Source organism: Rhineura floridana, chromosome 11 (genome assembly GCF_030035675.1).
Source record: "Rhineura floridana isolate rRhiFlo1 chromosome 11, rRhiFlo1.hap2, whole genome shotgun sequence".
NCBI lineage: Eukaryota > Metazoa > Chordata > Lepidosauria > Squamata > Rhineuridae > Rhineura > Rhineura floridana.
Window position 1 is genome coordinate 51,168,044 of NC_084490.1, and position 134,941 is coordinate 51,302,984.

Below are 134,941 nucleotides of genomic sequence, written 5' to 3' on the forward strand. Positions count from 1 at the left end.
GGTCCTGCCTAAGCATGTGCCTGCTTTTCACCCTTCCTTATGCTAGCTGCTGTCTCTGACACCTGTTGGCATGTCTCAGACTATGCTGGGCCCAAGGCAGGGGAAGAGCTGTAGCTCAGTGGTAGAGTGGTTTGCGTGGAGGTCCCAGGTTCAGTCCTTGGCATCTCTAGGTAGGGCTGGGAAAGACCTCTGCCCGAAACCCTGGAGAGCTGCTGCCAGTCAGTGTAAGTAATACTCAGCTAGATGGACCAACTGTCTGTCTTGATATAAAGTAGCTTCCTGTGTTCCTATACTGCTTATTTCTGACCCACCTACCCGCTAGCTGCTGCTTTGGGAACACAACCTTTGTCTGCCTTAGACCATGCCATTTGCCTCTGACCCTCACCTGACTGATGCATTGCTTTCTTCTGTCCTGACTTTGGAGTCCTGATTCTGTGAGCACTTAGGATGCAGCTGTTGTTGTGGTTATGTGCCTTCAAGTCGATTATGACATATGGCGACCCTATGAATCGGTGACCTCCAGTAGCATCTGTCATGAACCACCCTGTTCAGATCTTGTAAGTTTAGATCTGTGGCTTCCTTTATGGAATCAATCCATCTCTTGTTTGACCTTCCTCTTTTTCTACTCCCTTCTCTTTTTCCCATCATTATTGTCTTTTCTAGTGAATCATGTCTTCTCATGATATGTCCAAAGTATAATAACCTCAGTTTCAACAACAGGATGCAGCTAACTCTCAGCAAATCCTGACAAGAGTTGGGGGAGAGGAGATGTATTATCTTCCCATGTCCCGGCATGACCCTCCCCCTCCCCCTGCAGCACAATGAACTGATAGCTGCAATGTTCCTGGTTCAATGCCAGCTCCTTACATGGGTAACAGCCAGACTCTGGTCTGTCTTGTGTAGCTCACTAATCTTGTTCTATCATCCTGTCTGCAATTCTTGTTCTTGCCCCCTTTTTACATGGATGTCTCAGCTCATCCCCTGGCCTGCAATGGATTCTGCCTCCAGACTGACACTCCTGAATGTGCAGCATATAGTCATTATGGAGCTGTAAGAGGTAGTTCATTAATCATACCTTATACTGAAAAAGGCCTGCATGAATTTTCCATGCAGGAAACGTTGGCCAGAAATATGGAAAGAAACAACAAACTACTTCACCAATCTTGCACTAAAAGCATGGCTATACCAGTCGTCAAAACCAGCAGTGCATTTAACTCCTTGCTTCTGAATTTTTCTACCCCATGCTGTCAGCAGCCAATGATGTAGAATAGGAACAGGGAATGCAGATCATGATTCAGGTACAGGTAACTTCTACTAAATGTTAGGGGGTTGAGCTAAATGCATGGGCAAGTTTTTTTCTCAAAGAGAGAAATCAAAAATCTTCTAAAGGAGAATTTCTGATCAGCTGGCTGGAGAAGGTAGGACTGTCAAACTGACTTGCTAGGCATCTTCTCCTTTAATGTCTGACAATATGTCTTGAGGATTTCATCCAGGAACATTCTCCTGTGCTTGCCATTCAGCCTGCAGTTGGCAGTAGCAGCTCTTCTAACTTCATCCACAGCAAGGCAGAGGTGCAGTTCCTCCCTCCTCACCATCCTTAGTCACAAGACCATGGGAGGAAGGTCAGCAAGCACTTCTTCCTTGCTTCTACTGCTCTATTGATCTGGAAAATGGAAATGGACGGCCTTCAAGTCAATCCCGACTTATGGCTACCCTATGAATAGCGTTTTCATGGTAAGCGGTATTCAGAGGGGGTTTACCATTGCCTGCCTCTGAGGCTAGCCCTCCCCAGCTGGCTAGGGCCTGCTCAGCTTGCCACAACTGCACAAGCCAGCCCCTTCCTTGTCCACAACTGCCAGCTGGGGGGCAACTGGGCTCCTTGGGGCTATGCAGCTTGCCCACAGCTGCACAGGTGGCAGGGCACGTAACCGCTGAGCCACTCACCTTGGGGGTGATCTTTAACTGGCCCTTGACACCCAGGAGACATGAGCGGGGATTTAAACTCACAGACTCTGGGCTCCCAGCCAGGCTCTCCTCCCCATGGTGCCATACCAGCTCGACCTACCTCTACAATTAAAATGCATCCACCGAGTTCTGGCCTGTCCAATTGGCTCTTTTGTCATGCTATGGCATCTTAAGATGCATTTTATTTATTCTACCACAAGTGCCAGATTGCCTTTCTGTGACTATCAAGAGAGAATGCCTTGGCCAATAGGGTAGGGGCAGCTTTCCCCCCATTCTCTTTCAGACTGGGGTGGGGGGAGAGATGACAGAAGGTAGACATTGGAGAAGGAAACTGTGAGGGTGGGAAACGTATGAACTGGGTCAAAGTGAAGTGAAGTATCAGGAACTTCTGGTCTGAAACAGGGACTGAGGTGATAACTCCTTACTCACTGCATCATCAGGAGTGCTGGTCAGAAGGTGCAACTGCAGGCAACACTCAGAAGGTTCTTGGCAGAACCTTCCTAGTCAAATAGACAGGTGGTCAGGAGGGACAAACCACCTCCTGCTTCCTCTTATATAAAAATTGCAGTCTGCTGTTGCACTGTAGTCTGAGTAGCAAGCTTATCTAGGGAAGCTACCCAGCTGCTCATTAGTGCCTTTGGCTCCCTTCTGATCTCCCCAGCCTGCCTTCTGTCACTGTGTACACTCTGTTGCCTTCCCAGCGCTGCTGTGCTAGATCTTGCAAAACTCATGCCCGTGCATATTTGACAGTAGCAAAAGAGATGTAGAAAGATTGATCTTCTCAACAGCACATAAAAGATCTAGAAATGGAGGTTCGAGACATTACACTAAAACCGAGGTTGTGATTCCTTCCGAGTACTCTGATTCAGAGCAGGAGTGGGAGGAACTTGAGGAAGAGGACTCTGAAGGGTAGGAAGTGAGGGGTGAGATATCAGAGCAGAGGCCTTTTGACAAAATGTGATATTCTAATTAGCAAGCTATCTTAATGTGGGCTGGATGGAACAACTACCAGGTGCATGGCTGTGATGGGGAATGGTGTGACTATCATGAAGAGACCTTGAACTTCTGAATTTGCCACTACACTACTGCTTTGCCATGTAAGTGCACCTGGGCTATATTTGTCTCTTTCCACAATGGTCAGTTTGTACCATTAGTCTGCTATAATGAACATCCACTTCCTCACTTATAAGAAAGTGCACTTGTTCTTGTTTTTCGGTGGGAGCCAAGCACATGCAACCCTCTAGATTTTGGACTCCATCAGCCCCAGTCAACATGGCCAATGATCAGGGATAATGGGAGTTGTACACCAAGAACATCGGGAGAGCCGCAAGTTCACCAATCTTGCACTAAAAGCGTGGCTATACCAGTCGTCAAAACCAGCAGTGCATTTAACTCCTTGCTTCTGAATTTTTCTACCCCATGCTGTCAGCAGCCAATGATGTAGAATAGGAACAGGGAATGCAGATCATGATTCAGGTACAGGTAACTTCTACTAAATGTTAGGGGGTTGAGCTAAATGCATGGCTACTGCTTTCACTGGCGTCTTGCCTTGTATTTAGCATAACACCTAGTTTGGACCCAGGATTGGAGTTGAAAATAATGAAATAACAAGGCTTTTAGGGGCTACTCTCCACTTTTCTTACTTGATTTTATTTAGCAGGATTTTGCTCCATAGTATTTAATCCGAATGCTTTTACATGGCTGGCAGACCACTGCGTTGTTTGGGCTGTAGCTCCCAGGGTCACAGGCCACTGCAAACCAAATGGGCAAACAGACACTATCATATTGGAGAAATTAAGCCACTTAAAGGGTTATTTGTCATAACATCCTTGCATCAGTGTAGACTACATACACATATCTATACACACATTTGTGCATGTGTGCACATGCACACACAAATATACTGTAGGACCATATGCAAAAGTGTTGTAAGTATTTGTCTAAGTTTTGCATATAAGGAAAACATTTATTTGTCATTGTAAACTATTTGTCTAATGGCTATTCCCACATCTTGTAGCACTGCATTTATTCCATAAATTCATCACTATATTTATTTTACTGCCAAACATTCAGTGCTTATTATATTATATCATAGACCCAGTCCATAGATTTGCAACATCAAATCATAACAATAGTGACAATGGGAAACACAACAGATTTTACAAGATGGAATAGCAAATATAGTTAAGAACTCTGACTGTGTGTGCATACAACAGCTAGGGCTGTGTGAACAGTGGGCTCTTCAAAAGTACTTATTGCCCCAATCAGCTATCTGTGGAGGGGATAACTCCCCCTGTACTATCTCAAAAGCATATAGGTGCAATTACACCTTTTAAAAGTAGGAATGGATGAATCTGTCTATTCAGGTCAGTACCACTGTTGCATGTTTCCCTTTAATTGCTTTCTGTTGCTACATCTAACTGCTAAAACACCCCCTCTCAACTCAGAATAATAATTAAATATTTTCTCTTAAAACACAAATATAAACACACATTTTGATATATTTTAACTGCTACATTTGGAAAAGTGTAAAAGGCAGTGGATAGCTAAGTTCCAAGCCCTAAAGGGATGTGGGACACAGGCTCAGGTCACAAACTTGCATACAATTTACATATGCTTGCACAGTTAGGTTGACTTTTGGGGGGAATTTCTCCTGTAAACAACATTTTTAAAAATTAAGTTAAAAAGTGGAGAGGGGGCAGAAAGGGTCTGAATCCCTCAAGCATGCCTGGTTTGTAGTGGGCATCCCTGGCAGCCAGATTTGGATGAGGTGTCCTCTAGTGTCCACAGTACCATCTGCATATACCTATCTGGTATAATAATTTCTTCAGGGCATTTCCATTTTGCAACTCTGGCCACTGTAGTTACAGTTAACATACTGGAGATAAATTCTAAATCACACATTTTGACACTGATTTTTTCCTCTAAAATTCTCCTGTCTAAGATGGTAGGCAGAGTTAAATGCCTGCCTTTACATTACTTGATTTAATCGGACAAGTCAAGTGAGCATTAACAGCTGGGTGATTTGTGGCCAATCACCCTCAGCCTCTGCTACCTCACAGAAGTGAGGATAAATGGGGAGCAACCCACCTGAAGCCATGTATGCTACCCTGATCACTTTGGAGGAGGGGGTGAGGGTGGGCTAAATAAATAAATAATTACCACAGCAATTTGCACAGTCATTGTGGATGATGTCATTCTTCCCAAACCCAGGGTGACAGCTGTCCAGGCGAGTGACTTGGAAACTATGGTCTACATAATGGATTGCAGGGCTGTTCTGAAACTCATGTCTCAGGATATACTGCTGCCTGCGGAAAAACTCTTCAATGAGCCATTGGGCCTAAAACATACAATGAAGTGAGAAAAATAACCATTTTCATCTTGCCTGCATATTTCAAGGTTTTATAGTTAAATAAATGTTTAAGATGGGCTTATTCATATACATTTCTTTGACACTGTCAGTACACTCTATAGCAACTATCCCCCCCATTTCATTATAAAAAGGAGCAAGTTTCTGCTTGCTATAAATGATATGCTTACAAATGAAAGTGCCTGCAAAAAAAACTCCTTTGTCATTTAAGGCATTGAGCTTCTATGCTCTGTTTAAGCTGCTTGCTCCATGTGCTTTTAAGTGCCAGCAATGTGCTGTGTGCGGGGTTTCCCACTCCTGCAGTGTGCACAATGAGAAACTACATCTGCTGAAATCCCCCTTCCCAGTTCAACACAACAATGAAAGGTACAGGAGCCCTACCTCCTGTTCCATCTAGTCACTTTAGGGCTATTCAAGTTCACTTAATCTCTTTGCCCTGTGATTATCCCCTTCTTTTCCTGTTAACACTGCCAGCCTCCTTGTTCAGGAGATTGGCATGGCAGCCTTATAATAAAGTGCATGTGGCAATGGTGGTTGGTGCCCTAGGGAACTGGTAGGGAAGAAATCGGGGAGATCAAGCACAGGTGGAAGCAGAGCCAATGACAGACAGAACCAACTAATTTTAGTTTTATCCCCATCCTCCTTCCTGCTGAGTTCTGCAAGGGCAAAACTGAAATTAATACCCACTACCACCCCCTGGGCTGGCTGTACGTAAGGAGGCAGACAGGTGGGGGCTGGCTAAGGGCATAATGAGGTTGATGGGGTCAGTATCCTATTTGCCCTAATAGAGCAGCTACCACTGACACGTGGGTGCGCATTTACAGCAGTGTAAGAAAAAAAGATCAACGCAGAATGTGCATGGAGCAGGTATTGATCCAACGTATGTCTGTTGGGGAGTGGGGTCACTTATCTATCCCCACCACAAAAAACAACTATAGTAATACTACAGGAGAGGGTGATTTTGACTCTTCAGAGTGCATAGGACAATATATGTTAAGGAGCAGGGAATATATTTACATATTATAAGCTGCACTGAGCTTGTTTCCATCCACCCTCGTTATTTATATGGTATTTTGGAATGTATAAATATTTATTTTGAAGTTTGAAAAAGTTTTAAAACATCTCTGACCTTTTGAGCACGACTGTTGGTCACATCTTCACAGTCATGGGTAACCTTGTGGCAAATAACTTCCCAACCAGGAGCAAATGGGCTGACTAAGAGGCAAAGAAAGACAAGTACTGATGAAAAATCATTTTTCTGTGAATTCTGACTAAAGAATCACCAAGGAGTTGGAGTTAGGGATGGAATTTTTGCATGCAATCCTTGATTAGAGTTGCTTCCAGGTAACGATGTTTAGGACTGCAGCCATAAAGGCCATCTTCCTCTAAACTACACTATCTCTGCTTGTTCAGGAGTGTTAATAGCAAAAAGCAATTGATCTACGAGACACATAACCTGTCTTACAGCTCCATCTTTGGGCCAGTAAGGGGGGGAAAAAATCTAAACTCTTAATGTGATGGGAGAAGCAAGCAACAGAGAAAGGAATGTTTGGCTTTGGGTATATACCACAATTGGATACCATGGACAGCAACAGAAGGCATGGCCTAGGATCAGATATCTTGAGTGAAGCCTTTCACCATTCATTTCTCTGCCATAGAAGCCCAGTGCATTGCAGTGAATTCTGAGGCATGGACTATGATGTACACAGAGCTCATGATGGTTTTTTTGGGCGTTCTCATTACCCCATGTGAACTGAGAACCAACAGTTTCTGGAGGCTGCTTATTGCAAGGGAGAGCCAATGGAGATGTGCAAGCCATCTTTCAGGAAGCTTGTGTGCCATTATTACACTTGTTATTGTGGAACCCCTTTACCCTAAGAACATCAAGTTTCCCCAGTACAGTTTGAAAACCATTTGGCCTGTGACTCACCACAATTCTCTGTACATATTGGATTATACAATTGCTGTAATACCCAGAGCTTGGAAAATTTACTTTTTTGAACTACAACTCCCATCAGCCCAATCCAGTGGCCATGCTGGCTGGGGCTGATGGGAGTTGTAGTTTTAAAACAGTAACTTTTCCAAGCTCTGATAATACCTGGCCTACACTGTGGCCATCAAGACCTGGTCTTGATGCAGAGATCACCATGTAAACCCATGGCTACTGCAGGAGAGATCATAGCCCCATTGCAAAAGAGGCAAACTCTCTGAAAGGATGGTGATGAGGTAATGTGTTTTTACAAATAATGTTTGTTCACATATTACACCCACTACCACCCCATAAGTAACCTAGGATGGAGATCCATAGCCTTATTTGGATATTTTGCTCACAGGCAAAACCTATACGTAAGCAAGGAGAATGGGGGTGAGTGTGTTTTCTGCCACCCTATTGTCATTCCCATTGTCCTTCCTTGTGGAGAGCAAAGGTATGAAGAGGGGATCCTCCTCTGCTCACAGAAGTGAAATGTACAGGGAGCCTCCATAGGCAGAAGAGACTCCCTGCTCCAGAGCTGGAGGGTCACTGTGATGGTGACAGGGATGGGCAGACCGTAGCACACTCATTTCTTCTCTTCCAGCTTGTGTGTAGGTTTTATATGTGAGAAAAATGCTAGAATAGGCTAAGGATTAGTGTGAAATACACTCCCTCTATGTACAGAGTTCACCACTGAGTAAGCACATCAAACCTCATACACCTGGGGTTAGAGAGAAGATTTATGGGGCAGAGTGTGTGATTTCCTGGTAGTTTTCAACCTTGGCATTTCTAATTTCAGAAACTGAGTGCCACAAAATGACAGCGTCTAGCTGTGCATCAGATAGTTGTGATTTTCATGGTTGCTATGTCATGATATCCACGTGGACCTCAAGTGTCTGAAAGGGATTGTGGCTATGGTGATTACATCATTTGTAAGTGGGTCATTGAAAGCAAAGAGATAACACTCATTGGACCTTTTCAAACAATCTCGCTCAGGGGTGACTAATCCATGGCCTGCAGGCTGGATCCAGATCACCAAGCCACAGGAACTGAGCCACCAGCCACTGCAGATTTATCTTTTGATCAGATCAGTAGATAAAGCACTCTGCCTGATCTTTAGAGAGTGATCATTAAAGAGCAGGCTATGCCCTTTCTCTTCTGATCTCAGGAGATAAAATCCCTGTTTGCTTGTCGCTAGGGATTCTTTCTAAAGAACAGTCAGAGGGATCTTTTCCTCTGATCTTACTGCTAAACCCTACAGCACTGAGATAGGAAATAAGCCCTTTGTCTGCTGTTTAAGAGTAAAATGCAGCATTTCCTTTTACTCTTGAAGAGCAGAGGACTTATTTCTAGTCTCAATGCTGTGCTGCTGAACACTAAGATCAGAGATTAAAGATCCCTCTGACTGATCCTTACAGGTCCTCCCTAAATAACTAGCTCTGTGTGGATCATCCCACCACTGTTTCCTGATTATCAAAGGCCATGGTGACAAAGCAGAGCCATTCCTCTTCTGTTACCTTGAAAGACAATGAACAGCTCATCTTCTAGCCCATGTTTTGGTCGCTTGACAGAATAACACCTGTATGACGGCTCTATGATGTGACACATCAGGTGAGAAATCAGGTTGTTCAAGATTTTATTTAACTCTTCAAAGAATTGTTCATTTGCTGCTAGATGACAGTCTTTGGTTGTAAAGTGAACAGACATTCGATATGTGTAATCTGGTTCTCGATATGCTTTAAAAGATGGAGGGTGGGAGGAGAAATGTGTGTGAATTTAAACAGCATGTAACATCATTTCCTGATCTTGGTAATCATATTTATTAATTTATAATAAGCTACTCCTACAGTAGCCAGGAGTTGTACATAAAATAAAAGACCCAGGCCCTGCTCTCTCAGGCTTACAGTGTAAGAGAATTCATTGTTTTCAGGCCTCAATCAATATATTTGGGTTGTGAATTCCTTAGAATTTGACCTCAGGTTCAACACCCCAGTTGTGTTGCTGCTATTTCCTTTTCTCCCTTAAAGTTTCTTTCCTTGACTCTAATTGTCAGGGACGAAGCAGGACACATAAGACAAAATCCATGCACAATAGTTATGTTAGCACATATGTTAGCGATGATGTCCATGAGCTGGAATGAGACTGAGCATTCATGTGCTAACCCTTCCCCCTTCTCCTCTTGCACAGCCGGGAAGAAGAGTTGAAAAGTTTCCGTTTTAAGTTAACCATGTTTTTTGGACCACAAAACTGTGGTTAGCATTACTTGCTGTTAGTTTCAAACAAACCAGCTTCAAACTATGGCTTCTGTGGCTGGTTTATTCATACTAACTATAGTTAATGACTGTTAACCATAGTTCCAGGGCTGGAAAACATGGAAAGCTAAAAATGGAAGCTTCTGAACTCTTTCTCCCAGCTATGCAGGAGGAGGAGAGGGAACAGGGGAGCATGAAAGCCCAAGGCTTGGTCAGGCTTGTTCTAACTCATGTACATTGTGTTTAAATTATGGTTTAGCATGACATGTGAACCAGTTTGGTGTGTACATCTGTAGAAAGTGGCTCCCATTGGGCACTTACACATAAGCAATCAATGCAGAAGTCCTGGCTTACTTGTAGAGGGAGGGAAGCAGCGGAAAAGAGAGGGGGTGAGCTTGGCCTACTCTTATGCCTTTTACTGCAAGTTGATTTGGCCTAGCTGGTCCAAAATATGGGCAGGTAATGCTTTCCAGACAATGGAGATACACCCCATACCGAGTGGTGTCTGCAGATCTAGTCGCTGTTAAAGGCACAGGAACAGGGGCCAACGGAAAAGTTGGCAATGGTTAATGGTGCTTGCTTTTCTGGGAATGTTGAAGACCTAGAAGTGTTCTTAGGTTTTAAGACCACGCAGGGTAGTGCGCATTGATCACATAAAATTTGAATTTGACTAACTGTGCTAGAGGAAACACATTAAATGTCTCTTAACCTTGATTTTTTTTTTTCTTTAGCACAGATTGGGGGGGGCACTGAATTTTAATGGAACTGTTGGAGTTCTTAATCTTGACCCTGTGAATAATTTGTCTAGGTAACCACCATTACCAGTTGCTTTACTCCCCACAAGGGGAAAGATACATGGTTCCAATAACTTTTCCCATGTAGGTGGAAAAGTAGTTGTGATGAGCTGCTTGGATCAGAAAAATAGCCCACTGGAAAATTTAGAAACTCCCTCGCCTATGCTGCTGATCCAATCAAATTCAGAGTCCATCACAGGTGTATAAATGTAAGAAGAAAAAACCTGGAAGGCACTTCTGTAACTCCCACGTCATGTCTAGCTGGGGCTAAATCTTTGAGGGTTTGTTGGAGGGAGCCCTTCCTGTTTTCTGCCTCCAAACCAAAGCTTCCTAGCACCCTCCTTCATCCACTCCCAAACTATTTTTCCACCAGCAGGGAAAAAGATACTGCTTGGGTCCATCTACTTTTTTCAATGAAGGAAGAAAGGCAATAGGATGGAATTTTTAGCAGACCTCTTAAATAAACATCTATGCTTTGACTGCAAACCTTTCTCATCTTCTGTACATAATATCTGCTCATGCTTTATACATTTTAAATGGCCACTGTACAACAATTAACTGTGCAGATGTCTTCCTAATAGGGCTGTGGAAGGAAAGGGGACAACTTCATTAGAAGACTGTGTATTTCTCAATAACCAAACTTACTTTGTATGTTGGGCCTTTTGTTTGGGTTGGAGGCTCAAATTAGCCCAATTCAATCCTATTTGTGAGCCTAGCAATTAGGCATGGCCTAGAGTTAGGAGGGCACAGGGAAGACAGGACTTGTTCCTCTTACCATAAACCATAAATCTATATGTCTTGAATCTTTCTTGTTCTGCTTTCATGTCAGATCGGAAAACTCTGTAAGAAAGTGTGCAAGTGTAAGATCCAGACATGTGCTCCCTAAAACCGAGTACCATCATCTTTCCAGTTGCCGTGAGATTCACATAGCTGTTTCCTAAAAAAGAAAGGTAAAGCTAGGTCAACAGACATACAACATGAGCCTAGAGACTCTGGGTTCTAAGGCAGCTGCAGTGGTGCAAAGGATCTGGTAGGAAGGGTCCTACCATACATGCAAAGGGCACCTCAGCTTTGCTTCCTGGGATCAGATGGGACAGCAGCTGCCATTAGAAGTGCAGAGATGAGAACATGACTAGTGACGAGCAGAAATCAAAAGAACTTGGCCTGTTTAATTTTGCAAAAAGGTTAAGAGGATATATGAATCTGCCCTGTAAAACTGGAAGGTGGGGGAAGTAATACAGAAGAGGAAGACCAGCTATTTAGTTAAAAGAAGACAAGGAATGCAAATATTCAACCATTATAAAATTGTGTTTTTAGTAAATTTAACTTGGAAATCAGAAAAAAAGTAAAGCAGCTTGGGAATATCTACACTATATATTTAGCAAAAATTCACTCCACCCCAATCTGGAAACCCTGTAAGAGCCATGAAAGGGGTGTGCATTGCAGTGACTTTTCAGGGTGGGGACAAATTTTGGAGGTAAGAGCAAAATAAACCACTGCTTCTCCTGGCTTGTGGCTGCCATTACTCTCCCTTGTGTGCTCCAAGGCCTCAGAATAATGCTACGTTGTGACACAGCTTCATCCTCTGGTGCATTCTGGGGAAAACATGGTGGCCCTCACTGATGGCCAACATTTCCTCCCAGAATGCCCCCTTAGAACAATGTTACATTATGATGTAGTTTTGCTGCAGGACACTATAGGCAGAGGATGCGGAGATAATGGCAGATACCAATTTAGAGCCATCATGAGGAGCACTGCTGCCACCATGACAAAACAAGCAGCAGTGGCAAAGCAGGGGGCAGCAGGCTAATTTACGGTCCCTTTCACTTACAAATGCCCCTCAAATTTGCCCAAAATTTATCTTTGGGGAACCTTCAGCCCAGTCCTAATCTGTGCTATAAAGTTATATTGGTCACAATAATCATAACTTTCCACAAAGATTCTTAGAAATTACAGTTTGGTGAAGGTGCTGAGAATGGTGTCGTAGATATCCCTAGCACCCTTCTCTCACAGAACTACAGCTCCTAGGTTCCCTAAGAGGAAGGAAACACCTTTACTTCTGTAATGAAGCTTATGCAGCTTATGTGTGCGTAATGATCAAACTAAATATGTTCAATGTAGATTCTTGGCCCACTTGGATTGCCATACCAGAAACTGCTTCTTGGGCACTGTGCTTTTAGTTTCTCTTCTGCATTATAAGCAGCAGCTTGCTGTATGGTTTTTCTCTTCATAAACCACTTTGTATTAAAGTTGTTTCTATTATGCAACCTCTGCATGGCCTCCTCTTCCATGTTACTTTTCCCTAGAGACAGCCTTGTTTGTTCATGTTTCTGTCCTGTCCGTTTCTCTAATAGGGAATATTAGGGGGGCTAATTTTCAGAACATAAGGGACACATAGACGAGAACTGAGTACTCCCTCACTCACCCCTGCCCCTGTGATCTATCACTTCAGGCCCTTTTCTTCCAATTCTGCCCCACTACTGGTATTGGAGTCTGGGAGCAATGGCAGCTGGTGGCTCCTGTGTACCTTGGACAGCTCCATGAAAGTTTGGACTAAAACTCAGAGCAGATTCCACTGCCCGGTTGACAGGGAGCCATCAGCCACGACTGTCTGTGAGAAGGAAACCTCAGGTGACGAACTACAGGAAGGGCTCAGCTCCTTTCGCACTTGTGTTTCTTTTTGTTTTTGTAAAAATTAGATTTCCACACCCAGTTTTAGATATGAATAGTGCAGTTATGAGAATAAACACATGAACCACCACAGGTTTGGTCCTAACTCTGCCAGGATGTTAGAAATATACAACTCTGGAACAGTTTACAAGGAACTCTTTTGGGACCAAAGACTTGCCTAAGGCACACGACAGTGTCTAGCAGAATCATTTTTAACTGCTACAGTGATGGTCCAGTAGGGTTATTTTACACTTCTGATTATTGTGCTCTCCTTTCCCTCCCCAAAGGGCTGAGTGACTTCAGTTTCATCCAACAAAATATTGGCTGGTGTGGAGAGCTACAAAGGCTAGAGATGGGGGCTTTTCAATCTGTGCTCTGCTGGTCCACTATTTTAATTGTGTGGCAAGGGTCATGTCATGTTGTTGTTGTTGTTAATAATAATAATAATAATAATAATATAAAAAATAAAAACTGTGCTCCCCCACCTCCTCTGATTTTAATCAGGATTGCAATATGTTGGAAGGGAAGGATTAATCCTTCCCTCCCCAGCTGCTATCATGAGTAAAATGCTCCCCTCATGCCACAATTAACATTAGAAAAAGCACCCACTGAGACCAATAGGGAGGGAAGAGTTGCTTACCTGAACCACCTGAAGTTATTATCTCTGTCTGGGATCCCAAGAGCTATTACGGGAATGCCCAGTTCCCGCTTTAAAAACAGTTGGTTTCAAACACGATTTGCCATGTGCCAGAGCAACTGACAGTCAGATAACAAAAATTGAACACCCTCTTAGCTTATGTGGAACTACATAAGTTCTTATAAGTTCTACATCAGTTCTTTGGATCCCAGTATACTGCGCTACTTTGGCTCTCTATTCTAATTGTGGCACATTTTGGTTTGGATTCTGTGAGTTGATCTCTATGAGGAGGGGGTGAGTTTGTGGCCCTGCATTCAAGAGAGAACTGAACTAGATAGCCATTGATCCTTTCCTTTTCTGGTTCTGTTGAAGAGTAACTCACGTTTTAGGTTCTGTCCATCTGGCCCAATCCATAGGTAATTGGGGTCTATAACTTCACTTTGTGAAAGAGACAAGTCCATGCAGACTAGAAAGGGGCTGTCTCTGTATACTCTGACATAGACATTCACTGCAAAAAATATGAAATTATCATTTCAGTGAGAACTAGGCCTAAAGAGTAAGCAAAGCCCATGTGTTGGTGCTTGGGCGGGGGGATTTTATCCACCTTGCAGTGACTTCATGAGGAATCCCTGTTGGCTTCAGGTCCCAGAGAACTGCCCCACTATGCCACCCTCTGGACTGGATCCTAGGCAGCTGGGTTTCTGCTGATAGCCCACTGCACAGGCTTCACAATATTCTCAAAATGCCCCTGGATCTGCTGTAAAGGCATAAGATTGGCCTTTTCCTGAATACAAGGAAGATGTTTTGTACTGGCAGGTACAATGAAGCTTTGGGGCTCTGTCCCAATTATATAGCATATAGAATGTCTCTTTATTCTGCCCAAATGACAGAAACAGGCCAGGATGCTCCTGCTATACTTCTATTAATTATCTATGCCCCTTTTCTTGCTAATTATGTATACATACACACACACACACATTGTATTCCCTGCACCCTCTTAATTTTGAAAATGAAAAAAATAACATGTTACCTTTATGGTGGCTGTTGCCGTAAATGTAATTCTTTTTAATTGACCTAACAGAATACTGTGCCTCATCCACTTCATTTTCTACTGCAGGGAAAATAAAATTATGTTATGATTAAGGTACTGGGATTGGACCAGAAAGACTTGGGATCAAATCTCAGCTATCATGAAGCTCGCTGGGTGATCTTGGACCAGTCACTATCAGCCTAATCTTCCTTACAGGGTTGTTGTGAGGATAACAAGGATTACTCCCATGCATGCTGCCCTGAACTCCTTGGAGAAATAGGGGGCACAAATATAAAGTGAGGCTTAATTCCAAAAAATGGCTGTTGGTCTCAGAAGGTTGTCTAGAAGGATATGTGGTCCTCAGGCTGAAAATGTTTCTCCATCCCTGGCAGGAAGGCTCACCTGCACCAAGTCTGATAACTTTTTTATTTGCTCAGTATGTTCAGATTGTAGTGTGTGTGTGTGTCATATAGCTTTTAATATTGTTGGTGCTGAATGTTTTTTGCATTGCCATTCTAGTCTCATAGATTATCTTTTTAAATTATGAAACCTGCTTTGGGAAGCTTAGCCTGAAAAGTGAAATACAAGTAACTTAAATATTAGACATGCACCACCTCTGTTATCTTTTTGGTGCCTACTGAAGACCTTCCTCTTTCAACAAGCTTTTTAAGCAGAGAACTTATCCCAGTCTGAGTCTGTATTGGAATTATTTTTTTGGAAATTTTAAAAGTTTTTTTTTTTAAAATATGTTTTTTAAAATGTTTTCTTTTAATATGTTTCAAAGATGCTTTGTTTTCATATGTTTTGAAAGATGTTTTATTTTAATAGTTGTCATAGAAAAAACTATTTCAAGCTTTGTTTTGTTTTTAAGTCTTTTGTTTTTAAGATGTTTTAGAGTGTTTTAGTGTTTTTGTTTGCTGCCCTGGGCCTCCTTCTAGGAGGAAGGGTGGGATATAAATAAACAAATAAATAAATAAAGTAAAGGAAGGAAAATAAACAGGGGAAAGTAGTCCAAATTCAGATTAATGCAAGTATGGCATAAAGTCAAGATAATTAATGCTATAAGTTGCTGCCAGGGAGTCAAATCAAATCTGAACCAGAACTAATGACTAGTTTTCTTTTTTCCTGAACTGGAAAAGAATCTGAACCATCCTGTGAAAGTCTCTGTAGAACTGGTCCTGAACTGGAATAGTCCGAGGGGGGGGGAACAGGTGGTGCATCGAGAAGGGAAACAGATTTGTCCTCCTTCCCCCCAGCCCCCCCCAGCCACCACTTAACACTAGCAGAGTACCCCACTACTTTACCACTACAGCAGAGCTGCCAGCAGTGCTCCTAAAGGGCTCTCCAGTTAGCTCTGAAAGGACTCTTCCCCAGACTGAGGTACTGTGAGTGAGATGGAGAGAGTGCCTGATGCCGTCATATGATGGTGAAGACAGCCTATTGTGTTTCAAACTGGAAGTTATGCTCTATTTCTATTTGGGTGCATTAACAGTTGAATCTGAAACTGCAGTTTGATGTAAAATCAGACTGATTACAATATGTTGCTACTTAAGCAATAACTCTAGCTGTTGGAAAAAACAAACTTGGCTTGCCCAAGATGCCTGTTTTCAGCCTGCTATGCTTAAACTACTCCACTTAAGGAAAGGTGGGCATGGTCAATTTAAAACAAAGAGTACACCTAGAATGTTGCTAGAATATATTTCACCTCCCACTGTTTTATCTTGTGCAAACTGAGATACTCCTCATGTCCATTGAAAACCATTCTGCAGAACAGTCAGTGCCATTATTCTGCAATTGTCTTTGGAGCTTTATTTTAGTGTTGCAAAGTGTTGCTGTACTTCACATATTCACAGAAGCAAAAGAAAATGATTTGACTATAGGAAACTTCACTAAAATTGCAAAGTAAATCAAACATATTTAAAGTGTCTATCTGAACCATATCAGCTGTTTTAATATTGTTGCTTCCTCCCTGCTAAAACAAGATCAGCAGAGCACATGTCTTGTTTCTGTTATTTGGGCTGATTGCAGGTGTTGCCACCACTCACCATATGCTCAGAGGCACATGTTACCAAATTCTTCCAAGCTACACTGTGAAAGATCAACCCAAATTGTGTTTGCATTTTGACAAATTTGTAGAGCAGTACAATATCTCAGAGAGGTCAGGTCTCCTGCTCCCCTGGTGCATTCACTATAGCTGCCCAATTTCCCTGCTTTTTAAAGTTTGATAGAAATAACTGTTGGCTATAGGTACATTCTTAAACCGCAAGGTTTTTTTTGCCTATTAGTGAATTTCTCTGCTTTTTAGTCCGGGAGGTAAGAAATGGGATCCTGTGCAAGTTTGGTGAGAATGGATTGATCATTTGCATGCTTATTGAGTTCAGTGGGATTTACTCCCCTGCAATCATGCTTAGGATAGGATAGGTGAAACTGAACACAGGAGATGGGGAGGGGAGGAGGGGGAGGGGAGCAGGCAGAAGGGGGAGGAGGGCAGGTTTGATCATTTGCATGTTATCGAGTTCAGTAGGATTTACTCCCGTGCAATCATGCTTAGGATAGATAAAACTGACCATGGGGAGGGAGGCCTGGAGTAGGCAGGTGAGGAGGAAGAAGGAAGAGGGGAGGGGAAAGGCAGGTTTGATCATTTGCATATTTATTGAGTTCAGTGGGATTTACTCCTGTGCAATCATGGCTAAGATAGGTAAAACTGACCATGGGGGAGGGGTAGGAGGAGGGGGAGGGGAGAGTAGAGGGAAGGGGGAAGAGGGGAGCAGAAGGAGGGGGAGGGAATGGGCAAAAGTAAGGTGATGCGAGGGAGGAGGAGGGGAGTACAATATCTCAGAGTTCAATGGGATCTACTCCTGTGCAATCATGCTTAGGATAGGTAAAACTGATGATGGGGAGGGTGAGGATGGAGGGGGAAGGAGGAGATTGGAAGGGAATGTGGAGGGGAAGGGAGGGGTGAAGGAAGGGGGAGGGAAGGGGCAAGAGGGAGGGGACAGGAGGGAGGAGGAGGAGGGGAGGGCAAGTTTGATCATTTGCATGCTTTCTGAGTTCAGTGGAATTTACCCTTGTGCAATCATGCTTAGGATAGGTGAAACTGACCTGGAGGAGGGGCAGGAAGGGGAGGAGATTAGGTGGGTGGGCACTGGGCAGTGGTGAATCCCCTTTCCTTTCCAAATGGAAAACATTGTGAACATATTCTTTTTCAGGGTTTCCCCGGCCTTTTAAACCTGTCCCTGGCCACATCCACACCAGACCTTTATTACACTTTAGACAATCATGGCTTCTCCCAAAGAATCCTGGGAAGTGTAGGTAGTGAAGAGTGCTGAGAGTTGCTAGGAGATGTCCTGTTCCCCTCACAGAGCTTGAGTCAGAGTGGCTGACTGTTAAACCACTCTGGCCACTGGAGCTTTGTCAGGGGAATAGGAGTCTCCTCTTAGCACCTGTCACAAACTACACTCTCAGGATTCTTTGGAGGAAGCCATGACTGTCTCAAGTGAAATCAAGGTCTGGTGTGGGTGTGTCCCCCTGATTAGCCAAGCAGCTGTGAGTCTGGCTTTTAAAACACTGACAGTTGGTTTTTACTGAGCATGCCAGGCCTTATCATTGAATTCAATGGCAAATTTCTTAAATTAATTAAAAATCAGCCAGGCATTTTTTAAACTTTTAAACTGCAGAAAATGAAGGTCAGAGTATGGGGCAAGGTCAGTAATAGGACTACAGTTACTCTGTGAACATGGCTGATTTTTTATTAATTTCAACAAATTACAAGAACTCTGACAGAAAGAAGTCCAAAAGGGGTCTCTCTCTCTCTCTCTCTTTTTACAATTTGAACTTCGATACTCTCTGACTGTTTTGTGTAGCACCATGAAAATGTAAAGGGTTGTTAAGCAAGCATTTCTCAGTTCAGGACTATAAGTTTTGTAAAGTTTTGTCTTGAAATGGGCTTATGGGAAGTACTCTTGTGGCTGTATAATCAGGTTTGAGGGCATAAAATAAACCAAACGTCTTGGAGGATTTATATATGTATTGTCCGCAAAACATGCCATAATAAATTGGTTCTGTCTTTAAGGATACCACCAAATGCTTTTGTTGCTTTTGCAACAGACTTTAATTATATATTGTGTTTTCCTGGTTTCTGTCCTCTACCTCCTTCAAGCCTGGGCCTGGGAACTGCCAGGCAGGGATTGGATTTGAGGCTTGCTTCCTCTTCAGTGTAGAAGCAACTGTACCAGTCGGTAAAGATAAACAGCATGTTGGAGGAAGGAAAGGAAGGAAAGTACACCACTGCCCTGAGATGTAACTGAGTGTTTCTCCATACTGCAGTGCTCAGCCAGCCCTTCTGTAGGTGGGCATTAAAGACTAAGCCATTGCTGACTTGAATTGAAACCTTTTATTTCTAACCTTTGACCTAAAGGGTTGTATACAAAAGTATTTGATGTTGATGCTGATTAAACAGTTCATACATAGGTGCTCAGAGCCAGTGTGGCGTAGTGGCTAGAGTGTTGGACTATGACCTGGGAGACCAGGGTTCAAATCCCCACACAGCCATGAAGCTCACTGGGTGACCTTGGGCCAGTCACTGCCTCTCAGCCTCAGAGGAAGGCAATGGTAAACCACCTCTGAATACCACTTACCATGAAAACTGTATTCATAGGGTCGCCATAAGTCGGAACCGACTTGAAGGCAGTCCATTTCCATTTACATAGCTGCTAGTCCTATAGACCCTCCAGAATGGTAGAATGCAGCAGTCAGCCTCTGAGTTAAGGCCCTGAGAATCAGAGAGGTGAGTGAGTGGGCTTTTCCAGGCCCAGAAAGCCTGAGGACTCACCCCAGGCAATGTGGAACATAATGTGTAGGAGGAAGGCTCACTGAAGAGGGCTGTTCCACTTCTGCCTCTGTGAGTTCTTGCTTCCCAGTGGCTTAACAATATTTTGAACACCTTTTATGTCTGGTAGATAATCTATATAATAGCAGAGAGGTGCTACAGTAGGTAATGGGGAATGGTACTAGTGACTGTGGGATTGGGACTGAGAGGAAGCAGGTTCCAAGAAATTCAGGAGGAATGTCAAGCAATGTGAGGATAAGGCAGTGTGTGATGGTCTCATACTGTTCTTAACAATAACTATACCCCACCCTTCCTCCAAAGAGGAGCCCACGGCAGCAAACAACAAGTGATAAAACAATAAATACATCTTTAAAATATTGCATGTTAGTCTCTAGTAAGGCTGGACAGGATATCACACACATACAATTTTACAGGACCATTCACCCCCTTCAAAAGTGTGTGTGTGTGTGTGTGTGTGTGTGAATATTGGCAACTTTAGAGGGCCAGGCGAATATGAAGGACTTCTGAGTAAGGGATGGCTTTATCTTAAAGAATGCAGTGACATGAAAAAACCCTAATCATTTCCCATAGAACCACTGCACTGAGCAGATGACTCTAGGCATTCTCAAATATGCGCATTTAGTTCACATGGCGTGCCGTCCAACCCTTTGAAACTTCATAATTGCTCTACATGACCTAGGCATGCAGCATCTAGCACACATACAGAGATCAAGCAGCTGCACATTGTGGAAGAAAGTAGACAGTGGTGAATAAGCTGTGTTTTATAGAATTTGTCTGACCATATTGGTCTTACTGAGGAACTCCCAAGAGGACATTCAAGGAGAACATTGGGATTCAGAACAAAATTTAGAACAAAAGTTATGCTAATGCTGTTGAAGGGAATTGGCTAGTTGCATCATCAGTAAATAAAATCCCAGTCCAAGGTATATTCTGTTTCCTTTTATCCAGTTTGTGTTGTAACTAAGTAGAGAAAACCGATCAAAATAAGTGGTTGCTGGAACAGAAAAAATGAATACTAAACAGCCATAAATGTGATTGCAGTACATTAAAAACTTCTCTTAGAGTAGCCATATCAGGGCAGATTCCCCGCACACCTTGAAATCAGCCATCAGGGGTTGCTTTGAGCCAGGAACTTGTTTCCCATATCAGGCTCAGCCCCAGAACATGTGAATGAATAGAAAAAGTATCTCTGAGCATATATAGAGTGCATGGGATAAGTAACCACAGCAGATCCTTACATACATCTGTGATCAAGAGAAAGGGCTTTTGGTTTAGGAGGATGCAACTTCCTGATCAACCTGAGACCCAGCACCTCTTGTTTTTAAAAATAAAATACTGTGCTGGGGTAGGTGCATGTGTTAATGGTATTAAGGACCCATCGTACTGCATTTATAAAATGGTTGTCAGTTACCTTGGGTCAGGGCCATGAGAGTGTCCAGCATGACCCCCATAGTGAGGAGAAGGTGGGGGGCAATGCACAGGGGAAAGGACAACCAACCGTTGCCACCTTGCATGGTGCAATGGAGAGTCCATCCTTCCCTGCTACTCTGGCCCTCTCAGCCTTCTGTCCATAAGGGGAGAAGAGGAAAATAGAGACCCCTCCCACATCTAGGTGGTGTTCCAACTGTCATACCAACGGACTTCCCAACATGCTTTAAAGTAACCATGGCTACCATTCTTCCTCAATTGTTATAGAGAATGTTGGGATTCTTTGGAGGCTCATGAGAATCAGTAATGGTGGACATGGATCTCTGGAAGACAGTCTTCCCCAGCAAGATGCAGGTGCAGGAGAACTTTGGGTGGGTTCTGTCCCATCCTTAGTCTTCACAGGGTAATTCTGAAGTCCAACAGCCCCAGCCAGGTTGCCCCATGAATAGGGTGGCCATGTGTTCTATTTTACAATATTCTCTTTGAAGAGCTGAGGACAGGCCTCCATTGGAAATGCTGTCCCGTCCACATCTGTTTTAAAGCTAAATAACCCTAAGAAGGGAGAGTGGCAGGGGCCTTAACATAGCCCATCAACAGTTAGCACCTGGACAGCAGACCAAGCAGGCACAAAAGTCACCTGATCACAGTCTTCTCCACTATGATGAGATGTTACATTTCTGTTTACATTATAGTAATTATTTTTATTAATTTGCATCTATAATGTAACTGAGCATTTGCAAATTTTATGCAAATCTGTGCCCATTGTTTAGCGATGCATCTCCTTGTGTGTGTGTGTGTGAGGGCTTAAGTGTTCACCACATACATGAACTGACTTGTGTGTATGTGTGCTCCAGAACATGGCCCAGAGCCTTCTGCAGAGTCTAGGGGCTCCTCTCAGCAAATAAACTGATGTGGAGGAAAAGGTTCCCTGGATGTAGGGATGGATGAATCAGTCAGTTATTAGTTCTCCCAGTTTCTCATTTTTCCAGTCAGTTCTCCTCATTTCCAGACCAGTTTGTGACTTACCAGTCACAAACTGGTCTGGAAATGAGTATGACCAGATCAACATACTGTTTGTATGAAAATTCGTCAGCATTTTAGTGCAAATTTCTCCTAATAAATACATTTTTGTATGAAATTTTGACAAAATATACACATTTTTGCAAGCAATTTCTCCAGATATAATGCATTTTGTATGTTATTTTTATTAATATATGCATGTATATGCACACTTTACCCTAATATGTGCATTTTTGTACACATTGCATTGTACATGTTGGAGAACTTTATTGGAGAACTATACTGGAAAATTTGGAAAAGTGTGATTTTCAAAGGATGGCTGTGTTTCAGTTCACATATTGTTTAGAAATTTGGAAGCTCACCTTTAAATGTGAACTGAATAAAATTTGTTCCCCATCCCTATCTAGAGATGTGAAGGCCCAATAAAAAAAAATAAATAGAAAAATTGGGGGAGGGAAAAGTTTTTCCAATTTTTCCATTCCCCCCCCTGAAAAATTGAGGGGGGGGGAATGGTTTTTTTTCCTGAATTTTTCCAGTTTTTTTCTGGGCCTTCACATCTCTATCCCTACAACGATGTAAAAATTTGAAAACCAATCATACATATTTAGAGGTTGTTGTTCCACTTGTCTCATAATAAAGGTCCTGCTGGATCAGACCAAAGGTCTACTTAGTCCAGTCCCACAGTGGTGAACCCTTTTGGGAAGCCCACAAGCAGGGCATGAGCGCAATGGCCTCACTAGCATAAACTGTGTTTGTAACTTTTAGGCTGCAATCCTGCACAAACTTACCTGGGACTAAGTCACACTGAACATAGTGTGACTGTTAATATTTAAAATGTTTTTAAATAATCTGAAAGCAACAGGGAGCAGCACACTATACAGTGCAACAGGGAGTATGTGCACATGCATGCGCACGAACACACACACACAAACACAAACCAACCACCCAGGGCCTCTCAGATCAACATATTGTTGTTTGAGTGCTTGGGAAATGATGTTTCCTTAACAGAAGCTTAGAGAAAGATGGCTGGATTCCTGGCCCCACAAGTGAGTAATAACAACTAAAATTATTTTGCCTCAGGAAAGTGTTTTTGCACCAGATCTGCCACCTTCCCCCACCACCTGGGGGTGCTCTATTCCTATGCAAAATACAACCATTTCCTGTCCTTGTCAAGCCCTGGATGTCATTGTTTCAATGCAAGACAACTCCTTTTTGAAGCAGAAGCCTGCCTGATTGGGAATCTTCTTTTCTTTCTGAAGTTCAGAGGAATCCCAGAACCCAGACGAGAAGCATCTTGGAGCAGCTGCTGTAGAACAAAATGGAAGGTGAGTGATTTGCTACAATTCTGCTGAGTTTTATTTTAGCAAAATTCTGGTTTCCTTTAGTTTCATCTACAAGAAGTGCACACGTACACGTGTACACATAGCCATACACACAAACTCCTAGGAACCACAAAGCTACGTTTGCCAAGACACAATTTCAAAAGGGATGCTGAGGATGTGGGAGGCACATATCTCTTGTTCCCTGTGGGGTCCTGGTGTGCTGCTTCTGTGCATACCAAGTTGGGACAATGAAACAGGCCAAGTGAGCACGAGGGCTGGGAGGGATTCTGTCCATAGAAATGATTGCTATCATTTTTCAAATGTAACTTTGTAACTATGAGAACTAGGAGAGCAAGCAATGCAGTCTCTCCAGTTTCACAGCTGTGTTAAATTCTTTACTAAAACCTGCTCTTCCAACAATTAAAAAAGTTTATACACACACCACACAACACAGGCACAAATGCTGGGAGAGCAGAAGTATCTAGAGGTCGTGTTCTGTGTAAATGATGGGAAAATCTATTGTTTTATCTGACTTTTCTAAATTTTACTTAAATTTTCTCTCTGCGTCTGTTAGGATTTTGCAACAAGAACAATATATTAAAGAAAGTATTGAGCCCCCATAAAATACTCCTTCCAGAATGCCATCATTTACAAGATGCTATTCTTACCTAGACCCCAGTTGATTATTGGCTACTAATATATTGTAAATCTCTGGAATAACATTTTAAAATGCATAATTTAAAATGCTTAACAAGACAAAGCTGAACTCTTCTGGTAGGCTCATTGCAGTGTAGGTTGATGGTTCACTCTGTTTTAGGAAATACTTTCTCCTCTTCCCATTTTCTTTTTTCAGACATGTTTTGTTTCTCTTAGTCCATCCATACACGTCCTACACACACACACACATATATATATATATATATATATATATATATATATATATATATATATATATATATATATATATATATATATATATATATATATACACACATAATGAGATGTATACACATACCAGCAAAATACTTGTCATAAGTTACAAATTTCAGCTAAATTGCTTTACAAAGTAAACTAAGATTGCAGTCCTATGCAGACTTGCTTGAGAGTTAAGCCCTTTTGAACATAGCAACATAGCAAGATTTATGTATAACTGAACAAGAATCAGGCTGATTGTAAAGTAACAATTCCCATTTTCCTTTTTTCCTTTTTTAAAATTCATTTCATATTCAAGTTTAGACCGACTGTCACTCATCTGTGGATTGTAAGAGATGGTGTCTCTTGCTTTAGATGTGACATTGCAAGTGTGTCACTTTTAAAAAAAGTTAATTGGGCAGTTATTAACAATTTAAATGTTAACCCTTTCAAATGTTAATTTTGTTTGGCATTCAGAGCAGTTTGCCAGCATAGTCCCAAGAGATATAAAGTTGGTATGATGGGATTTTTCATTTAACCATCTTCTATTAACATTAAGAGTTTTGGATTCCAAAGAACTCTTCATTCAGCAAAAGAGATGGGTAGATCTGATTTACCAAGATCCTTTTATGCCATCCAAGGGGTTGGAATTTTGATTATAACCCCATAAGGGATGACCTTTGTATCTTATATTTATTGGATATCTCCACTTTCTAAATATATTTCATTTTTCATTTATTTATTTTTTAAATTTGACAAATGAAATTTTATTCATTGCTGCTAAGTATGGTCTTCAAAAATTAGTTACTTCTCCTTATGGAGGCTTTATTCCTAAGTATGTTTACTTAGAAGAAAGCCCCTTTGAAATCAGTGGGGTATTCCTCTGAGTCAACATGATTAGGATCGACCTGCAGATATTTGCTTAATGTTAAAACATAGAGCTAGATGCTTTACCCAGAAGTAACAAGGTCCTTGCCCCAGAGGGCTTACAAACGACAACAACAGATAGCATGTTTTATTAGGATTGCATTTTGGAGAAGTATTTGCAATGCCAATGAGATACATAGAAGGGTTTGATATTTTCTGTGTACACCCAAGGAATATAGAATGGATAGCACCACTATGGCTTCTTCTTTCAGATTGTACCTCCAGATTGTATTACTAGCATGCTGATTCTTTCTTTGTTTTTAAATGCCAAAAGCAAGGAGATTTCTTTAAGTTGCATTCCATTTCTTATATTTAGTTCTGTGGACAACAATTGGTCTAGTATGCAATTTCTGTCTTTCTTTCTCTGAAAGCCTCAACATGAGGTCTGAATTCATCAGGAATGTGCTGCTAGCATTTTTAACTTTGCCACATATAAATGTTTGCCATCACTGCCTCTCAGCCTAGCCTACCTCACAGGGTTGTTGTGAGGATAAAATGGAGAGGGGAAGAACTATGTACACCACCTTGAGCTCCTTGGAGGAAAGGCGGGATATAAACACAATAATAAATAAGATAAATAATTTACCCTTAGCTGATACTGTGTTTCAGACTACTTGGCGTTATTCCTTAGGAGCACCTGCATTGCCTCAATACTTCTAGACACCTAGTGACTACTATTATAAACAGTTACACAGGCCTAGTGGGTATAGATGTCAAAGTGTCAAATTCCTTTGGTTAAAAAAAAGGGGGAGGTTGGGTCCACGCAACTGTTTGACTTGCATTTCTAGCTTTGTTAATTTTTGTGGCACTTTTCTGCAAATCTCTTCCCCATCCTTTAGTGGCCTCCTCCCAAAGCTGAAAGCAGAAATGGCTGCCCTGTCCTTTGCTTCATAGTTATGGTTTTGTGAGCTCAGCTCTAGCAAACTAGGAAGAGCAAGAGAAGCAAAACATCTCCTTGCATCACACAAACGTATGTAACTAGTGGAGCCCCAACTGTTTCTTTTTCTTTTTTATTGGAAAGCAACCTTGGGAAGCTTAAGAGGAATGGTGGCATGGAGGAAGAGTGCTTAACCATTTCCCCACTGGATATTTTCCCTCTCAGAGTTGTATTCTCCTCAGGGGCTTTTCAACCCAATGGTGTTTGAGATTTGCTGACCCAGTTTGCCTCATGGTGTTCCCAAGGCTGCTATTTGCCTCTGCAGAATGGAAAAGCTCTCTTTCTCCCCAGCCAGTCCTTCATTCAAAATTATGTTCTCTCCTCTGCTTTTTAGATGTTCAGAAGAGACCTGGGTCTCTGGACCTGGGTCTCCTGCCAGATATATGGTTTGACCCTTATAATATAGTGGTCTGTTCAAACAGGGTCTAGTGTACAGATTGGTATTGTTCCTTTTTGACATTTTGTCACATATTGGTCCTCTTCATTCTGTTCCTTCTTACCTAGGTGAATAATGTAGTATGTTGTGAATTTTCCATATGAAGTTTCCATGCTGTGTAGCTTGACCTTCTCTGTACAATTGGTAAGGACATTTAGTTCCAATGCAGTTTCCATATTTTGGGGGGGAGGTCTCTTATGTCTTAAACAGCTGTGTGATAGCCACAATATTAACATAGAGAGATTGGAATATTACCCCATTTCCCACCCTAGGAAAAGCTGTACTTTCTGAATTTCTGCCCATCAAGTAGTGGGCAGTAGTTAAGGGCACAGGAGTTCTGTCAATATTAAAAAGTGATAACTTGCGTTTTGAAAAACCTGACAGCTGGTTGCAGGTAGCAGATTATGTTTTTCACTGAAGTCTGCGTAACAATATTTTAATTAGTGAATGCTGAGTCGTGCATTTTTAAACTGTGACCTCTTTCTTGCACTGCCTATGAGTGTGGCAGTTTATGAAAGTATGAAATCGTCTCTTTTAAAAATAATAATCTCAGTATCAAATATTAGCAGACAGTGGAATAAATGTATGTTTTAACTATAACTTGCCATCTTATACCCCTGAAACAAGCTTGCTTGATTTCTGTGCAGAATTACAGTAATCTTCAGCTGTTTCTCTTTACTAGGGGCAGTCCCTCTTGTCTCATCTGCCCCTGTAAATCATCCCATTTCATTTTTTTGAGAGATTTGGGGAGTGCTGATGCCTTTTAAAAAATCTTAGTATGAGTTGCTAGAGGTGTAATTCTTTGGTATTCAGTCTCTCGCCCCTTAGATCTTAACACTTAAATTTTGGGGTTGGGAATGCATATTTACATGCATGCAAATACATTTGCATCAAGGATGGGGAACCTGTGGCCTTCCATATGTTGTTGGATCACAACTCCCATCATCCCTGACTATTCACCATACTGGCTAGGGCTGGTGGGGGTTGTAGTTCAGCAACATATGGAGGACCACAAGTTCCCCACTTCTGATTTCTGTGGGTACAGTATATGGGTCTCTTTTTCCCCATTTCCTCTCTTACCCCAAACTCTCTATCCAAATAATATATTTTGAGTTGCTGAATGCATATTGAGTTTCAACTATTCTATAATAAGTACCATCCGATCTATTATGTGATCAAATATTATTTTTAAAAATTACGGTAGGTTTTTTTAAGGAAGCTGTTCTCATCAATTTACTAACACTTGCTTCTTCAGAAGGCACTGTAGGGCAGGCTGCTGCAGATACAACAACAGAAAATATTTAAGCAGTATTTAAGTATGTAGTTTTGTGAGGGGGTCCCTTGATCAATAAACTTTGGTGTGAAAATTGGGATTTTAGAAGAATGTTTTGGTTTTAATCTATTATCTGTTGGAAGGTATGTAATCTTCTACCTGGAGGAGTAGATAGCAACTGAAGTCCTTTTTCTAAATCTTTTCTAAAATCACAGTGCTTATTGTTATTGAGTTTATGTTCATTCTTCCAAGGTTGATTTGCTTAATTTCTAAAAAAGCCTTCTCCAACCAAATGTCCACCTGATTATTTGCACTACACCTCTTATCATCCCCAGCCAGCATAGGTACTGGCTCAGGTCAATGGGAGTTTTAGTCCAAAACATCTGGAGGACTCCCGGGTGCAAAAGACTGTTCTAAAGTGTGAGGTGCCAGGGCTCAAGGCTTCATTGAAATCACACCCTCTGACCTGGAAGCCCTTCAATCACAGATGTATGATCAGACTTAGAGAGGCCTTGGTGTAGTCCTGCAGTGATAAGGGAAAGGAACTCTGTGCATGTTCAGAAGCTTTTTCTATCTTTAGTATTACATCTCATGTTTCAGAATTGAGCATTCAGTTCCACTTCTGGGGCTAAGCTCTGGTGAGCCCTGATTCAAATTAGGCTCCATATGCTTGCAGTCTGTCAATGAGATGCAGGTGACAGAACCACAACTGATTATTTAAGGCAGAGATGAGCAACTCACAATTTATGGGCTACATCTAGTGCTCTTCCTACACATACACACACACACACACTAGCCCAGAGGTGTTGCCTTACATACTAGATTTAAAACTTTGGCAAAAGAAATCCTCTCTGTTGCAGACTTGTGGATCTCCCACCATTTCACTAATAGTTTGTGCTGTGCTCTGTGTGTGTGTGTGTGTGTTTAATAGCTCAACCCTGGACATATTTATCCTGTTCAGTGGAAGTGCGGAGAGGAGAGGAAGAAAGCAGTAATCAGTTGATTTCCCTCCCCTTAAAGCATTCTGGTACCAGGGTACAACTTAGTGCATCTGAGGTCAGGACCAGCTGTTTTTAAAACAGAAGCAAGGGACCTGGTGCCCTCCAGATGTTGATGGACTACACTCCCATCTTCCCTGATTATTGGCCATGTTGGCTGGGACTGATGGGAGTTGGAGCCCAACATCATCCGGAGGAGCACAAGGTCCCCACTCTTGTTCTAAAAAGGGGCAGTTTTATTCCATACTTTTGTAGCAACTTGCCAGAAAGCAAAAAACAAAATAAAACTGGGTTACAGAACTACTCTCCTACCAACAAGCCTACTCTCTTCTCTTCCTCCTCTCCTCATCAGATAATGTAGTGTTGGGTGCTGAATCCAGAGAAACAATACTTTAATATTCAGGAAGGGGGGGAAAGTTAAAGGGGTGGTGCATGGCAGTGGTTTGGAAAGGTCTTCAGCTATCAAAGTTCTTACACTCAGATGTTGCAGAGGCCCCATATATGTTCCATAAACCTTGGTGGTGAAGCGAGGGAAGCGGTTAACACTTTCCTGCCACTGACTTGATGTGAGCTAAGTTTTGCAGTTATGTAACAGCCAGGACTAAGGGTTTTTGCCTTTTTCAAAACAGGCATCAGATTTGTAGATAAGGAGATCAAAGGAGGGGGGAAAGAGAGAAGCAGAGAGGCTATTAAGAGATGAATGCTTGATTAGTCTCCCTCAAAGAACAGTTTTCAGTCAATATTCCTTTTTAGCTTATCAGGGGTTCTGTGGTGTGTAATGGCAGACAAACGGCTTGTAAGGTGGCTGGTCCACCATTACTGATCTTTCCCTACAGTTCGCAGCTAGTGATGCCAACCTACCAGAAAAAGATTGGTCTAGCTGGGGGTTTTGTTGCTTTTGGGCCAGTTGTCAGAAAAGGAAAGAGGCAAACCCATTTTTTCGCTCAGTATTTCCCTTTGCCTCACCTGCAGCTGTACATATTAGATATATGCACTGGGTACTCCCCCCAGATCCATGGCAAACCACACACCTCAAACTACTGGATTTAATATTTGAACATGCTCTGGGCTGTGCCCCGTAGGCTCTGTTCAGATATCCAATTAAAAAATATAATAAAATAAAGAGTTGCCAGCTCTAGGTGGTCCTGGAGGAATGAGTTTAGTGTATTGCAGCTTGACACACGCTCTCCATTTACAACGGACAACAGCGAGGCCCAACAGGCCTCTTAGCAGTGTTCAGGGACTCCACGCACAGCAGGTGTACAGGAGTTCCTTAGCAGATTGTACAGGGTGATGGTGAAGCCCAAAAGGTCAGGTGTAGCACTCTATGACAAGACTATGCATCCTAAAACATGTTCCCAGAATCATTTGTAATGCACAGTGGTTCCTTGGCAGGCAAGTCATGTGGAAGGGTTTCTGTAAAGACAGAAAGCTTCAAAAGCGACTGGGCTAAAGCAACCTAGGGCCACAGTACTTTACCTGTGGTAAATAGATTCAAAGGAGAGGTTATTAGCTTCCCATGATGAATCTTAAGGGGTTGTTTATTGTGCTGGGCAGTCTAGGGATGGGGGAGAAATTCAATTTGGTTTGCATTTCTATGTGAACCTACCTAATTCACATTTTTCGAAGCAATACGTGAACCAAAACACAGCTGTACCTCTACAAAATTTACCTTCCTGTTCTGCAACCAAAAAAAGGTGTACAAAGAGGCATATGTTGGGGAAAACTGTTCATAAAAATGCATATATGCCCTGGGCTCCTCCTGGGAGAAAGGGCGGGATATAAATCGAATAACTAAGTAAATAAATAAATAAATAAATAAGGAAAGATTGCTTGCAAAAATGAGTATATTAGGCAACATTGTACGTTAGGAGAAATGTGCGCTGAGATGCTGATTAATTTTTGCGTGGATTTCTTTTTTTAAACAATCACAAACCAATGCAGAAATATGGCGAAATGAATTTAAGACTGGAAAAATGAGCAGCTGAGAGAAACTGCAATTTGACAGATTTGCTATCCCTACTAGGCACTGTACAAAACAGAAATTATGCAAGCCGTGCCCTGGTTGATTAAAAGAATCAAGTCAATGTAGAAAATAAAGAGAGGTTGGAGAGACTGAGCACCCAGTTACATGTTTATGCTAAATGTGGTGTCATACCCAAAGTATTTGTGGTGGTGGGGTGATTAGGGCCTGGGATATGGGGTGTGGGGAGCAGAGTTTAGTCCCTTTACTCCCTTGCAATGGCATAGTGCTGATGAAACCACCCCCGCAGGCACTTTTTTCCCAGAGGGAAGCAGCTAATATCTCTCCCCTCAGGGCAAACAGCTATTTTGGAGATAGGAGATGCCATTTTTGTTGGGATTGTGCCATTGGGGTAAAGATTTTTTTAAACCTCACTGTGCTCCATGGCCTCGATCACCTCCTTCTTGTGATTGCTATTTTAAAAAGCAGGCATGTTAAATGTGATCATGGTGTGGCCTTAACAGATGGGTAGTGGGGAGGGGCGAAATAAATGAGGCTAAAATGGAACTCAGGAAGGCTTTGCAGAAGATAGTTTTGACTTTGAACTGGGGAGTGGGGGCTCTTCTAGGCACTAGTGGAAATCATGTGGCAGGTGGTGTTGAGGAGACAAGAGTGTGAACAAAGGGGCTGACAGGAAATGGGTTTCTGTGGGACAGAACAGGAAGGCAGGTGAGGGGATAAAGGCCTTCCAAGTGAGCAAGTTTATATTTAGCGTAAACAAAGAGGAATCTTGTGTCACCTTAAAGACTTATCATATTTATTATGGCATAAACTTTTTTATTTATTAAATAGAAGGAGCCCAGGATGGCAATTTTTGAGACTATAGTCTTCTACATCAGATCAGGTATATACACATGGGTGTATAGAGAGAAATGTAAACACGTCAGAGGGTAAGGAAATCATATAGTCTGTGGCTACGGATGGGGGAGAAATTTGATTCAGTTCACATTTAAAGTTGAATCTATCAAATTTGCACTTTCTGAAAAAATATGAAAACCAAAACACAGCCATTCTTCAAAATTTGCACTTATCTGAATTTTGTGATGCAGTTCTCTAACCAATGTTTACAAAAATCCATATACTGTATTAGGGGAAAGTGTTTATGGATATATCAGTGAAAATAACATACAAAAATGCATTGTATTAGGAGAAATTGCTTACAAAAATGTTGTTATTGGGATAAATTCTCACTAAAATGTGGAAGAATTTACATGAGGATTTTTTAAAGAACAGATTTGCAAATTTGCTACAGAATTGTGGAGAACTGAATTTAAGTTTGGAAAATTAAGAACCAAAATTGACAGATCCTTCCATCCCTGTCTGTGACTATTTTATTAAAGCTTGAGGCTGCAGTCCTAAACACTCAGAGGCATGTGAGTAGTCTCAGTGGGGCTTACGGTTGATTAGACATGTATAGGATTGCACTGTAAATGTATGCTAAGTAAGTACAGTAGGTATAAGCCAGGGCTAGCCAACATGTTGCCCCTCCCAAATGTTTTGGACTACAGTTCGCATCAGCCCCAGTCAGAATAGCTAATTATCAGGGGTGATGGAAGTTGTAGTCCACAACATCTAGAGGAATGCTGGTCATTGACCGAATAAACTACTATTATTATTAACATCTAGAGGGCATCATGTTAGTTACTCCTGGCATAAGCTTTCATGCAGTTGTCCCAAACTATATTTTTTGCATTTCATTTCCATCAGATCTCACTGTTTACCTCTGTCTATATACCCACAAACTGAGGGTATATGACAAAGTGGACATAGTCCATGAACATTTTTTGTATAATAAATTTGCTAAGGTGCTGTAAGACTTGTTGTTTGATTTGGGTTTTTTTTTTAGAGCAAATTGTTTTATTTTATTATAGCATCCTGGTTTTGTTTTTTTATTACTTTGTAAAGCACCACCACTGCGCTTTACACAGTACCAGAAAACATATATCTGCCCTGAAGAGCACACAATTACATTATACTGGAGGGGGAGGGGGGGGCAATGGAAGAGAGAGAGATGAGTAACAGAAAATCAATATATGGAAATGCAGTTTCACATATTTAAACTAAATTTAATTCAGGATTAAGATTTAATGAGTTTCTTAATATTTTAAAAATTGGATTCGTGAGAATATGACACATACAAGCTACTGAAAATGGACTGGATAAAATGAAGCTTATAAATATATTCAACACATTTATAATTCCAAAAATAATCTATATAGAGACTAATTTTAAATTCTTTTGGCACAGAATAAATAGATTAACAACAAAGAAAAAAGACAAATTGTTTTACCTTATCTGTAAAATTATTATTCCAAAAATGTATCTAGAAAGACAGTCATTCAATAAGCCTATGAGCTTGATTTCAAGAGTAGCTCCTTTAAGGTGAATTTTTATTGTTTATGCCAGAGGCTATGACAATTATATATACTACAGCAACAAATCAATACAATAATAGAAAGTTCATATTCCAAACCCTGAATCATAACATGAATAGATTACATAGGTACACAAAAACCAATCTTTAATACAAATTAAGAGTGCAGTTCTCTACATGTCTACTCAGAAATGTCCCATTGAGTTCAATGGGGCTTACGCCTCCCAGGTAAGTTGGTATAGGCTTGCAGCCTTAATCTTTGTACATCTACAGCACTGTGCAGCCATTTTATCTACCTTTCTCTTTCTGAGAGCAACGTTGTGTGTTAAATAGATATTAATATCACTCAAGAGAAAATGAGGATAGCTGCTTGAATAAATTAATTAGCAATGCAAAAATCCCATTTTTAACCATTTTGAAATCAAAGGAATTTGTGCGGGTCCCCAGTGATCTACAATGCAGATTCATGCAGCAGCAAATGAATGTAATCATAACTTTTAATCTGCTGATTTCAGCACTCCTTTTAAATACCCCAAGAAAATATTTCTGGGATCAGGAGTAATATCGTACACTGACATTTCTTGGATTTTATTTAGGACAGGGATGAAGAACCTGGGGTCTTCCAGATGTTGTTGGTATCCCAACTCCCATCAGCCCCATGGTGAATGTTCAGAGATTATGGCAGAGCTTGGAAAAGTTACTTTTTTGAACTACAACTCCCATCAGCCCAATCCAGTGGCCATGCTGGCTGGGGCTGATGGGGGTTGTAGTCCAAAAAAGTAACTTTTCCAAGCTCTGGTTATGGAAAGTGGAGTCCAGCAACATCTGGAGGGTCACAGATTCCTCGTCATCCCTGAGCTTGGACTTCCCTCCAAAATGTTCGTACATGTAAACATGACCAAAAGCTTGCATAGCATCTCCAACATTAATTGCTATTATTTGAATATATTTTATATGGCATAAGATACCACTGATAGGTTGTTTTGGGGGGGAAAAAGGTTTCTTTCAGGTTGTAAAGCTTATTAATCAAATAGGCATGTTATTAAATAGCCATGTCTGTCCTTCTTCAGAGGTTTGAAAGGAGAGAGGGAGGGAGGGAGGTCACACCTTGAAGGTGAGGTGGCCTGGGAAGGAATTCTAGGCACGGAGGGCAACAAGGAAGCCTGGATTGAGTTGTTTTAAGAGAGCTTGGGCTGGTACTGCTGGAGCCATAAAGTTAACAGACAGGGACCTATCGGGCAATAAGGGCAGAAAGAGAGGGTGCAGCAAGCCTGAGAGGATTTTTTGAAGTGATATAATGCATTACAACACTTTCTATTTTTGGTATTCCTTTCTGCTGAAGTCTGTCTGCCAACTCAATTAAATTTCTTACAGTTTAATTTCATGGCTTAAATGTGGTTTAATAATAAGGCAAAGGAGTACGTATGGCTGGACTGTATGATTTTGGATCCATTTCATCCTTTCCAATCTCATTGCAGAATTGCTGCTTATTGTTAAACAATGTTTAGATGCTGAAATGTTTTCTTTGTGGCCTTTTTCAGATTCACCAGCTGGCATGGACCTCAGCCATTGTCGGGGACAGCCAGAGCCTACAGGTACCATGCCATGAAGCCCCCTCCCCCATTTCCCTACTCTTGAAAAAGTTCCCTGCCTGGTACCCTGGAGGTGATTCTTGCCACAGGTGACCAGATGAGTATCTAACTCAAAACTTAAAATGAAGTTGGATACTTATAAGTCTGCAGTATTTCCAAATGCCACAGGACAAATGCCTAAAAATCTGAAGGTTTCTATTGATTTCATGATGGTTTCAAGGCATATGAATTATATTTCTAAAGACTGTGTGTTGGGTTTGAAACCGGAGTTTAAATCTCAACTTGGCTTTATGGAGTCTTGTTTGAGTGGCCTTGTTCTCACTCAGCCTATTTCCCTGATCTGTAAAATGAGAATTTTGACTATCCATTGTTGTTAGAATTAATGGCCTAAAATATATTAAAGCACATTAGAAGTTTTGTCTAAATGCTATCACCATCATCATTCAATCATGTAATTTTTTAAAAACCCTTCCTAGATGTTCAAGATGTTTTGACAGATGGTAATTCTAATGCTTCCCATGAAATTGAAAACATGGACAACAATGAAGATGCAAAGGAATATCATTTAACTAACGGAGAAGGGGAAGAAGGTAAAATGGAAATTTGTGCAATTAAAGCTGATAAAACAACACATGCCATCTAGAACTGCCATGTTAAATTTAGTTAATTCAATGGTAGCCAGTGTGGTGCCTTCAAGGTGTTGTTGTGGACTCCAACTTCCAACAGTTCCACCTTGTATGGCCAATGTTCAGGGACAGTGAAAATTGTAATCCAACAACATCTGGAAAGCACGCATTGGCTATCCATGAGTTAAATGAACCATTTAAAAAACTGAACCCATTAACCTTTGTGATTTTTTAAAAAATGTCCTTGGTTTAACTGGGAGCCATTTTAGAAGAGGTATTCTCCTTCTGTTTTTTCCTTTCCTTTCCAAATTGGCATGTGCTGCTTCCCTTCTTCTCTCTGCCTGTTGGTTGGTAGGGTGGGAGAGAAGGCAGAGGCTCAGCATTCCTTTTCATTTATTTATCTAGAATTTGTGATGGGTTAGAATTCAGCTGAATTCAGATTTAACACCGGATTTTTCAGTGGTCCACATATTCTCCATCTTTGTGGAGTTATCCTGTTTGCTCTGAACTTCAGCAGCCTTCCCCCGACACTTGCCCTCAAATATTTCCTTTAATATATTGTTCTTTTATTACTTTTACTCACAGAACAGCTCAGCAGTGCAGCTCTCTTTCTCTCTGTGCCACCCCTTCCACTCAAATAATCCAAGCTCCAAGCAGAGGGGAAGTTTGTGTCAAAATATTGTTAATTCCTTTCAAAATATCAATCAAAATATTGATATTAATATTGATTTTTTTTGGAGAAAAAACTGTACTGGTAAAAGCAATGGATCTCAAATCAAAACTGCCTGTTAGGTCGATGGGATGCTTTTGAAGCAGTGCTGGCCGATTCGTCTCATTCCTATTTAGAATACTTATATTCTGCTTTATATTCCACAGGCTGTTAAAGTGGCTTACAAATAATTTCTTACATAACTAATGATATTCAAGCCTGGATATTGGGCATGGGAATATTCCTTTGGTGACAGGATTATTTAGGTAGCGTTTCCTGCCCTCAACCTTGGTTTTTCTTGGTGTTGTCTTCTGAGGCAAGAGGGGGGGGCTGAGCAACTGGATCTCACTCAACCCATGAAGGGGGCAAGCCCTCCCTTGCATGCAGTGGCATTTCCCTGCTCAACTCAGCAGGGGAAATGATAAATATATTTTAATCAGAGTGCCCTAATGCCACTGCTCTATTTGTTTGCTGTGGGGCAATTCCATATGATTAGGGGCTTCATCCTCCAGTCCTTACCATGAAACCTTTTCTACAGCACCTCTGGTGGCTGGAAGACTCAGCAATACGTATGCATTAAACTGCAGCACTGGGGGTGGGTGGGACTCTTTTCAAGTCTGAACTAAGGGTGATGGAAGGAGGGCAGGGCTAGATGAGAACAGGAAGCTGTAATATTTGCATTCAGCCTGAGACAAGACACAGGCTTTTAAGAACAGTCACCACAGATTCTTCATTTGTGGTGTCAGCCTGGCTTACCAACTTGACATGCATGCCATTACAGTATACTGATGGCTGGGTGTTGATGGATTCTCTCCCCCACACCCTTTCTTGCCCTAAATGGGTCTCTGTCTGGCTTTCGAGACAGCAGCAACTGTGGGAGGGAGTTAAGGAGCAGAGGATAGAATTGAGAAGGCATTGTGGGTAAAATGACATACAGGCAGGAAGACAGGGCAGAGGGAGCACTATCATTAGGCAAGATGAAGATACAGACAGATCTGACTTACGGGGTTGATCCAGCGTGCTCTTGCAGAGTTCCCACTTACTTCAATATGGCTTGAGGAAGAGAATATAATAGGAAGTTGCCTTATACTGAGTCAGACCATTAGTCCATCTAGCTCAGTATGGTCTACACCAACTGGCAGTGGCTGTCCAGTGTTTCAGGCAGGAATCTTTCCCATCCCTTCTTGGAGATGCCAGGGATTGAATCTGGGGCCTTCTGCATGTAAATTGTGTGCTCTGCAAATGAGCTACAGCCCCCTCCTCACCATCTCCTGGTGGATTGTGGTCCTCATTAACCATGTGGGAGGAAGTGCCACCCAACTGTCTTGGGCCACCTTTGGGATATGAGCCTAATTCTCACTGGGGCGGTAAGCCTGTTCCTGGGCAGGACCACTTCAGGCTGGGGATGGTAGAGGAGGACTAATGTCTGAATGCTCTTCCATACAAAAAAGCAATAGATTGAGGAGCAGAGTTCTCACCTAGCCTTTTTTCTGTGAAGGATTTTTTTTGGTATCGGGAACATTCTGTCATGTGAGCCCCCACCTAGCATCTGAAGCCCAGACACAAGTTCAGTGAGAACCAGCCCACTGTTTCTATACTATTTAAATAGTTGAATAAAAAAGAAATGGTGACGGATGTATCTTCTTTCACCTCCATATGATTAACTGAAATCCCTCTTCTTCATGCCTCTGAAAGGTACAGGAAGCCTATCCCCCTTCCCACATGGTCTTCTTAAGAGAGGGGTTGGGGGTACATATATGACCTGCCATTGTTCACCTCCTTCTCAGTGCAGCCAGTTAGTAATTCCCAGTGTACCAGACAATGCTTTTTCTTTTCTTTTGCATCAACATAAGTTAGTCCGGAAATGTTGCCTTTATCTCCCTTTATCTCTGGAGTTAGCAGGACTGCAACTGTCTGCACCAAGTGAAGAGATAAGCAGCTAAGGAGATAATGAGGAAGATCGTGAACTTCCCTTTTAAGTCCTCCATAGCAGTAGCTCTGACATTGCCTGTCTTACACAAACAGGGCTTGAGCTAAAAAGGAAAACGTTCTGTTTTGTTTAATAGAAGATGCCATCAAAATGAGGGCCAATCCATGTGTCATATAAATGTGCTCTAACTTGTGCACTTAGCACTGCACAGAAGTGGGGTGCTGCCACATGACAACTTACTGTGTACTTGGTGCTGCTCATGCATGCAAGTTTTTTACAGTGTCTATGTGATGCCATCCTCATCAAAATGCCCTCCTGTATTCCTTGCCCCCCATTTTAATCCAGATTTACCATTTCCCTGAGGATTTTTTACTTACCGGATTTTCTGCAGAAACAATAAATCTGGTTTAAATGGGTGAGGGAGATAAGTGAGAACATTTCGATGAGGGCAACGTTGTGTGGACTCAGTGCAAAATGTGCATGCATAAGTAGCACAGAGTCTGCAATAAACTGCTATATGGAAGCGCAACATCAACACGAGGAGGACACGCTCGCAAGGTCCCAGATGCTATTTCTGTGCACAAGGATTGCCAGTTCTGAACTCGGTCATGGGGTGGTCCCTGATCTTCTGAACAATTCTGAATTTTTACTGTGGGATAGCTCCTGGTCTTGTGCTTTCTTTCTGCTGCTAAAGACAAGTGCCTGGCTGCCACTAGGGTGATCTGTTGAAAATGGGGTCAAGACTGCTGCACCGTTAATAATTGTGTAGAAGATAAAATTTCAGCTGGTATAGCACCTGCTTAAATCCCGTCTTTTACACAACTGTTAAAATTACCAGGTCACCACAGCTGCCAATGGAAATTTCCCACTTGGAGACTTTTAAGCCACATGATGAAAGAACTCCATACCCTCTCTATTTAACATTTATTTATTTATTGCATGTATACTATTTCCCATTTTCGAACTTGGATTCCCAGATGCCACTGCAAATCCCTCTATGTCAGTCCAAGACTTTTTTGGAACTACCCACAGCCCAACATTCAATCACTTCTCTGCTTTGGCTTGATGGCCACCATTACAACCAGACTGCACGACTTAAGCCTACGGCAGAGATGATAAAATATTAACTCTTTAGCTCACTTCCACTTCATTCCTAGGCTACCAAGCTCACAAATTCTCATTGCCTTCCTTTTAGCACAGGGATGGGAACCCAAGGCCCTTCACATGTTGTTAAACTACAACTCCCATCAGCCCCTACTAGCATGGGGCAATGGTCAGGGATAATGGGGGTTGTAGTCCAACAACAAATGGAGGGCCAAAAGTTCCCCACTCTGTACTAGCATATCCGTGGGATATTCTGCCCCTTCATCCCAGGGCCGGATTATCCATTAGGCTTAGTAGGCTAAAGCCTAGGGACTCGGAGCTCTTGGGGGCCCGTGCATAAGCTAAAAAAAATTATAATACCGCCCGCCATCCCCCTGCTTCACTTACCTTTTTCTCTGCTGTTTTTTGCAGTTTGCCATCAATCAAGATGGCGGCCAAGGTTTCCCTAAGGGGCTGAAGCCTCTGCTGCCATCTTGGTTGATGGCACGCATGTGTGGTACATGCGCGCATTGCTGCCATCAACCAAGATGGCGGCAGAGGCTTCAGCCCCTTAAGGAAACCTCGGCTGCCATCTTGATTGATGGTAAACCTGTGTGCGCAGTGCGCGCAGCCGCAAAAAAAGCAGAAAGGTAAGTGAAGAGGGGGGGATGGGATGGGATGGGATGGGATGGGATGGGACGGCGGGCAGCTCAGAAGCTCCTGTCCTGTGATCCCTCCTGATATTGCCTAAGAGGAGAAGGGGGGCCCAAACACCAATCAGCCTAGGGGCCCTCCTCAGCTTTATCTGGCCCTGCTTCATCCCTGTGTCCCTCTACCTGCACCAAGGAGGAACCTGGGAACTACAGACCAGTCAGTCTGACATCAATCCCTGGGAAAATTCTGGATCAGATTGTAATGTTGTCAGTATGCAAGTACCTTGAAAACAATGCAGTGATTACTAGAAGCCAATATGGATTTGTCAAGAACAAATCCTGTCAGAGCAACCTTATCTCATTTTTGATCAGGTAACCTCCCTGGTAGACTGTGAAAATGCTGTGGACATAATATATCTTGACTTCAGCAAAGCTTTTGACAAAGTGCCCCATGATATTCTGATTAGCAAGCTAGCTAAATGTGGGCTGAATGGAACAGCTATCAGGTGGAACCACAGCTGGCTACAGAAATGTACTCAAAGAGTGCTTATCAATGGTTCCGTCTCAAACTGGGGGGAGGTAATGAGTGGGGTACCGCAGGGCTCAGTCCTGGGCCCAGTGCTCTTCAACATTTTTATTAATAACTTGGAGGAGGAGGTGGAGGGAATGTTTATTAAATTTGCAGATGATACAACAACGGGAGGGATAGATAATACCCTGGAAGACAGAAATAAAATTCAAAGTGATATTGAGAGGCTGGAGCACTGGGCTGAAAACCAGAATTAAATGTAATAGGCATAAGTGCAAAGTTCTACACCTAGGAAAAAGAAACCCATTGCACAGTTATAAGATGGGAGATACTTGGCTTAGCAATACTACATGCAAGAAGGATCTTGGGGTTGTTGTTGATCACAAGCTGAACATGAGCCAACAGTGCCATGTGGGTGAAAGAAAGGCAAATGCTTTAACAGAAGTATGGTTTCCAAATCGTATGAAGTACTAGTTCCCCTCTATTTGCCACTGGTTAGGCCTCATCTTGAGTACTGCATCCAGTTCTGAACACTGCACTTTAAGGAGGATGTAGATAAACTGGAACAGGTTCAGAGGAGGGCAACAAGGATAATAAGAGGGCTGGAAACAAAGCCCCATGAGGAGAGACTGAAAGAACTGGGCATGTTTAGCCTTGAGAAGAGGAAACTAAGGGGAAATATGATAGCACTCTTCAAGTATTTGAAAGGTTGTCACACAGAGGAAGGCCAGGATCTCTCTTCAATCATCCCAGAGTGCAGGACACCAGAATAATGGTTGCAATTTACAGGAAGCCAGACTGCAGCTGAACATCAGGAAAAGTGTCTGAATGGTTAGAGCGGTATGACAGTGGAACCAGTTACCTAGGGAGGTGGTGGGCTCTCCAGCACTGGAAGTATTCAAGAGGCAGCTGGACAGCCACCTGTTGAATATGCTTTAATTTGGATTCCTGCATTGAGCAGGGGGTGGACTCAATGGCCTTATAGGCCCCTTCCAACTCTATGATTCTATGAAAAACTACCAAGCCTCTGGATGCCTGTGATCTACTAGGTGTCCCAGAGGCTGTATCTCCCCTGCTGTGGAGGAAAGGGGGCCAGTGGAGGACAAGGAGGGCTTAGGGGCATGGCTTTCTGTGACAGATCAGGAGGGGTCAGAGGGGGAAGCTCTTCTGGTGATGGCTCCCAGGGAGAGGCGGCACATCAAGAGAAAAGAGGAGACTTGTTTCCCTAGGAAAAGCGCTTACCTTCAGGCCAGGAATTCCGACAGGGATTCTGGTAGCTGGGCATTCTCCCCCCTGCTTAACAGCCACGTGTCGAGTATGCTTGAAATTGGATTCCTGCATTGAGCAGGTGGTTAGACTCGATGGCCTGACAGGCCCCTTCCAACTCTACTATTCTATGATACCAGTTTTCCACTTCACTTGCATCTCTTTCATCAATTTTCAACATGATCACGGTGAGTTTAGAAATGGCAGTCCTTCTGCTTGGAGTCACAGCATGTGGGTAGTCCATTTCTGTCAATTGGTAGTAAATGAGCAGCTTACGTAAAAAGGATTACACTGTTGTATGTTGCCTGTCCATGAGGGGAATGGGTGCAGCTCCAGTTTTTTGTGGATGACCTGTGCTCTTGCAAGCAGGAGCCATGCAGCGGCACCTTGGCCTTGGGCAACCCCCCCATTCCTTTCTCCAACGACACTACACCGCTTGTTTCCCAAGCACTGAATGTGTGTAAGAATCATGCCAAGTCATGACCGAGAGGGCCCCTCAACTATCGACAGTTCCCCCCGTGGGACTTTACACAGGACTTTGGGAGAAGAGGGACCATGTGGTACAGGAGGGCTGGCGGCTGGGCATCTGAAGGCTCCTGAGTCAGTGGGGATCAGGTGGTGATGGGTGGGGGAAGGTGGAGGAAATCGACTAGGCCTAGGTCTAGGAGTTGTGCACCATGGTAGAGAGAGATGGGAGGGGGCAAATTTCATGTATTGTTTCAAATAAAGCAAAACTCTGGATGTAGATCTGTACTGCAGTTATAAACTCCTCAGTTAGAGGCTTGTCAGTACTATAAGTTAGCTAAACGCGTGTTGTTGTTTTATGGATATGTGTAAGAGGAACAGGCAAAAAGGCAGGAGCAAACTGGGAGTATGTGCCAAAAGCTCTGGCAGGCGATGGTTGAGGTTCCAGCTGTCGTCGCCTTAGATGTGTGACTGTGCTAGTAAAGGAAGTGCTGCGTTTTTTATCAGAATATCACATCTCTTGCCTCGTCCTGCTCATGGGTCAAAATTGGAGAGATGGGGGAGGGAGGCTTGTCTAGCAACCTCAGCAAGTACTTTTCTGCCGAGGTTCATTTAAAAGAGGATTTCATGAAGGATTAAAAAAAAAAAAAGACTGTGAAACGAATAACTGTATTGGCACTGTCTTCCTTTGATTGTGGTTTCTGATTTGAAACTCACAAGTCAGACAAGGCTCTATATATTCTTTGTTTTCTTCCTTTGTTTTCTTCACAAAAATGATGTGCCAAAAGTTGTGACATGCATAAAATCTGCAGCTTATTAACTGTTGGTTTGTACAATGCTATCAAAGTACACACAGTTTGCAGAATAATATGAGCCCCCCAAAGGCAGGTCCCTGTCCCCAAGGAATTTATAATCTCACATTTCACAGTGGGGCAGGAGGGGGGAGGGGCAGGAGAGGGAACAAGCCAACATATTTCTTTAATTTTGACTGATTTTCATTTGTTTATGAAGACAGCTGGAGACTGGGAACTTTATGCAACAAAGCATGCATTTCACTGCATAACTATTGTTGTTATTTGCCTTCAAGTTGATTACGACTTATGGCGACCCTATGAATCAGCGACCCCCAATAGCATCTGTTATAAACCACCCTATTCAGATCTTGTAAGTTCAGGTCTGTGACTTACTTTATGGAATCAATCCATCTCTTGTTTGGCCTTCCTCTTTTTCTACTGCCTTCTGTTTTTCCCAGCATTATTGTCTTTTCTAGTGAATCATGTCTTCTCATGATGTGTCCAAAGTATGATAACCTCAGTTTCATCATTTTAGCTTCCAGTGATAGTTCTGGTTTAATTTGTTCTAACACCCAATTATTTGTCTTTTTCGCAGTCCATGGTATGCGCAAAGTTCTCCTCCAGCACCACATTTCAAATGAGTTGATTTTTCTCTTACCCGCTTTTTTCACTGTCCAACTTTCACATCCATACATAGAGATCAGGCATACCGTGGTCTGAATGATCCTGACTTTAGTGTTCAGTGATACATGTTTGCATTTGATTGCATAATTATAGGCCCTCTCTATGTATTCTACTGCATTCTTTAATAGAGTTCCCCAACCCTTTCACCTAGAATTCCTAGGATTCTTTGGTTTGGAGTAGTGATGGTATGAAGAGCCTTGTGCAGTGGTTTTCAAAGTGCATTTCAGAGAATCCTAGGCTTCCTCAGTAGGATTGCTCAGTGACAAATCTGTGTCAACAGGCCTATGCAGCTGTCAAAATGTTTTTTTTTTAAAGTTGATAGTGGTTTTAAAGATTGTTTTGTTGGCTTGTTTTCATTATGGTGATGTACACCATCCTGATGTTTTGTGAGAAGGTGATATTTCAATATCTTTATTAATAAATAAATTAATCCAGTAATGGCAGATCAGTTTATCTGGAAGACAGTTTGCCCACCACCACCACCATTTCTCTGGCATAGTGTCAGGGTACACTCTGGAGTATATTTGGGATTTCCATGCAGCAGCAATGAGCCCCAATGGCCCTGGGTTGCCTGCAACCCAGCTTAACTGAATATGTGACCTAGAACACTACCCAAAATCCTCTGCATCATTCATCAGCAGGCAAACTCATCTGGGATGGATTCCCTGAAGCTACAAAGTCTGAAAATCACCACCAGTGTAGTCACATTTTCTGCGATAGCATTGCTTCAGGTAGCTTCAGTCTAGAGATTGAGGAATGTTGATTTTGTTTTCTCATTTTTCCAGTCTTAAGTTCAGTTCTTGCATTTCCACATCAGTTTGCAAGTTCTTTTTTTTTTAAGTGCTTGGAAATTTGTCAGCATTTTAATATGAATTTTTACTAATGCACACATTAATGTATGGAATTTTGCCTAATTTAATGTTATGTATTGTTTTCACTAACATTTGTGTTTTTATGCCTACCTTTCCTAGCATATGCTTTTTTATACATATTAATTGAATGGAGAACTGCACTACACAATTTGGAGAAGTGCAAATTTCAAAGGATGACTTCGTTTTTAGTTCATGTATTGTTTCAGGAAGTGTGAATTAGGTAGATTTGCCTTTAAATGTGAACTAAACTGAATCTCTCCCCCATCTCTACTTCAGACCTTCCACAATGAACACCTAAGCCCTTTATATTTGAACGCCTTTTCTTCATCTTTTCCCCTTGATCTGATTTGCTTGTTTATTATTTTGTTGCCTAAGGGGGTTCCTCCCTCCCCCTTTTCAGGGAGGCAATAGAATTGGCAATAAGCATTTGTGCTTGCTAAGGAATTTGGAAAGTGTTATTGCTATTTTTAGGACAGTATGTGAAATTTCCACCAGGTGTTCACTGTCTGTTTGGTTTCATTGAGGCATCACCCTAAAAATGTGTTATTTAAATGAAAAACGAGACAAGGTCAAAAGTAGTTTTTCTCAGCACCCATGTATCAGTGGAATGGGAGAGTATGTGCACTTCCAGACTGAGGAATTTAACACTGCCCACTCATTGTCCTCCCACTGTAAGCTACATTGCTTCCACGCTTCATCAGGTGCATCCCCCGTCTTCCGTCACAACAACTTTTTACAGGGCAAAGAGTGGAAATTTCACATTAAAGCACCCACGTCTGGTGTGGAAGTACATTTTGCCTTTGGGAAAGCTCAAGGAAACATGAACAAGAGTGAGGCCTGAGTCACACCCTATCACAACAACAGCATGGCAAACATTTTCCTCTGGTTTCTTCCCACACCGCTGCAGTATCTGTCAGAGCTACATGGGTGGGAGGAATGACGTGGTTCTTGAAATATAGGCAGTAGTATGGAGTGGTGCAGGAAGAAATCCTGGAGAAGTGGCTTGAACCCCTGCTCAACCAGTGTATGAATCAGCCCTGAGAGTGTGGCTACATACTGCCCTTCTCATGTGATGTGTAAGCTAGCCACTTGTAAGGTAACTGTGATGGTTAAGAACAGGGATGGAAGGATCTGTCAATTAGGTTCTCTCAGTTCCTCATTTGTCCAATCTTAAATTAAGTTCTCTACATTTCTGTGAATTTTTGCATTTTTTTAAAATCCTCATGAAAATTCTTCAGTGTTTTAGAGCTAATTTCTCCTAATAAATGCATTTTGTATGCAGTTTTGACTAATGTACACATTTTTGCAAGCAATGTCTTCTAATATAATATGTTTGTATGTTATTTTCACTTAATATATGCATTTTTGTGCTCATTTCCCCGTAATATTTACATTTTTGTAAACATTATTTGGATGAAGAACTGTACAGTATAGCAAAATCTGGATAAGTGTGAATTTTGAAGGATGATTGTGTTTTGGTTCTCATATTGTTTTGGAAAATATAGCTATCGGCCTTGTTCATGGTCTTCTTGTTAACATGTCAGGACCTGAGCTACTCAGGTCTAGGTTACCTGAAAGGCCACATGCTCCTGTATGGACCTGGAAGATCACATAGATCATCTGGGGAAATTCCAGTCATGCCATCATGCCCTATAGAATATCTCAAAATGGGCATTTTTTGCTGTTGCCCCCGTACTGTGGAATACTCTTCCCTCTGCTGTACGTGAAACAGCAACTTATCAGTTGCTTCAGACGTTTTGTAAAGACTTATATTTTTGCCCAGGCTTTCTCTGATTCATAAGATTGTTTTATGTGTATGAATCCCCTGAAACTCTGTTTTGTTTGGTTTTACATGCTTGTAATCCTTTTATATGTTTTTAGACTATTATTTTCTTGGTTTTAGGTTATATTTTTGTTTTAATAGAAATTGTTTATATATTGTACATTTGTGTATACCACTTAGAGATTTTTTTAAATATTAAGCAGTTTTAAATGCTTTTAAATAAATAAATATATAGCATTCACATATGAACGGGAATAGCACAAAAAACTGCAGAATGCATTTAGTGTCATGTGTGAATGTGCTCTAAAAACCCAAACTTAGCATTCTGTAGCAGGGATGGGCACATGACATATTGGGATCTATTGGTAGATCTCTGGGTGATTTCCAGTAGATCGGCAAGGGTTTCTGATTCTTAATTGTTTAACAACAGCAACGACAACAAAAGTGTTATTCCCCTAAATTAGATGGCTGAAAAGGAATGCTTAGAGGAAAGCCAGGAGTGGATTTTTGTGTGAAAGAACGTGTGAGCTTGGTTCTGGTGCTCATCACAAATTCCTGGGCTGAGCATGTGTCCCTCTGAGGCTCTCTGTTCCTTAATTCTTAAACCATTGCCTCTAGCTGCTTGACCATAGGATTGTAATGAAAAACAAAGTAGATCCTGTAAGCCTGAAGTCTTGCCATCCCTGTTCTGTCAACCCTATTAGGCCTGAACCAGTTCTTACTCTACTTCCCCCTCCCTGCAATGTACTTCTTAATTTGTTACATCTATATATAGATTGTTTTCTTTGAGACTTTTATAGCTCCAGACACCTGAATCAAATTTGCTGTTGTCAAAACATTGTTAAACCATTTAGGGATGCTCACAATTTAAAAAACTTGGATAGTTAGGAAATGATAGCATACCAATTAAGTGTTTGTGTGTGTGTGTGTGTGTGTGTGAGAGAGAGAGAGAGAGAGAGAGAGAGCACTCACACAATATACATAGGGGAGAGACATCTGGCTGGATGAACATCTGCGTGAATGAGGTATCTAACTTTGAATTGGTCTAGTAAATCAGATATGATATTAACTGATCATATTATGATTACATTCTTTCATTATTTAGATGCCTTTATGCATCCTTACTTTTATTATTTTTTGAATGTCACACATCCTGGGTGTTCTGCAACAATTGTAAACTTAGCCTGCAATCCAAACAGCCAAGTGGGCAAGATAAATCTTCTTTACACATGACTGGAAAAGCTGTAGAACAAGCAAATATAGAGGGGGAAACAATTATTTTCTAAGGAAAAGATACTAGTTTGGGTGCAATATGATTTCCTTGTGCAAGATTTTCTCATGAGGAAAAATGGCTATTCTACATGCAGAACAGGTTCTCTAGTCTAGGTGATGGCCCTAACATGTAAATGGTGTGAAAGCTACTTACCTTTGAAGCCTTCCCCAACCTTGAACCCTCAGATATTGCTGAACTACAACTCCGAGCATCCCTGACGATTGGCCATGCTGGCTGGGAATGCCGGGGTTGTTGTCTAACAACCTCTGGCAACCAAAGATTGGAGAAGGCTGCTATAGAGACTACCTTCTCCCCTATGGTCCATCATGAGCTGATTTGTACACTCTAAATGTTAAGTGTAGGGATCATCCAATGAAAATTATTGGCAAGAGGCTCAGGGAGATAAAAGGAAACATTTTTGTTTAATGTAGGTCATGTAAGCTTCTTTATTTTTAAGGCACATTTATTAAGGAAAGAAAAAACACACAATGAAGAGGAAAAATGGGGAAGGAGACATGAGGAGAAAGAAAAACTACGAAAAACTCCACCAGCTCACATTAACACTACAATAAACATCAATACATCCGTCTTAGTTTATACATACAGATCAATATATGCCATCCAAATGTCTGAAGTGAAGTGTCCAAGTGAAGCTGGTGTTCATAAAAAGCACATTCATGTAACCTATGAAACTGAAAGATGTTGTCACGACCCCTGGGATAGGTAACTATGTAAAAGAGCAGGATGAGCACATGGAAGATTGTATTCTTTTAAGTACCCCTCAGGTTTAAATTTCAAAGGCAATATTAGATTCTTGTTTTGATTTCAAGATGTTGATTTCAGATGCTAGCATTTTGACCATTTTACAATTTGTGTGAAAATTCATTTTGGCTCTAGTGTTGTTTAATTTCCTCCCTCCTCTGTATCATATTGACCATTTTCTGCCATATTTTTTGTAAAAATATTTTAATCTGATTCTACACCCTGCTTTGGTGTATGTATGCACTCTTCCCTTTGTTACTTCAGGTCAGAGATGGTCATCAACTTAGTCAAGAATTTCCCCTCCCAGTTTTTAAAGGAAGCAGGACACTCTTCTTCTTCTGTACTGGAAAAAAAATCTAGATAGATATAAATGGAGCTGGGTCAGGAAGAGCCATCTTAGTGGCTATGTTTTAATGGAAGTTGGGAAAGTAAGAAACAGATACAACAGATACAAGAAGAGAGGAAAGGAGAGATAGAGAAAGGCAGCCAGCAGTTCCTCCTTCAATGTCAGTCCAATCTTAAACATATTTATTTGGAATCAAGGCTTCTTAATTTCAAAAGGACTCACCATCATGTAAGTGTGCTTAGAATTGCAGCTGAACAGAGGAAGGGCCGTATCTATCTGCTTTGCATGCAGAAAGGCCCCAGATTCAGCCTTGGCATCTCCAGAGAGAGCTGGGAGAGTCCTTTGTCTGAAACCCTCAACCTGTTGCTTGAAGAAATCATCCACCACTGGAGAATGGCAGGGGCTTCAGTCAGGAGGGCTTGGGTGCATCCTGAGCCACTGCCAGTCGGTACAGACCGAGGTAATCAATTTGATACTTTCCAGATGTTGTTAGACTACAACTTCCATAATCCATGACTATTGGCCACATTTACTGAGACTAATGGGAGGTGGAGTCCAACAACTTGAGGAGGGCACCATGTTGGTTACCCCTGGTGTAGAACAATACTGCGCTAGATAGACTAATGGTTTGTTTCTGTATAAGGCAGCTTCCTATGTCGCTGTGTCCAGCCAGAAGAACATCCTATTGAATTCAGTGCAACTTACTGCCAGGTAGGTGAGTATTTAGGATCGCAGTTAGTTAGGTGTGTTATTTCTGTCCACTCCACCTTCCTTTGCCTGTTGGGAAGGGAGTATTCAGAATTCTTAATAGGCTGGGCTTGCCTGGTGAGTATAACCTGTAGCCACACTTAAGGGAAAAGTTTCTAAACCACATGTTGCTGTTCCCAGACAAACATGAGCCTCATTATTAACCACTGAGCAAAGCTGGGCTTTTCTGTCTTCTCCCTGCCTCCTGCCATTTGGTTAAGTGAGTATGGGGCTATCATGCTACTGCTGGTGACCCAACTGCTCTTTTCTCGCAGCTTCTGCTTTCTGCCTCTCTTATGCATTGGTCAGCATGTGTTTTCCGCTGAGCTTTTTTTAAAGCACCTACACATGCAAACTGAAAAATCGCTCAGCCTTTTGCATGAGGGAATCTTCCACCACTGGAGCATGGCCGGGGCTTCAGTCAGGAGGGCTCAGGTGCATCCTTTCAGTTCCTTATAAAAAGTGAGTCAAAGGCAGAGATGCATTATGCAAAGGCAGGTGGCCTGGAGGAAAAGCATAAGGTGGGTATTTTTCCATGGAAGAACCTTAGAACTCTCAGAAAGGGTTGCACATCTTGCAAAGAGGTTCCCAGACAAAACCTCGACGTAGGAGAATGCTATAGACTCATGCTTCTACTTCTCTTACCAGTCAGAAGTTCTAGGGTCAGCCTTTGACACAGTCAGTTTTCTTGTGAGGGAAGAGTACTGGAGACTTGTGATGTGATTAGTACTAGAGACAGAGGAGAAATTTGATTCAGTTTGCATTTTAAAGGTGAACCTACCGAATTTGCACTTTCGGAAACAATATCAAAACCAAACCACAGCCATCCTTCAAAATTTGCACTTCTCTGAATTTTGCAATGCAGTTCTCCAGTCAAGTAAAGTGAAAAAAAATGTATATACTGGGGTGAAGTGTCCATATAAATGTATATATTAATGAAAATAGCATACAAAAATGTATTACTTTAGGCAAAACCATTTTGCAAAAATGTGTAAATTAGGCAAAGTTGCACACAAGCATACAAATAAGGAGAAATTAATATTAAAATGCTGATGAATTTTCATGACTTTTTTTAAAAATTCAAGCTGATGTGGAGACCTGAACTTAAGCTTGGTAACATGAGAAACCGAGAGAAATCAAAACTGACAGATCTGCACAGCCCTATTTATAATATCTATTTATTTACAATATACAAGCTGGGAAGCAGGCAAGCACCCAGACAGGCAATACCAGTCTATATAGTTTCCGAAAAGCAACAGCTCATCTTTGGAGCCCCCTTTTCCTTACAAGGTTTCTTCTTTTCAGACAGCTGCAAAAACTCAAAAGACTTCTTTCTCCTTCACTGGTTACTTCCAACTGCCAACATATGTCTCCTTCAGCCTCACCCACGCAGGTGTGGTATGTTCAATGCTCCTCAAGCAAGCATCTTCAGTTAGCAAACTCTACCCATACAAAAACCTCAAGGGATGATCACTGTGCGTATGCAGTCAGGATGCTTGAAAACGTATTCTGCAGTGAAGATATATTTTGAGAAATGTACTAACTCCCCCCCCACACTTTTCTCAAGACACAGATCAGGGGTGGACAGGAAATAGATCAGGATCTACTGGTAGATCTCTGGGTGGTTTGCAATAGCTAACAGCAAGTATTCCTGACTTACAGTTGTTTAACAATAGCAAAAAGAAAATTACTGTACCGTTTAAATTGCTGAAATGAAGAAAGCTCGGGTAAGCAGGAGTGGACTTTTGTATGAAAGGACTGTGGACTCAGTTCAGTTCTGGAACTGAAAACGAATCCCTAAACACAGAACGTGCTCAGACGAACCTCTATTCTTTAATTCTAACTGTATGTCTTTTGTACATGGTCTGAGATCTTGGGGTCCTAGTAAAAAAAGTTGGTCTGACAAGCCTGAAGTCTGTCTAACCCTATTGTAGAGACTCCAAGAATATTATAATAAATTCTGTGGCATAATGCAAATTAGGCATTTCTGGCAAAACTCAACATGCCTACTGCCTTACATGTGCATTTTTTTCTTTCCATGCTTTTACTTTTGAATCTCTCTTGAGATTAAAAGCTGAGTGCTGAAATTTCATCTGAATGTCTCATGGTCCATTAGTTTTACAGAAAGATAATGCTAAACGCTATTGTTGTTATTAAGGCTGTGATCTGTGCCTGCTCACCTGGGCATATGCCCCATTACCAGTTGAACTTGCATAGAATTGTGCTGCTTTGCCTATATTTGTTTCAAGTCAATTGCAGTGATAAATGCAGTGCATTATACTCCAAATGCCCCTAAAATGGTCAGTGCCTGGTGGCAGCCATCATAGGATGGCTTTACGGGAAGTTAACATATGAGCCAATAGATTTTAAGGGCTTCTCCGGATGACCTGTTTACGGAACTTTCAGCATGGTTTGTGTTTTCAATGTTAACAGGGTTCTCAAAAACCCCAAACAGCCCAGTGAGGAGGACTGAGCATGCTGAAAGGGCACGGAATGATCAGGAGGGGAATGGAAAACTGGGAGAGAATGAAATGCAATGACTGGAAACCTGAACAGGCAAACTTCACACTGCAACATTTTGCTATAGGTTCCATTGTATAGATTATAGCTTTTCAGAGGCTTGCATGCTTTGAAAGAGCTATGTGTAACTCTTTCCTGGGGTGGGGGAATCGGTTCCTAGAGAACTCAGATTTGGTTCATATGTAAAGTGAATTTGCATAGTTTATTTTGTGTAATTCTGCAGTGTTTACAATTTTGCTTAATTTATTCGGCGCATCTGCTAGCCATAGATAGGGGCAAGAAGGTATGCAGGGCACTTCCTAACTACTGGAAATCTAAGTCAGCACCTCTTTAGGCTTCAGAGAAGTGGGCATTGCCTACCTACACAAATATCTTTTCAACCACAAGCGCTAGAAACTTGGTGGGTGGATTTTGAGTTTTTTCCCCCTGAAATGTAAGATTTTTAGGGCAAGTCATACATTATAAAAATGTGTTTATAAAGCCTCAGTGTTGGGGATTTTTTAATGACAAGATGGGTGGGAGTGCCTTCCCTGCTAACAATTTTCCCTCTCAAATCCCACCCCCGGGTACTTTTCCTTCCTCAGGATAGAGAGGGGAAGCAGGCAGATTGGGGAGATTTTGAACAGAAAAATAGCTGACAGAGGAAGAGTTAAGTACCACACACACACACTACCACCACCACTGTTATCAGTCAGCATTGGCACCCATGACAAATAACAAATTCCATTCGCGATGAGCATTTTCCTACTATATTTTTCAAGTTGACTTTTAATTATTTTTTAGTACATGCTCCAATTAAAATAACCAAGATTCAAATAGTCTTAATTCTGAAGCACTCTATAGAGCCTGTCCTCAGTACTTTAGGATCATGTGGCTAAAACTCAGCGTACATAAGTAGCCTCTGTCCCTCCAACCCAGTTGGAATTGCATGATTATGGATGATGAGTGGCTTCTTAAAGACTTTTGCCCAGAGGTTGCTATAATGTCACAGACAGCTGGCGTCGGTGCTTCTAGCAGTTAATTGAGCTAAGTGTTATCTTGCTCCTGTAGCTGCTCAGAAATCCAGAACCTGACCTCAGGTGAACATAAATATGGCTCAAGAATGACAGGTTATAAAAAGAAATATGGATTGATCAATGGATGGAAGAAATGTTAAGCATCAAGGAAACAGTGGTGTAAAAATATTCTGATACCCCTGGTCTTATTTTGGAATGATTTCTTGAACTGCTGCAGCAGTAAGATTCCCAAATGTTAAGACCAAATAGATCCATCTTTCCTTCATGTTGCTGTTTCTCTTCTCTGTCCTCTCTTCAGCTTTCCTCTTTTTAAGAACATAAGAAGAACCTGCTGGATCAGGCCAGTGGCCCATCTAGTCCAACATCCTGTTCTCATAGTAGCCATCCAGATGCCCATGGAGAAGCCCACAAGCAGGACCTGAATGCAAGAGCACTCTCCCCTCCTGCAGCTTCTCCTTCAACTGGTATTCGGAAGCACACTGTCCCTGACTATGGTGGCAGAGCACAGCCATCATGGCGAGTAGCCATTGATAGCCTTATCCTCCATGAATTTGTCTAATCTTCCTTTAAAGCCACCCAGGCTGATGGCCATCACTGCCTCTTATGGGAGAGAATTCCATAGTTTCACTATGTGCTGCATGGAGAAGTTTCTTTTTCCTTCTCTTTCTCTCTTGTCTTAATACTATGAGCAGGTGTGAAGGGGGGTGTCCTGCCTGAATCTGAAGTTGACACGGATGCGAGGGTGTGCTTTACTTTAATAGGTTTAATGGAAAATTGCAGTTCAGAGCTCTTCATGAATCAGCTTATGGGTTACACAAGATTCAGAATCTCTGCTAGGCATACCTAGGCATGACTACACTGTGCTAAGATGTCACAGCAATTAGATATGCCCCTTTCAACCCTTAAGTAAGTGTGGGTGGGCTTCTTCTACTTGTGTGAGAAAAGTGTCACTGCTGGGAGTGCATGCTTGCGCATGAGGGCTCTGCCTCAGGGAAACTGTGGTAACCCGTTGAGCCTGATGACCCAGTAGCCTACATGTTTGAGGCGAGGGCAGCAAACATACTTCAGCAAAGTCCTCCTCCTTAGGAGGAGGGGAGTGCAGTGACAGCAGTGTGAGCGAGGTAAGGGAGTGTTGGGAAAGTGAAGAGGACGCCTCCTGATTGGGCAGTGCCTCATCAGTTATAATGGGAGCTATGGGGCAGAGCTGTCACTGTCAGCAGCACTGAAGCCATCGGTCTCCACCCCCTCCAAATGCCAGTCACTGGGCCCTCCCCCACATCCCACTCTGTCTCCTCCTCTTCATCCTCATTGCTCCAAGACTGGACCATGGGGCTCATGATAGGGGGATTGAAAGAGGGTGGGCATTAAAAATGGGTTTCATTGACCTAAATCAGGGATGGGGAAACTGCTTTTCCAGATTATTAGATTCCACTTCCCATTGTCTCAGAAAGTTGGCCACACTGGCTGGGGCTGATGAGAGCTGGAGATCAACAATATCTGGAGGGTCACAAGTTCCTCATGCCTGGTCTAAATGGACCCTCATATTTAATTTCTGATGTAATTCCTTATAACCTGAAATTGTTTAAATCCAATCTGTATACCAACAGAAAAAAATTGGTATGGAAGCAAACAAGAAAACATAAAATTACCATTTTGCATTATTTTTTTCTGTAATAATACAAAACAAAGTGTGGCTATCTTCTTTCTATGGATTCTCAGCTTTTATCAATCTCATGTTTGGGACATGTCTTCCCTCTCCCTGCTGCCCCTCCCCCCAGAAGATGGCTTGCTTAAAGTCAAAGGTGAATACACTGAAAAGGAAGATGGCGCTTTGAATTCTGAACCAATGGAAACCCGAGAAGAGCCTGGGACCCTTTATAACTGTCAGCAGGAGTATGGAGAGTACGACAGCATCGAGCTAGAGAGGCATTCCAGGCCTTATGACCTCATCAGGCCAGCTAATGGGAAGTTGATTTGTCACATTTGTGGATTGCGCTGCATCAGCCTCAACGTTTTGATGGTTCACAAACGCAGCCACACTGGTAATTACTTTTAGGCCTTTACAAGGCTAGGTCCATGTTAAATGCATTTGACCTGAGGATGTGCCATTAACCGCTAACAGTTCTAGTAAGTTTGCCATCCCTGTCAAGTTGGGTGGGGCAAAGGAAAGACGAGACTGAGGCAGGGCAGGGCATGGCATGGCCAGTTGGGAGGTACACTCAGAAGAACACAAAAGGAAAGGGAGTGGGATGCTTTGAGGGTCAGTACTTACTGCCCTTATACATTAATCCACAAAAGCTTATGCTATATACATGAAAGTATTTAATGAACTATTGTTAGTAAAGACACAGGTTAGTCTTTATAGTGCCCTAACACTCTTTGTTGCTCTTTCTGGTGAAGAATGCCACAAATTTTAATTCAGGAAATAAGTGTGCTGCACCTATCAGAAACTTGGGAAATACATTCTGATTTGGTTGATTGTTCCCCACCCCCTTTTACATCTGAGAGGTCTCCCTCTGGTTTCTTTCCCTGATCAGTGCTGTGGTATCTGAATCCCTGTCTAATAGCCCTCAGTCCCTTAAAGCAGAATTTGTTGTTTGTATGGTTTGTTTTTAGCAGAGGCCATACTGCCATAATGCTAGCACTTAAATGCTAAATGCTTAAATGATGCCTTTTTCTCCTATTTAACTCATGTTATTTTTAAGGTGAGCGCCCTTTCCAGTGTAACCAGTGTGGAGCCTCCTTTACTCAAAAGGGCAACCTTCTCCGCCATGTTAAGCTTCACACCGGGGAAAAGCCATTCAAATGCCACCTTTGCAGCTATGCTTGCCAAAGGAGAGATGCGCTCACTGGTCACTTAAGAACACATTCTGGTAAGTAACTTCAAAAACTACTTATTTCCCCTTTTATTAAATGCACCCACTTTCTCCATGTCTTCTCTTACTGTCTGTGTTTCAAACCGTCTACTGTCCCCATCACTATGAGTAATTATTTTTCATTCAGAGATTGCGTGAGAGTCAAATAACCACACAAGGTTGATCTAAGTCTTTGATGCTGGTGAATTGCACTTATCTAATAGACTGTGATGAAGCCAGTCCCATTTTTTTTGTTATAAGCAGTGAACAGTATAAAGAGGATTGATGGCTAGTCATTGTATTAACGCTTTTGGAAGTAAAGCATCAAATGCCGATTGGCTGTCACAAAATGTTCACAAATTCTTTGTTTGTTTAGTGTCATCAATTAATGCTTTAGTCTCACAGGAAAGGTTGTCAACCTGGTTCGGATTAACCTCATCTAACGTAGGCTGTAGAGACAGGAGTAGTTTTCTGATGCACACTGAAGATTGAGAAGAGGCCCCAGGAGACAGGAAAATAGCCAAGGAGCAAGGAACCCAGAAGCAAGATAGCTGAAGGAATTGTGCAGAGCGGACACTGGACTGAGGGTCAGAAATCTGAGAGAAGGCTAAAGGAAGAAAGGAATTTGAAGAAACTGGTAGAGAATAGACAAAAGAAGGCTAATGAGAGAAAGGGCTCTGAGGGAATTTCAGAGTGCTTAAGGACAGCAGGACCTGTATACTATGGAGAGTGGGAAAGGCTAGGCCAGGAAACGGAGGCTAAAGAAAGTGGCGGTGAAAACATGGAGTAGTCAAGGAGAAAGTAAGACTGGGATGAAATCCCCCATAGGCCCCAGGGACAGGAGGGGCTATGCACCATTAGCAAGAAGAAAGTGGACAGGTAAGGAAGGTCTGGAAGGCTGGCAGCTATGGGGCATACAGAGGGATGTTCTTGATGACCATGGATTCACAACTTGCTCTTCCTCAGTTTCCTTCATCTGTAAAATAGGTATATTTAAGCGGGCATTTTGGTACCGGGGATTATTCCAGTCCTTAATGCAATCTGATCAGTTGTGCAAGAGGATTCTGGGGATGAACAAGGTGATGATTTGAAGCACTTGGTTACATGTAGAAATTGGTGTGTCAATAACGTAGTACCCCCCCCCAAATGTAACTATTTTGTTCACTCATTTATTCTTTCTAGTGGAGAAACCATTCAAGTGTGAATTCTGTGGACGGAGTTATAAGCAAAGAAGTTCATTGGAAGAACACAAAGAGAGATGCCGGACTTACCTCCAGAATGCTAGCCTCAATGAAGCTGGTGAGCTCCTCAAAATTAACTAGATGCAGAAAATTCTGAATTAAGTTGGAGTACTAAGGGGAATATTCTGGAACAGAATCTCCTGAGGAATGGTCTCCCTTTCTTTATAAGGGGGGGGGACTGTGTGGCTCTTTGAAAATACTGCAGGAATCAAAGAATTATGAACATATCGATCTTCCCTTACCATGGTAAATTTTATGTACAGTTGGCATAAACAAATTATACTGCCAGGAATTAGTTCAGTCTGAAAGGATATTTTCAGGCATGTTTTTATACAAAGATGTCTTTTTAAATGTTTAATGGCAGTGGGAGAGGGATATAGTCACTATACACCGGCAGCCTTGCCCTGTTCTAATCTACCCTGCCTGCTGTCCCAATCCTGCCTCTAGTTTTATCCCACAGACAAATATATGCAGGTGGCCAAGAGTACTGATTAAGGGGTGGGGTGGAAAGCAAAGCGGTTGGCTGTCTTGAGGCATTCAAAGGGACTTCCTAGGATCTTTGTGTGTATATTTGGCAACCCAGTGCAGGTGGCTTTGATTGCAGGTCCCATTTTGATTTGTCATTTCTGCAGTTCAGGTGGATGGGAAGTTTCTGACTAGTGCTGCATTCATGTCAGTCTGCAGGGTCACATCACACCATACATTAAAATCATATTCCCCCAAAAAAGAATACTGGGAACTGTTGTTTCTTCAGGGTGCCAGGAATTGTAGCTCTGTGAGGGGTAAACTACAGTTCTCAGGATTCTTGGAGGGAGGGAGTACTTTAAGCCGTGACTGTGAAATTGGTATAAATGTGCTTTAAATGTTTGGTGTCAGTGTGACCCAGGAGTTTAGAGAAGTGGAAATGGGAGATACAATAGACTGTAGTCTGAAGGTAGACTGGCAGTTAGGCTTAGGGCCTTTTCTGTGGCAGCACCCTGAAGTGGAATGCCCACCACTCAAAGGTGCAGCTGGCACCTTCTGTGGTTTTTTAAGTGCTAGCTTATTTATTTACCCAATCTTTTATGTGATTACGTTTTTTTAATGGAATTGCCTGCTGTGGTTGTTGGCTTTACTGTGGAACTTAATTGGTTAATGACTAGCTTTCTCCATTTCTTAATTATTTTGATGTGCTGTATTTTTGTGTTTGAATGGTTGTAATTTGCCCTGGGGTCAAGGACGATGATGGATGGGGTAGAAACTTTCCAAAGAAATAGCACAGGAAATTGTGGGGGAAGTAAAAGGGACAGCCTTTGCCTCTCCTCAGATCCCTCCCCAAGCTGCATTAGCCCAACCCCTCTTTACCCCTGTATGACAGCTAGGAATGGGATTGGGACCAGCTAGGAATGGGATTGGGAGCAGAGAAAGCTTCCCCTTTCTGAGCCCCATCTCTTTACTGCCCGAGATCACTTCACTGGTAAAGGGGAGACTGGGCTCACTCAATCGCTATCTGCCCCTAAAAAGATGATAGGTTGGAAGACAGTTATGCTCAAGGAAAGTATTGTCCATGACCCTCTGGAGGTGTTCAGAGAGGGAGAGAGGGAGGGGTTTATTGTTTTATAGATCTTTATGTTGTTACCTCATATAAGGCAGAAAGGCAGGATAAAAATGTTTGTAATAAATAACATTTTAAGACGTCTCTATACCAGCTATGGGGAACCTTTGGCCCTCCAGAGATTGCTGAACTACAACTCCCAGCAAGCATGGCCAAAGACCAGGGATGATGGGAGTTGTAGTTCAGCAACCTCTGCAGGACCAAAGATTCCCCATACCTGCTCTGTACCTTTGGTGTATGGCAAACCCCCTCAGTTTTGTGCCTTCAGTGTCCACAAGTGAACATGGTTACTTACTAATGGATAGATTATTATTTAGTTATAATGTGCTTAAAAGAAATGCTGCACAAAATAACCCCTTTCTGAATGTTTACTGTCTGAAGGATCAACAAGATGTAAGAAGGAAGGATAATTTATCATTTATAATGTACAATGCACTACACCTTCATACATGGCTATAAAGATATACGTACATGCTAGAATTTGAAAATAATTCTCTCCTTTGTAACCTCCTTCAGGTTAGGCTGAGGTGAGCCAGAAATAGCTTCATCTGTTTATGTGAGCATGGTCGACTGCTTTGCTAGTAATAGATCTTTGGCCCACTGGGTATGCTATACAGCAGGCTCTCCTGGCCTACTGTGACAAATAAGAAATACTTTTGGGTGACCAGGCAAGGAAACCTTTGTAAACTGAAAGAGAATCACATTTTTAATCTCTTTTAACTCACTGGTATGGTGTAGCTCCAATATTTGCTGCCTCTTTGATAGTGCTCGTTGACATCTGGTTTGATATTTGGTTTCAGTATTTGACTGAACATGATAGCTGACGTGAAGTGATATTTAGTATTTGATAGTATTTTTGTTTATTTATTTGATTTCTTATCCGTCCTTTACCATAAGATCCCAGAGTGGTTACAGGAATGGGGAAGAAATTCGATTCAGTTAACGTTTAAAGCCAAATCGATCAAATTCACATTTTCCAAGACAATATGAGTACCAGAACACAGCCATCCTTGGAGATTCACACTTATCCAAATTTTGCAATGCACTTCTCCAGCCAGTGTTTACAAAAATGCACATGTTAAAGGAAAATATGCTTTAAAAGGAATATATTAGTGAAAAGAACATACAAAAATGCATTATATTAGGAGAAATTCCTTGCACAAATGCATATAGTCAAAACTGCATACAAAAATGTGTTTATTAAGAGAAACTTGCACTAAAATGCAGAAGAATTTTCATGATTTAAAAAAATCTGCAAATTGCTGCAGAAATGTGGATAACTGAATATAAGATTGGAAAAATTAGAAACTGAGAGAACCAAAAGTGACAGTTCCTTCCATTTGTAGAGGGTTACAACAATAAAATACACAATTATAAAACCAAATAAAACAGATACAACCATAAAACAAAAGAAATGTACAAAGAATTAAAACCAATCCCATATATAAAGACAGTTAAAAACAGTTCCAGTGCCAGATGCAGACTGGTATAAAGATATCCATTTAAAAGACTTATTGAAAGAGGAAGGTCTTCAGTAGGCGCTGAAAAGACGTCAGAGATGGCATCTGTTTGGTAGTTTGCAGCTAATAATAATCCCCCCCCCCCAAAAAAACAACCCGGGAGATACCAACAAATTTACTCTCATTCAACATTTCAAATTTCGCTTTCGAATTTTGGCTAAACTGGAAATTTGAGGTTAATCATTTCAACTCCATTAGAAGCACCTGATGATTACCAGCAGAAAAAATGGCCTTTAATGGAAAGATCAGTTGATGTCAGTGCAGGAATTGTTACCAAATGGTGGAAGGGAAACAATTGCGGCTGCTGCAAGTAGGACAGCTCTGTGGGTGTACCAAATTTAGCTTGACTATTTGAGGAGAGAGTGTGGGGACTTTGCATAGTGCTTGTCTTCTCTGAGGTACCTCATCTGTATTTGACTGCTCCTCTGGAATTTGCCATTGATGAAAAGGTTAACATTTGTGACCACATGGCTGAGAAGGAAAAAACAACAACCAAAAACCCTGCATGCAGCATAGCATTCAAACGTGACTCCTGTGCTTGATCAGAGATTCTTATCAGGTCATTAATCAGTTGTCTTGTTCTGTGCTCCATTCCCTTAATGACCACATCATTTGGTGTGAAAGGAAGCAAGTCCTGTTATTCAGGTCTCATTTAGCACTTTTGAGGTTTTTTTAACCATACCCTTTCGCTCTGAGAAATGTGAAACTGTGGGCTTGGGGTGACAGAAATCTCATGTTGGGAACAGCTTAAATTGCCTCCCCAAAAGGTACACCATCGAGACCATGCTAGAATGGAGGGCCAAAGGTTAGAGAGAGAAAAGAGGGGTTGGGTGGGAAGAGCACTTAAAAAGTGGGAAGTGATTATTTATTTATTTAATACATATTCCACCCATCCTCCCAGTAGGAGCCCAGGGCAGCAAACAAAAGCACTAAAAACACTTTAAAACATCATAAAAACAGACTTTAAAATACAATTAAAACAAAACATATTTTAAAAAATGTTTTTAAGCTTTCAAAACATCTTTTTTTTAAAAAAAAGGTTAAACGCATATTGTAAAAAAAAAGGTTTAAAAACATATTTAAAAAGCAATTCCAACACAGACGCAGACTGGGATAAGGTCTCAACTTAAAAGGCTTGTTGAAGGAGGAAGGTTTTCAATAGGCGCCAAAAAGATAACAGAGATGGCACTGTCTAATATTTAAGGGTAGGGAATTCCACAGGGTAGGTGCTGCCTATCATGATGATCATGATTAAATGTATTACCTGCCCTTCACCAGCAGATCCAAGGGTGGGTTATTACTGAATTTAAAATTCAGTAATAAAAACAGTTAAAACAAATCACAGGCACAGGAATAGGGTGGGTCTTGAAAACACACATCTCAGATGTCAAAGGCCAGAGTAAAGAGGTACGTCTTCAGCGTTCAACTGTTTGTGAAAACTGTATGATGAAGGCGCCAAATGCACCTCTGTGGGGTTCGCTACCCCCATCTCACGTCTTTGCTCAAATGCAGCACAGAGATCCTTCTACATATGTGAGTTTCCTTACCACCACTACCATCCAAACCAATCTTTCATTTCCCTCACAGTATCTGTCCTAAATGTTAGCATTTTAGGACTGTCTCTTCCCCACTCCACAGTTAGCTCATTCTTATAGACTGATGCCATACATTAACACCCCCCCCCGCCAAGAATCCTAGGAACTGTAGTTTAAGGGTTCTGGGAATTTCAGCTCTGTGAGGGGTAAAGTACAGTTCCCAGGATTCTTGGGGGGGGGCTTTAAAAGTATGGTATTTATGCAGCCAAACATCCTTTGCAGAGCTTGGAAAAGTTACTTTTTTGAACTACAACTTCCATCAGCCCAATCCAGTGGCCATGCTGGCTGGGGCTGATGGGAGTTATAGTTCAAAAAAGTAACTTTTCCAAGCTCTGATTAATTCCTTTGACATAACAGTGGCAGTTCTGTAAATGGCTGCGGAGCCGTGTGTGGACATTTTAAAGCTATGGTCATATGTAATAGATCACGGGTGCAGAACCTCATGCCTGGGGACCACATCTGCCCCTTCAGGCCTCTCTGTCTGGCCCTTGGGATTTTCCCCAGAACACCCCCCCTCACCTGTCCTTCTCCAAGCTCTCCTTCAGTGCCCTTGCCTGGCTGGAGTATGTCCTTGAACTCTAATAATGCCTCTTGCTTTCCTGGATGTAGAGGTGGGAGAGGGGTATGTAGAAAAAACTCTGTTTTTTGTGAGACTCGGAAAGGTAGCCTACAGTATGAAGGTACAAGTTACACCTGTTGCTCCACCCACTTTTACCTTTAGCCCTGCCCCCCACTGGCATGTGGTCCCTGGAGGTTTTCCCTTGCTGGAATTCAGCTAGAAAAGGGTGCACCACACCTGTAAGATATGTTTGGGTTACAAACTCTAATTGCCTTGATTGGTAGTTTGAATTTTCATTGATTAGTCAGTAAGGGCCTTTTAATTGGTGGATATGAGAAGATGTATTTTTGTAATATGCAAACATACTTAAATGTAAACAATTAATCAGTTTATTAATTGCCTGCCATTTAGCAGTGTAATCAACTAAAATTATTTCATAGAGAGTCCCAAAAATTATGCATGTAAGTGCTGGGCCTAGTTCTTCGCTGACAAGAATATCTTGCATTTCTGCTGTGATGCTCTGCAGAACAAATGCTGATGTCTTTTTCAGCTGTTGTTTTACTGCACTGCAGATTGTACATGTAAGCTTGGATGCACAGAAGTGACAACCTTGGTCTGCATGGAAGACTGTAGATGGGCCTTTTGTGACTGGATTTGATGGCCATACCAACTCTCCCCCCTCCCCATCTCTAGACATATAAAGCTTCACATGTCAGAGAGAAAGATTCTGGTCTTGCCTTTAGTTGCCTGTTAGCTCATTACACAGAGGGATTTTTTTTATTAATCATGCCCCGCCTTGTAGTTCAAAGTGATACAGGCTTATCCAAAGTTGACCATTTCAGTAACAACTAGGCCAGAGCTGTCTAGGGTGTCAGCAAGTGAGTTGATCTCTTTAATGCAAGCTGTTCTAGGGCAGAAGAGGAACAATAGTGCCCTTTACAAGGTCAGTTTTCTTGTATACAGTGAATACTGGAGACTGATGGTGCCTTTTGTAATAAGCAGGGTTTTTAACAATAGAATACAAGTTGAGCAGGCGGGACCAGGCATGCACCCAAACTGGCAGTGCTAGTCTTCAAAGCATGCAGCATGTCCTGGGAGCCCTCCACCCATGGGTGTCTGGGAAGGGAGGGGAGAAGGTAGCAGTGCCCCCTAAATGAGCATAACTCCAGCTTCCCAGGATTTCTTTAAAAGCAAGTTTCTATCCCCTGTAGAACCTGCGATACAAAGCACAATGTGCAGGCGCTGTTCTGCAGTTTGTTTTGTGAGAAACTAGCTTGCTCTTCTCTGTCACCACCCTGTCATTTTTTTTGGCTTGATTGACATTTAGGAAAGTACAGTGAGATAATTAGACACAGGGAAGATTAACCTGACAGACTCATTTTCTGGAGAAAGAACTTCTTGGTTCATTTTTTTAGCTGCCCAACAGAAAATAATTCAGAAATCCATGGTTTTAGCGTTGCCGTGATTCAGCTGTAGCATCTGTATCCAAAACAAAACATGGCAGTAAATATATGAGTTCATTATCTTTTAACTCAGGTATTATTTTATAACAAAAATGTGAATTCGTAAACATTAAAAAAAATTACCCTGCCAGTGCAGGTTATAGTCATCATTACTGTACTAGTTATTTACTTAGTTCACCCAGAACCCCTGAATAATTGGTCCCAGGCTGTGGTCTGAAGACGCATGAGGCCAGGACCCTACTAAAGGTCTGATCAGTGCCTGGATGGGAGACCACCTAGGAACCATATGTAAGCCGCTTTGGGTTTCTATCATAAAATGAAAGGCAGGGTATAAATGTAATAAATAAATAAATAAAAATTAGAATAAGATCCTGGTAAGCTAATTGGGGTAAACTCATTTGTTTGTTCAGGTTTCTAGCCCCTAAGCGTGTGGAATGTAGGGTCGTGAGAGTAGCCTTAATCCTTTTGTTTGGAGAGGCTTTGCTTTGGTCCTTGCATATTGTGATTTTGCTTTTTTAATTATTTTGCTTATTGATTCATTTGTGGCATCGTATTGTCATTTATTTTACATTTTGTTTAAATGTATTGTTCACTATTTTGAGGGCCTTTGGGCCAAAAAGTGGTATATAAATAAATTGTACTAATGCTAATGTATCCACGTTACAGGGTGCAAAGGCTGTGGCTGAGAATGTGGATTATGCCAGCCCTGCAAAGTAGCTCAGCGTTGTTAAATTGTACCCATTTTGCTGATAGAAGGGGAGAGTTAGACCAGCGAATGGTACATGCATTGTAATCCAGTGTTGTTATCCTCTTGTCTCTTGGTATGTTTGTTGGGGTTGTATTTTTTTAGGAAATGCAAGGGGTGGGGCTTTGAAATTGATTGTAGCAGCAGCAAAATTCATTAAAGGCTGGAGGGGGTGAAGGGAGCCAGGGAAATATTTGAGGGTTTCAAGGGCAGGTAGAAATAACTTTGTTTGTATATTTATTTATTTATTGAATTTGTATCCTACTCTTCCTCCCAAAGGAGCCAAGGGCAGTAAAGACATCAACACAACATTTTAACAACAGCAAAAAGCAATCTATAAACAATTACAGATAAAAACACTCTTAAAACAGTTACAGATAAAAACATTCTTCCATCCAGTGACTTCCTGGTTGCTAAGAATAGTCTCCTTCAGCCATCAAATGCCTGGGTAAACAGGAGTGGTTTTAAATTCTTCCTGAAAGTCAGTAATGAGGGAAACAGACACACCTCACTGTGGAGGGCATTGCAGAAACGGGGAGCAACCACTGAAAAGTCCCTGTCACAGGTCACCACCAACCAGGCAGCTACTAGTGGCGGCACTACCAACAAGGCCTTTTCTGGATGCCAGGTCCACCTACAGAATCATAGAATAGTAGAGTTGGAAGGGGCCTATAAGGCCATCAAGTCCAACTCCCTGCTCAGTGCAGGGACCTATAGATGGACAGCAGGTGCTCACTTAGAAACAACAGAGAAGTAGACCTGGAATACAAGTTTCTCAAAGCCAGACCCCTACCCTGGCCTTGCTGCTGCTCACTCAGTACAGTAGATCTTCCACATCTCTGATGCTAATCATGCATGTATATATGTACGTGTCTATTATTTATTCCCCCCACAACCCCAGAAGAATTCCCATGCATGCCCACTCTCTGTCTAAAGAGTCATCTTGATGCCTAGTAGCTACACATACTCATAACCTTTTGGATGTTTCATTTAAGTGTGTCCAGTCAATGCCGTTTATATTGATTAAAGCTGCAATCCTAACCCCAGCTACTTGGGAATATGCCCCATTAAATTCAATAGCACTTATGTCTGAATAAACATGATTAGGATTGCACGGCTAGCAAGCATCTCCAACTGGCAAACTCCTATGCAAAGCCTAGAATAGTTTCTTCACTTGACACAGCCCAATGTTCTCTTGCGCTTGTTAGTTTCTCTGCATCCCTCAAGCACACCCATACTTTGATGTTAGCCCACATGTTCTCTCCTCCCTTTCCCCCACATGTTAAAAGTTATGTTTTTACCTTCTTTCCTCCCACATCCTTAACCTGAAAACAAAAAGCTGTTTGATGCACTTTACAGCCCTCTTTTATGGAGGGAAAGAGAGGCACACCCTAAAGCCTTGCGAATCCTAGAGCTCAGGCTCCTCAGGTGTTTTCACACTGAGGCTTAAAGTAGTTGCTGCTGCTATCTGTTCTGTAATGTGAATGTAAAATCAACAATGGCCAGAATGCTCATTTGCACTACAAATGCTCTCCCTCTTTCTCCTCTGCATTAGCAAAGGCTGAAAATGCCCTTAGAATGTAGAAGTAGATACTGACAGAGTTCCCTTTTTAAGTGATATTCCTGTTTTCTACAGGAAATTCTTTATATCCCCCCTCTGCCTTTTCCACTTCCACATGTGCAGCTCCTGCAGCCAAGACATTTTGCTGCCTGGATAGCAGCAGAACAGCACATTCTTCTGCCCCCCTCCCCATGAAAAAAAGTCAAGGTACATAGTATGCAAGGCCAGCCGTGTCATTGAGGCAGAAAATCCAACAAGCACCTCTCCCTGGAAGGAAACATTCAATAAGAAGAAATAAAACAAGTAACAATTTGGTCACCTTTCATGACACCCAAAATCAGTTGCCTGGGGCAGCTGCCTCACTCTGTATAATGATTGGGCCAGGCCATACTCCATGCTTAAAAAAACAAGAATAAACAAACAAACAAAAACCTGCACCAGGCAATCCAAATTTTGCACCAAGAAAAGCTGCGTCCTTTAAAATGAACAAATCAGATTTCCCCCCTCTTATTTCCTATCATTCTGGCTTTGCTGACCATGTGAGGGGCACTGCCCTCAACCGTTGAAACCTTATTCACCCATCTCTCTAGGTTATGAGATTTCAAGTATACCTTCACAACCATAAGGCCTAAAAAACCTGCTTTTTTTTTTTAAAGACAGAAAGCTGAGATTCTTAGGAATTCTGCACCCACTATCACATTCTGTGCAATTTCTCCGCTTCCACAGAATTGTGCCATGTGCAACCCCATGTGTATCAAAGCCCGCCTTTTTTTTCAATCAGGACAATGTCCTACACATGAAACAGCCCCAGCAGTGATTAATCAGGCACCCTCCTTGCCAAACATGTTGACTAATTTTGGTAGCACGGTTTTGGGAGATGAGTGCTTTGATGGCCCTTTGCCTTCAGTTTCAAAATGTTGTGTAAAGTGCAAGCAAGCAAATTAAGTAATCTGCCTCAGGTCCTTTGTGTGCGTGACTAATTTTGTGCTGATTCAAATATGTCTGAGGTGAGTTTAAAACTAAGCTGTCAAAACTAGCAAAGGGTTAATTTACAGTGTTGCAAGTTTCATATGTGGTACTATATTGTGCCTTTGTGGTTGTTGCTGTATTGTTTTATTTAAGCACACATTCCCTTCATTATGGGGAGCTTCAATTGGGACAAATTCCAAAGAGGTCATCACGTTAGGCAAAACCCCAGAGGGGTCTTGTGGTAATCTGCCTCGTGCTGTTGAAAGAAGGGTGCTTGATTAGATGGAGTCTGATCTAGCAGGGTTCTTCTTATTTTTTTTAATATATATTACATTTATAATCCACCTTTCTTCCATCATGGAACTCAAGGAAGTGTAGCTGTGGTTCCCAGGCAGGCAGCCATCCAGGCACCGACCAGACATAGACCTGTGTAGTTTCAGCAAGGTAGTGGCCTCCTATGCCTTAAGGGTCCCATACCCTGGGACTCTTAATGTTTTTAGTCTTAATGTTCTAAATGGGTTGCATAGAGAGATAGTGCTGGAAGAATGGATATGAATCATATTTCAAGTCAACTTAAAATGTTGTTATGGGTTACCTAAATGTTTGTGTGTGTGTTATGTTTATTATCATTTTAAATTGTTTTGTAATAATTTAAATGGAAATTAAATGGAAATTAATTTTTAAAAGACAGTTATGAAGAGAGGCTAACAAATTCATTGTGCCATAAGCTTTCAAGGGCCAAAGCATCAGATGAAGTGGGTTCTGGGCTAGCCCACAAAAGTGTGTGCCACAATATATTTGTGAGTCCTTAGGATGCCTCAAAACTCTCCTTGTTCTATTTTGTGTTTGTTTTATTCTGAAACATTTTCTAGGTTTGTGTGAGGCTGTCGCCAGGACTGTCAGAGCCCACTGTTGCCCCATGCAGCCTTTGTGACCCAGAACACACTCATCACTTTCTTGAGCCTATATATTGTGGGGAGAAATGCGTTAAGGACAAGCCACCTCTCAGAAAGTTGCCTGTTATTTCCACCCTTCTCATTAAACAGCTTGTGATAAGCTCTCAAGAACTAGTGATAAGCTTCCAAACTGAAGAACAGTTTGAAAATCTCTGTTCCAGATAGCTTGAATATGACTTGTAAACCACATTGGACATAAGACCAGATCTATTGACAGAATGTTAAGAATATCAGCTGTCACTTAAATCGGGGGTTCCCAAACTGTGGTCTGTGGAGCACCAGAGGTCCATGAGCTTCATTCAGGTGGTCCACGGCATGTCTGTATTAAGTATTCATATTGATTTTTGTGTTTTTTGTTTTTTATTTAATTTCTTATATTGTGTTTGTGTTAGAATCTGAATTCTGTGGAATGCAAATTGTAATACAATAAAATATGATGTAAGAAATCAAAGAAGCAATAAAAACACAGTGAAAAATCATACAGCATCTAGCACAGAGTACAGTATTAGAATTTCTACAACAGGCAGAAAACTCATTAAGTGGCATGCCAAGACCTTCAGCAATTTTCAAGTGGTCCATGGGGGGAAAAGTTCAGGAACCCCTGACTTAAATAATTAAACAGAGCAATCCTCCAACTGGATCCTTCCCACCACCACCACCACGCACATTGGAATTGAGAAATTTAATTCATTGTTGTTGTCGTTCTTATTAATAAGGTCCCTTATTAATGTACTATGGTAACATAAGAAATTTCCCTGCATTGAAACTTTCCTCACTTTGGGTTGTTTTCTGTGTATATGATTCTTTGAAGTTTGTAAACCAAAAAGCATTGTTTGTTTTTAAAGAAAGAAATCATTGATTCATTGGAATTACTGCTCCCTTGCTTTCAGTTTGCCTTCAAAGCCCTCTTTGGCTTTGCTGCTCTTATATCTTGATATATTATACAGCCACGAGAGTTGCTGTATACTATAGCCAGTATGGATTTTTCACATTCTGCAATGTTAAATTGAAAATACCCCGATGCCATTCTGATGCTTCCCATAAGCTCATTTCAAAACAAAAACTTATAGTCCTGAACTTAGAAACGCTTGCTTAACAACCCTCTAAATTTTCATGGCAATACACAAAACAGTCAGAGGGAATAGAAAGTTCAAAGTCTAAAAAGAGAGGAAAAAACCCAGCCCCCTTTTGGAGTTGTTTTCTCAGAGTTCTCACAATCTGTTGAAATTCATTAAAACTCAGCCATGTTCACAGAGTACCTGTAATCCTATTACTCATCTTGCCCCATACTCTGACCTTTATCGTCTGCAGTTTAAAAGTTTTAAAAATGCCCGGCTGATTTTTAATTAATTTAAGAAATTTTGCATTGAACTGAATGATAGTGTCAGGCATGCTCAGTAAGAACCAACCGTCAGTGTCCTAAAAGCCAGACTCACAGCTGCTTGGCTTGGCTAATCAGGGGGCCACAACCACACCAGACTTTGATGTAACGTGAGACAGTCATGGCTTCCTCCAAAGAATCCTGGGAAGTGTAGTTTGTGAAGGGTGCTGAGAGGAGACTCTTATTCCCCTGACAGAGCTCCAGTGGCCAGAGTGGTTTAACAGTCAGCCACTCTGATTGAAGCTCTGTGAGGGGAACAGGGCATCTCCTAGCAACTCTCAGCACCCTTCGCTAACTACACTTCCCAGGATTCTTTGAGAGAAGCCATGACTGTCCAAAGTGAAATAAAGGCCTGGTGTGGATGTGGCCAGGGACAGCTTTGGTTTAAATTTGAGTAGGAGGCTACATGTGCCTGCTGTAGAATAAAAAGGTGAGGGAAACGCTGAAAAGCAATAATACTGTTCACAATGTTTTCCTTTTGGAAAGGAAAGGGTTTTCCCCTCTGCCCAGTGCCCACCCACCCAATCTCCTCCCCTCCCCACCCCTCCCTCAGGTCAGTGTTGGACTAGGACCTGGGAGACCAGGGTTCAAATCCCCACACAGCCATGAAGTTGACTGGGTGACCTTGGGCCAGTCACTGCCTCTCAGCCTCAGAGGAAGGCAATGGTAAAGCCACCTCTGAATACCGCTTACCGTGAAAACCCTGTTCGTAGGGTCGCCATAAGTTCGGTTGATTTGAAGGCAGTCCATTTCCATTTTCAAACATGATTGCACAGAATAAATCCCATTGAATTAAAAAAGTATGCAGATGATCAAATTAGGGTTGCCAGGCCCAGCCTCCAAGAGGTCTTCTGTATCTTTAAAAGTTGTGCAGGGGGAAGGGAGAATTTCACTTTGTGGTTTTCCCCATTACGGTGTTGCAAGAAAACCTGTACTTGGCTGAATTTTCTCTTCTCTTAAAGATACAGAATCATTCTCAGGCCCTGATCCTGGCAACCCTAGATCAAACCCACCCTCCCTTCTCCCTTCTATCCCCTCCCTCTTGCCCCTTCCCTCCCCTTCCTTTGCCCCTCCCTCCCCATCCCCTTCCAATCCCCTCCTTCCCCTTCTTCCTCCCCATGGTCAGTTTTACCTATCTTAAGCATGATTGCAGGGAAGTAAATACCATTGAACTCTATAAGCCTGAAAATGATCAAACCTGCCCTCCCCTCCCCCTTCCTTTGGTCCCCTCCCCCTTCCTTTGGTCCCCTCCCCCTTCCTTTGGTCCCCTCCAATACACTCCTTCCCCTTCCCCCTCCTCCTCCCCCATGGTCAGTTTTTCCTATCCTAACCATGATTGCATAGGAGTAAATCCCATTGAACTCAATAAGCATGCAAATGATCAGACCTGCTTTTCCCCCTCCTCTCCCTTCCTCCTCCCCCCTCTTTTTTCTTCCTCCTCCTCTGCCCACTCCAGCCCTTCCTCTCTCCCTCCCCTCTGGTCATTTTTACCTATCCTAAGCATGATTGCATGGGAGTAAATTGCACTGAACTCAATAAACATGAAAATGATCAAACCTGTTCTTTTCCTCTCCTCCCGCCTGCTCCCCTCCCAGTCCTCCTCTCTGCCTTTCCTCCCCTCCCTCCTCCTCCTTCCCCCCTCCCCATCCCCTGTGGTCAGTTTCACCTATCCCAAGCATGATTGCAGGGGAGTAAATCCCACTGAACTCAATAAGCATGCAAATGATCAATCCATTCTCAGCAAGCTTGTATAGGATCCCATTTCTTATCTCCTGGATTAAAAAGCAGGGAAATTCACTAATAGGCAAAAAACCTTGCATTTTAAGAATGTATCTATAGCCCACAGATATTTCTATCGAACTTTAAAAAGCAGGGAAATTGGGCAGCTATAGTGAATGCACCAGGGGAGCAGGAGACCTGACCTCCTCTCTGAGATATTGTACTGCCCTACAAATTTGTCAAAATGCAAACACCATATGCTCAGAGGCACACATTACCAAATTCTTCCAAGCTACACAGGAAGTGGATTGGACTGTGAAAGACCAACCCAAATTGTGTTCAGAGCTTGGAAGTAACTAGTAGCAAGTAATGAATTACTTGTAATTTATTACTTTTATGAGTAATGAGTGGGTAACTTCATTACATTTTGCTGGTAACAGAACGAGTAGTAACTTCATTACTTTTGAAGAGTAATTGTAATGTTTCCAGCATTACTTTTGCGCATTACTTAGAGGGGGAGCAGGGGAAGTCTTCTGCTCCTCTGATTTGTGAATAAAAATCATGTGCTTCAAATTGGGCTTCTGTGCAGCATTGTTCTTCCTTCATGCTCTATGGGTGCTTAGGAGGCGACAAGGGAGGAGGTGGAGAGCGAGACGGGATGGAGAAAACAATGGTTTAAAAATTGACAGGAGTGGAAGGAGAAAAGAGCTGGAAGCAATATATATATACAAAAAATGTGTGTTGGGGTATAATCATTGCTGGGGTGGGGTGAGGGGATGTGAGATTCTGTTATGCCATTCTGTTAATCTTACGGATAAAAAAAATTATTCTACTACCCTCTGTTTGTGTGTGCTTATTTTTAATGTTGTTTTAGGCTACTTAGATGTGCAGCAGCCAAAGCCAGCACCTTGTAGGTGTTTTTTAAAAGAAGTAACTGAAACGTAATTGTAGCAATTACTTTTGAGTAAAAGTAAAGTAATCAGTTACCTTCAGAGCAATTGTAATTGTAATGGTAATTACTACTTTTTGGGGGCCATGTAACTGTAACTGTAATTTATTACTTTTTAAAAGTAATCTTCCAAGCTCTGATTGTGTTTGCATTTTGACAAATTTGTAGGGCAGTACAATATCTCAGAGAGGAGTTCAGGTCTCCTGCTCCCCTGGTGCATTCACTATAGCTGCCCAATTTCCCTGCTTTTAAAAGTTTGATAGAAATATCTGTTGGCTAGGGGTACATTCTTAAACCGCAAGGTTTTTTGCCTCTTAGTGAATATGTATATATAGCAATATCTGTGATTTTTACTCCTCCAGCTTTACCTCAGCCACCAGAGCTGATTTTTCCACACACTCCGTCCATTCTCTCGTGCTGCCCCTGACAAGGCGCTACCTCTCTCACCCTTCCTCTTCAAAGCATAGCTCTTTCATGAAGCTTTTCACTCAACTACTTACACCTCATTTCCTACTGAAACAAACCCTGGGGCCCTCTTCAAATGCAGCTGCATAGGAGCCTCTTCTCCTTGGTGGTGAGAGGGATTGCTGTGTGTGAATGATGGAGCTACTTTGAGAAGGGGGCTGAATGCATGGGCCACTTTGCATACATATTCTTTCCTTGTCAACCCTGCCTTCATCCTTCCTGCCTTCTCTGTTATTATCACCTCCTCCAGAGTATAGGCTCTTTAAGGCAGAAAATTTCCTTAGGTGATTCTGTAAAGTGCTATGTGAATCATTGCTCTGTATAATTGTATTAATAAATCTAACAATCACTGCCTCTAATAGCAAACTCAGTTGGAGAGTGCCAACAGGATCAGAGGAGCTTGCTGGGTGGGGCAGGGAAGCAATGTTAGCTTCCCAGCAGGTGGGTTGCTGTTTCTTACTGGGAGAGAGCAAGGAGGAAGGGAGGCCAGCACAGTGCAAACATACTGGCAGAGCCAGTCTGGCACTCCTGCCAGCACACTTGCACCACAGCATACACCCCTCTTCTTCCCAGAAAGCAACAGCAACCCACCCACCAAGAAGCTAGAGTAGTGGCTCCCCTCCACCTGGCGAACTGCTTCTGAACAGGATTGCAACCAAAATGGGCCCATCAAGATACAAAAGAGGTCTCAGCATGTTTGGAAAAACCTCACGGTTTGCAGAAGTGCATAAATACTTAGTGGGGGGATGCTAAAGGATAAAAAAAGAAAACAAGATGCCATCAAGAACCCCAAAATAGCCCAACTAGGAATGAACATGGTAAGGGATCACAGAATGCTGAGTGTCTGTTGGGCTGGAATGGGGAATTGAATAAAGTATCTTGGAAGAGGGGATGGCTGGTTGGAACACTGAATAGGAGAACTCTACACTGCAATATTTTGTTGCAGGTCCCGTATGTAGCAGTAATGATGATAATAATACTGATGCCAATGCTAATACTGCTACTAATTATAAATCAAGAATGTTTCTCATGGTGAGGATGTCAAGGTTTCATCAAAGTGTTTTTTCTTAGCATATTAGTGCTACTATAATCAAAAGGCTGAATGTTCTTCTTATACATTTTTGCCTTTTAAGTGTTCGGGGCTGTTCTGCAGGTGTCTTGCAGTCTTACTCAAAATCAAATGGAAAGTTGGGCGGGCCAAGATCTCCCTCTGTGTTTCATAAACTACCAGGTCCAGACTGTTCATTAACAAGAGGAAGTGTACAATCAAGATGTTAATTCTGTGAGGTTGCTTTGTGAGTCTGAGAAATTGCATGATTTGGATGTTTTGCCCCTAGCTCTGCTGACCACAGGGGTGAAATAGAGGTATGAGAACAAACAACGAGAAGAAAACAACGGCTATACCACAGGTTCTCCTGGCTGAACTGTTGCAGGCAACTGCCTCTTCTAGCCTTCCCCGCTTCTTTTTCTACATCTCTCTTTTAAGCCTGATTTTTTTCTTTGCTTTTCCTCATCTAGAAAGCGTGGAAGGAAGGCACAGCAAAATCGAGATGGGGACCGAACGAGCCCTTGTGCTGGACCGCTTAGCGAGCAATGTAGCCAAACGGAAAAGTTCCATGCCGCAGAAGTTTATTGGTAAGAATGTGTTTTAAAATAAAATCACATTGGAAGGGTTGGTGAGAGTCGTACGTTTCTTCTGCACAGGCTGATTCAGAAGCTTACGTTTGTCAGATACAGGAATTAGTACCATGCCTTATACAGGAAGTTGCGTTCACATCCAGATCCCTGTGGGGCCCTGATGCACTTATGGTACCTCTTTGTTCCTGTTCTTCCCACGCATTTCAGTGAAGTGGGCAATTTTATGTGTGTTTCTTGGCCCATGCAGGTCTCTCCCTGAAATGATTACGAAAGCTCTTAAGGTGAAGGAGTAAGTTCTGGGTGCTGATTGGAACCCCAGAGCCTGCAAGAGAGCATTGGATTGATTTCCAGTAAAGTCATAGGCCCTTCTCCAGGTATATAGCCCAACTCCAGAGAAATGTGGCTCAGAAGGCACATAAACAGTGGGACTGTGCCATTGATATGCATGTGGATACTTAGTAGGCAATAGACAGGATTATGGCATCAGTTACCCCACTGCAGGATGCAGCCTAACAGAGTAGATATGATTTGCGGAAATGTATTTTAGTTGCCTGATGACCTATTAACTGATTAATTGATTAACAATCAATTACCTTTAACTGGTTAAAGTAGTTACCTATGCATATTTCCAAAATCTCAGTAAGTAGGTGATAATTTACAGTTGCTTAGAAGGGAAGACCTATAATTTTTCATTCTGTATTACAATTGTACATAAAGATCAAATAGTATTAAAAATAAGAAGCAATTGTGCCCTTCATTCACAGTCTCACTATTAAAATTTACACTTGCCAATGAAAAATAGCTCCTGCTGATTAGATTACTCTGCTAATTAAACCAATTAAACAATTGACCCCTAGTGTGTGTATGTTTGCACATAGATTGCTAATTGGGCCATTTTGTATACGTTGAGGACCCTATATGTTTGTGCTTGTGTGTCCATGCAGGTGCACACAAGCACATACATACACATATATGGTGGCTTTATAGGAGCACTTTCTTTTCGCTTTTAGTTTTACTGCTTTTAACATATTTTGAATATGAAATACCCACTGAGAACAGTTCTGATCATTTTTTTCCAGTAATTACTTTGCCAGGTTATTCCATAAATGATTAGTATTAATTAGTGCTAGTGTTTATAAGAAAATATGAATTTTGTTAATATTAGTATTACTGTTATAGCATAGTTTTTATATTGGCTTTTTAAAAAGTTTTTTTGTATGTTTCATATTTGGATTATTTTAAGGTTTTTATTTGCAAAACGATTTTATGCAGTTTAGTTAGATTACAGTTTTTAAGAGCAAAAAAAAAAATATTTGAAAGGCAAATTAAAAAAAAATGGACTCCTGTTCAAATAGTTGATTTGTTTTACCTATTATTATTTATATGCATATTATCTAAATCTCAGCTTAGAAGCCTTTACAGCAATTTAATGTGCAAACGCTACTACATTATTAGAGGGAAAGGGCATCATTAATTTTTGAGGGTGTTTGGGACATGGTGGATTTCTGTAACAGGATGAATAAGAAAATATTAACCCCTGTCCTTGCTGATTAAAATCTGTTCAATCATGGATAAACCTTTAGTTGATTAATTTACTAATTAAAGGCAGGTTTCCCAGCTTTTCAGCCATTCTTTGTAGCTCTGCCTTTAATAGCTGTCCCACACTAGCAACTGATTTGTATATCTCTGTGATTTACAAAAGCTTCACCAGCTGATTTTTGCAGGTCAGAACTGATGTTAAAGAGGAACAGGCCAGGTGTGGGTTTTTTTCTGGCCAGGTGCCAACCCTAATTAAAGCTTGAAGTCCTAGTGAAACCCTGGCCTCAGCGAGTCAGAGGCCACCCCTCCCCAGCAACCTTGTACCTACCATTACACAACAGAAACCAGTACCTTTTGGGTCCCAAGGACCCAATCTTCCTGTCTCTAACCTCTGTCTTTGTGTATCATTTAAAAACATTAAAATTAGTTTCAGTTCAGAGCAGGCAGACCTTTTGACTTTTTGCTTTGGACAAAAATGTCTGAAGCTAGGGCAAGGCTTGAACACTCTTACTCTGAGTCCAAGTTAAACAGGTACCTGCCATAATCTTATAAGCAGAACTCTGGTGCTGCATTTTATCTGATCTTGCTGCAGCGTCTTATGACTAATTGCCATTCTTTCTCTTTGTAATGCTTTTGAATAAAAATAAAGTTGACCTTAATCCCCCCCCCAACTCTGGGGGAACAATTGTTCACCATAACCACAGTGAGCTCTTTCAGACATTTACAAACAGGGCTAGTAGTCATATGTGGAAAAATGACTAGTGGTTGTTGTTAGTAACTTTTGCGCCTGCAGCAAGATCCTTTTCATACATTATGAACTAGCAACACTAGCCAAGTACAGTAATGATTATGAAAGTAGCCAGGCAATGCTTGTTTGTCACAGGGATTGATGGGTTTCACAGGGTTGAGGCCCCTTTACTCACCCACCAATGATCACATGGTTGAAAAGATCAGCTGGGAGATTGCTTATATGTCATAAGGGTTCAATAGAGCCAATGTGTATTGTGAATTAAGTTTTGGACTTAGACTAGAGAAACCCAGGTTCCAGTCACTGCTCTGCTGTGAAGCTCATTTGGTAACCTTGGGTCATTTACTGACTTTGAGCCTAACCTACTTTGGAGTGTTGTGTTGAGGATAAAATGGGAGAAGCCCTGTACACCACCCTGAGCTCCTTGGAGGCAGGTCAGAATAAAAATATAGTATGTTAAAATGTCAGAAGGCACCTTACAAGCACAAAGCATATCTGATATACATTGCTACCACCCTGCCTGGCCTGCTGCCCCCACTAAACCCCTCAGCAAATGCATCTGACCATTCCAAACTGGGGGAGTGGAGGAGATTGTATCCAAGCTGTCAATGTATTGCATAACCTTCTGCAACCTATTTCTGCACCCTTGCCCAGGAGGCACATAGGGCAAAAGCTCATCACTTGCCTGCTCTGGCCACAGATGGTTGTGTAGTTTCTTTTTTTAAAAAACTCTATAACCAAAGCAAGATCAATTCACACCTGTTCTCTGTTTCCCTCACCTCAGCTAACCTGCTCCGAGCACCAGAATGTACCACTGATTAGATGACAATCAGGGAGAAATAGAAAGGATGAAGAAGACCCTCAAAGGGGAAGTCCCCTTTGACTTTTTAAAATCTTAGTAGCCAGTTAAGCTTCACCACAGCAACCATTTTTTACCACAACACTATGTCAATCCTCAGGATGGTGTTCAACTAACTTTTTGCACTAGAGTTAGCACTTGTGTAATGGCTCCCTCTCTCCTCCCCCCCACACCTGCCCCACACCATCTCCAAATCTGCTCTGGGGGGTTGGGGGTGCCCCCAGAACAGATTTCTTGGGGGGAGATTCTTCCATTGCATAATGAAAAATCCTTTTGCTGAGGGAACTATCTACTTCACATAATGGTGAATACAACTCTTAGACTCTGCACTGCTGATGCTGCAGTTCAGCCCCCCCCCACCTTTATCTGTCCAAAATTAAGAAGTGAGGGTGCAGACTGTGGGGGAGTGAAGGGAGGGGGGATAAAAATCTGATTCCAGACCAAGCAAATACTCAGATGCCTAGACATAGCACTGTTCAGCTTATCTTTATCTTTATTAGTTGAACTTCTTTTTTTCTTGACACTTGACACCAGGGCTTTTCTTTGGGCTGATTCACACATGCATATCTATATCATTTCTTGCAATGGCTGGCTGAACGTGTGAGTTGATTTGCATTTTGAGATGATATAGAATGTTGTCTATTGTGATCCATTCATCTATGCAAGATAGGGATGGAATGATCTGACCATTTTGGTCCTCTCAGTGTCTCATATTTCTAATCTTAAATTCAGTTTTCACATTTCTGCAGCGATTTGCATTTTTTTAAAAAAAATCCTCATGAAAATTGTTCAGCATTTTATTGCAGATTTCTCCCAATAAATACATTTTATATGCAGTTTTGACTAATGTAAACACTTCGTGCAAGCAATGTATCCTAATATAATGCATTTTTGTATGTTATTTTCACCAACGTATTCATTTTGTGCACACTTTCCCCTAATATATGCATTTTTGTAAACATTGCTTGGATGGAGAATTGCATCTCAAAATTCGGAGAAGTGAGAATTTTATAAGATAGCTAAGTTTCAGTTCTCATATTGTTTTGGAAAGTGCGAATTTGATAAATTTGGTTTTAAATGCAAACTAAATTGAATTTCTCCCCCATCCCTAAATCAAGATCACTTCAAGCTGCCTTCTATCAAGTAGGTATGGGCGAGTATTTTGATCAAATGTCTGTACAATAAGAGCACCTGACCTTCACCTACAGCAGTAATTTCTGATAACATAATCTTCCTGGCAAGGCTAAGCAAATTTAAAATTTGAAGAGGTAGAGATGTCCCCAGACCTGATTTAAGTCCTTAATGAATGAAATAATTTTTTCTTATACCGTAAATTCTAGTACCTACACTAGATGCCCTCTTAGTGTTGAAGAATAGTGAATTTCAGTCCAGCAGCACAGCATCCTGGGAGGCTGACATGTTATCACATTGATTTTTGAATGTTGCCACTTATACCATCTGATTTATGTGCAGCTTATTCTTTTGCATAGAGATTGACCTACTTAAATCTGATAGTCTTTAAGTTGTCTCAAGAATTTTTGTTGCTTTTTCTGCAACAAATTAAAACATCTGCTCCTCTCGAATTTGTCAAGACAGGCACATGTTTGCAAAACATTTATTATACGAGTATATCACTTGGGAGCTAGAATTAGACAAAGCTTCCCCAATAAGTATATCTCAAGTAGCAAATTTGGGTTTGCCATTGCGTAATGTATGCAGCAGTCTTAAAAGGGGGCACAAATGTTGCTATACTGAATGTTCAACTAAGAAAACAAGGGCCATTTCACACATAAAGACCAGCAAACCCGAGCCTATGGATGGATGACACTCAGTAGGGACCTGCAGTCAATGACCAAGGCAAAGTATCTGTATGAGATATGTGTTTACAAACATATGCTTGTCACATTCACTCGTTACATGTTTTAGGTCAAGCAATGTGGCATCTAAGGAGTAGTTCACACAGCTGAATTACTTTAAGCAGTAGTGCACATTTTTCCAACAGCCATGATCATGAACAAAGGTGTGCAAAATCCATGTCATATTATTAGTATTATATTTTTATTCCACCTTTCAGTTCAAAGGTTCCCAGGTCGATGCCTAAAATGTCTCCCAGGTCATAGTCCAACACCTTAACCACTACACCACACTGGCTCTCATTAAAATATACAGATCCCTTTAAAAACAACCTCCATAAAGCTAACAATATAAAACAAATACTGAATTCCACATCTACAGTGGCATAACAAAGAAGGCCTTGCTCCACACCGCTGCCCCACAAACTGGATATCAGCAGAACTACAAGTAGGGACTCTCCCATAGATCTTAAGGCACAGGCTGGCAGATAATAGGGGAGACATGGTCATTCAGATGCTGGCTCCTTGTCTGTCTTCATCTGCTTGTGTACCCATGTACAAGATTGTGTGGGAAAATGCAACAATGTGAACTGAGTTGAGATGACACTTGCCTTATTGGGGCAAGATTTAGCTTCTCTGAGGTACAGGTTGGCAAGCAGTTTCTTGAAGAGTGGGTGAGAAAGAGGAAATACAGGGGTGTCTCACTGTGGCTGTTTTCTGACACTACGTTGTTGTCATTTTTTAAAATCACTGTGTGGTGATGTTTTGTAAAGTGTGACTGTTAAAAAGTGACTCATTCCATTTTATCCTCCAAGGCACACTCCCACCAGGCCCTTGTCTGACCTTAACTTGACTTCTCTTTAAGTGCTGGAGTGAAAAGTGGTTGAAGGAAGGGGCTTGATTCTCTCCCTAAGATCAGTCTTCCCCCACCTGGTGCCCTCCAGATGTTTTTGCCATACTGGTTATGGCTGATGGGAATTGTAGTCCAAAACATCTAGAGAGCACCACTTTGGGGAAGACAGACCTATATATTAACTCAAGGAGCAGAGGGTTGGATACCACCATGTGGATGATACTATTAAGAGTCCACATGGGTAATTCTTTGTGGGATCTTGTGCTTGTTCTTTGCGCAAAACAAGGGTGATTAGCTGGTACAGAAACTTGGGCCTAGTCTCTACACTTGCAGCAAAGTATGGTGGGAATGAGGTGATAGATTCCCGAATCAATAGACAGAGATGGTAGACTGTGCATCTTCAGACTGCAGAATATCCTCTAATGCTAAAATATGAAGAAACAAATTAGCTGTACTCCTTTCCTGCCCTGCTGGTTTTCTACATAGAAGAATCCCCTCCCCATAAACATTGCTTTATGGAAGTATTAAAAAATGTCATTCCCCACATGCAGTCTCGAGTAGTATTGTCCATTTTACCATCTTATGACTCTACCATCTCAGAGCTTCATTAGACATTACGTGACATGGAGCTACCAATATGACAGCTTTGTGTGTTGTCATGGCTGACAGCCACCTGTGTGAGGGAAGGGCAGAGTAATGAGCTGAGTGACAGCATCACTGTTGTGCATTGTGTTTTCTTTGGCATTATGAGGAAGAGGACACCAACACAGACAAAATGACTTTACCAGGATATGTATCCTACTCAAACCCGGCGACCAAGAATTCCAGGATCGGCCGACCCAGTGGTGGCCTAACTATCTTTGCCTCCTCTGCCTTGGCAGCGGTAATTACCCAGCTCCCGCTAACACTTCCAAGCTTTATGCAGGCCCTAAGGCTACAGGGACTATGGGTCGGTCCAGTGATATGTATCAATATCTATTTACCCCCCTCATATCACCTATCCAATCAATGGGTTAGGTTAGATGAGGCCCTCTCCCACATAGAGACACGGTTTCCAAATGATAAAATTCTCCTACGTGGAGACTTCAATGCCAGAATAGGTAACTCCTGGCCATTTAATACCAATACTTCCAATCAGGACCCTTTTACTTACTCCCTGTTTCCACATAAGCCCCTTCAAGACTCAAAATCGAATAAACAAGGCCCCTTCCTAATAGAATTTGCTTCAGCACATCTGTTGGAAATTTTAAATGGCTCTATATACGATCTATCTATGGGCTCATTTACTTTCCGGACATCACGCGGTGCAAGTCTGATTGACTACATTTTGGTCTCTCAGACGCTGCTGAAGGACATCATTGATTTTAATGTTAATCCCAGGATTGAGAGTGACCACTTTCCTCTCTTACTTAGAATTAGAGCTCCCACGACCAGAATTTACTATCCCTCTCCAATGGAGTCAGTGGATACTGAAAAAAGAATCTATTGGACAGATAGGAGGCGTGCATCTCTCGCACTCCTATTCCAGAGCGACACATTCCAACTAATCCGCCTGGAGGTCCTGAATGAAACCCAGGACCCCATATCGGCATTTCAAACAGTCCTATCCTTACTTAGGCCCCATATGACCCACAAAAGCAATGGCATCCAAAAAAAACCCCACGTATGCGCCTGGTTTGATAAAGAATGCAGAGAAGCAAAAAAAAAGCTTATGGAAGTATTAAAAAATGCCATTCCCCACATGCAGTCTCGAGTAGTATTGTCCATTTTACCATCTTATGACTCTACCATCTCAGAGCTTCATTAGACATTACGTGACATGGAGCTACCAATATGACAGCTTTGTGTGTTGTCATGGCTGACAGCCACCTGTGTGAGGGAAGGGCAGAGTAATGAGCTGAGTGACAGCATCACTGTTGTGCATTGTGTTTTCTTTGGCATTATGAGGAAGAGGAGACTAAGAGATGCAGAGCAGCAGCAGATCCATGTCTCTCATAACATCTAGATGATCTTTGAAATGGTAAAGCCCTGAGGTGGCAAAATGGGCTACACCATCTTAGACAGTTGACAGACAGGCAGGGGATCATATTTTTGAATGCTTGTTGGGGCAGGGGGAAACTCTGCAAGTAGAAAGTAGGCCTAAAAGGAGTATCTCCTTGATGCGCTAGCTTTTTATTTGTATGGAAATGGGGTTATATGTGGGGGGGGAATGGCACCTCCCATTTGCAGTTCTGAAGAGGTACAGTATAGATTCTCCCCTCATTAGGGATGGGAGAGAAATTTGATTTAGATCACATTACAGGTGAACCTGCCTAATTCACACTTTTGGAAACTACACAAACCAACACACACCAACCTTCAAAATTAAAAGTTTTCTGAATTTTGCAGTGCAGTTCTCCAGCCATGCAAGGTGTACAAAAATGCAAATACTGGGGTAAAGTGTCCATATTAGTTGACAATAGCATAGAAAAAATAGTTTTTTAAGGAAAATTGCTTTGCAAAAATGTGCATATTAGGCAAAGTTGCATACAAAAATTAAGATAAATTAGCACTAAAATGGTGATGAATATTCAGAACTTCATTTTTAAAATTCACAAATTGATGTGGAAATGTGGAGAACTGAGCTTAAGATTGGGAAAATGAGCAATTGAGAGAAACCAATACTGTCAGATTTGCACAACCCTAAACCTTATCCTGCTTAATGTGGAGGGTAGACCTACTCAAATTGTTCTACATATTGCAAGAATGAAGTGGTAGTCTGAATTGGTGGAATTCTGGACTGTTAACATCAGACTGCAGGTGGCAATGGCATTTTTAAATGCTGCTCACATAAAAAAAACACCTTGCATGTAGTAAGTGAGCACAGCAGAGGGAAAGATGTAAGCCACTGTTCTTAGTCATCCTTAATTGAAAAACAAGGTGGGGTGAGTGAACTGTACTGAGCCACCCCAGGTCAGTGAAAAACATTAACTGAAGAGGGAAATCATTCAAATGATGTCCATAACTCCATATCCCCCAAACAATGTTGTAAACATGTAGGGGTCCTGGTGGGTTTTTTTAATCCCATGTTCTTGATCACAGCTGAAATTGCTCCAAAGTTTTCTGGGTCACTTTGTGGTTTGCCACCTGCACTTAATTCACATGAATGTATACAGCTGCTGCTGCTACACAATTAAATGGATTGGATTGATGCAAATGAGCAGGTGGAAACCATAATTCCTATATGTCCTATTTTTTACTTGGTTACTCAAACCTTTCCAGTTTAGGGTGTGCCGCTGGGTGGAAACATTTCAGCCCCCTACAGTCTCTTTCCTGACCAGGTTTCTGCATAGATACCACATGTGGACCTTTTCTGTGTTAGTTGTATCTTTGTGGAAATGTTGCTGTGGGGGGATGACAGAGTGAACACTCTGGGTGTGCCCCATATCCTTTCTCTCTCAATGTGTCCCTGTAATCTAAGCAGGCCTAGCCCCACACTGGAAAAGAACTCTTTAATTGAAGATGCCTTACTGCAATACTCAGTGCTTTAACTAGGTCTGGACTCTGTGCTGAATGTTCACCTGATTTGATTTTAGCATTGAAAACATACCTTTTCCGGAAGGGGGGGATATTTCACACAATCCCCCTAAACCACAGGATCAGTCCAGCCATAATTACCTTGATTTCAATGGGAGAGTGTTAAGTACTTTCTTAAATTTCTCCCATTGAAATAATTAGGTCTTAAAAGCACTGAACTTGGGTGGAGTGTGTGCCAGATATTTACCTTTTACATGCCTGTTCATTGTCTCTCTTACCAGCTGTTTTTGGTGTCATTTCTTCCCCCTTTCATATCTTCCCCCCTCCATATCGCTTCTTCCCACAGATCCCAACCAATAAGGAATCATGTAGAAATCTGAATGACATTTCAGTGCTATGTAGCCAATCACATTTCACTGTGGGATGGTGTCACTGAGGGCCAACAAAGGTCAGGAAATTGAAAACGTTTATGAAATCATCTCCTCCTTTTGGCTCTGCCCTATTTTTAATCTACAAGAGGAGAAGTACTCAGCTGAAATATCCAAAGACAGAAGCCAAAGGCAATGGGAAGAGGCTACAACTGAATTTTAGACCAAGGAGGGATCCAAGAGCATCTTTCTTAGAATTACTAACTTGTAATTCAATATTACTGAATCTTCTAAGCAGGATTAAGGCCAGTGTGATGCCTGGAGGAGGACAGCAAATCGGTATGAGCTTGGAAAAGTTACTTTTTTGAACTACAGCTCCCATCAGCCCCAGCTAGCATAGCCACTGGATTGGGCTGATGGGAGTTGTAGTTCAAAAAAGTAACTTTTCCAAGCCTATAGGCCTGTTTCAACCATATGGCAAACATGGCAGAATATAGATTTTACTGGTTTTCCCAAACCCATTACTGTTTATCTAGTAGGACTCAATTTTACTGGTCAGACCAATAAAATACTTTCTGATTAGAAACCCTCATGTTTCTCCATTCTAAATATTTCTCATAAGGTCCATGAGAACAGTTTCCTCTTTTTAACATGCCAAATATATTTTTCCATAGCCAAAATGAGAAATGTAATATATATTGTGCAGAGGCAAAAACAATGCTCACACCCCTGTGCAAAATAGTCAGCCTTCTATAACTCAGCCATTCTTCATTGAATTTCTCTGAAATGTGGCCAGAAATATCTAATCATCAAGAAGATTCACCATGACAAATTTCATACTGATAGAACAACTTGCCTTAAATGTATGGTAAATAGAATATTCAGGCTTCGTAAAGATAGAATGCCAAAATACATCAAAATAAATCCTTCGGATGAATGATATATCAAAAAAGCCGGTTCCCAACATTCTGCCACATTCAAATGCCACCAAGGAGCAACAATAGCCAAGGCAGAACTGTGCAGATGAATGGGTGGAGCTATGCACATTACAGCAAGCTTGGGACTTAATGGCTGGGGTTATCACTATCCCAGTAGTGTCTGTAAGGGTCAAAGGTAAAATGCTGCATTGAGGACACTATTGTAGTGATGGCAGCATCTTCTCTCTATCCCTGAAACCGAGTTATGAGGCTGCACTGGTGGTTCCTACAGGGGACTGCAGTTTGTAATTGTAATTGCAAGTCTGCCATAATGATGAGTATTTTCATCATATTCAAGAGTTCAAAACAAGAATCTGAAAACTTTGAGCATCCCTTGAGAAACGCAGCTAATTTTTTTCCTTGATTCATCTTTTCTAGAACTGGCATTATGAGTCATAGACAAATGTCATACTGCGGGGATTTTTCTTCTTTTTAAAATTCCTTTTAACTATCAGATGGATCATGAGATTGGCAGAGAGCCGTCAGCGCATTCTCAAGCACATTACTAAAGAAACGTGAGTGGTTGGTTTCAACCCCATCCTCAGAACAACCTGGCGAGTTTCATGGTCCTTGAGTCATAGTACTGCCAGTGATAAATATCTCAAGAGTTTGACATTCAAGTTTCTATCCTTTAGCACAGAGGGTTTTAATATGAAGAACTCCATTGTCTGCTGCACATGAAAATGTTGGTCATCTCAACAGATTTCCATTGTCTGTGCCCAGGACTGAATGGATTCTGTGATTCCACCATAGAAGTGCAGAATTCAGTAGCTACAGAATCTCAGCTTTGATTTTGTCTTTTTTAAAAAAAACTTTCTAGTCCTTAAGATAGGCCTGAAAGTGTTCAGGGAATGCTGGTGAAAGGAGCTGGGGGAGGTATGGGGGGAGTAGAACTTCCAGTAGTCTAAGGTGAAGCCTCAATGCCTTTTCAGCCATCATGTGTTCCTGTTAATGGTGTTTTATGTTTTAATGTTGTACACCACCCTGAAGTTTTTTGATATGCTGGTATAGAAGTACTTTTACAAATAAATAAAGCTGTTTTAGACTTCACCTTGTAACTTCCTCAAGTGTCCTCCTGTCCCACAGGTGAGAAACGCTCCAGCTTTGAAGTGAATTACAACCCTAGCTTTGTGTACGAGAAGGAGAGGGATGCCATGCTACAAGGATGCCTGCTGGATCAACAAGCCATGAACAATTCCATTGGCTACCTTGGTGCAGAAGCACTGCGCCCACTTGTGCAGACCCCAACGGCCCCAACCTCTGAGATGGTGCCTGTGATCAGCAGCCTGTACCCCCTTGCACTCACCCGCTCTGAAGTGGCCAATGGGAACCCACAGGAAATGGAAAAGAGCCACATCCAGCTGAGAGATAAGGCCGTATCTTCTGACAGAGGTCTTTCTCCAAACAACAGTGGCCAAGATTCCACAGACTCAGATAGCAACCAAGAGGAACACCAGAGTCTTGCCTACCATCAAAACCAAGTGGTCTCTCCTCCTTTGCAGGCCCGTAATGGGCTTCTGGCCTACAAGGAACACCCCAGGTCATATGAGATCTTCAGGCCGCCAGTTGTTTGTCCTCGTGATGTCTTGAAAGTCTTCAACAAGGAAGGCGAACCCATTGGAGTCTATCGATGTGACCACTGTCGCGTCCTCTTCCTGGATTACGTGATGTTCACCATCCACATGGGATGCCATGGCTTCCGTGACCCTTTTGAGTGTAATGTGTGTGGCCACAGGAGCCATGACAAATATGAGTTCTCCTCCCACATAGTCCGTGGCGAGCACAGAATGGGACTCAAATGAGAGCAGAACTTCTCAGTCAGTTTCTGGAAGACTTGGTGCACATCTACACTGTAACCTAAAACCAAGTTTGAGTATGGTGTGGCTTCTTCCAAACAGCCCTGAGGGGATTGTAACTTTGTAAAGATGCTGTGGATATTTTTTAAAGATTTCTTGCCTGCATAGATCTATGGTCCCTAGTGTTCTTTGACTAAGAACCAGGGCAGTTTAAAAGTAGTTTACATTTGTAATGTAATCATCTCTTACATTATTATTTTTTATAGAAAATGTGGAGAAATAGTTTCAATATTTTTCTGTACCAGTTGTAAATGAGTTAGGCCAGATGGGCAGAGAAGCTGTGGGCCCTCTCAATGTTGCTGAACTGCAGCTCCCATCATCCCTGACCATTGGCCGTGCTGTCTGGAGCTGATGGGAGTTGGATTCCAGCAGTGTCTGGAGGGCCCACAGGTTTCCCAGCCTTGGGCTAGGCCCACATTTGCACTGCAGACTGAAACTGTCATGATGCTCCCCCCCACAACAGTGCTTAATTTCTAAAAAAAAAAAGGGGGGGAGTTGTCAGTGCTTAGTCTCTAATATTAAGTGTATGGAGGTGGCTGGACATGTCCTGTGGTGATTGGAAAGTGCTTTGTGAAGGCTCAGAAATGTTGCTCTTTATCATTTATTCATGTATTCCAAGACCCAAGGTCAGCTGATATAATCTGCAGAGTGAACTAAGAAAGTAGCTTTTCCACTTCATGATGGAAGTGTTATAGCAACAAAGGAAGCTGCCTTTTATCAGGTCACGCTGTTTGTCCACCTTGCCTGTTTTTGTAGGTCTCAGGCGGAGGGTCTTTCACATTCCCCACTACCTGATCCTTTTTTTTCAACTGGAAAAAATTGAAGCTGGGGCCATCTGCTTGCAAAGCATGTGCTTCCACCATGGAGCTATAGAGACCCTGTCTGGGGGAGCTGCATGCTTGAATGGCTCACCATATACACACAAAATAATTCCCTGTGCATAGAATGGTATCATGCCAGAGACAAGGCTAGACTACAGCCCATCTCCCTAACATGCTGTTTTTCTGCGGGTGGAAGCGTTTTCTGTGGGAGATCAGTCAGTCAGTCTGGTGATCCCCTCCCCACCTGCCTGCTGCCTGAAGTGGTACCGTCCAGGGAAAGCTTTACCATTACATTCTTCTCTTGGGGCCCTGGCAATGAATAGGGTTCTTGGGCTAAGAACACCACAATCTGTGCCTCAAACTGAGCCCTATTGTATTTCTTTAAACAGATAATTCTCAATGCCGCAGTTCCCAGTGCTCCTTAGTGAGGAGGGTGCCATTGCCATTAAATCAGCTTGTTTGTAGTGGAGATGTTACTTTAATCCCTGTTACCAGCAAAGATATAAAAGTCGTCCTTGTAGCACTAATAAGCCTTTTTTAAAAAGTCTTGCTAACAGTCTGTGGTATTTCCATCCAAGCATGCATGCGTGTTTACATCTCCTGCTCTCAAACCTCTCTCTTTCAATTCATACGTCATTCTTCAGGAGCACCTCCATTTCTGGACATCTCGCTGGTCCTGCACATTTAGGGTTGTCAGCTTGTGATTTTAGATAATACTGATCCCCTCCTTTAAAGAGCCAGAAGGCAGAGCTAATGAAGAACGTGGCAAATCAAGGGATGGTGTGTGTGGGGGGGCTCAGCAAGGTGAGGACAGGATCTGGTACTGAGTAGATGTTAGAGCTTAGTCACCTTCTTAGACCCCAGTACTGCTTAGCAGACAAAACACTGATTTACTGGTTGGACCAGTAAAATACTAATTGGCTGCCCTGAGTGACTATCGTTATCTATAAAAGTGCAATCCTGTACATGTCTACTCGGAAGTCAGGAGGAATGGATCTGTTACTTTCAGTTCTCTCCGTTTCTCATTCTCCCAGTCTTAAATTCAGTTCTCTGCATTTCTGCAACAATTCATGATTTTTAAAAAATCCTCATGAAAATTCTTCTGCATTTTAGTGTGAATTTTTCCTAACGAACACATTTTTAAGCAGTTTTGACTAATACATTTTTACAAGCAGTTTATCCTAATATAATGCATTTTGTATGTTATTTCCAGTAAAGTATTCATTTTTATGCACACTTTACCCTAATATTTGCATTTTTATAAACATTCTTTGGTTGGTGAACTGCATTGCAACATTCAGATAAGGGTGAATTTCAAAGGACGGCTGTGTTTCAGTTCTCATATTGTTTCAGAAAGTGCAGATTTGATAGATTAGGCTTTAAATGTAAACTAAATTGAATTTCTCCCCATCCTTACTCAGAAATAAATCTGATTGAGTATATACCAAAGGCACAAATCCCCTTGCTTGAAAAGGGTGTGTGTGTTTGTCTTGTGTTGATAGCATGGCTAGTTACAGAAAGTTGTGAATATATATAAAATATGTATTTTAAAAGTTGCAAGAGATGCAATTTAATCCTGAGTATAATCAAAGTGGTAGGGCTGTAGCCACTGGAGAAGCAAGGGTCTGACCCCTTGGCCATATTCCAGGCCCATTCTTTGAAGTGTTTAACTTTAATTTAAAAAGTAAGCCTCCTGTTTTTACTAATGAAAAGCATGCAGGCAGTCATTTCTTTTCAGTTGAAGTTGCCAGACTTTCAATCATATTAGGCTACCTTATGTTCTGGAACTTATATCCGAGTTCTGCCCCGTTAGGCTCTCTCAAAAACAAAATTTCTGGCTATAAGCCAAAGAGTGGGTCTTTGGGCCTTAATGAATCTTGGTGCCTCCTGCCCCAAAAGACAAAATCTGGTTTTGGTGGAGAAATTAAAAAAGAATCTGAAATTAATGATTACCACTCAGTTTCACCTAAATTGAAATTTTGAGACATAGAGGCTTCTGCTGGGGCAAAATGGCAGAGGAATTTTGAAAGAGCAGAAAGAGTTTTAATGATTAGCCAATTTCTCAGTGGGAAAGATTCAGAGCATATCCTGCCACTGTTACTGTTGCCTAATGTGAAATTTCAAAGTGTATTTGAACGTTCCAGCGAGGGTAAAACATTCAAGGGATTTTGAGGACAGCAAAATGTGTTTATAAAAGTCTAGTAAGCCTTCTCGCCAGAATGGGGGAAGCCCTGTATACGCTTGTAAATCTTCCTTGGGAATTGCTGTTGCCTCTGCTGGGAGGCAGGCCTCACACTTTGAGACCCCTTGGCAGATTGAAGCCTCCACTGTTTTGTGATAACAAGCCATCCAACTGTGCTACCTGACTGCTGGAGACGGAGGAGCTGAGGGTTCCACCACCTTCCTTTGGGTCCTGTGAACATCCTCTGCATGAACATTGCTGCTTCTGACAAAAGGCTACTTGTGACTGTTACTCTTCTGAAGCCAGTGTGCTGGCTGGCATGTTTCTGCTTTAAAAATAGGCCTCTACACCTGTTCTGTAGGTTTTTTGTGGTTTTTTGGATGATGATGAGAACTTGATATCAAGTTTGTTGGGTGTGTTTGTTTCCAAAAAGTGTTGTCTACAATGTAAAATGATTGATTTATTTTAATACAATATGCTTTTTCAGTATCCGTGGCTATGTATATTTTACTTACTTTCCCTCCCAAGATAATGAAGGGGAAGGCAGGCACCATTTGTGGACTGAACAGGAGCACAGCATCCTGAGCCAGCAAGTGTAATCCATGTATGGATGGATTTGCTCTATAGTGTGCAAAATCACTTGGGGTGCTTCCAGACTCCAGAGTCAGACATAGGTGGCTTCACAACATCCAATCACTACTGTTCTGCTTTAAGCTGGAAATGGAGTAGTGACTCTGTTTCCAGCATTTTGGAATCTAAACAACATTTTGTAGCCTAGTAGGCAGTCCCTCTTTTCCAGCTCCAAATGTTGTTACCCGGGGGGGGGGCAGTTTTCATTGGTGCCATGGTGTGAGAGGAAAATGTTAAATATGCTCTCTTCCACATTGTTGTTGCACTCCTAATTGTGAGCCCACCCACTGCTATTTTGGGAGGGGGAGAAGAGAAACAGATGGATCACAGACCACTTGACTGAGTGTGTCACATGTAGTTCGACCAGCCTTCCCAAACCTGGTGCCCTCCTGATGTTTGGGACTACAACTTCCATGATCCCTGGCCATTGGCCATGGTGGCTGGAGCTGATGGGAGTTGTAGTCAAAAAAATATCAGGAGGGCATCAGGGTTGGAAAGGCTGAGTTAGACCTTTTGGCTGCCTACTGAGTTCAGGGATGAGGCAAGATTTGAGCTGTGGACTTCCTGGCTGGCCTACACTCATAGCACCTGGTATATTACACCAGCTTTTTAAAGTTCACATGGAATGCCCATTTCCCAGTCATTGTGCTCTCTTGGATTGCCATCAAAAAGCAGCAGGTGCATCTAGGGATCAGGGCTTTTTTAAAAGGAAAATTTGGAACTTTACAGTGGTATGTGATTGTAATTTATGCTACAAGTCAACAATGCATTTTCCTTGTGTCTGCACATATTTGTGGCTTAGAGTCACTTTCCATGACTGGGCATTTGACAGCACGGATGCAGAAGAGTGGCTTATTAGATCTTCACACCAGAGGCATCATTAATTCCAAACAACTACAAACCCTGTCAAGAGTAGCAGTGGAGTCTGCAAGCAGTGTCTTTAAGAAAGGGAGGAGAAATGGGGATGATTGTGGTCTGAGGTTCACTTTTCACATTATTATCAGCCACTTTTTATATCAGCTAACATAATACAAGTCTTGCATGAATTTTTGAGCTGCACAAACTTTCTTTTGGAACTGTACCTTCTCATCCTAGAACTGTACTTTTTGAGGCTGGTTGTTGCACGCTTTTAACTAGCCGTGCTAGGGGTTTTCCAGGTTAACAATTGCATCTTCCAGAAAGGGCATACTTTTCGGAAGAATGTATACACATCTGAACCAGTTCATAGAAAGGTGAAGGCTGTTGCATAGGGTTGTAAAATCCAAAGAGTTGGAGGGCCAAATTCCCCACCCAGCATATGCCTGAATTTTTCACCTAAAAGTGTGTTCCATCCCCATCTGATGAACATCGATTTTGCAGACTCCTCTTCCCTACCTTAACCACCCTCTGCACCCCAGCTGTTCCTCTGCCTTGGTTAGTCTCTTCTCATCCCTGAGAATTTGCCCTGCAGCCTTTTTCTCTTGTCCTTTCCTGTCAGCCACGTTGGCCCAATCTGTGCCTTAAACCACCCACACACTCTTTCTGGCTCTGAGTGAGCCAGCAACCACCGGAAAGGTGAGAAGTTAGGTCCATGGTTATTTTTTTTTAATTATTTGAATAGGTTTTCACAGCCCTTAGAAGACACTTTTCTATCATTTGCAAAGTGAGGAGGAGGGAAGATTCAAGCAACACACAACATTCTTTGCCTTCCAGCAGGTGCAGTCTTATTTTGGATTTCTTCCTCTGTGTAGCAGACATAACACAAGGGAATTAATTGTTTAAATCTGGGCGGGGGGGCGCTTAGGATGGAGGCAGACAATAGTTTAAGATAGTTGCCAGTGGAATGACAGAAATATCATAAGAAAACTCATAATTCAGTGGGTTAGAGAGCTCATACTTTGCGAGAAGGTCCCAGATCCCTTGAATTTCCATCTTGAAAGGATCTTAGAGAGGATGGCCACTTACACACCACTGAAAGAGGACCCAGATTTGCATAATATTTTATATGCTTAGATGCAGGTTTAGAAATAATTAGTATAGGTTAAATAGGAATATAGCACATGTCACCATAGAGGGAAAGAGTATGACCAGGTGAACCCAATGTGTCTGTGGTCCATCTGTTTATAGTCAACTTCAAGGTTGCAGCTCTCCCTTCTTAGGGTTATTATTTTTAAATTGGACTTGGACTTGACAGTCCTTCAAATATTATCATCATTAGTAGTAGTTATTGTTATAGTTGCTTTTATTATTACCTGCACTTCACCAGCAGGTCCCAGAATGGGTTACAACAATTTAAAATTCAATATTAAAAACAGTTAAAACAAATTACAGTCACTGGAATAGGGTGGGTCCTGAACACACATATCTCTTGGCAACCCCCTGCCTGGAATGCCCTTGCCTGCCTTTTAACATGGCTGCTCCAAACTTCCTTACAGACTTGACCACTACAGAGAGAGGTTTGAGAAATTAGTAAGAGTTAAAAAGATTCTCTACCCTTTCCTGACTACCCTGTGAGCTGCTATAAACTCACTTTGACAGCCAACCCAATTCCAGTGAGTAATATCTGACAGAGAGAAAACACACATAGTTTGAGCTACCTTCATGGGCAGTAGCTTGGGAACAACAGCAACTGAAAACACACTTCCCAGTATGTGAATTCTCTTTTATCACTATTGGGCAAGAAAAAACCCATCATGCAACCAACAAGGTGCATCATCAGTGGGTTTAAGGGGGTTGAACTGAGCACATGGAACCACTGTTGTTGCATCTATGGGTGTAAGGGAGTGAGGCCAGAGGTAAATGAAATGCAAATAGAAAAAGAAAAAGACAGTGATGATTTCCTAAATGCAATACTCTACTAACCACAGCAAGATTCCTATGAGTAAGGCAGAAAACTCAGGATCTTACCCAGTCAGCTTTCCCAACCAAAACTAAAAAAATCCTGTCAGCCTGTCAGCCAAGGTCACAGAAATCCCCATGCAGTACAACCTTACCCAGGGACTACAGTTAGTGCAGAATGCTGTGGCATGATTGCTGACATGAGTGAGACCATATCAGCACATAATATCTTTGCTCTGAAATCTGTACTGGTTGCGGATTTGCTACCAGGCCAAGTTCAAGGTGTGCTTTCCATGTTACGAGTTCCACACAGTACTTGTTCTGCTCTTGTAATAAATTGATCCTTTAGTGTGGCACCATCTATATTTTGGAACTCCCTGCCTATTGACATTAGGCAGGTACCTGCATTGTACTCTTTTCAGCACCTGCTAAAAATATTTCTGTTCAGGCAAGCCCATCCAGGCATGTAGAAGCTTTTAACGCATTGTAGATTTTATTATTTTGAATGTTTTAAATACCTGTCTTTAACTGTTTTTCTTAATAATTTCATTGTTTTAATTCCTTCTGTAAACTGCTTTGAGATTTTTTTACAATATACTGGCATATAAATGTTGTAAATAAAAGACATAAATAAATTTCGGAGTCACTGTGGCCCTTAGGTCTCTTTCCTCTTTTTAGAAGAAAGGAATCTGCCTTATACTGACTTAGGCCATTTGGTACCATCTAGCTCAGTATTGGTGACATGGACTAGCATTAGCTCTCCAGAATTCCAGGCAATAGTCTTTTCCAGAGATTGGATTTTGGACCTTTGCATGCAAAGCATATGTCCTCCCACTGAGCTTCCCTTGTTTAAAAAAGTATATTTTAAATTTGTTATTTTCAATTCACTAATGAATGTACAGCACACGTAGGGCAGATCCACACCATTCATTTAAAGCACATTCAACACACATTTGAAGCATATGAATCCCAGCACAGAATCATGGGAACTGTAGTTTGTTAAGGGTGGTAGGAACCATAACTGTAAAGGGGAAACTATACATTCGAGGATTCTTTGGGTAAGTCATGGACTTTAAAGGCAAGTTGAACACACTTCAAATGTATTGTGTGGATCTACTTCATAAACTTTGCCTGGATGTAAATCATTTTAATTATTTTTTTAAAAAATGGAAATCAGCTACAATGCTTACTGGGTGACCATGGGCTACTCATCACCTCTCAGTTTAATCTGCCCCTCAGAGTGAAAACAATAGAGGGGGACCATGACCACCCAAGGACGAAGTACACACTGTAGAGAAAATAATAGTGTACAAGCATAGTGTGAAATCAGATGCTTATCAGGACATATTATGAAGAAATATTAATATAAGCATGACTATCAAATATGTTTATTATTTACACAACCTGTAAATATATTTATAGTGCAATCCTATGCATCTTTACCCAGAAACAAGTCCTAATGTATTCAGTGGGGCTTACTCAAACATGGAAGCATGCATAGAACTGCAGCCTCAAGTGATAAGGAACTTAACTCACCCAACCCAAAATTCAGAATCATGCCGCTTTAAGTTGTTTTGCAACCATTTCATACTTGTTTTATGGTTATTGGATTTTAAATGGATTTAGTTCTCGTTGTGAGCTGCCTTGGTTTCCAACCCTACCTCGTAGGGATGTTGCAAAGATTCCATATACACACACACAGGAGATCTAAAAACACATACATCCCATATAATAGTTTATTGTCAAAACTAGTTGATAATTGCAGAACATTAAAAAAAATCAGTATTAGTTTCCTACAAAAAAAAAGCAGTGATGCCTAGGTAAATCCTGCCTAATTACTTTAAAAATAGGACTGGAGAGGGGAGAGAAAGATTTACAGCACAAACACAACCCTTTGCTATGATAACTCAAAAGTCCCATTGATTTACAGCACAATCCTAACCATGTCTACTCAAAAGTAAGTCCTATTAAATTCAATGGGGTTTATTCCCGGTATGTGGGATTAGAATTGCAGGTTTACCCCCAGAAAATTGAGTATAGACTTAAAGTTTCATACTGAGAAGGTTTTCAAAACAGGTTATGAATTAGACAAATAAACTGCCTTCTTTAACAGCCCAGGAAAATATAGACAAGTTGCATATACACTTCTTTTAAATTTCTATTCAAAAATTATTTGAAAGATACAATTCATAATATTCTAGTTTTGAAAGTAGTTTAAAAACCCTGCATGTACACTTTTATTATAACTGAAATTGTTTACAGTAAACAATTGCCTACCAAGATCGTGCTGTGATTTTTTTGTTCTACATCTCCTGACTTGCACAAGAGAGAAAGCTATAAACCAGGAAAAGACAACAGTTTTCTGGCCTTGCAATGGGTTCTAGCTATTGCCTGACGGTCAACAAATCCCTTGTCAATCACAAACTTGACTTCACTTATTGGCTACAAACTTGAAAGGGTGGGGTTAGAGCAGCCAGCTACAAGCTCATTTAACAGAAGTTTCAGGGGTGGCTGACATTTTGGTGTATATCTCTTGAACCAGACTGTTACGCCAAAAAGGCTCTTTACATCTGGAGGAAGCTTCAATAATCACCAGATGAGAAACCAGATATAAAACAACACCTTTATTAATTGATTACCTATATCTTTTGCAAAAGAGAGACAAATTATTCGGCTAATGCCCGAATCCTGGTCTGAAAGCATAGCTACACAGATTACATTGATATATGGCTCCAAATCCTCCTCACACATAGCCCCTCCCTTATTGCTTGTTAGCAACAGTTCTCAGTGTGCTCCATTGTTCTGGCCTTTAGAGCGTTCTAATCTTGAACGTTCCTTGTGCCCTATCTCCCCCAGGCACAGCATATTCCAGCTTGAATGTATTTTGTTACATGGGAAGAGCAAGCTTAACAGAACATCCTGCCTTCACAGCACTTTTAGAAATTTAGTTTTTCTACTTGTATATGGATCAGATTAACCCATTTTCTGCTGTGTCAAATTAACACTACATACTATAGTTCCCAAACTATAACTCGTTTATCACAAGACCACCTAGAAACTTTTTTTTAAAATGAAAGCTGAGAGTCTGGAGATTGGGGTGACTCCCCAAGAGACCTGGAAAGGACCCCAGAAATCCAGAGTATCTGGGTGAAAACCAGAGACCTGGCAACCCTATGACACAGTATTGTACGATGTGCATTGGGGGGGGCAGGAATCATGGCAATAAAGGGTTTGATCTGTTCCAGTGGAGGTGGGGTTGGAGGAAAGTCGAATGTTTCCCTTTGTGTGGATTTGAACCAATGATCTCCTGAGCATGTTTGTGTGTTAGTGCAGGGCTTGTTTTAGCAGAAAACACTCTGTGGTTGTGACTGTGGCCTGACATTGTGACGCAAACATATACTAGAGAGGATGGCCCCCTTAAAATGTTTACGCCCCCTATTTTTTTTAACAAAAAATAAATAAATTACAGAAAAAAATCTCACACATATCTACTTTTTTTTTTGTGACACCCCCCCACAAACTTTTAGGATGGCTTTGGGCCTGTCATGGCACACACACCATGCAGATTAACTCCCTCAGAAGGTGTCGTTCAAGTGTTTGCTGCAACAAAATCTTTATCCATGGATGGTGGGGCAGAGGCACACAAAGAAGCCTCAACCGCAATGCCCCCATGGACATCACCCCACATATTAATTCCCTGACTATCCCTGTGTCGAGCTTGGAAGGTCTGCAATGGGCTGTTCCTACTCATGCCCGCTTCAACAGAAGGAAGCAGAACCCTCCATGCAGTTGGAGGCCCTGATCAAGCAGGGTCCCTGATCCTGCAGTTGTGATTAGAAGACCCCTACAGACCATCCCCACTCAGCATGCGGATGGACAGGGACTGAGGGGGGGACACACCAATGCACAGCAGAACATTTGGGTGGAGCTTCCATGTGTGCCTCTGTCTGCACTTTAAGCATTTGCATTTGCAGGGAAATACTTAAATACAGCCCCTGATTAGGGAGAGGGGTTTGGCATCATTCCTCCCCAGCAGCATTGAGAGGCGCATCAGCCATTTTCTGAGCTGTATGTATTTCCTTCCTGGCCTGAGCACATATAGGAAATGGCAGCCATTCCACTGGCATAGCTATGGGGTATCTTACCCTGCCCCTGGCATAATTAGAGCATAGGACTGCACTGCTCAACAATGTTTTGGGGACTAAGGCAGGGGCGGGGGACCTGTGGCCCTCCAAATATTCTAGACTACAACTCCCATCAACCCTGACCATTGGCCATGCTAGCTGGGGCCTGATGGGAACTGGAGGGCGCATTCATACCACACATTTAAAGCACTCTTATACCACTTTAAGATTCATGGCGAATGCTGGGAACTAGTTTGTTAAGGACAGGGATACAGCCATCTGGGGTTGCAGACCTCTTACTTTTTTGGGAACAGGGTCCCAGCAGAGACCCAATGTACAAGCCAATCACCCTGAAAGGGGGGCATGTTAACTGCTGAGAAGAGTCTTCTTACTTGGCTAACAGCCTGCTTCCTAGTCCTTTTGTGCTGATTGGAACCAGTCAGAGTGAAAGGAGATGAGTCAGTCACTGAGAAGACTCTTCATGTACCTAACAGATGCCTTTTCCTTCATGCTGATTGGCTCCTGGGGTAAATGAGAAGTGAGCTTCATGGCAAAGTACCTTGGACTCCCAAATCCTAGTCCCGCACTTGGCTTTGTTGCAGAAGTCTTGGCAATGGTTAGCTCCCAGAGAGATTTGGGGGTGGGGAGTGTAAGCACACTGCAGTTTTATTCTGACTCTATAATTCTGTAGTTGCAGAAGAGACAGTGAATACTGGGGATGTGGCTGTGAGGGGGTGTGATGTGACTATCATGAGGGACCTTGCATTTATGAATGTGCCACTACACTACTGGTTAAGGATGTTGGAACTGTAGGTCTGTGATGTCAGCACCCTTAACAAACTACAGTCCCCAGGATTCTCCATTGCTATTAAAGTGGCATAAAAATGTAAATGTACTGCCTTCAAGTCGATTCTGATTTATGGTGACCCTATGAATAAGGTTTTCATGAGGCTGAGAGGCAGTGACTGGCCCAAGGTCACCCAGTGAGCTTCATGGCTATGTGGGGATTCGAACCCTGGTCTCCCAGGTTGTAGTCCAACACCTTAACTACTACACCACATTGGCATAAGAGTGCTTTAAATGTATGGGTGTGAAATGAGTCCTACAACATCTGGAGGGCCACAGGGTCCCTATTCCTGGACTAAGGGTTGGCTGAATGGGGAAGACACACACAGATCAATCTGCTCTATTCCTCCATCCAGTCTCTGGACTCTGATGCAAGGGGGAGTGGAAGGGGCCTCTTTTCCATCCTGAAGGGGGGAACCCATTGTGGGGAGAGAGGGATGAAAAATGATTTAATAATGTCCCACATCCTTCCAGCCATTATTCTGCTGTTTGTTAACAACTATCAGAACTTTCACCATCTCATGAAAAAAAACACCTCTGATTATGCTGTGTAGTGGCCTTCCCCAACCTAGTGCTCTCTAGATGTCATAAAATCATAGTATCGTAGAGTTGGAAGGGGCCTATGAGGCCATCAAGTCCAACCCCCTGCTCAATGCAGGAATCCAAATTAAAGCATACCTGAGGTGGCTGTTCAGCTGCCTCTTGAATGCCCCCAGTGGTGGAGAACCCACCACCTCCCTAGGTAATTGGTTCCATTGTTGTATAGAATCATATAATGTCATAGCCAATGATCAGGGATGATGGGACTTGTAGTCCAGCAACATCTGAAGGGCACGGTTAGACTACCAATGTTATGATTTTCCTGAAACTACATTACTGCATTCCCCCCACCTCCTTTTATCCAAAGAATGCAGGAGGTCTGCTCATTTCTTTTCATAAGTTATGACGGGCGTTTGCTTTTCAGTTGACTGCCTCCTCCTCCTCCTCCACTGCTGCAGTAACAGGAAGAACACCTGCCGGATCCACACTTCACATGCGTTCCTACCAAAGACCCAAAAAGATGCAGCCACCCCTGACCCTGACTCTGTGGTTTCTTAGAATTTGAATAAAACTTTCCTCTGTTCAGAAATGTAGGGAGTGCAGGAGACAAAAGGTCTCAAAAGTGACAAAGGAGCAAGTAAGTAAGGACAACCCTTGTAAAGTTTAGCATTTTAAAGGTTCAGTAGCAGAGAGGTGGTCTGTACAATCCGTCTATTAAATCCAGCTATTAAAAAACAAGCCCCACTGAGTTCAATGGGATGCAGGGGGATCATAGGATTGCAGCCCTAAACACAGGTTCAGGTCTCCGGTTGGAAGCAGTGGGACCTAGTCAGCACATAGGAACATAGGAGGCTGCCTTATACTGAGTCAGAACATTGGTCCATCCAGCTCAGTATCGTCCACACCACTGTTCTTCAGCCTTGGTCCCCAGATGTCGTTGGACTACAACTCCCATCAACCCCAGTCAGCTTAGCCAGTGGCCAAGGATGATGGGAATTGTAGTCCAATATCATCTGGGGAACCAAGGTTGAAGAACAGTGGTCTACATTGACTGGCAGTGGCTCTTCATGGTTTCAGACAGGGGACATTCCCAGCCCTAACTGGAGATGCCAGGAATTGAATCTGGGGCTTTGTGCATGCCAAGCAGATGCTCTACCTCTGAGCTACAGCCCATTCCTTAAACTTACATGCTGTCACCAAATCCTATACCCCTGCAATCCAGAGCTATACCCTCACTGACCGTGCAATTTTGCTCTTTGATGAGAAGGAAAACAGGAGTCCTGTGTGAATGACTAGCCCATCTCCATTGCTGTGACACAGCCCAGGATATGGTGTAACCTCAGCACCCAATCACTGGTATGTAAACTCCACACAGAGAGAGGGGCAACTCAGATGATAGGGTGTGTAGCATGGGCTATATTTAACTAACCAAAAACACACTTCGAGCTCACAGAGGGAATTTGGGTGAGGGGAAAACATTGGGGGAAAGGCACTTTGCAGGCAAAGGGAGTGCTTTGCTCAAAAACACCTTGTCTCCAGAACTTAAGCACATGGCTAACACTTTTCTGCCTGGAACTCTAACAGGTAACTCACCTTGGGACTCTCCAAATGCCTAGCACCCAAACCCCACTCCAACAACTGGGGGTGCTAGGACACAGCCCCCCACACACAGGCAAGCAAGGGAAGGGGGCCAAAAGAAACGAAGCAGAACTGCTGCCCCTGTCTCCCATGTCTCTCCCCCTCACACACACCACAGTTGCAGTCACAAGAATGTAAGAAAGGCCCTGCTGGATCAGGCCAGTGGCCCAGCTAGTGCAGCGTCCTCGTCTCACAGTGGTCATTCAGATGTCTATGGGAAGCCTGCAAGCAGGACCTGAGCACAATAGCGCTCTCTCCCCTTGTGATTTCCCCAGCAGCTATTCAGAGGCATTCTTCAGGCAGTGGTGGGTGAACATGGCCATTGTGGTTACTAGCCATTGATAGACCTGTCGCTCATGAAATTGTCCAATCCTCTGTTAAAGCTACTCCTGAGCTCTTTTGCCTTGCAGGATCATGCAGCCCGGATGCACAGAGCGGAACAAGCTGCGGTAGCACAGAGCTCCACTGCAAGCCCCCAGGGAGATGTGTTCTCACAGTCACTGGATGCTCCCCTCACCGACACCATCAACACCACCTTGCAGCAGGAGGGAGGCTGTGGCATGAACACTGACTGTGCACTCAGGTGGCACCACTCCTTCTCGCTCACTTCCTCACCAACACCTATGGTGCTTCCAGAGTCAGTCAGGGGTTATGTGCTCCAGTTGCTGGCTAATGCTTCTTGTCCTCTATCTGCGTCTCCCTTGCTCTCCACAGGCCACTCTTCCACAGGGGCAGGATCCATGCTGCAGCCATTTCCATGGAGATGAGGAGGAGGCCCACCCCAGGACCAGCAGCAATGACGAGGATGCTCTAAGCTGCTTTTTCTCTGTGGACTTGGTAACATTCTTTCACCAGGCTCCTATACCCTTGCAAGCTCTGTGACGTGCAATGGGGAAGGTGTTTGGGGAAGGGCCATAGTGCAGTGTGGAACATCAGTTTAGTGGACAGGAGGGCTGAGGCTCAATACGAAGCATCTCCAGATAGGGCAGGGAGAAACCCCTGCCTGAAACCCTGGACAGCCATTGCCAGGAACACAGGAGGATGCCTTATACCACTGCTCTTCAACCTTGGGTCCCCAGATGTTGTTGGAGTACAACTCCCATCATCCCTGGCCATTGGCTGAGCTGGCTGGAGTTGATGGGAGTTGTAGTCTGACAACATCTGGGGATCCAAGTTGAAGAACAGTGCCTTATGCCATGTTCCTACCTGTTACCCTGCTGTCTTTTGAAACACAGTCCAAGCCACAGGAGCCCCACTGGGCAACCAGCTGGCAATACCACATATGTATCTTTCCCTTTTAGGATCTGCTCCATGCTGGATGCCAAACAATAACCATCAATATTAATTTTGAGATGCTTGCTAAAAACTCACTTATTCATTCAAGGTTTCCTTGGAGTATGACCTAGTCACATGCTCTCTTGGGCTATTTTTTAAAAAACATTTTATTGAATTTTCCAAAAACAAATAATATAAACAATCAAACCACAACTAAATACGGAGTAGAATGTTCAGAAACATCAAAACCAATAAGGAAAAGGAAAACTGATCCAGTACATAAAATAAACAGGCTCAAATAGCATTATCCATACAAAAAAATTGTTTCTCCCATAGCAAAACATGCACTATAGGGGTAGATAGCACTGGTAGCAATCCATTGATGCATGAGAGGAATGGGTACCAAATATCATTGAATTTGCCCTTGTAGGACACCCTTTTCGCCTTCTAACTGTGATACACCAGCTTTTCTGATAGAGCAATTTCCCATACCCTATCCAGCCATCATGAAATAGAAAGATTGACTGCTGAATTTCCATTGGGCTGAGATCTCCATATGTGCCACTGCTAGCAACAGAATAACTAAACATTTGTGTATTGCAGGCATGTCTAAATGCTCTGTGAATGACAATAGGGCAAAAGCCGGGGCAGGAAGTAACAGTTGTCCTGTGATACAGAATCATAGAAGACTAGAGTTGGAAGGGGCCTGTAAGGCCATTGAGTCCACCCCCCTGCTCAGTGCAGGAATCCAAATTAAAGCATACCTGACAGGTGTAGATGGACCAAGAGTCCAACCTGGTAAAAGGCATTCTCTTGCGTTCCTTTATTCAAGCTTCTGTCCTACTGCAAACGCACCAACACAGGCTCCTTAAGTCCTTACTCATAACCATCAGTCAGGTGCTCCCCCATCTCCCAAACTCATAAGCACTGATAAATCATCTCTTAGCAACAGCACATAAAATGTAGGGTAGGGAGGGAGACAGCGATTGTGGGGGAGAAACACCAGCCCCTGTATCCTGGAATCAGGCCTCCTTCTTCAAGCACATCTCAGGTGATATCTTTTGCCACACACCTTCCTGAAAGTCCCTGCATTTCACACCATCTACATATACACACATAGGAGAATATAAGACAAACCTGACTGGATCAGTCCAATCTGGAATGCTTTCAAAGGGGACCAGACAAATTCCTGGAGAGGAAAGCTAATAAGTGGCTATGAGCCAGTGTGGCTATGTTCTACCCCTTGGGCCAGAGGCAAGATGCCTGTGGTATCAGAAATCTTGCTCGTTGACATACCCACTATATGTGGTAAAGGGAGCCTGCAACATTGCAGCCCCTTCAACACAGTGGAGCTAAAGCATTATTCATTTGATAAGAGTTTCAAAGGTATCCAATGCCATGATCTCAACAGCACTTTTAGCCCAGGATCTTTTTAACGGGGGTTTAAGCCAAATTTGATTCCATTGCTGTTCATCAATTTCAATTCCTGGTTCATTCTCCCAAGTCGTACATAAACCAACAGTATTGCCTGTGGTAGCTGCAATGGGTTCTTGATAAAGGAGTGCTGCGTAACCCTTCAAATCTTGGTCTGACCGTACTCATAGGTGCTCATAAGCTGCCAGAGAGTGTGAACATTCTCTTATCTTTGAGTTTGTCTGCTAAAGGGTGTATTTGAGCAAGATGCAACCAACTGTATGGGACAGAGCCTAATTTAACCCACAGGGAATCCATAGTTATAGGTTGTCCTCTGACAAAAAGTTCCCTCATCCTGTACAAGCCTTTCTCCTCCCACCTCCTATATTGAAAGTATTTATTCACATCACAGGATTCAGGTAAGTCCAGGGAGGGTTGAGAGGTTAAGGCAACGGTGAAATCGTTTTCTCCCAGTACTTCTAAATTATTAGGGTATTTTTGATTAACGGAATTTCTGGGGGCTATTGATTAATGAAACAGTTGTATTCTTTCTGTTGAATGTATGTTGTTTTATGAGATTTTTCTGTTGTACCCTGCTTAGATGGTTTATGATTAAGAACAACGTAAAGCTGTATAATGAAATGGAAATGTGGACATTGTCACACGAGTCTTTGTTGCTAAGGAGTACTAGAAAGTGGTAGTGTGGTTTGGCTTCAGTGGGCCTCAGGATGCAACTCTGAGGGGGGAACTTGATAGGATGAAGTCCAATGGCCTCTCTTCTTATCTGCTCGATTAGCTGCTTTGTGCCATGAGGGGGCAAACCCCATTGGGTGCAGAAGAGTGATGGCTGTTGCTGCCATGATGTATGTAGGGGTCACCAGCGTAGCACCTTCAGGTGTCAGTGTGTCTGCCAGTACCTCCTATAGCACATGCAAAAGGTCTCAGTAAATATCCCCCCCAAAATTAAAATGCATGTGAGGATTGTTTGCGCTCCCTGATCAGTTCCTGTTTCTGGTGGCTCAGTCCTATATTGAACATCCCCCCTTAAACATACCCACATTTCACTGGATGCTAGATGGATGGAAACCCCCCTCCATCTGTTCTGGAGAGGTGCAAAGAGCTTCTCTCTGTGAGCGTGTGAGGTAGTGGCTGATGTGGGTCCCTTTTTCCCATTGATGGGCAGGGAGGCCATGCTCATACCATTTTGTGGTCCTGTCTCTTTTTTCTGTTCTTTTAGATGTGACACCCATTTTGTGCTGTCTCACACCCTACACAGCCATTGTGTGACTGGAACACACAGCATTTTCTTAAAATTCCAAATGTGCCCATTGGCCCATATAGGTTGCTATGAAGCAATCAGTTGGAAAGGGGGAGGGATGAGGGAAGGGGCAATGAGTTCTGTAGGGCTGTCCTTTGAAGCAAGATAGACAAAGGCGGGGTCATATTAATTGCGAGGGGAGGGATGGGCTAAAAATGCTAATTGGCCCATGCAGGGGCCAGCCTATTGGTTTGTGCAGTGCTCCTGATTGGCTCAGGTATACGTGGGTGTGGAGGACTCCTCCCTATGTTTTCTAGTGTGGGGTTGTGCCTTGGATTTGAGCTAGGGATCCCATCATAAGGATGGGCAAATCTGTCAGTTTGGTTTCTCTCATTCTGTAATCTTTCCAATATTAAGTTCAGCTCTCTACATTTCCACATCACTTTGCTTAAAAAAAAAAAAAAAAGTCCTCAGGAACATTTGTCAGCATGTCTTAATCCAGTCCTGCATATCCTGTTTCCTAATCCTGTGCCCTGTGCGGTGAGCCACTGAAGCCTGCTGCTGTCAATATGTGTGGTCCCTTGTGGCTTACTGGCAAAAAGGTCTTTGCCTCCCTGGCTGGGTCTTGAACCCTTGTGTCAGGAAGCCTGTGTGTACTTTGACCAGTCCTTTTGCCCAGGTGAGCTATGTGGGTACTGTGTTGTGTAGACTCTCTTTCCTTTGTGTGTTGTGCTCTAAGACAGGGTTATCCATCCATCCATCCATCCATCCATCCATCCATCCATCCATCCATCCATCATTTATTATTACAGTCATATCTCACCTTTCCTCCAAGGAGTTCACAGTAGTGTACACAGTTCTTATCCTCCCCATTTATCCTCACAACAGAGGTAGCTCAGTCAGAGAGATGGTGAGTGGCCCCAGATCACCCGGTGAACTTCATGTCCGCGTTAGGATTTAAACATTGGTCTCCTAGGTCCTAGTCTGGTACTCTAACCACAACACCACACTGGCTTCTGAGGAGCATAAGAGTGGTTGAATCCCTGCCTGTACAGCTGCTTGGACTGGCAGTAGTGGAGTTATTGCTACCTGTGCTGTTTAGACTGGTAAATAGGGGGGGGCAGTGGCATAATTTCCCAAGGTCTGTGATGCAGGGATATGTGCTGGGGGCATGGTTCATTGGTTCCCTCTGTGTATAGGCAGCATGTGGGCATTTTTGCTAGCAAAGTCCATGATTGGTGGCCTTTGGGGGTGTTTCTCAGTCTACTGGGCCTACCTTTTTATGCCACTTTTGGATTTTTTTATTGTGTGTTTGCCCCCACCTCTCCCCAGGCTGATAACATATAGCAGGGGTAGGCAACATGGTGCCCTCCAGATAATGTCAGACTACATCTCCCATCATCCTGATCGTTGACCATGCTGGCTAGGGCTGAAAGGAATTGGAGTCCCCCGTGGTTGCCCCTGACAGTGGCCATTCAACTGTGTATCTCAAGTCCCAGTCTAATGAACAGTATAGGATTGCTCTGCTCATCTTTACAACACCCTAAGAATTGTGATTTACCAGGGGCAGGTATCTAAAAACAAGGACTGACTAGTATATATAGAGACAGTTTTACTCTATAGGTAAACCCTGGGCTTAAGGTGTGCTCCTTTCTTTTCCTTTCAACATTTGTTCATATAAAGCAAGCCTGATTCTGTATCCTAATGAAAATGCTATGAAACAGCTGCTTCTTTCTCAAAATATCATTTCAAAAAAGTCATTATTAAAAAAATAATCACCATCATATCTCCTTGAAAAATCTCTTCTACTTTGACTAAAGTTCCCTCCACCTTAGAAGCCACACGCTTTGCTCCCTCCCTCTGTGTGGCATCTGCTTTTTCGGTCCACACAGTCATCAAAAGTAAATTAGGTCCTGTTCAGTCATTTCTTTACAGTTTAAAACCCAAGTAGTTAAAAATATCATGTCAGGGTCTAATAAGCACCGTTCACTGGAGATATTTCTGTCTGGGACTGGGAACTGAAACCCCTACGGCTGGTCATGGGCTGCCTATCTCAGGATCATGTGACTGAATCAACATGATGAGAGCACATGGACATCCTCCCAGCCCCAATGGCTCCTTTCTGCCCATGACCAAAGGCACATAGGAGCGAGGAGGAGCATCCAGATAGTCCATCCCCAATTAGAAATCCAGAGGTTGTATAGCAACAAACAAACAAAGCAAAACACAAACTTGCTTTCCTATCAGTTTGATTTGTAGAACTACTACAGAATTTACTGTAAGCTCTTCGGGGCAGGGAGTTGTATTGTTTTTATTTTTGCTTGTATGTTGAAGTGCCATGTATATTGATGGCACCTTGATAATAATAGAAATAACAATGATGAATACACTGGCAATGATAGCAAGTAACTATGAGGGAGAGGACCATTTCACTAGTGGTGCTGGCAACCCAGTTACAGAACAGCCTTCCTCGTAAGGTTTGCTTGGCCACCATCTCTGTGATATTTTGAGCACAAGTGAAGATCTTTTGGATCATCTACCCTTTTAATTAACATGTCTTATGGTCTGGTACTCTTAGTTCTTAAAATTTGTGTTTTAATGTTTTTTGTTAAAAAATGCTTTTCTTATGCTATAGTAAGAACATCAGAAGAGCCTGCTGGATGAGGCCAGTGGCCCCTCTAGTCCAGCATCCTGTTCTCACAGATACCTATGGGAAATCCAAGCGTAGCACAACAGCACTTTCCCAACTTGTGATTCCCAGCAGCTGGCATTCAGAGGCATACTGCCTTCAACAGTGGAGGTAGAACATAACTATCGTGGCTAGTTTATTGAAGAAGAAAGTGCGCATAGCTCTCATCAATCTCATTTTGACAGGTCCCATCAACCGATAGAAAGCAACAATGGTGTCAGCCAATAGGAAGTGAGAACACCACATAGTCCCACCTCCTGGCAGTAACTAATGCAATAATCCCCCTACCCATGTTTGTTCAGAGAACCTGCATGATTTAATCCCTGCAAGAACATGCAAGCTAAATTGAATTCTCCTTTTTGGGAATTTAGCACATGGGAAAGTTTTGACACTGACTGGGGGAGGCATTAGGTAACATTCCTGTGTGTGTGTGTGTTTCTGCTTTGCTTTGCAACAACACCGGGGGAGGGGGATTATTGCATTAGTTACTGCTTTACAAAAATAATTTTCCCATCCAATAATTTCAGTGAAACATGGTTTTTAAACAACTAGGTTTTATTGTGTTTTAGTGGTGTCATTTCTTCATAGATGAGTTCTTCTTCATCTATGTTGAGACTGCTGTCTGCAAAATCTGGAGGTGCTGGGGGTACTCCCTCAGCAAACTGATGATAAAGCTCAAGGTGGCAGAGTTCAGGTTTTTCTAAACTGTTCAGGAACCATATAGTTTGCAACTGTGAATCTAAGCCTATCAAGCATGCGTTTGATGGTTGCAAGAAACAGGCAGACTGACTCCCTAAAAATGAACCTGTCACCTTCCTCGCTAATTCTGCCCTCTGTGGGGCACTCTGGCAGGGGAGATTCAGGTTTTGTAAAGTGTTCAGGAGCCATATGATTTGCAAAAGAGAGCCTAAGCCTATCAGGGATGCAAATTATCATTGCCAGAAATAAAGAGATTGATTTCCCACAAATGGCCCTGACAGCTTCATCACTAAGTCCATCTTCTGCAGGTCGCTCTGCCTGGGGGGAGTCCGTAGGCTCTTCCACTGGGGGTCCTGAAAGCTCTGCTCACCCACGCTCAAGGTAGACAACAGATTTCATAGCTGCCTCTGTTGCTGAGTCCGGCCCTCCTATATCAGGGCAGACTCCGGTGTGGGTGGCACACGCTCTTCCCTCTGGGAGCTCAGAACACTGCCTTGTCAAACATGGCTGCACCAGGGCAAGGGGAAAGGGAATCAGCAATAAAATGGGTGAGGCCTATACTTTTATATTAAAGTAATATGAAAATGATATCAAAAGGGCATGACCTATCATTTTATATTAATTTATAGTGCAAGGCTTATAATTTAATATCAAAAGGGTGTGGTCTTTAAATTTTATATTAAAAGGGTGGAGTTTATAATTTTGTATTAAAAGGGCGAGGTCTAATTTTATATCAAAAGGGAGGGGCCTATCTTTTTTAAAAATTAATATTGCATTGATATCAAAGGGGCAGGCTATTAAAAGGGGTGGGGCCAGGAGGTAGGACTAGGGGGCATTCTCACTTTTGATTGGCTGACAGCATTCTCAATTTTTATCAGCTGACAGGACCTGTCAAAATGAGATTGATGAGTGCTATGTGTATTTTCTTCTTACTGATTGTAGTATTTGTTTTATGAACTGCCCAGAAAACGTATGTCATGGGTTGGCTATATAAATTCATTTCATAACTAGCTAACTAACTAATCCTAAAACTTTCAGAAACTCAAGAGTCAGAGACAGTTCCATAAAGAATAGTTTCATCTGTAGATTTCCCAGCATCACTGGGAAGGGCTAATCTCAGTTTGCACTCCCTGGCCAAGCCACTCATGAGTTTTCCCCTGCCCAAGCTCACATAACCTGGACCTTTTTTAATCAAGCAGAGAGCATAGCACTGCACGACAGAGAAAAGTCCCTGTAGGGCACAGAGTTCCAATTTACCCAAGCCAGTAAGCCAAGTCACATGTTCCAGACAAAGCAAAGGATAAATGCCATTATAGTCCCTCACTCAAATAGTGGGCCAGAAGGACACAGGAGTCTGCCACAAAAGAGCTTCCAGAGTGCCAACAGACACAAATAAAATCATTAAAGGCACCTCTGCAGCTGAAATTCTCATTCACAGAAGAAACTGCCTGGTGTAACTCTGTGTGATTTGTTGTTCAGACTCAGCAGGCAGAGGCAGATAATTCTGCATCTCCTCTCTAGAGGTTTTTTTTTTTTTTTTGCTTCTCGTGCAGAGAAGCAGAATTCTCTGCCCCTGGGAAGCTGCCCGTTGTACCTAGATGTGGCTCACATCTCTGGAGTTGTTTCTTCCAATCAGGAGAAGAGCGACTGATGCAGAAAACACAGGGGTTAAACTCCTCTGAGGGCAGACACTCTTTTTTTAAAATCCACTGAAAAGTAAAGCTTTTGGGGTGTCAAAGAGTGGCATCAGTAGCGGTTGGCAGGGCAGCGTTGCTCACCTGCCTTCCCAAAGCTGACCATCCCTGCTGGTTCCTGAGAGGTAAAGGTGTCCTTTTGCATGTAAATAATGTACTCTACCACTGGGCTACTCTCTCACTCTCTCCCCGATCTTAAAATGGGGGTGGGGAAGCCCCTGTTGGCCACAACTGGAGCAACTTATGCTTGGTGAATTTACATAACATAAAAGCTCAGGGAAATCATTTTGCTGGATAAGCCCCTTGGCAAAAAGCCAGCAAGCATGAAGAAAATTATTTACATGGACCATTAGGTGTTGTTCTGAGCCTGTGGTTCTGAAACACACTTTGTCAGACAGTCAGCTCAATCTCTTTAATCAGGAACTGTTTTATTAAACCAAATAAACAAATGGTGTACAGAATCTCCAAGAAAGAGTACCGTCTCTGGGGAAAGTGAACTGGGGATGGTGATGATGGTGGAGATGTTTGATGGCAGAAAGCTAGCTTCTGAAAAAGACAGTTCTGGCAGACAGAGAGAGAGAGAGAGAGGTAAAAAAGAAGTGTTGTCCTCTGGAGCTATTAGACCTGCAGCTAATTTTGCCGATGGCTGAAACAAACTGAGCAGGGCGGTGCCAGGCATGCGGGGCCCTTGGGCACCAGCCTGCCCTGGCACACACATGCACACCCACCTACCTACCTTGCCTTGTGCTCCCCTTCCGTGATCCACGGCAGGATCACTGCTCCTGTTTTTTGCGGCTGCTTGGGCTGCGTGCACAGGGCTACCATTAACCAAGATGGCAGCTGAAGTTTCCCTAAGGTGCTGATGCCCCTGCTGACATATTGATTGATGGCAGGGATGTGCGCACATGGCACGCATGCGTGCCATCAACCAAGATGGCAAGAGAGGCTTCAGCCCCTTAGGGAAACCTTAGCCGCCATCTTGGTTAATTGCAACCCTGCACGCACAGTCGCAAAAGACAGGAGAAGTAGGTAGATGGAGCCAGGGAACGGGTGGGCGGTTCAGGAGCTCCATCCCTGCGATCCACGGCAGCAATCCTGCAGCAGATGATGGAAGGGAAGTGCTACTCTCCTACCCTATCAAGGGGCCCCTCAGAGGCCCCTGTGGCCTGGGTCAGACCTGGCTGTCCTTTGGTGCCGGCCCTGAACCTGAGATAAGTTTTGGAGGAAAAAACTAACTGCAGGAAACTAGTTACAGTAGGACTTACCAATTAAAAAGGGGGGATATCACCTGATGGGAGGTTGCATCATAGCTACAGGAGCAAAGAGGTAGGCCTCTGAAGGACTATAACTCTAACCTAATTATACAGCCACGAGAGTGGCTGTATACTATAGCCAGCGTGGATTTTTCACATTCCGCAATGTTCAATTGAAAATACCTCCCATGCCATTCTGATGCTTCCAATAAGCTCATTTTAAAACAAAACCTCACAAAACGTATAGTCCTGAACTTAGAAATGCTTGCTTAACAACCGTCTAAATTTTCATGGCAATACACAAAACAGTCAGAGAGAATAGAGAGTTCAAAGTCTAAAAAGAGATAAAAAAACCCAGCCCCCTTTTGGACTTTTTCCCAAGTTCTCATAATCTGTTGAAATTCATTAAAAATCAGCCATGTTCACAGAGTAACTGTAATCCTATTACTCACCTTGCCCCATACTCTGACCTTCATCTTCTGCAGTTTAAAAGTTAAAAAAAATGCCTGGCTGATTTTTAATTAATTTAAGAATTTTTGCATTGACCTGAATTATAGTGTCAGGCATGCTCAGTAAGAACCAACTGTCAGAGTTCTAAAAGCCAGACTCACAGCTGCTTGGCTTGGCTAATCAGGAGGGCACACCCACACCAGACTTTGGTTTCACTTGAGACAGTCATGGCTTCCCCCAAAGAATCTTGGGAAGTGTAGTTTGTGAAGGGTGCTGAGAGGAGACTCTTATTCCCCTGACAGAGCTCCAGTGGCCAGAGTGGTTTAACAGTCAGCCACTCTGACTGAAGCTCTGTGAGGGGAACAGGGCATCTCCTAGCAACTCTCAGCACCCTTCGCTAACTACACTCCCAGGATTCTTTGACTGTCCAAAGTGAAATAAAGGTCTGCTTTGGTTTAAATTTGGGTGGGAAGCTACATGTGCCTGCTGTAGAATAAAACGGTGGGGAAAACACTGAAAAGCAATGATACTGTTCACAATGTTTTCCTTTCGGAAAGGAAAGGGGCTTCTCCTCTTCCCAGTGCCCACCCACCCAATCTCCTCTCCTCCCTCTCCTCCTCCCCTCCCTGCCCCTTCCCTGGGTTGGACTATAACCTGGGAGACCAGGGTCTGAATCCCCACACAACCATGCAGCTCACTGGGTGACCTTGGACCTCTCAGCCTCAGAGGAAGGCAATGGTAAAACCACCTCTGAAACAGCTTACCATGAAAACCCTATTCATAGGGTTGCCATAAGTCGGGATTGACTTGAAGGCAGTCCATTTCCATTTTCAAACATGATTGCACAGAAATAAATCCAATTGAACACAAAAAGTATGCACATGATCAAACCCACTCTTTCTTCTCCTCCCTCCTATGCCCAAACTTGAAAAAGCAGAGAAATTGGGCAGCTATAGTGAGTGCACCAGGGGAGCAGGAGACCTGACCTCCTCTCTGAGATATTGTACTGCCTTTCGGATTTGTCAAAATGCAAACACAATTTGGGTTGGTCTTTCACAGTCCAATCCACTTTCTGTGTAGCTTGGAAGAATTTGGTAACATGTGCCTTTGAGCATATGGTGAGTGGTGGCAACACCTGCAATCAGCCCAAATAACAGAAACAAGACATGTGCTGTGCTGATCTTGTTTTAGCAGGGAGGAAGCAACAGTATTAAGACAGTTGATATAGTTCAGATGGTTACTTTAAATACATCTGATTTACTTCGCAATTTTAGTGACGTTTCCTATAGGACATCATTTTCTTTTGTTTCTGTTTCTGTGAACATGTGAATTACAGCAACACTTTGCAAAATTTACACTAAAAAACTCCAAAAATAATTGTGGAATAATGGCACTGGCTATTCTTCAGAATAGTCTCCAGTGGACATCAGGAGTGTCTCACTTTGCACAAGATAATGTTTTTAATTGCTGTAAACCACCCAGAGAGCTTCGGCTATGGGGCGGTATATAAATGTAATAAATAAAGAAATAAATAGATAAATAAGATAAAACAGTGGGAGGTGAAATATATTCTAGCAAAATTGTAGGTGTGCTCTATGTTTTTAATTGACCGTGCCCACCTTGCCTTAAATGAAGTGGTTTAAACATAGCAGGCTGAAAACATGCATCCTCTTTTTTCAAACAGCTAGAGTCATTGTCTTTTAGTGTTTTAGTATTTGTATTAATGTTGTAGAGATGGTTATATGTTTTATCTTTTCTGAATTTTTTATTTTTGATTTGTATTTAATATGGGTTTTTGTGTTGGTTTTGTCTTTGTTGTATGTATAAACTGGTGTCTTGATGATTAGGTGGTTTTAAAATTGACTGTTTATATATTTATATTTGATGTACACCGCCCAGAGAGCCTCGCTATGGGCGGTATAGAAATTAAATTAAATTAAATTAATAAATAAATTGCTGAAGTAGCAACATATTGTAATAAGTCTGTTTTTACATCAAACTGCAGTTTCAGATACAATTGTTAATGCACCCAAAATAGAAATAGAACATAATCTCCAATTTGAAACACAAAAGGCTGTATTCACCACCATATGGGATTGACCAATGAAAAGGCTTTGAAATTAATAAAAATAGATTTGACATAAATTTCCAGGATGAATAATGAGGGAAATAAAATTTTCTAGATTAGATTCTCTGTAGAAACAGTAGTAACACAGAAAAGAAGCAAAGTAAGAAGATGACCAGCAAACATACAGAAATATAATTCTCCATCTTTGGAGATGGCAGGTGTTGCCACCACTCACCATATGCTCAGAGGCACATGTTACCAAATTCTTCCAAGCTACACAGGAAGTGGATTGGACTGTGAAAGACCAACCCAAATTGTGTTTGCATTTTGACAAATTTGTAGGGCAGTCCAATATCTCAGAGAGGAGGTCAGGTGTCCTGCTCCCCTGGTGCATTCACTATAGCTGCCCAATTTCACTGCTTTTTAAAGTTTGATGGATATAGCTGTGGGCTATAGGTACGTTCTTAAACCGCAAGGTTTTTTTGCCTATTAGTGAATAAATCATTGTTCAACACAACAATACACAATTCTAAACCCCGCAGAGGCAGCACAACTGGAGCAACTTACGCTTGGTGAATTTCATAAAAGCTCAGGGAAATAATTTTACTGGATAAGTTCTCAGGTTTGAGTTTCCAGGAGGTTTAATTTATTGGACTGCACTCTAGTCCTGTACCCAGTGACCCACCTCTGAGGGGGTTGACAGATCTGCCAGATGCCTTGGCACATTTAGAGTAATGTTTCAATTAAACAAGAGTAATGTTTACAGTCATATTTCAATTAAAAGGAAGTATGGAGACAAATTTATAGAATTGTAGGACAATTCACCTCAGGCCTCATAGAAGTTTGGGGCAATTATCTCAAGTGGTATACCTTTGCAAATCTGGTGCCCCCCAGATGTTCTGGTCTGCCACTCCCATCAGCCCCCGCCAGTCCAATATATGCCAGGAAAAGCTGAATTCTACAACTTCTAGAAATGAGACAAAATATGCAACTTTAAAAAGGTAAAGGTGTCCCCACACTTATAGTGCGAGTCGTTTCCGACTCTTAGGGTGACGTCTTGTGACGTTTACTAGGCAGACCGTATATATGGGGTGGGATTGCCAGTTCCTTCCCGGCCTTTCTTTACCCCCCAGCGTATGCCGGGTACTCATTTTACCAACCATGGATGGATGGAAGGCTGAGTGGACCTCGACCCCTTTTACCAGAGATTCAAATTCCTCCTTCCGTTGGAATCGAATTCCGGCCGTGAGCAGAGCTTTGGCTGAGTTACAGAAGCTTACTACTCTGCACCACGGAGGATGCAACTTTACCTATTATTTATTTCACATAATATTATTCTGTGAAGGGGGAGGAGGGCCTGTGCCTTTGCCCCATTTGATTTCAGCTTTGCTGATGTTTCCTGAGCAGACTCTTTGCAATGTAAGGCTGGCCTCCAAGCTGAGCTTGTCAAGGGTTTGTTTTTTTGTGAACATTGACTGGTCTGCCAAGACCTCAAGTGTTACACAGAAGAACCGTGTGCTTCGCAGAGGATTCTGAGATTTATTCTACAGTGCATCATACAGTGCATCGTACATTGAGTGGGCATTGGTGTCATTCTGAGAGCATCCCCTTAGAATGGGGTGGGCAGTCTTTGAGCTCTGCCAACTAGAGCCAGGATCAAAAATGGCTTAGATGGGTGAATATACATTAAGAATTAAGGAACAGGGTGCCAGGAATTTATGATCAATACCAGAGCTAAGCTCTTAAGTCCAGTCAAAACAAAACGGCACTCTTTAGGGATGTCTGACTCTGTCAATTTTGGTTTCTCTCGCTTTCTCATTTTTCCAGTCTTAAATTCAGTTCTCAACATTTCCACATCAGTTTACAATTTTTTAAAAAAAATTGTGAAAATTCATCAGCATTTTAGTGTGAATTTCTCCTATTTGTATGCAATTTTACCTAATATAATATGCACATTTTTGCAAAGCACTTTTCCATAGCATAACATGTTTTTGTATGTTATTTTCACAAATTTATTTTTATGCACACTTTACACTAGTATATAAATTTTTGTACGTGGTACTTGGCTGGAGAATTGCACTATGAAAATTCAGAGCAGTGTGAATGTTGAAGGATGCCTGAAAGTCATCCTTCTAGTCTAGGAAAGTGAATTAGATAGGTTCACCTTTAATTGTGAACTAAATAGAATTTCTTCCCCATTCCTACTCCTGGTTTTCAGTTATACCTATCAAGTCGTAATTACCCTCCTGTATTAAGAGTTCAAGTTCGCCCTGCTTGTTTCCTATGCTCTGAGCATTAATATACCGACATCGAAGACCATGTGATTTATGGCTTGGCTTCCTCACTACATTTTTTGAGGACTGTTACTGGGCCCTATTAGAGCCGATCTCTATGTTCCTGTTACTGTGCACAAGCCTTCATCAGTCGTTACCACCACGTTTACGTCTCCCTCCCCCTTAGGATTCAGTTTAAAGCCCTCCTGATTAACTTCTCCATGCGGTGGTCAAACATATTCTTCCCAGTTCTTGTGAGATGCAACCCATCACTTGCCAGCAGTCCATATTCCAAGAAGCATAGCCTGTGGTCCCAGAATCCAAATCTCTCACATCAGCACCACCTTCATAGCCATTCATTCACACAGAGTATTTTTCTTTCCCTTTCTACTCCTCTTCTAAGTACTGGAAGGATGGCCCCAAAGTCCTTGAATTTCCTTCCCAGAGCTTCAGAGTCTGATGTGATATCTTCATAGCTCTGTTTGGCAGTATCATTTGTTCCCACGTGCAGGGGTGTCACTACCGGGGTGCGGAAGGTGTGGACCGCACCCGGGTGACATTCAGAGCCGCCCCGTGCCGTTGCCCCGTGCCAACTCCTCCTCGGCGGCGGGCAGGTGAGACCAAAACCAGGTGCCCGCTCGCTGGCGGTGAAGCCGGGACAGGCCTCCCACTGCCAGCCTGGAGCGTGTGGTGAGTGTGTGTGTGTGCGCACGCATGCAAGACCAGCCACCCCTGTCCACGCACCTGGGAGGGCGCGCGCTGGAGGTCTGCACCCCCCGCACTCCTGCTAGTGATGCCTCTGCCCACGTGGATGAGGAGAAAGGGATACCTGTCAGTGGGCTTGATGAGTGATGGCAACCCTTCCATCACATCTCTAATCTGTCCTCCTGGTAGACAGCATACCTAGTGAGTCCACGGATCTTCTTGGCATACTTGGGCTTCAATCTCACGCAGTAGGGAGTCTCCCACTACTAATACTCTTCTCTTCTTGTTGTGGGGCGTGGTTACATTGCCCCTGCTTGATTGAGCTTCAGCCTCTTGTTTGTTGTCTCATGGGGTCTCCTGTAATTCTTCCACCACAGGCTGTCCTCCAGTCTCATCCTTGAGTGGTTGAAAGCGGTTCCATAGTTCCACTTGTGAAGGGTGTCTTCTAGTTCTTCTGCTCCTGTCACCCTTTCCTCCACTTCATTGTTCCTCCCTAAAGCAGTCTCCTCTTCTGCTACATGCTGTTGTTTTTCCACCTCCACTTCTCTTTGCTGCTGTTGTTCCAGCGTTCTGTCTAACAACTCTTAATCTTCTCTTATAGTCCTCAGGGTGGCCACCCACTGTTCCAGGCCTCTCACTTTTTCTTCCAACAGTGCCACGAGCTTGCACTTGTTGCACATGTACGCCATGTTGTTCTCAGGCAAGAAAAGAAACATGGCACACACCTTGCAGGTCACAACCACTGGAGTATCCTTCCCGTTCATACTCTCTTCTATCTTTTGTTTGTTTCTTCTTCTGGAGTGGCCTGTGCTTTGTCTTTTCCTATTTCAGGGTAAACTTGAGAATCCTACTGGTATGTGGTGCGCTGTACAAGAAGAATTAGTCATTTTTTATTTTATTGTTTTTTTAGGGACCTCCCCCTTGACCTCCCCTGTCGAACTTCTTTGTCAAACTCCTGTTTGCTCTCCCTGTTGGCTCACTCTCTGAAAGCTGGCTTGCTTGTATCTCCTCTCCTGTGGACCAGCTGAGACAGCTCCCTTTGCTCTGCTCAGTTAGGAGTCAGGAAACAGAATGAAAGTAGAACATTGGAATTATACAGCCACGAGAGTCACAGTCCAATGGACTTTGTGTGTAGCTTGGTAACATGTGCCTCTGAGTACATGGTGAGTGGCGGCAACACCCACAGCTTCTCTTTCTGCTCTGGGGCCTGCAACCTAGAAACAGCCGTGTTCCCGCCCAGCAGCCATACATGCTTTTGTGCACAAGTTAGAGGGAAAAGAAAAGTAAGGCACTGTAGCAACATAAAAAAGACTTGCAGAACTTGGGAAAGCAGCTGGAAGTTTTTTGTCAGCCCACAGGAAATTAAATGAAAGAAGGGAGGAGGAGGGAGTGGGCATGGAGAGGGGAACAATTGACACACCCATCTAAGAGCATCAGAGCAAAGCGTCTGCAAGCACTAGAGCTACAGAGTGAAGATATTTTTTCCTTCCCTTTTTGTATTATCAGAGGATTGGGTTAGTACAGATTTACAGGAGGGAAAACTGTGTGATAGCTTCTGTTTGCCATTAACGTCATGTGAACCATGCAAATTAAAAGGGGATGTGAGTAGCACCAAACACACACTAAACCACCATGTAGATGAACTCTACATATCTTCTTGTGGCAACATTATCAAAATGATTAATCACATTGGTATCCTGGCCTTCCTGTGAAGTGTTCAGGTTATCTGCCACCTTGCAAGGCTGACAGCAGGATAAAATCAGGTAAGTTAGCCTGTGAGAAGGTGGCTGGACTAATGTTAACTGAGTGAACCTTGGGGTCAGCCTTCCCTAACCTGGTGCTGTCCAGAGCTGTAGTCCAAAACATCTGGAGAGGGCCAGGTTGGGGAAGGCTGCTTATGACTATGGAAAGGTTTGAACCAGCACTCTGTCCAAACTTAGCATCCTTTTCAGTGCTGCTAAGATGTTGCTGTTCTGAGCACATCTGTACTATACATTTAAAGCACTATGATACCACTTTAACAGGTGTGGCTTCCCCCAAAGAATCCTGGAAATTGTCAAGGGTGCTGAGAGTTGTTAGGAAACCCCTGTTTCTCTCACAGAGCTACAATTCTCAGAGTGGTTTAACAATAAATCTTTCTTCCCAGGGAACTCTGGGAACTGTAGCTCAGTGAGGAGAAAGGGGGTCTCCTAACAGCAGAGGTCCTAGGCTCCTCAGGAGAATGAGCAGGAAGCCCCCTCCCAATGCAGAAGGGCTGGAGGTTTGGTACATTTTGAAGGAAGTGAAAGAATACACATTACCATCTAAAGAGCATCCCCTGCCTCATAATACCAGTAAGTCCAGAGTCTAAAATTGCCTATGGGCATCACTGCACTTCCTTCAATCATCAAAAATCTCCCCAATTATTGTAGTTTAAAGAGGGGCCAGAAGGGAGGCTCAGCAACCAGCTATGGATGGGAGAGAAATCAGGATCAAATTGCATTTAAGGGTGAACTTTACCTCATTTGCACTTTCCAAAACAATATGCGAATTGAAACAACCACCCTTCAAAATTCGCACTTATCCAAATGTTGTAATGCAGTTCTCCAGCCAAATAACAGGTACGAAAAAACATTTAGGAGGCTAAAGTGTGCACGTAAGTGTAGTGCAAAAAACCTACAAAAACCATTCTATTGAGGAAAATTGCTGTGCATATTAGGCAAAATGGCATTAAAATGTGTACATTAGGAGAAATTCACACTAAAATGCTGATTAATTTACATGAAGATTTTTTTTAAAATGACATACTGATGTGGAAATGTGGAGAACTGACTGAAAAAATGAGAAACTGAGAGAAACAGATTTGCCCATCCCTACTCCCAATATGATTCAAATTGATCTTTTAACTCTTACTTGGGCTGGCATCTTCCCAGCTGTCAATATTTGGGTTTTTTTTAAAACTGCTTACCCTTTTCTCATTCTTTATATGTCCTTGCAAAACTGGAAATAAAAAGCTATTTTTAAAAGTCAAGTATCAAGCCCCTACCGCAATGCCCATTTACCACTGCTCTGGGGACCAGGACGTGTGGTGCATTGTTGTGTGCATCATGTGTGCCCCAACAGTCTCTGGGGGTTCAGAAAGGGATGAAGGTTGGTAGACACACACACACAGTGAACCACCCAAAGGCTTTCCAGCCTCAACACCACAGCTGATCCTTTCCAGAACATCAGGGGAGGTAAGAGGAGGGAAAGCCCCCAAAATGCTTGTACAAACACAGTGTCAGAATTGCTAGTCAGTGGCCACTTGTGCTCCAGGTACATCTTCCATTAGCAGCAGCAGCAACAAGAAGAACAACTTGTCAAAGCCTCAGGCTTGAGGGTCAACTGCAGCCCTCCAGGCCCCTATATGTGGTCCTCAGGGCTCTCTCCCCAGGCCACACCTCCTCCCAAGCCACACCCCTCACCAGCTCTGCTTTGCACCCTCAAGTATTTTTTTTCTGGCTGGAAGGTGCTCTTGAACTCTGATAATGTGGCTTGCTTGCCTAGCTGGAGTATAGAGAGGGGTGTGTGAGTATGTGTAGAAAGTAGCTAGTAGGTGAGAGCAGCTTACAGATGATTCCCAAGAGATTTCCTGTGCAGGGATTGCTCCGAGCCAAGCCCACCCCCTCCGACTCAGCTTCTGCAGTAACACACTCTTTCAACCTAATCTCCTGGGTGAAGAAAGGGGGGAAAGGGCATGAAAATAAAATATAAAGCAGGTGTGGATTTTAAAAAGAAAACTGGTCAAAAGCAGTGAGAACAGAAATGAGAGTTATAAGAGTTTCAAAGGTGTCAACAGAAAGTGTGGTAAAAAGCGAAGCAAATCGATTAATGAGCCTTTTGAACAGCTTGCTCATCTCCCCAGTCTCTCCCTGCCTCATCACTCTGACTCCAAAGAGCCTCATCTGAAGCCCAACAGCTTGGCACCTCGCCTCATTTTGTGGGCTTGCCAGCGGATCAGCCGGATGGCCTTCAAGCGGGCGTGCAAAAGGGTATCATATTGGAAGACCAGCTTGTAGATGGAGTCAGTCATCAGGGCTCCAGTGGGGTCAGCATGCTCGAGAATAGTCATGGGTGTATAGATGGTGTTGGTCTGGTGACAGAAGGGGGACTTGGTTCTCAGCATGCGCTGTTGAGGAAACCAGAAGACAACCCACATGAATGTCAGAAAAGCTTAAGGATAGGGATGGAAGGATCTGTCTGTTTCAGTTCTCTCAATTTCTCATTTTTCCAATCTTAAATTCAGTTCTCCACATTTCCTCATAGAAATTCTTCAGCATTTTAGTGCAAATTTCTCCTAATGAACACATTTTTGTATGCAGTTTTGACTAATGTACACATTTTTGCAAGCATTCTCTTAATATAATGCATTTTTGTATCTTGTTTTTCTGTAATATATTCATTTTTATGCACATTTTCCCCTAATACATGTATATTAGAAAGAATTGCATCACAAAATTTAGATAAGTGTGAATTTAAGAATGGGTGTGTTTCGGTTCTCATATTGTTTCAAAAAGTGTGAATGTGATAGCTTTAAATGTGAACTGAATCAAATCTCTCCCCATCCTGTGCGGAACCAGTGACCCTTCAGATGTTGCTGGACCCCAACTCCCATCATCCCTTACTGTTGGCCAATGGGAGCTAAAGTCCAACAACATCTGGAGGGCCACAGGTTTCCCACTCTTCCACCACTGTGGTATTTTGTATGTTGAGCAGTATAGAAATTCCTACAACAACAACAACAACAACAATAATAATAAAGAGCAGCCCTTATCCTCCATAAACAAGCTAAGATGATGTTAGGTTTTTCACCTTGGCTACATCTTCAGGGGTCTGACCCAAGCTGGAGAAAATGGCCTTGGTATTCTTCAGATAGACATATGTGAATAGGGTTTTCATGGTAAGCGGTATTCAGAGGGGTTTTTTACCATTGCCTTCCTCTGAGGCTGAGAGGCAGTGACTGGCTCAAGGTCACCCAGTGAGCTTCATGGCTGTGTGGGGATTCAAACCCTGGTCTCCCAGGTCGTAGTCTAGGAACCAATCTAGATTATTGAGGATCTCTCAGGACTTCTGTCATATGACACTAAAAGGCTACAGTTTTTGGATTTCACTGGGGCTGTTATGTGAGAATATGAAACTTTATGTTTCACCTTTGCCATGAATAGACTCAGTGGCCTTAGGCAAGGCACTCTCCTCCCAGCCTCAGTCTCTCCCAATCTGTAAATATGATGAAAATAATACTGGCGTACTTTATATGTGTCCTTCCTGCCCCACTAGTGCTCCTCAGAAGAAAGGGATCCCAGAGCTCCATGTCAGTCACCAGGAATGTCTCTACACTTTGCTCAGCATTTTTTCTGGAAGGATGTGATGCCCCTGTATGTAGATATTACTGTAAATATGGTAAGTGCAGGTTTTATAGGGTAAATGTGGTAAGTAGAGTGAGTGAGAGGGGGAAGTACATGGGCTAGAATGCTGGAGAATGCTGTATTGTGATTGGCTGAGCGTTTGAGTGGCTGAAGGTATAAATGAGAGGATAACAGTTGAGAAAGAGTTCTGTTGGTTGAGTCGGTTGGTCGGTTGTTGTGGGTTGGAGTTGGTTGTGGGTTGGATTATATTTGGCTGGTATTAAGGCAGATTATATATGACTGGAAACAAAGAGTGACACTATATGAAACCATACGCTTGTTAAATATACCTTAAGTAATCTTGTTATTTCCTGGTGTTTATAAATAAATATTTTATTGGTTTACCAAAGGCCTGATCCTCTGCTGGGGCTTTCACAAACCAGAGGGGTAGGCAGGGTATTTACCAAGGTGGAGAAACAGTATCAAATGGTGGCAGCGGTGAAGAGATAGTGTATCATCAAGTATCCAGGGCAACCCAGGGCTGTATGCTTTATTGGCACAAAGATACAGGGGGGTTGTGGCCTGCAAGTACACCCAGACACAAAGTAACAATAAGCCAGAAGGAGACTAAGGCAAAGTCTCAAAGCAATATTGTGAAATAGGGAGTGGCTGGTGGTGCTGCCTAGCAGTGGGATCTTGCAACATCTGTGCTAGAGCCGGTGAGAGAACAAATAAAAACCAGGATCCTGACTGGAGGGACCTGACAGGAGGTGGCAGCAGGTGGGATCCTCACAGAGGACTATTGTGCCTTTAACAGGCCAGAGGAGGAGAGAATCAACAGACACAGCTTTTTCCAGCCATTAACTCATTTTTTAGAGGGGGAAAGGAGGAGAAGCTTCACCTGTCTGCCAAACAGCTACTAAAGAAGCCCCAGAAGCCCCGAAAATATTGGTTGTGTTTTTTTAAGTGACCATTTTAAATGGGACATGAGGCAGGGGCTGATTTCTTGACTATCTTAGGCCCAGAAACTCCTGTTGGTCTTGTGAGTCTCCCCAGGATGTGGTAAAGAGCTGTAAAGGGTTCAATAAGCTGTGGTGGCTCATTGACAGAGCCTCTGGTTTGCAGAAGGTGCCAGGTTCAGTCTCCAGCATCTCCAGGTAGAGTTGGGAGAACTCTGCCTGAAACTCTGGAGAGCTGCTGCCAGTGAGTGCAGACAACATTGGGCTAGATGGAACAAGGGTCTCTCTCAGTATAAGACAGCTTCCTAGTGCTTATGCTATTTTGTCACCTGCTGAAAACCTTTCACCAAGTGCTTTTAGAGAATTACATCTCTTCCACTGGCAAGAAAGGGAACTTTCCAATGCAAATGGCAGGCCTGAGGCCTATGTTCTGAACTAGACCACTGCACAGAGGGAAAGGGTTAAAGCCACCACCACCCTGCCAGAGTCCTGATCTGGATCGGAGCCCCACCCCCAAGCCTGCTATTTGCTGAGGAGGGGGAACCATTCATGTAAGTGCTAATTGCGTGAATAATGTCACATCAGATTTGGCCCTGAAAGGAACAGGATGCATCTGATCTCTGGTACACATGCATGTAAATACACACACATGAACAATTAAGTACCATGGTATAATGTACCACTTACTTTTTTAACACACCACATATGACAATGCTCATTTTGAACAGCTAAGATTTTACGGAACAATTATATTTTCACAGCATGTATTTCACTGAATGAGTCTTGGCTATTAAAACAGGCACAGGATAGGCCTTTGAAGAGCACATGAACACAGCATGAAGTAGATCAGAGGTGGCTAACCTGTGGCCCTCCAGATGTTGTTGGACTCCAGCTGCCAGTAACAGGTAGGCTTGCCATATTGCCCGGTTAGCCGGGTTTTACCCGGATTCCTTGCATGCCACCCGGCGCCCGTTTAGCCCCTTAGGTGGCCCGGATTCTCAGCTTTAGTTTAAAAAAATAATTAAGTTTCTAGGTGGTCCGGTTCTCGAGATATACATAAAAACGTCAGCCGCCCCCCCAACTGTTAAATCTTTCTTTAAACAGTACTGTACAGCACTTCGTAGCTTTAACCCCACCTGTTCAGGATTCCAGTCAATCAGTGAAGCCAGGGTTGTGTTTCAGTTTGATTGACCTGAGGCAGTGTCTAGAAAACATTGCAATACCAGAAAATGGTGGTTTCCCCCCGTTTATCTGAAAATCTCATAAATTGGGTAAGTATATACATTTCAGTTTTTTTTTCCTCTCGTGTGCAGGAGTCAGATCCTGGGCAGTGTTTTGAAAACCTTCCCAATACTTGCTTTTGTAAAAGCAATGCTAATCCCATATGCCCAGAGTAAATCCCATTGAATTCAATAGGACTTACTTTTGAGTAGAACTTACTTTTGAGTAGACATGGTTATGAATGTGCTGAAAATCAATGGGACTTTGGGTGAATGTAAAAAAGAATTGTTTTTGTGTTCTAACTCTTTCTCTCCCCTCTCCAGTCCTATTTTAAAGCAAGTATGCAGGGCTTACTTAGGTATTACAGTTTTTATTCTGTAGGAAACTAATACTGATTTTTTAAAAACTAATACTGATTTTTCTGCAATGACCAACTGGTTTGACAATAAACTATTATATGGGCTGTATGTATTTATACATCTGCAGTGTGTGTGTGTGTGCGTGCATGGAGTGTTTCCAACAACCCTGTGAGGTAGGGTTGGAAACCAAGGCAGCTCACAACAAGAAATAAAGCCATTTAAAATCCAATAACCATAAAAACAAGTATAAACAATTGCAAAACAGCATAAAGTGGCATGATTCGGAATTTTGGGTTGTGTGAATGAAGTTGCTTATCACTTGAGGTTGCATTTCTGTCCCTGTTTGAGTAAGCCCCACTGAATACACTGGGACTTGCTTCTGAATAAATAAACCTAAGATTGCACTATAAATATCTTTACAGTTTGTGTAAATAATAAATATATTTGATAGTCATGCTTATATAAATATTTCTTCATTTATCATGTTTTTGGTTTCTGGTTAGGAATCCTGACTGGTTGTGAGATGCTTAGTTTTCTGCCTTACTCATAGGAATCTTATTGTGGTTGGTATGGTATTGCATTTAAGAAATCATGGTACGAAATGGCCTGAATCAGTATAAGGCAGATTCCTTGGTTCCTAAAAGTGGGAAGAGACTCAAGGGCCACAGTGACTCCAATATTTATTTATGTATTTTTATTTACAACATTTATATACCGCTTTATTGTAAAAAATCTCAAAGCGGTTTACAGAAAGAATTAAAACAATAAAATTATTGGCAAAAGCGTTAAGGACAGGTACTTAAAAACATTCAAAATAATAAAACCAACAATGAGTTAAAAACAGATTTAAAAACACAATACCTTCCGCATGCCTGGAGAGGCTTGCCTCAAGAAAACTGATTTTAGCAGGTTTTGAAAAGAGGCGTAGGTGCTGCCACTTTACAGGATTGATTTCTTACAAGAGCAGAACAAGTAATGTACTATGTGGCACCCATAACATGGAAAGCACAGCTTGAACTTGGTCTGGTAGCAAATCAGCAACCAATGCAGATTTCAGAGCAGAGGTATTATGTGCTGATAGGATCTCACTCATGTCAGCAATTGTGCTGCAGCATTCTGCATTAACTGCAGTCCCCAGGTCAGGTTGTGCTGCATGGGGATTTCTGTGACACTGGCTGCTAGGATTTTTTTCGTTTGGGTTTTTGGTTATGAATCCTGACTGGATGTGGGATGCTGACTTTTCTGCCTTACTCATAGGAATCTTGTTGTGGTTGGTATGGTATTACATTTAGGAAAGTGTTGCTGCCTTTTGTGTTGTTTTTTTCCTATTTGCATTTCACTCATCTTTAACCTCACTCCGTTACAGCCATAAAAGCAACAGCAGCATATGCAAGGTAATTAACTCCCATTAGTGATAAGAGCAAGAATTTATAATTATTATTTTAATTAAAACAAGAGGCTTATCAGTACTTTGAAGAGGACTAGATATTTATTTTCTTTCTGAGCCCAGGACTGGGTCTTTCATGATGCCCGGTGGGGGGGGGGGAGCAGGAGAGTAGTCGATAAGACAGACATCCTGGCATTGGTAATCTAATTAGCAAGGTACGTGTGGGGTTGTTGCACACTTCCAGGCCCAGTTTCATTTTGAGTATGGAGGTGGAACCTGTGTAGGTGTGGCTGATCAAAGGGAGGAGAAATTTTGAGTTAAGCAAAGCTCTGCTTTTATAAAACCTAAGAAACATACAGATACTTTGAATGTCTGAGTGCCTGCACCAGTGGAATACTGGAGGAACTTGTAAAACTTGCTGCAACAGTATTTACAACTGAGCATGTGGTGTGAAAGACTCCTTTTCCTAACGTTTTGGCTTCTTGTTTTTCTCCACCTACCACATCTCTATCGTATATGTAATGGCTAACCATACTAAAAAATGTAAATAAGTTTATTTCGGTCAATGACCAGCAAAGGTTAACCATACTGCTGCCCAGACTTACTTTATGTTTGTTGCTATTTTGTGTTTTTATTATGTTTTTCTATTGATTGTCTATTTTTATTGTTTTTATTATATTTGTAAGCTGTGCTGAGCTCTGTTTTTAACAGCAGAAGGGCAGGATATAAATCCTCTTAATCAATCAATAAATATTCCATAGTGTTGGAAACTAGAGTCTAGCCATTTAAGGCTGAAAATGTTGCTTTTAAAAAAAAGATTTCTCACATATTTCCCCAGTTTTTGGTGGTAATTCCTAGGCACAAAAACAAAACAACTGGACAATCCAAATATTAATATGCAAATAATTAGCACAATATGCAAATAATTAGCATAATATGCAAATTAGCCTGCCCGGATTTGTGGAACTGGAATATGGCAACCCTAGTAACAGGGTAAGTGGCAAGGGAGGATGGGAGTTATGCTGTGACAACATCTGGAGGGCAACAGGCTCCCCATTCTTGCCATAGGTGAAGAAGTACTTTCATCAACATGTAATGGTGGTGAGGTATGACTGGGTGGTAGGAGAGATCTTGGGCACTGATGGAGAATAGGGATGTTGCAAGACTGTTCAGATATTCCTCTGTGAGCATACAGGGAGGGAACATATTTCACACCATGGATGATGTGTGTGTGTGTGTGTGTGTGTGTAGGAATTAGCGCTACCTGTGTACAAGGTCAACACACGAGGAAGTTCCAGGTCCTTTAACTCCACTGTCTCACTGCAAAGCATTCCTTCGGGACAAATGAAAACAAGGGGGGGGGGAAGAGCCCACCCTCATGTCAAGTTCACTGTGTATCTCCTTCCCTGCAAGCCTGACCCCAGGTGAGAGGAAATGCTGCAAACCTTTGGGATACTCACTGAGGATGTCAATATGCCGTTGGGGGATGCTGTCGATGCAGTTGCGGATGGATTTCTCATCACAGACATGCAGCTATTTGTTGACAGCACACCCAGCAGCGGCTTCCAGCTTTTCTCTCTTGGCCATGTTCCTCATTGTGGCAATCACTGGAACACAGGAGCTTAGTCACTCTGTCCCAAACCATTCTGAGTTCCACTCCTGGACAGGCCAAATTTGAGACTGAAGCTCATACCCTTCTTTATATTGGACCTTGACCAAATTGTAAAATCCTTGGCCAGGACAATAAAAGACAGTTTTAAGCTCCCAGGTACCCAAACGTAGGCTGCCAACTTTTCAACTGGTCCCAGTAGTTGTGCTTTTTAACAACTGCTTGACCTGCAACCCTTAGCAGGTGAATGTTTATCTCCATGCTGTGAAATAGTTCACCCACTAACTTCAGTGCATCATGCTGCTGTTAAGGGTCCAAGAGCAGGGCCAAAAGGGCCAAACGGTAAAACACCAATTTAAAAACCCAAAACATATGTAGCTAAAGTCTGAATTTAAAATTAAAACAGGAACTAGAATAGAAAGCAGAACAGCAGATGTGTGATCCTTTAGAAGCTCTAAGGCACCACCAGAAACAAATTGAAAAGCTACCACAATATAATCAGAGGCTCATTAAAAAGCTTGCAGCTAGCCTACTAATGATTCCTGCATCTGTTTTGGTAACACACTCATTCTATGAAATGGCTGAAATCCAAGGCTGGAAGTGTTAAAAAATGGTCCAGCTTCAGGGGTACAGGGTATATTACAGCCCTCATGTAACTATATTTCAGGATCACCCATGTCCCTGGCAAGGTCAGTGGATCAAAACACACTCAGTTTATTACTATAGTTATAAACAGTTATATAGCTATAGTTATATATTAAATAGATTTATGTAACTTTAAAGTTGACAATGAGAACATTGAACTTGTAAAGGATTATCAATACCTTTGCACAGCCATTAACCAAAATGGAGACAAACATCAAGAAATTAGAAGTCTAGGACTGCGGAAGGCAGCTATATGAGATCTAGAAAAGGTCCTCAAATGCAAAGATGTATCACTGAACACTAAAGTCAGGATCATTCAGACCATGGTATTCCTGATCTCTATGTATGGATGTGAAAGTTGGACAGTGAAAAAAGTGGATATTTTAAAAATCAGCTCATTTGAAATGTGGTGTTGGAGGAGAGCTTTGCAGATACCATGGACTGTGAAAAAGACAAATAATTGGGTGTTAGAACAAATTAAACTAGAACTATCATTAGAAGTTAAAATGATGAAATTGAGGTTATCATCTGAGAAGACATGATTCACCAGAAAAGACAATAATGCTGGGAAAAACAAGGGAGTAGAACAAGTGGAAGACCAAACAATTCCATAAGGAAGCCACAGACCTGAACTTATAAGATCTGAACAGGGTGGTTTATAACAGATGCTATTGGAGGCTGCTGATTCATAGGCTCACCGTAAGTTGTAATCAACTTGAAGGCACACAACAACAAATGTACCAGCTTCGCATACAGTGTCAGAGGGATTTCGGTCCATTCTTCTTGGCAGATTTGCTGCAGGTCATTCAGGTTGGTTGGACGTCGCTTGTGGACCGCAATTGTCAAAGAGAGCCACAGATTCTCAATGGGATTGAGATCAGGACTTTGACTGGGCCACTGTAGGACAGTCACCTTTTTCTTCTTGAGCCACTCGAGTGTTGCTTTGGCCTTGTGCTTGGGATCATTGTCCTGCTGGAAAGGGAATTTCCTCCCAAGCCTCAGTTTTTTAGTGGACTGAAGCAGTTTCTCTTGCAGTATTCCCCTGTATTTTGCTCCATCCGTTCTACCTCTAATTTTAACAAGATGCCCAGTCCCTGCTGATGAGAAGCATCCCTACAGCATGGTGCTGCCACCACTATACTGCACTGTAGGGACGGTGTGTCGAGGCATGGGCAGTGTTAGGTTTGTGCCACACATAGCGCTTTGAGTTTTGGCCAAAAAGCTCTATCTAGGTCTCATCTGACCACAAAACCTTTTCCCACATCACAATTGGGGCACTCTCATTCTTTCTGGCAAACTCCAGACATGCTTTCAGATGGTACTTTTTGAGTAATGGCTTCTTTCTTGCCACCCTCCCATACAGGCCAGTGTTATGCAGAGCTCTTGATATGGTTGACTGGTGCACCATTACTCCATTCCCAGCCACTGAACTCTGTAGCTCCTTCAAAGTGATTGTTGGCCTCTCTGTGGCGTCCCTCACAAGTCTCCTTCTTGTTTGAGCACTGAGTTTTGAGGGGCGGCCTTTTTTTGGCAGCGCCTGGGTGGTGTGATGCAGCTTCCACTTTCTGATTATTGATCCAACTGTGCTCACTGGAATATCCAAACACTTAGTTATTATTTTGTACCCTTTTCCTAATCAATGCATTTGTATTACATTATCTCTCACTTCTGTAGAATGCTCTTTGGTCTTCATTTTCCTTCAGATCCCACAGCCTGACCGATCCTTCAACAGTGGGCTTTTTATCCTGACAATGTGACAGCAACTTCAGTGGTTCACAGGTGGAGGCCAATGGTAAGGTAATTGTATCCTTGATAGGGCAATTTCTTTCATTTGTGTAAACTGGAAGCTTCCACAGCACAGGGGTTGAATACTTATGCAAGCAACAAACTTTCATTATAAAAAATGGAACAAACATTTCCCAACATAAAACCAATGTCACCTTACAATAATTGATTTTGAGTTTCAGTGTTTCAAAATAAAATATACAGAATGAAGTTACAATGTACCATTTGTAATTCAGTAATATGAGAGCATTGGTCAGGGGTCTGATTACTTTTGCAAGGCACTGTATTTAACTTAAAACCTACTTTTTTCTCTCTTTTAATTTTTTTTTTGCTGTTGTACAGTATTAAGTACTAGGTTTATTATACAGCCACAAGAGTGGCTGTATACTATAACCAGCATAGATTTTTCACATTCTGCAATGTAAAATTGAAAATACCCCCCATGTCATTCTGATGCTTTCCATAAGCTCATTTCAAAACAAAACCTTACAAAATTTATAGTCCTGAGCTGAGAAACACTTGCTTAACAACCCTCTAAATTTTCATGGCACTACACAAAACAGTCAGTGAAAATAGAGAGTTCAAAGTGTAAAAAGAGAGAGAGAGGAAAAAACTATACCCCTTTTGGAGTTTTTTCTGTCAGAGTTCTCATAATTTGTTGAAATTAATTAAAAATCAGCCATGTTCACAGAGTACCTGTAATCCTATTCCTGACCTTGACCCATACTCTTTCATATTCTGCAGTTTAAAAGTTTAAAACATGCCTGGCTGATCCTTAATTAATTTAATAAATTTACCATTGCACGCAATGATAAGGCTGGGCATGCTCAGTAAGAACCAACTGTGAGTATTCTAAAAGCCAGACTCACAGCTGTTGGACTTGCCTAATCAGGGGGACACACCCACATCAGATCGTTATTTCACTTGAGACACATAGCTTACCCCAAAGAATCCTGGGAAGTGTAGTTTGTGAAGGGTGCTAAGAGGAGACTCCTATTCCGCTGACAAAGCTCCAGTGACCAGAGTGGTTTAATCAGCCGTCCTGATTGAAGCTCTGTGAGGGGAACAGGCATTTCCTAGCAACTCTCAGCACCTTTCACTAACTACACTTCCCAAGATTCTTTGGGGGAAGCCATGACTGTCTAAAGTGGAATAAAGGTCTGGTGTGGATATGGCCAGTGACAGCCTTGGGTTAAATTTGGGTGGGAGACTACATGTCCCTGCTGTAGAATAAAAAGGTGGGGAAAATACTCTTCCCCTCCCCTCCATCCCCTGGATTAGTTTCACCTATCCTAAGCATGATTGCACAGGAGTAAATCCCACTGAACTCAAAAAGCATGCAAATGATCAAACCTGCCCTCCTCTCCTATCCCCTCCCTCTTGCTTCTTCCCTCCCCCTTCCTTTGCCCCTCCCCTTCCTTTCCCCTCTCTCCTCCCCCTCCCCCATGGTCACTTTTACCTATCTTAAGCATGATTGCATGGGAGTAATAATAATAATAATAATAATAAAATTTTATTTCTAGGCCGCCTATCTGTCCGAATTAACGACCACTCTAGGCGGCGTACATAGACTAAAATATAACAGAGTAAAATATAACATATAATACAAAACAACAATAAGTATACTCAATCCAAACCTACCCCCATCATACAAAAATGTAAACTAAATTAGACAGAGGTCTCGAATGCCTGCCTAAAAAACCATGTTTTCAGTTCTCGGTGGAAGCCTGTCAGGGAGGGGGCATGGCGGAGATCATAAGGCAGAGAGTTCCAGAGGGCGAGGGCCACAATTGAAAATGCCCTCTCTCTGGTCCGCACCAGCTTAGCTGTTTTGACTGATGGGACCGAGAGAAGGTCTTGGGAGGCTGATCTCGTTTGGCGGCCTATCTGGTGATGCTGAAGGCATTCCTTTAGATAAACTGGACCAAAACCGTGTAGGGCTTTACAGGTTAAAACCAACACCTTGAATTGGGCCCGGTAAATAACTGGTAGCCAGTGCAGATCTTTAAGTACTGGAGTGATATGGTCTCGGCGGCAGCTGTTCTTGATCAGACGTGCCGCCGCGTTCTGTACCAGCTGTAATTTCCGGACCGTCTTCAAGGGTAGCCCCACGTAGAGCGCATTACAATAGTCTAAGCGAGAGGAGACCAGGGCATGTACCACCCGTGGGAGCAGATGGACAGGGAGGCAGGGTCGCAGCCTTTGTATCAAATGTAATTGATACCAAGCTGCCCAGCTCACCGCCACGACCTGAGCCTCCATGGACAGCTGGGAATCAAGAACAACACTGAGGCTGCGAACCTGGTCCTTCAGGGGCAATCTTACCCCATTCAACACCAGGTCAAAATCACCCAACTTCCTCCTATCTCCCACAAGCAGTACCTCGGTCTTGTCGGGGTTCAGTGTGACGCCCTTCCCTGGCTCTCCCTGTCAGGTTCCTACCTGCGCGTGGCTACTGCCTGTCACTAGGCACCACCAGGGACTCCACCAGTCCGGACTGTCCTTTTTTATTGTTTCTCTCCCCTCTCTAGCACAGATCTCAACAGATCCCCCTGCTAGGCAACCACCAGTAACGTCCCAATACTAGTATTCCCAGAGACTCTGAATACTGGTATTGTTATTCTCTTCACCGCTGCTACCATTTGTTACAGTTCCCCTTCAGCCTTGGTCATTACCTTACCCTCCCTTCTGGTCTGTGAAACCCCAGCCAAGGATCAGGCCTTTGGTAAACCAAATTAAGTATTTATTACAGATAACAAAGCTAACAAGATTAACAAGATTTCTTCTTAAGGCACATAAGCATATGGTTTTACTCAATACTAATCCGAACTCCACCTCCCTCCTGGCAAACAACTCTCTAAACCCCACCAAGCAACCCACTCAGTTCTCTTCTCCCCCCCAGATTCCACTCTCACTCTTCCTTTTATACGTTCAGCCATTTTAAACACTCAGCCAATCATCTCGCATTCTACTGCCCATTCATTCCCCCTCTTTCACTCCACTTACCATGTATCTTCTAAACAACAACACTTACCATATATACATTAATATAGGAACATCACATTTCCCCCCCTTAAACAACAGCAGAGTATTATTCCTGTTCCAGGATTTATACGTCGCGTTAACAAATAAAAGTCTCTATGGGGAAAATGTCTTTCTTTGTTCCTCTGTCTGGTCACGTCACTGCAGTCCCAGCCACTTGCCTGGAAAGTCCATCGGCCAGTACATTGTCCTTGCCTTTTATGAACTGGAAGTCCACCTGATAGTCCTGTAGGGCCCAGGACCACCTCTGCAGCATAGTGTTATGGTTTTTCATAGTCTGCAACCATAACAAGGCCCGATGATCTGTAGTCACTGTGAATCTTCGTCCCCACACGTATGGGCGCAACTTGTTCAGTCCCCACACGACCGCTAGGCACTCCTTCTGGACCAACGAATAGTTTTTCTCCCTCGGCGTCAGCTTGCGACTTAGGTACGCCACTGGATGTCTGGTGCCTTCTCTCTCCTGTAGCAAGACGACTCCCAGCACCAGGTCAGACGCATCTGTAGCCACGATGAATGGTTTCTCATAGTCTGGTGCTATTAATATGGGTCCTTGGCACAAGGCTTGCTTCAGTAGATCAAAAGCCTTCTGACATTCATCCGTCAATACCACACGCTCAGAACACTTCTTCTTTGTTAATTCATGCAAAGGGGTTGCTATTTCCCCAAAATTTCTCACAAACTTCCTATAAAATCCAGCCACACCCAGAAATGCCCTTACTTGTTTTTTGGTTAAGGGGATCGGCCACACTTGTGTTGCCTCCACCTTGCTCCATAAGGGGGTGATTTTCCCACTCCCCACCTTATGTCCTAAATAGATTACTTCCTTTAGTCCAAACTGGCATTTCTTAGCTTTTATTGTGAGGCCTGCTTTTCTTAAGGCCTCCAATACTGTTGTCAGGTGTTGGACATGCTCAGGCACCGACTTGCTAAAAATGGCCACGTCATCGATATAGGCCACTGCAAAATCTGACATGCCTCGCAACACAGTATTGATTAGCCTCTGAAATGAACTTGGTGAGTTCCTTAGTCCCATGGGTAAGGTCACAAACTCATATAACCCATCTGGTGTACTGAAGGCAGTTTTGGCTCTGGATTGCTCATCTAGTTCCATTTGCCAAAATCCTTTACAGAGATCTAATGTAGAGATAATGGTTGCTGCCCCCAATAACTCTAACATTGCGTCTACCCTAGGCATAGGATACGCATCTGGGACCGTGATTTTATTGATTAGCCGATAATCAATGCAAAACCTTGTCGTTCCATCTTTTTTCGGAACCAGGACAATACTTGAGGCCCAGGGACTGATGGATTCCCTGATCACTCCTAATCCCAGCATATCTTCCACCTCCTTTTTGATCTCATTCAAAACTTTCCCATTCACATGGTACGGAACAGATCTGATTGGGGCATGATCTCCAGTATCAATGGAATGTATAACTATACTGGTTCGGCCAGGTTTGTTGCTAAAGAGATTCCTATAGGTTTTCAAAACTCTCAGAATCTCTTGTTTTACTTCCTCCTTCACCTCCTCTGACCATTCCACTTGATCTACCCCTCCTTTGTCTTTGCTTTTCTGTACCAAATCAGGCCCACTTCCCTCAGGGAATAAGGTAACTTGCAACACCTGTGCATCCCTGGTATGGTAAGGCTTCAACATATTTACATGAACCACTTTGCTTTTGTTTAATTGGTCTGTGGTAATTACATACGTCACTGTGTCAAGCCTTTCTCTGATGGTATATGGTCCTTCCCAGTTAGCCTGTAATTTGTCATGTTTCCTGGGTATGAACGCCATAACCATATGTCCCACATCATACACACGTTCCCTGGCTGTTCTGTCATACCAGTAACGTTGCTTCTCCTGTGCTTGACTCAAATTCTCTTTCACCACTTCCATCATTTGTTTCACTGGTTCACATTCACCCTTTCTCTCAGCAGGCATCCACAGTCTATATAAAATCCCATTCTCACACACAACTTGATTCCTCAGTTTGTCAGTGAAAGGAATCTGTTGGGTCAGGGGTTGTTCCTTTATCTGCTTCAAACTTATATCTTTATGCAGCTCTTCCCTGAATTGATCTGCTTCTTCCCCAGAGACCACTTGATACAGTTTGTCTCCTTCAGCAGGCCTGCTAGTGGTTGCTATGGTGACCTGAGGCTGGTTAACAGATTCCACCCTGTTTGTTTCAGCCCCCCTTAATATGGCTTCTTTTTCTCTGCCACGTTGCTGTCTGGTCACTACATAGATCTTTCCTTGGGCGCCCATTACATACCTTCCCAGTATTACTGGTTCTTGTTGCTGGGCATTAATGCCTACTTTATATCGGCCCTCTCGGCCTCTCCAAGTCATATCCACCAGGGCCACAGGCAAACTTTCTGGTTGACCCCTCACTCCTTGGATAGTCACAGTTTCCTGAGGTAATATTACCTCAGATTTTATTAAATCTGGCCTCAGTAATGTCTGAGCGGCACCAGTATCAAGCAATGCCCAATAATTTGCCCCTTGTACACTCACTTCCTCTCTCAGACTTGAATCAAGGTCTGTTACTTCTGTCCAGTTTATCTGGCAGAACTG

The 134,941-nt window shown here is 42.5% G+C and overlaps 2 protein-coding genes across 8 annotated transcripts; one reads left to right on the top strand and one right to left on the bottom strand.

Annotated features, from left to right (window-relative positions):
* Positions 1 to 3,618: 3,618 nt before the first annotated feature.
* On the bottom strand, positions 3,619 to 21,053 carry ZPBP2 (zona pellucida binding protein 2). The gene is made up of 8 exons (XM_061590084.1): positions 20,951 to 21,053; positions 14,691 to 14,771; positions 14,043 to 14,168; positions 11,129 to 11,290; positions 8,825 to 9,043; positions 6,465 to 6,550; positions 5,128 to 5,305; positions 3,619 to 3,716 (listed from the first exon to the last, which is right to left on the bottom strand). The coding sequence occupies exons 1-8, from the start codon at positions 21,051 to 21,053 to the stop codon at positions 3,619 to 3,621; spliced, it is 1,053 nt and encodes a 350-aa protein (XP_061446068.1).
* Positions 21,054 to 23,239: 2,186 nt separating this feature from the next.
* Positions 23,240 to 92,209, top strand: IKZF3 (IKAROS family zinc finger 3). Of its 7 annotated transcripts, none has more exons than XM_061589420.1 (8): positions 23,240 to 23,312; positions 34,731 to 34,784; positions 35,258 to 35,371; positions 54,618 to 54,881; positions 55,545 to 55,712; positions 56,877 to 56,993; positions 73,930 to 74,046; positions 85,849 to 92,209. In XM_061589420.1, exons 1-8 carry the CDS (start codon positions 23,306 to 23,308, stop codon positions 86,562 to 86,564), a joined length of 1,557 nt encoding a protein of 518 aa, XP_061445404.1. In that variant the 5' UTR covers positions 23,240 to 23,305; the 3' UTR covers positions 86,565 to 92,209. The 7 variants fall into 7 exon arrangements, with proteins under 7 accessions (XP_061445404.1, XP_061445405.1, XP_061445406.1 ...); XM_061589421.1 differs by having other exon boundaries at positions 54,621 to 54,881; XM_061589422.1 differs by lacking the exon at positions 23,240 to 23,312 and adding an exon at positions 26,107 to 26,118.
* The last annotated feature ends 42,732 nt before the right edge of the window (positions 92,210 to 134,941 follow it).

Bases quoted from the DNA above. Each gene is read 5' to 3' on its own strand.
- ZPBP2 (XM_061590084.1), bottom strand. From the start codon at position 21,053: ATGCAAGGTGGCAACGGTTGGTTGTCCTTTCCCCTGTGCATTGCCCCC. The intron at 14,169-14,690 runs GTAACATGTTAT...TATTTTTTGCAG, and splicing joins CGGCAACAGCCACCATAAAG to TGAATGTCTATGTCAGAGTA. The intron at 6,551-8,824 runs GTAACAGAAGAG...TTTGCCTCTTAG, and splicing joins GCTGTTCATTGTCTTTCAAG to TCAGCCCATTTGCTCCTGGT.
- IKZF3 (XM_061589420.1), top strand. The intron at 54,882-55,544 runs GTAATTACTTTT...GTTATTTTTAAG, and splicing joins TCACAAACGCAGCCACACTG to GTGAGCGCCCTTTCCAGTGT. The intron at 56,994-73,929 runs GTGAGCTCCTCA...TTCCTCATCTAG, and splicing joins TGCTAGCCTCAATGAAGCTG to AAAGCGTGGAAGGAAGGCAC.